At 44.4% G+C, this 111,608-nt stretch overlaps 2 protein-coding genes across 7 annotated transcripts in view; both read left to right on the plus strand.

Moving 5' to 3' along the window:
* Positions 1 to 13,867, plus strand: part of PRKN (parkin RBR E3 ubiquitin protein ligase) — a 951,947-nt gene extending 938,080 nt beyond the window's left edge. For all 3 annotated transcript variants that reach the window (XM_077348081.1, XM_077348097.1, XM_077348089.1), the window contains 2 exons: positions 5,985 to 6,102; positions 12,007 to 13,867. In XM_077348081.1, coding sequence (XP_077204196.1) covers positions 5,985 to 6,102; positions 12,007 to 12,116 — 228 coding nt within the window. In that variant the 3' untranslated portion in view covers positions 12,117 to 13,867. The remainder of the gene's footprint in view (positions 1 to 5,984; positions 6,103 to 12,006) is intronic.
* A 16,184-nt stretch (positions 13,868 to 30,051) lies between these two features.
* AGPAT4 (1-acylglycerol-3-phosphate O-acyltransferase 4) lies at positions 30,052 to 110,627 on the plus strand. 4 transcript variants are annotated; one of them, XM_077348204.1, is made up of 11 exons: positions 30,052 to 30,220; positions 51,239 to 51,477; positions 77,140 to 77,309; positions 82,634 to 82,795; positions 85,207 to 85,360; positions 90,874 to 90,976; positions 91,380 to 91,455; positions 94,932 to 95,130; positions 97,374 to 97,412; positions 104,860 to 104,910; positions 106,414 to 110,627. In XM_077348204.1, exons 2-10 carry the CDS (start codon positions 51,300 to 51,302, stop codon positions 104,868 to 104,870), a joined length of 1,092 nt encoding a protein of 363 aa, XP_077204319.1. In that variant the 5' UTR covers positions 30,052 to 30,220; positions 51,239 to 51,299; the 3' UTR covers positions 104,871 to 104,910; positions 106,414 to 110,627. The 4 variants fall into 4 exon arrangements, with proteins under 4 accessions (XP_077204319.1, XP_077204306.1, XP_077204313.1 ...); XM_077348191.1 differs by lacking the exon at positions 104,860 to 104,910; XM_077348198.1 differs by lacking the exons at positions 97,374 to 97,412; positions 104,860 to 104,910.
* Positions 110,628 to 111,608: the final 981 nt, after the last annotated feature.

A 111,608-nucleotide genomic window follows, 5' to 3' on the forward strand; every position in this document is an offset into this window, starting at 1 on the left:
CAGGGCTTGAGATCCAGTTGCCATACTCTAAAAATATCCTTGTTGAAGGGAGACAGTTAAACTTGATATTGGAAGAAATGAATTCTAATATGTGTTTGTACAGGAGACATGAGTGGGCATGCACAGGGGAAGGAACACTCGATGCAGATAAGCTCCGGGGTTTTTTTTTAATTCTCCTTTTGGCCAGTGTCTGTATTTGATCTGGGTGCAGTGTTTGTTTAGCAAATAAGTAAATCAGTCAAATGGAAGAGGAGATAAGACAGTGCTTGTATGTGGAGATATGGGTTTTTTATTGGCATTTTTAATTTTTATTTTTCATTGAAGTCACTTTTCACCCCAATGGGGATCCTACACAGCTTCCATCATTCTCCTCTCTCCTGTTTTATCCAAACAACAACCTTGTGAGGTAGGTTAGACTGAGAGCATTGACTGGCCCAAAGTCACCCAGCAAGCTTCCATGGCAAAGTGAGGATTTGAACCTGGGTTTCCCAGATTCTGGTTCAACATTTTAACCTCTAGAATATGGCTCTCTAACATTGCCATTCTCCCCCCCCCTTCTAAAACTTCCAACATTTCTCAACCTGTGAAGCATAGACTGCCTAAGTTTTACGTTATTGCATGTCTCATCAATTAGTAGCAGGAAAGTTAATGAAGAACAGATATTCCTAATCATGTGATATTCAAGAATCTCATGTCACTATTAGAGAACAAAAAACATTGGCCAATATTACTCTATGTAACTTTTTTGGAGCACAGAAATTTGGCATAGATTTGCCCTTACAAATCATAAAATATTTATTTTCCTGTAGCATGAATCATGGTCGCTTCGTGTGTATGTTCTCTGAGAGAAGGCACAATAAGTTGTTTTTTCTAGGAATAAGGATGGGCACGAATTGGAAAAATCTTGTTCACATCAAGTTGTACCCAAACTGAACCCCAAATGACCCAGAAGACCTGAAACAAACCAGCAGGATTCAGGCCAGTCCATTTTGCTACTCCCCACTTAGAAGTATGGGGGAAGATTGAAAAAGATTTTGCTGCCTTCCACTTCCAAGCAGGAAGAGGTGAATTGGATCTCTTGGCACAAAATCATAGCCAATTGGCACAGAGTGTAAGCTGCTTTGAGACTCCTTCAGGTAATAAAAAGCAGGGTACAAAAACAGCTCTCTCAGGGGGCATGAAAACAGAGCTCTTCCACCAGGCTTACGGTTGAGGCCAGAGCAACGAGAAGATCTATGGGCCTCCCCAAAGGAGGAGTACTCCACCATATGTCATCAGTGGTGGTCAACCTCTCCCCTGATATCCCAGCGAGGTGGGTGGGTTGGTTGCCACCGGTTGTTGGTAGGATATTCTAATTGCTGGTTTTAAGGGAAAATGGAGGTTTTAGGGGATTGTATTGTTTTATTTGGAAAACTCAACAATGGCCACAGGATTGGAAAAGGTCAGTTTACATTCCAATCCCAAAGAAGGGCAATGCCAAAGAATGTTCAAACTACCGCACCATTGCACTAATTGCACTAATTTCTCATGCTAGCAAAGTTATGCTCAAAATCCTACAAGCTAGGCTCCAGCAATATGTGGACCGAGAACCTCCAGAAGTACAGGCAGGATTTCGAAGAGGCAGAGGAACTAGAGATCAAATTGCCAACATACGCTGGATCATGGAGAAAGCTAGGGAGTACCAGAAGAACATCTACTTCTGCTTCATTGACTATGCTAAAGCCTTTGATTGTGTGGAGCACAACAAATTGTGGCAAGTTCTTAAAGAGATGGGAATACCAGAGCATCTTATTTGTCTCTTGAGAAATTTATATGCAGGTCAAGAAGCAACAGTGAGAACTGAACATGGGATCACTGACTGGTTCAAAATTGAGAAAGGAGTTCGGCAAGGCTGTATACTGTCGCCTTGCCTATTTAACTTGTATGCAGAGCACATCATGAGAAATGCGGGATTAGAGGAGTCACAAATTGGGATCAAGATTGCAGGGAGAAATGTCAACAACCCCAGATACGCAGATGATACCACTCTAATGGCAGAAAGTGAAGAGGAACTAAAGAGCCTGTTGATGCGGGTGAAGGAGGAGAGTGCAAAAGTTGGCTTGAAACTCAACATCAAGAAAACAAAGATCATGGCATCCGGCCCTCTCAATTCCTGGCAAATAGATGGGGAAGAAATGGAGATAGTGACAGATTTTATTTTCCTGGGCTCCAAGATCACTGCAGATGGGGACTGCAGCAAAGAAATTAAAAGACGCTTGCTCCTGGGGAGGAAAGCTATGGCAAATCTAGACAGCATCCTAAAAAGCAGAGACATCACCCTGCCAACAAAAGTGCGTTTAGTCAAGGCTATGGTATTCCCAGTTGCAATGTATGGCTGTGAAAGTTGGACCATAAGGAAGGCCGAGCGTCAAAGAATTGAGGCTTTTGAACTCTGGTGCTGGAGAAGACTCTTGCGAGTCCCTTGGACTGCAAGGCGAACAAACCGGTCAGTCCTAGAGGAGATCAGCCCTGACTGCTCTTTAGAAGGCCAGATCCTGAAGATGAAACTCAAATACTTTGGCCACCTCATGAGAAGGAAGGACTCCCTGGAGAAGAGCCTAATGCTGGGAGCGATCGAGGGCAAAAGAAGAAAGGGACGACAGAGAATGAGGTGGCTGGATGGAGTCACTGAAGCAGTAGGTGCAAACTTAAATGGACTCCAGGGAATGGTAGAGGACAGGAAGGCCTGGAGGATCATTGTCCATGGGGTCGCAATGGGTCGGACACGACTTTGCACATAACAACAACAACAATTGTTTTATTTTGTAACCTGCCACGAGTCGGCTTTGCCGAGAGTGGTGGGTAATAAATTTAATAATAATAATAATTTTAAAAAATGAACCAACCAAATTTGTGATGGATTTAAGATCCTTAACCGGTTGGTACCCTCTCCTACCTGGGAACACTAATGATGTTACTTCTAAGCGTGAGTCTCTACAAATTTTTAGGCTTGTAGTTGTTTGATGTCACCACAAGGTGGGGAGTGAATCGTGAACAGCTATTACTTCCCAAAACATGTTTCCTGTTTGCTGAGCCACAGCTGAGTAATTTCATTTGTCTGTATTTGCTGCAGGTGCCTCAAACGGCGAAGGCCATTCTTTTCTGCATAGGTGGTGGTTTTACGTAATTATAGAGGCATACACAGCTGTTAGCCACAATTTCAAAATCTGTTTTCAGTGTGGAATCTTGTGATGAGCTTTCCTAAAATATGTTAACAGCATCACTTGGAAAAGAAATTGGTTTACTTTGTTGTGGGTTCCCAAAATGACACTGTTTTTACTAACACCCTATTGTGCAATCACTGTAGAACTGAGCAAGCTACAGCATATAAAAAAGGCAATGAGGAAAGGCTTTCTGTATTCTCCCAGTTTGGTTTCCATTGTTATGGCTAAGGATGCAATGTAGTTTATGGAACTGATGCTGGAAGAAGTTAATAGAGTAAACGCAGGGGTGGCCAAACTGTGGCACTTCAGATGACCATGGACTGTCAGGGGTCATTCTTGGTTGAATTTGGACACTCATAGAAGTTAGTCACCTCAAGAATATTTTTCATGAGTAATATATTTCTTTTTAGGTAGAAACCAAATGTACCTTAACTACTGACTATTACCTAGTACAGGTAGCAGAATCACAGACCTTTTGAGGAAAGGTGTAATGATATGCCATTTTTTAAAAATGTTTCTTTAAAAAATTCCCCCCCCCCAAAAAAGAACAAAGGAAAAAAATCTAGCAACTAAAGTATGATTTTTTTAAATGAAAAGGAAAAAAAATGAAGACAAGGCAAAACTATAACAACAGTGGTGGTATGTAGAAATATAAGTTTCTATAAATGATTTCCAAATCATTGTTAGCCATCCTGAGCCCACTGTGATGGGCAGCCTATGAACTGAATTTATAAGTATGGCATATAGATGGTAATTACATATAGACCTATTTATAGACATTTGTTTTATTTTATTTGTGCTCAAATGTTGATAGAGTTCTAAGGTTCTCAATCCATTCATTTACTGGAGATACAAATTGCTTGAGAAATGGTGTAATAATATGACATGTTTGGGGATAATGTTTTCATGTAGGCATCATTATCTGGAAAGACAAAATAAAATTTAGACACTGGTTAAAGAAGGCTTTTCATTGTAACATTCATAAGTAGAGATTTATATAGGCTCCTGGCGAGCAGACAGTTCATTTCAGATTAATACGTACCCCTACCACATATAACATTTCAGGGGCAATGCAGTGTGTCATCATATATATCAATACTTCCTGCAAAAAAGGATGTGTATGTGTAAACAGATTACCCTGGTAATCCATACATATGAGTATGTATGCATATGTCCAAACAAGAATATTGCATGCGCAAACAGTGCCTTTTTTTGTTGCATTATTTGTATCACAAACTTGCACTTATGCAAAAGCCTTTGTGTTCAATCATATCTTTTTTGTTTGTTTGTTTGTTTGTTTATTTCATTTCTAGGCTGCCACTTCCACACAGTGGCTCATAGCAGGTAACAATTCAGATAAAACCCACAATAATATCCCCTTAAAATCCCTTAAAATAAACCAATTAACCTCCCCACCATGGCGGCGACAGTAACCCTTCCCCCCACTCCACAGGCTTCAAACTGATGCCTCAGGGCATACAGGGAGCCTGATGACCTGGTTTCATGGAGGGGCCCAGATCTAACTTGCTCTGTCCTCAATCAAGGACCTGGTGGAAGAGCTCCATTTTACAGGCCCTGCAGAATGCTCCATCATGGCTCTCAGTTCTCCTGGGAGCTCATTGCACCATGTTGGGGCCAGGACCAAAAAAATATTAAAATCAACTTTTAAAATACAATATGTATATAAAACCATCAGTTAAAAGCAAACACCAAGGAAGGTCAGATGAAACAGAGAAGTCTTCACCTGTCGGCAAAAGACAATTATTGAGAAAGACAGATGAATTTCCCTCAGGAGGGAACTGCATAATTTTGAAGGCCCTAGAAGTCCCTCTCTTGGGTTGCCAATTCTCAGATGATGAGGGCACTGGAAGCAGGACTTCTGATAATCATCATGATAGTCAGGTAAGTCTGTATGAGAGTATGTGGGTGGGAAATTCTAAAAGAGTTTCCTTGTAATTTGATTTTAAGGGGTGAAAAGTGGAAAGGAGGAGCAAGGAAAGGATGATTGTCTTGACCTTTCAGGGTAGCAAACTGGAGAGAATAAGGAAAAAATAAAACAAAATGGTGCATTCTGGGTAGGACAAAAAAGGAGGTTGGACCCAGCTAATCACCAGGAGAAAAAGTGCATGCTTTGTTTATCTGTCTTGCAACCCCCAAGATCTCTCAAAAGTTGTTGCATGGGACTTAAGTGAACAAAAAAACTCTGATGTAAAGATAGGGAACAAGATGAAATCGCTCCCACTTTGCAGCACTGGTGGTTCAGGCACTAATGGAAGAGGAAAATAGCAGTGATTTTACCCTGTTTCCCCGTTCCCCTGACCTGTGTGGTAAGGGGCTTCCCAGACTAATGAGAAGAAGTTGTTTTGCCATTGCCTTCTTTTGCAGAACCTTCATTGATAGTCTCCCATCCAAGCGCCAACCATGATTAGCTTCCAAGATGAGATCAGTCTAAACCAGAGGGTAGTCAACCTGTGGCCCTCCAGATGTCCATGGCAGGGGCTCATGGGAATTATAGTCCATAGACATCTGGAGGGCCACAGTTTGACTATCCCTGGTCTAAACCATGCTACCTTCCCTTCCAAACTACTATTAGTGGTCCATAAAATAAGGCAGAAGCACATATCTTAAGCTTCTACTCTGGACTTTTTTCCTTGAAAATGGTTGAGCTGGGGAGAGATCCAGTGATGCATCCCATTTTGTATGCAGATTTTCAGTTTGAAACAGGACCTGCAGAAAAATTCAAGCAAAGTCAGACTTTCACAGATTCTTCTCTTTTTGCAGCACTATGAAGTTGATGAGCATGCAGCCAGACAGGCTCGATGGGAAGAGGCATCCAAAGAAACTATCAAGAGAACAACCAAACCATGCCCTAGCTGCCATGTACCAGTAGAAAAAGATGGTGGGTTAAATATAGCACAGGCAAGATGACACAGGCAAAGTAATCTACCCTCTGGTTTAGCTAAGTATTTCAGAAAGCTACAGAACCATTTATCATATTCCTGTAGATCATTGTAGCTTTGCTATTTCTATTTCCTTTATACAAAAATTAATTGGACAGATTTGTTTACCTTCTAGACTGGAATCTCTGTGTTGTGTGTTATTGTTTTTAATTAAACATTGGGGAGCTGAAAACCACTTCCGAAAATATGCCACACTGCGAGTATGACTACAGTGTTTGGGTTGTAGCTTTTTGAGTGATTATGAAATAATAAAATCATCCTTACTACAGTTCCTCTATATATTTGTGAAATGGCCATCAGGGCAGTGCTCCTTATCCACTATCCGGATGCTGTCTGGGACACAGGAACTTGCTGTCTGACCGGTGCTTCCATGCCAGCGGGCCAATCCAAACACGGGCAGCAAAGCTGGGGTGGCCTCTGGAGTTGGGGTGGCCCCTGGAGCGCCCACCTCCTTGATCAGCTCGCCCAGCCTTGCTGCCAGAAGCTTGTTGGCTGGTGACGAGGGCGCATCCATGGCTCTTAGGATCCTGTGACTGCGAGTGCAGGGCGGGCCCTTTCCCTAGGCGCTTGCCCCACGAAGGCCTTTGCCGGCCAAGCAGCTCCTCTCGGAGATGCCTGCCCACCGGGGGGGGCCTTTCCATGGCCCTTTGCCTTGCCGGTGAGCTGCTGGCAGGCCTTCCTGTCCTCTACCATTCCCCAGAGTCCATTTAAGTTTGCACTGACTGCTTCAGGGACTCCATCCAGCCACCTCATTCTCCATCTTCCCCTTCTTCTTTTGCAGGTCACTGTTCGTGAATACGAGCCATTCAGTTGTATAGCACTTTGGAACCTTCGCATACCCACTGCAACAATAATGTTGTTAGGTGTGAAGTCGTGTCCAACCCATCGCGACCCCATGGACAATGATCCTCCAGGCCTTCTGTCCTCTACCATTCCCAGAATCCATTTAAGTTCACACCCACTGCTTCAGTGACTCCATCCAGCCACCTCATTCTCCATCTTCTCCTTCTTCTTTTGCCCTCGATCGCTCCCAGCATTAGGCTCTTCTCCAGGGAGTCCTTCCTTCTCGTGAGGTGGCCAAAGTATCTGAGTTTCATCTTCAGGATCTAGCCTTCTAAGGAGCAGGCAGGGCTGAACTCCTCTAGGACTGACTGATTTGTTCACCTTACAGTCCAAGGGACTCACAAGAGTCTTCTCCAGCACCAGAGTTCAAAAGCCTCAATTCTTTGACGCTCAGCCCTCCTTATGGTCCAACTTTCACAGCCATACATTGCAACTGGGAAGACCATAGCCTTGACTAGACGCACTTTCGTTGGCAGGGTGATGTCTCTGCTTTTTAGGATGCTGTCTAGATTTGCCATAGCTTTCCTCCCCAGGAGCAAGCGTCTTTTAATTTCTTTGCTGCAGTCCCCATCTGCAGCGAACTCGGAGCCCAGGAAAATAAAATCTGTCACTACCTCAATTTCTTCCCCATCTATTTGCCAGGAATTGAGAGGGCTGGACACCATGATCTTCATTTTCTTGATGTTGAGTTTCAAGCCAACTGTTGCACTCTCCTTCAACCGCATCAAAAAGCTCTTTAATTCCTCTTCACTTTCTGCCATTAGAGTGGTATCATCTGCATATCTGAGGTTGTTGATATTTCTCCCTGTAATCTTGATCCCAATTTATGACTCATCTAACCCTGCCTTTCTTATGATGTGCTTCACATACAAGTTAAATAGGCAAGGGGACAGTATACAGCCTTGCTGAACTCCTTTCTCAATTTTGAACCAATCAGTGATTCCATGCCTGGTTCTCACTGTTGCTTCTTGACCTGCATATAGGTTTCTCAAGAGACAGATAAGATGCTCTGATATTCCCATCTCTTTAAGAACTTGCCACAATTTGTTGTGCTCCACACAATCAAAGGCAGAGGTAAATGTTCTTCTGGAACTCCCTAGCTTTCTCCATGATCCAGTGAATGTTGGCAATTTGATCTCTAGTTCTTCTGCCTCTTCGAAATCCTGCCTGTACTTCTGGAATTTCTCGGTTATATTGCTGGAGGCTAGCTTGTAGGATTTTGAGCATAACTTTGCTAGCATGAGAAATGAGTGCAATGATGCGGTAATTTGAACATTTTTTGGTATTGCCCTTCTTTGCCCTTCTTTGGGATTGGAATATAAACTGACATGGGCTTTCCTACTAATAGTTAAATAAAAATCATCCATGCCAGAAACTTTCCCTTCATTAGGTGGACAAACATGTGTACAATGCTGATGATTTCATTCTCCCTCACAGGATTTCTGTTTATGTTGATTTTTTTTTTTTAAGGAACCATTTCCTTTAGACTGGATAGGGATCATCAGCCCCCTCAACTTTTCTAGAAGCTATTGTCCTCAGGATTGAATGGGGATCCTTCTTGATACTCTCACTTCCTTAGTCACCCTTCCTTGTCAACTGTCAGTTCTTATTCTTAACTGCCATTCCACAATTATACTATAGTATAAGCACACACTGTTCTGAATGGCTGAATTGCAATTTCTATGGCAACCAAAGCTCCACATACCTCATGCTGTTGAGGTTTCTTGTAGCACCATGCATGTGCCTGAGCATGTATAATGTTGGAAAAAAGATGGAAGCATTTGGCAATACTTTCCCATTTCTCTGAACAGCTGGGGGGGGCCCTAACAGCTGTTTCACCATGTTTTTTTCCTGATGTTTTTTGTTGTGCTTCACCACAACCCTATCTGCAGTAGGAGAAAACTGCTTCATGGCCCTCTTACTGCTCTGCAAAATTACCAGCATTCCAAACAAAAATCTGGCATATCAGGGCTGTGCATTTTGAGAATGCTGCTAAAACTGGTTTTTCCCCCATCCCCTAGTAGGAAATTTCCGGTAACCTAAAGTGGAACTTCAAAAGAGTCGTGTTCGCTTCTTCCACTGTTTCCTGCCACAAATGATAATATTTGAAATCCGACCAATGCTGTTTCTCTGCCTGCCCTCTTCCCTTCCAAACAGTATTTTTTTCAAAAATTTTGAACTTGATTACATTACCATGCTAATCGGCTCCTGCATCCCACCTGCCTTGATGCTGCAACAAGTCCCCTCTCCCTGCCACATCCTTCTTCCCTTTCTGGTTGCACACAGTTCCCAAGCAGAGCAGCTGTTTTGTTTTAACAAAAAATGCATTGCAATGGAGCTGTCACCCACTTCTCCCCCCCCCCCCGCCCGTCCGGTCCTTTGGCCTCCTTTGGGCTCCTTCAAGTCAAAAGTAATCTAAAGTGAAAGGATAAATGGTAACAACTTCATTATTTTGTAAAGCCCCAGTAGCTAGCTTTGGCAAGAGAGGAACCTCCCCCCGCAGCCCAAGAGTACCTGTTCATGTCCACAAATCCCTCCCAGTTCCATGCAGAGCTGGCAGGCAGGTCCTACTGGAGGCGGAGGGGGGGGGGGTGAGAAAAATCAATTAGAAGAACTCCTGTCTGGATCTCAAACAGGTTGGAAAACTCTTTCCAGTCCTTGGGCTCTTGGGAAGGAAAACAAAGCAGTTGTTCTAATGCTATAACTGAGGATTTTTTTAAAGTCATGCACACTATATGGGGGGAAGAGGAGAGACAGTTAAGGACACAGAATGATGGAAATGGCACACTTAAAAGAAAGGTGCAAGCAAAAAGTGACCAGATTTTAACATTGGTAAAGCAGGACTTCATTGATCGGGGGGGGGGGGAGGCAGTGCTCTTGATTAAAAATTTGGTTTATATGGAGCAACAAAAAGTTTCATAGAACACATAGAATGCAAAAATAGTATTGTAATATATATATTTTTTAATTTCAACATAAGTACAATTTGTCAGGTACCCCCAGATGTCCCTCCAAAAGTGGGGCAATCTGGTCACCTTATGCAACCAGGCACCATTTTTTTCTAAGCCATCTGTTTGCTCCTGAGAAGAATGGGGAGTAGGGGAACTGCTCAGCCAATAGAAGAGGGGAGCATTTGGGCATCCTTCCCAGGGGAGGAAGGAATGATAGGGGGAGTTTAAAATGTATGGTTGGATTTCTGTGTCTGTTAATGCATCCTGCTCGTTATGGATTAACGAGGGGGGGGACGTTCCCTTTTTTATCACGTTAGTATATGAATACCTGTCCATAGAGTTTTCATGGCAAAGATACTGGAGTAATTTGCCATTTCCTTCTCCAGTGGATCACCTTTTGTCAGAGTTCTCCGCTATGACCTGTCCATTTGGATGGCCCTGCATGGCATAGCTCATAGCTTCACTGAGCTACACAAGCCCCTTCGCCATGACAAAGCAGTGATCCTTGAAGGGGATCTCCCTGGAGAAGAGCCTAATGATGGGAGCGATCGAGGGCAAAAGAAGAAGGGGACAACAGAGAATGAGGTGGCTGGATGGAGTCACTGAAGCAGTCAGTACAAACTTAAATGGACTTCAAGGAATGGTAGAGGACAGGAAGGCCTGGATGATCATTGTCCATGGGGTCTCAATGGGTCGGACACGACTTCGCACCTAACAACAGCAACAAACAACAACAACAAATACGATTATTATTATTATTATTAGACGATTATTATTAGGCATGCTCAGCTTTAAACAAATTGAAAGGATCAAAGGTAGAAGGTGGGTCTATCACCCCCATCCCCTTCAAGAAAACCTCAGAAGGCAGAACCAGCTACCCATGCCTCTGAAGTAAATGTGAAGGGCACGGTGCAAATCAATCCTTACTATTGCCATTCGGAGACAACATATGAGGAAAATGAGGCTCAAATTCAGTGTCAACCTACTGAGACCAATACAAAGCAAACCTGGAGAAAAAGGCAACTGCAGAAAGAGTCCAGGTGATTTTTGATTATTCACATCACTCTTAACAAGAGAGAAGTCCTGATGTCTTCTAGTAATATTTCTAGATCACTCTCTCTTTTAAGGACCACACCAATCTTTAAAACATTGAAATAAAGTTTGTAAGCCTCTTACAAAAAGTACAGATGACCAGTGTTTTATAACTTGAGCACTCTGCTTTATGTCAGTTATTGGTTCAAGATCAAAATTTAAGTCAATGGGAAAGCCATTTCTCCTGGCGCCAGGAAGTCTGCAAGGACCATCAATCCAGGCGTCATTCTTTTACAGTTCTTCTGTTGGCAGTTCTATCCAAAATCATTTTAGGTATCTCAGTGAAGAGGCAAGGTTGAAATGTAACGATTGATTGGTAGTCTGTAAATAGATGGATTTTTCTCCAAGCCTGAAGCTACATGTGTCCACGGTGCAAAATTCCTCTGAATGACTGTTAAAGGACTACACAGAGAAACCTTGTGAGTACAGGCAGGGAGCTGACAGTCCTCTCCATAACCATGTGTTTGTAGGTCAAAATTAGAACCTTAATTTGTACTTGAACTTGTGGTAATTGGAACAGGGTAGTTGGGGGGTTTTTTTACCAGCCCTTGGTGCGATGTCTTGAACACCAAAAGGTACAAATTATTTTTGGGGATTCAAGGAGTTTTTCAAGCAATTATCCAAGGCACAGAAGCAGATGGGCCTGGTTTCGTTTTTAGACCATCTTTGTACAAAGGTAGTCAAGGTGAATTTTGGCTGGGCTACTTTGAGGGAAAATACCTGGAGACTTTGGGGGTGGAGCTTGGAGTGGGTGGAATTTGGGGGCAGGGAGGGACCTCAACGGAGTCTAATGCTATGAAGTCTACCCTCCAAAGCAGCCATTTTCTCCAGGGAAATGGATCTCTTTAGTCTGGAACCTACAATTCCAGGGGATGCATCTCAGGAGTGCATACCAATCAATATAGACAACACTATAGCCTCTCATTTGCAATTCTTGTTTTCATTGTTTTTCTCCAGGTGGATGCATGCATATGAAGTGTCCGCGATCTCAGTGCAGATTTGAATGGTGTTGGAACTGTGGCCTGGAGTGGAATCGAAATTGCATGGGAGATCACTGGTTTGACTGATCCCGAAGTAGCACTGTAAACAACCAAAAACCCACTTAACAATATGCTGGTATTCTAGAAAGGACAAGTACAACCATAGCTGCTTCTATCAAGGTCAGATCCTGAACTCTTTGCTCAGGGTACAAATTCCTCATTACTTCCACAGTCCAGGAGTTCAAGATATGAACGATTTGTTGTCTCCCTACATATCAAATCACCACTATGCGTTTAGGCAATCTGTAGACCTCCTAATGTAACAATGGCATGAAAAAAATGTAAATGGTGAATAGCTCTTTGCTGTGACACTTTATCTCTCCCTCCTCATGTACAACTGATTGGTATTCATTCTTTGGGGACACAAATAACCTGTGTCATATGTCATTTCTCTTTCATGGCTCATTCTTTGCCAAGTCTGGTTTCTGTGAGTATTTTATTGGTCATTCTAGATGCAATATCCACCAATTTAAAACTAGCTACACTGATATTTTCCAATATATCAGCAGGCATATAAGTCTGTGCCTTGGCACAGTTCTTCACAAATTCCCTTCTGTATGGTACTATATGGTACACCTTTTCCTGTCTTTACCAGTGCTCATGATGCAATCCTGGGTGCAGTTACTCTAGATTTGCTATACACATGAAAGTAAGTTGCCTTAAACTGATGTAATCCTTCATCAGTTTTCAGTTGTAAACCCCAGTCATGACAGAAGTGGCAGGTATCACATCTTATGAGCCCCTGCAGAATTATCTTCCATCCCCAGCTATAGCAAAAATGTACTGGAACTGCATGTTGACAAAAAATGCATTAACTGGCCTTTGTGTGGTGGCAGTTTTATTGAAAACATTTTGTGCAACTACCAAGAACACCATGGCTGCTTACCTTTCTCAGGTACTTTCTAAACTCAGCACAGATTCGCTGATCAGGGCAGATTTTAAGGCCTACTGGTCACAGCGGATCTGTGCTAAAAGTGTTCATTTACACCTTGCTTTCCCCAAAACTTGTTCTCAAGTTATCTCGTTTTTTAATTGTTCAAACAGTCTTCATGCAGCTCCTTAGAACACAGTTCAATCCTGTGTCCTGCTTAGCAGGAGTAGAATTCAAAGGAATGCATCATCTGTTGACTGTGGAAATTTTGTTCTGTATTGGGGTAGAACATAGCTAGGAATTTCCTTTGGAGATGCCCACTGCAGTGTGTGGGTTTCCTTATTCCCCTTTCCTATACATGTTGGTTTTCACAGTCATGTCTAGGGATGAGGGATCACTGCAAAGAAAGTAGTCCTGGTGTGCTGTCATCACAAAACCCCTGAGTGTATTCTGAACCCTAACATCAGGCACTCTCTGATATGGTAATAAAGCTTTAGACTAGGCCTGCAGTATTATTCCTACCTGATTGGTTTTCAGATTATAGAAGGCAGAACTGATCTTATTTGCAATAAAACCATAATGTGTAAAGATTAGTAGTGCAATCCTGAGTAGAATTACTCCACTTTAAACCTATAAATTTCCGTGTGCTTAGACTGATGCAGTGGTACCACAGTTGCATTGCTATGCTCTTGCTGTAGTAAAACCATCAGCACTTAGCAACTTTCTTGTAAATTAGAAAGTGAGCATTCTTGAATATGTGTAAAGAAAGGCTAGTTATACCATCTAAGCAATACCTGATTTGAATAAAGACTACTGAATGTCTTCAGATTGCACGTATTTTTCTAGCACAGCTGGAATATATACACTAAGCTTGAATATAAAATAAAGTGATAATGAAACTTTGTAACTATTTCCTTTTGCTTAAATTGAGTTTGGGTTTGTTGAACTGAGCAACAAACATTTAAGATCCATAGAGCATTAAAGTTGCTGGGCTCCCTACACATCTCTGCTGTATATAGAGAGATAAATGTATAACATCACTTGCATCTAAAGCAGTGGTTCTCAACTTGTGGGTCAGGACCCCTTTGGGGGTTGAATGACCCTTTCACAGGTGTCATGGCAGGGCAAGCAGCTTGGCGGGGGGGAGGCAAAAAACTGTGACGGGGCAAAGGGAAAACATGAGACGGGTCTCCCCATGAGGATGGCTGCAAATGCGAGATTTACCATCCTGCGTTTGTAAGCAGGAAGCCACTCGCATTTTACCCCTCCATGTGGAAATGGTCTTGTATCTGCTACACTCACCCTATGGACTCCTCCCAGTTCCCCTATCTCAGAATTTCTTTTCAGTGTCCCACCAGCAGAAAATGGCTGGAGAAAGGCATTTGCAAGCAAAGGGCTTCAGATATTCATTCAGGTGTCCAATGCCACCCTCCAAAGCAGCCATTGTCTCCAGGAAAACTGATCTCTGTAGTTCAGAAATGAGCTGAGGGTTACTATACTTTGATGTAGTGCAAGGACTGTGCACAGCCTGCACAAGGATTTTTCTTTCTTCCCAGCATTGCTCTTGCCCTGTCAGCCACTTCTGGCCCTGGGAAAATATATTCTACAAATCATGAAGTTCATTTCCCCTGAGGAGAATTGCTGCTTTGCATGGTGGGCTTAATGACAGCTGAGATGAATGCTTGCTTGTTTTTCCTCAGATGAACTATTGCATACACAAAAATGAAAACAATTTCTTATTTAACAGGCATTTTATTTTATGAGTACTATGTACACTGTAAACATGTAAGGCATGGCAGGGAGGTATGGCCAGCTGGCATCCCGAGGTCTGCAAAGCCTGAAGAATACTACAGCCAAAGGGTTGAAAAGGATAATTTATACCATTGCACTGACCTGTAACTATTTTTTATTAAGTGTCTTTAGTGCAGGCACAAATCTTCTCCCGTGTGTACTTTGGTGGCTGGCCAGGGTAATGGCTCCACAGCAACAAAGAGAGGACTGAGATAAGTGCATCCATGTCCTATGATTGTTTAGGTGGGAAAGTTCCTGCTCTCAACTCTGATGGAAGTGGAGTGCCCTGGAGTTCATTGAAAGTTCTGTAAGCCCGCAAAAATAGCCTCTGTGGTTGACCTGCAGGTGCACAGTCTCATGTGGAACAACACAGAAGATACCTGAAGAACAATACTTCTTCTTGTGTGTGTGTATATGGAAATCTACCACCGTCTGCTTGAATACAGCATGGATATTAATGAAGAGAAAAAAACAACTTCATTTCTGTAAAGCGTGGGTTAGTATCTTAGCTACACGTCTCTTTAACAATACATCACAATTAGTCTCTCTCAATGATACATTCTTTTGTGCCACACTGATTATGTAGAGCAGTGGTCCCCAACCTTTTTATCACTGGAGACCGGTCAACGCTTCACAATTTTACTGAGGCCCGGTGGGGGGGGGGGAGGTAGTCTACTCCTCTCCTCTCAATCACTGCCCTAACGCTCTCTGACTCTGGTCGCTATGGTAGCATTTAAACATCCCTTAAAAATAAGATACAGATACACCACAAAAATGAATATAAAGAACATTTTATTTTCATGAAAATTTTAACTTGCGATAACGACAAATCAATGGGGGCCCTGAGCTTGTTTCTCTTCAACGAGACAGTCCCATCTGGGAGTGATGGGAGACAATGACACCCGAAGGAACTGTCTCGTTGAAGAGAAACAAGCTCAGGGCCCCCATTGATTTGTCCAGTCTACTCTGTTGTTTTGTTTTGGTTGCTGTCCCTGCAGACAACCCCGCTTCACACAGATAGGATCTCGGCGGCAGAGTGGCAGGGCAGCCCCCAAGGCAGCAGCCGAGGAGGAGGACGAGGAGGAGCCGTGGTCCGGTACCGACTGATCCACGGACCAATCCTGGTCTCCAGATGTATACTTAGATGCAGTGCAGTGGGGACCACTGATGTAGAGGATATTGGAAGTCTGAAACAACAGGAATTACTCTTAATAATCACTGGTGTTTTAAATTGAATTAATCCTTATTATAATGGAATTCTGTGCTAGCGACATATCAAATGTATCATGTAATTCCTCCAAACTTGAATAGGACACTGATTAAGACAAGAGGAGTCTCCTGTATATCAGAGTCAAGTTGATCATGGTTTATCCAGCAGTCATGGGCAGAATATCCCTTTAACAACTGCCATCCGGAAAGTCTAGTGAGGTCCAAAAGCAAGTTGGGCCAAATAGCCCATGTAAGGTTGGCAGTATGCATGGTTTGCTTGGCTTAGATCTGAACTACTTTAATGCCATCCATGAGTTTATAGACATTTTCCTTTGGGCTGATATGTAAAGAAGGCCTTGCTAGTTTAACCAGTAAATGTTGCTAGCTTGTTTCTGTGCTGCCTGAATCTAGCACCCTAAGAATGCAACTCTGACCCCATAGCTTGTTAGATTCCTCCAGCCATCAGGACCATTTCTGCATAGGACTTTGGCCTGGGCCAGTACTTGTCTGTTTGTGGGGCTAATGCCCACTTCCAGATGATGTCGGCGCTGGCACTCCCCCCTTCCCCCCGCATTGCCCTGTGGCAAAGGAATTTGAATTCTTCTACGTTCACTTCCTTGCTGCGGGCACCATCAGGGCCTATGTTGGGGCAGGCTCATGTGGCAGGGAAGAGTCGGGCTGTCCAGGGACAAAGAAATTGGGGTGGCTCAGTACAGAGAAAGATCAGGGCCCCACTGCCCCATAGCACAGTGAAACCTTGACACCCCAGCTGGATTCATTCCATATATGTTCTCCAATATGGATTTGGGAACTGGTGGGACCAACTGCCCCAGCTGAAATACCCAGCAGCAGCCTGGCATGGTGCCACCAGTATGAAAAAGGTCTGGGTAAACCCCTTGCTTCTGAAGAATACTTTCACTGCTTTAAAGCTTTCCTCTCAGCCAGAACAGGGTTTACAGCAGGCTTTCTCAACTAGGGTTTCATGAAACTCTGGGGTTTCTTGACAGCCCTGGAAGGGTTTCCTGACTGAGTGGGAGTTTTTTATATCTAAAAGAAACTATTAAACATTTATTAGGTAATATGACCCTGCATGGTTATGTCAACTTGTCCCCCTCCTCCAAAAATGGCCAATGATGGGCCTGGAGGAGGTGGGAAGAGAGGGGCCCTGGGTGGGTGCATACACAGCTATGTTTCCCAACCATATTCTGCATGACTGCACCACTTCTGGGGTTTCTCGAGGCCTGAAGAATGTTCTGGGGTTTCTCAATGGCATAACAGTTGAGAGAGGCTGGTTTAGAGCTTGGGGCTCACAGCCTTGGCCACAGTCGCTTTAACACTACCATTGCAAGATTCCAAATGAATACTTAACTGAGATAATCATGAAATCGTGAAAATAGGAAGGTGACCTGAAAAGGGATCGTAAGGTGACCTGAAAAGGGATGGCAAGCATCTAGGACAACACTGGGAGAAAACTTATGCTGAATCTAACATAGCATGTTGTAAAGCTTATTGGAGAATATATAAAGCAAGACAGTCATCACTGCATGGGCTAGTTCATAATCATCCCAACTGCTGATGCCTGTCTGAGCCTCTGTTGTCTCAGGAACAAGAAATCAGTTGAAATTTTTCTCTAAAGTTTTTTTTTTGCTCTTAAGAGCTCTCAGCATCTAAGTTAGAATCTGGATATAACACGTGTCAGATTGTCTGGTCGATTTATAATGGCCTATTTAGCATGATGGAGGTCAATTTAATCTTGGGATTTATGCTGTGGTTTCCTTCTTGTTCTAGCTGCTGGAATCAGATAAGGATCATATTAATGAGCTCCTGGTGTCAGTCATAAATCAATAATTGACTCAGGATATCTTCCCTCAGAAACTCAAAAATGGTAGTTATTCCCCACTACTTAAAAAAAAAATCACTACAAAAAACATGTTATGGTCAATTGTCCTGTCTCTAGTTTGCCTTTTGTGGATAAAGTGATTGAGAAAATGACAGATCAGTTATTTTTTGATAATTGACCTGCTCTGGATCTGTTTCTGTCTGTTTTCAGCCAGGCTATGAGATGGAGATGGCACTGGTCAGCTTTGATGATTATCTCCATCCAGACATAAATGAAGACTATGCCTTATTGTTGCTATTCCTAGATTTATCTAAAGTCTTCTAGATTTACTGCAAATGCATCCTGTATCATCAAAAGGTCCTTATGCTGGAGGAATAAGCTAATACAGAAAAAACTGTAGGATCCAAGCCAGTGATGTATTGGATTTTTGAGGGACAAAAAGAGGTCAAAAGTGTTTGCAGAGTAATAACAATCAGTGGAGCTGGTTGGCTGGGACTCTCCCCTTGACTGTCACCAGGAAGCACTGCACTCACTACATCTGGCTGTGTTTGACCTCTCAAATTACATAGTTTTGGTGATATCCTCATTATCTTCTTAAATAGGAATAGGATAAAAATAAATATGCCTTCCAAAGCTATAAACTCATTTTGCTTCTACCAGTGAATCATCTTGACAATAGTTTTACGCGTCTATTATATGATTCCAGTGTAAGTCTGCTGAAGTCCTGATGTGGGAGTCTAAGTAATGATTCATGCATAAAAACAATTGTAGAACATCCACATGCGAAGATCATGGCATACTTGTTATGATGCCAATGCATGCAGCATTTCTGATATTTTGTTATTAACACAATAAAAAGGCCTAAAGTAGAATGTGGAACACTTCATATTTGACAGTTATTCAGATATTCAGCAGTACTATTTATTTTCTCATCCTTATATAAATAAATGGATATGCATTGAAGTTGTACAACTGGGTGCGGTAAATATATTTCATTCTTGATATTCCTAATCCTTTCCCATCTTCCCTTTCTCAAAAAAACAACCTATTAACTGATTTCTGTGAATTTCTGACCCAGTACGTGCAGGGATGAAAGGACAGGCTGGTGGCAGCATGGCAGCGAGGCTAATCCCTTTATGCACAACATTGCCACCAGCCCAGCCCCTTTCTGACCCCAGACCGCTGCCGGGCCTCCGTTGGCCAACAGCAAGGGAACGCTGATTTTTCAATGTTCCCTTGTTTGCCGCAGCTGCCATCGGATTGCACCGCTTAACTGCATTCCCATGCAGCCACGGTAAACGGCGGAGCATGTGGCTCCGCCACAATGCTCCAGCAGCGGCCCAGCATGGCTGCTGCCATGCATAATCAGTCTCTGACTCTCACCCTCAGTCTAGACATCTAGTTTAGGTGATATGCTAATTGTAAGTGTTCAAATTGGAAGTCTGAAACTTCTTTTTTCTGTTTCATAGTCCCTAGATAGCAATTAATGTAGACAAGCTGTTTAATAAATTGATGCTTTCAATCATCACAGATGCTTGGCCTCATTACTTCCCTGTGCATCAGGTTTACATACTTCATATCTGGTTGGCTTTTTTGCTTTTTCTCCTATCGGGTAAAGAAAATTTTACATCCAAACAATGGAGTCTGCATTTAAAAAATAAAAAAAAAGCTGCTTCAGAGATTCTCAGTTAATGGATTTGAAAATAGTGGTGCAGGGAACTTGATAGCCTTTCATGAAGTTTGGTCAGAATAGGTAAATCTCTTCCCTTTTTTGTCATTTGGAGAAGCATGCATATCTGAGTCCATTTTTGAAATCACCTACGAGAAAGGACCTGTAAGTAAGCTTAAAATCCTGCCTTGCATTCTGGTAAATGTTAAAAAGTTTATATGACAAGCATAAGAACATGACAAGCTCTCTCTGTGTGCGTGTGCTTGTCTTTTTTTTTTTTTGCTTCTCCCTTTAAAATTACCATGTAAATTTCTAATTTTCCTTTTATAATAATGGTTTTCTATTTTAAATGAGGTAATTCTTGGCTTGCATGTTTCCATTCTTCGGTTATGTATACTGTTGATGATACGGAGATTTTTTCCTGTTGATATGGAGAAGTTTCCCTACTGATACAGAGATTATTTTTCTGCTCATTTAGTAAGATTAAAAGGTATTCTAATTATCTGAGTTCTAAATAGCAATGGCTTAAATAGATTTTGGTCTCTTGGTTGGATCAAGCATGGATGACCCATTTGGAAGCACAGTGATTTAGGGAACAAAACCTAAGGAAACTAACTCAGAAGTAAGTCCAATTTCATTCAGTAGGGCTGGCTTCAAGAAAAGGATGCTTAAGAGTACAGCTTTTGAGCCTCTTGTGGCGCAGAGTGGTAAGGCAGAAGACATGCAGTCTGAAGCTCTGCCCATGAGGCTGGGAGTTCAATCCTAGCAGCCGGCTCAAGCCTTCCCTCCTTCCGAGGTTGGTAAAATTAGTACCCAGCTTGCTGGGGGGTAAAACGGTAATGACAGGGGAAGGTACTGGCAAACCACCCCGTATTGAGTCTGCCATGAAAATGCTGGAGGGCATCACTCCAAGGGTCAGACATGACTCAGTGCTTGCACAGGGGATACCTTTACCTTTAAGGGTACAGCTTTAGCTGCAAAAGCAGTCTGCATATCTCAAAAGGCTTGGATCTCCATCACAAATATGCAAACACTCAATGTCCTCTTTCAAGGACTATAGGCAGAACAAAAGGGATTGTGTGGTAGATCTTGGTACAAATTTGAAAACCTCAAAAGTGTGGTGGAATGGATTCCCCAAATCTACCATTCTGTTCCTACTTTTGGCTACAATTTCAGGCCCACCCAAGAGTTCTCAAATGTATTTTATTTATTGGTTTATACCCCGCTCCTCCCAGCATGCAAATGACACTTTTTCTTCTTATTGCAATTGGGCACTAGTATGAAAGGAACGTTGGCTTTGGAATATTCTCCAAATACCTTTCGAAGGCAGGAGGCACATTCAGGGAATCTTTTTCTCAGAGGCAAATCTGTGTAGCTTTTATAGCATTTTGGTAAATAAAAAAAACCAACCCAAAAGCTGAAACTCTTTGCATTTAATAGTGGCTTATTGCTATATACAATACCTCCTGCTATCTAATGTTCAGTAAGGAGCACAGTCATTGCTGTATCTTCCTGTCATAATACTGTTCCTTTGCATGCAAAAGCCAATGTTATCAGCATCCCATAGGAGATAATTAGCAAGGAAGATAAGAGGTCATCATCCTCCCTGCTCTCCCACAGGGTTATTAGTCAACTGGCAGGAAGCTTTAGCCCGAACTCCAGGGAAATGCTTTTCACAACAATCAAGAGGCTTCTGGCACTTCTAAATACTAACACATTCATTGTGACATAAGCTTTTGAAACACTTTTAAACATTTTCTCTTCCACTTGCAAATATTGATGAGTAAAAGCACCCTTAGGACATCTGCTTCAATAATTCTTATTAAGCGAACATGACAAATCCTGGCACAATGGTAGTAGTGATCCTGAGTGAGAACACAAGTATTACACTCTTGTTTTTAGCTACAAACTACAAACTATTGGTGGGGCTATAAATCTTAAAGCCTTTCACCGTCTTTCAACCCCTCTCTCTCCAGGATTTCTTCAGGATTTTCTTGATCAACAAGGATGCTAAATGGTGTATGCTATTCATTATATGCCACTATCATGAATTAAAATGTTACTGAACATATTTCCTTCCACCCCACCCCGCAATGTTTGATGTTTTATCTTCCCAAGAAGATGCTGAATTTTATGGCTAGCTTGATTTTATTGGCAGGCCTGTTTTGTGATGGGCTGGGTGACCGTGTTTTATTGTTTCTGTTTTGTTTTATTGTTCTTGACAATGTTGAAAGCTATTTTGTAAAACTCTATAGCTTAAGACAGCAACCTAATCATTCATTTAAATAAATAAATCCTTCAGTCATGTGCTAGGCAAAGTAGGACAGAGCGATGAGTATTAGTGCTGAAGCTATTTGCCAAAGGTTGCTATATTACACACTGAGTGTTTCCCCTGAGGATTTGCTTCATTGATTCTTGAACATCTCTCATCTTTCATTTGCTGCCTGAACGTCCAGTTATACTGTTTCCTTTTTGTCTTACACATTTATCCTCCAGGTGATCACAAGGGGGAGGCTGGAAATCTGAGGCTACATATGACAATAATTAGGTAATTTTGTTTAGAATATGGAAACTGTATATTTTTAGGTTTTAAACCTGGTCCTAGCAACTCCCTCTTGATTCAGCTTCATTTTATTTATTTATGCATTTATTTATTTATTATTGTATTTTTATACCGCCACATTCCCTTCAGACTCACAGTTCACAATAAAATGTTTAAAAAACAGTATAACCCCATTAAAACCCGTTGAAAATTAACATTAAACAATGAACATTAAAAAGATGGTGAATACAAACCCCTCCACCTTCTCCCTCTGTCCAACTATAGGGGACCAAGAGCTCTTTCTTGTTGGGAATGAGGGTCCTGATTTACCAATGTGAAGCGATCCACCGATGGAGGTTCTGGGACCCACCATGGCCTCAACCATATGTCTGGTGGAAGAGCTCTGTCTTAAAGGCCGTGCAGAAAGCTGACAGTTCCAACAAGGCCTGTAGTTCTTCAGGGAGCTCATTCCACCAGGTTGAGGCCAGAGCTGAAAAGGTCCTAGCCCTGGTTGAAGCCAGGCAAACATCCCAGGGGCCTGGGATAGCCAGTAAATTCATACCCGCAGAGCACAGTGCCCTGCAGGGGGTGTAAGGAGTGTCTGATGCTTCTCATATAATGTCTTTTATGATTGGCTTCAAAGGTTAAATGTTAGTGAACTAAGCATTGTTACTGAATCTAAATATTGTTTTTTTTAATCTTGCTTTATTTAATATCTTAGACATCCTTTTGCCATTTCTTTTTGATGTCAGTAAATATCCTTATAAACATGAGAGATTTCCAGCTTTCATGTCCCTATGTTAAGGCATACTGTCATAGTTCATATCATGGCACCGGAACATCAACTGATATAGTCCATTCAACCTCTCAGATGTTCCTTCTTGGCAGAGCTATGCTGATCCATAGAAAAATTCTAAGAACAATGGTTGCATGATACCTTTTCAGCTAGGACCGATCACAAGATAATATGCTTTTGTGTTCCCAGGCTTGATACATCCTTAACCAGGTTTAACACAAAAACAACAATTTGATGGCTGAAAGGGGAAAGATGCTGGAAATACATTATTGACTCAGGCCCAGTTTGACTCAGCTAGGTAAATGGCAAATCTGACAGTTGGGGCAAGAGGAGACTTATTTGCACAATGACAAATGCTCTCTTTTCAATTTGATAGTAATTTCCAGTGAAAGATGAACTGTTCTTATACAATATCAGAGCTTAGAAATTAAATAGCTTTTGAACAGATCTTAGTGGGTTATACAAAGGTGAAAGGTTTGCTCTCTAAATCTGATGGAATTAGATATGGAGGAGGACAGAGCAAAAATGATATGGGAAAGGATTTTTTAAAAATCTGCTGGGGTTCTTTTTATGCAAAATGGGATGTTTTGCATTTCCGTATTTTTTACTCAAGTGAGAATTTCTTAATATTTTACATCTGTGTTTTAATACATTTACTAACTTATATAAGATCATGTAATGCTTGCTGGAGATATATTGGTAAAAATGTTAACTTTCCATGTATTGCAGAGTACTATTTTAAGAATGTTGCCTAGTGTTAAATCATAAGAGTTAACATTCAAATGATTACTGGGTTTAGGCTTTTGATTCCTTCAGAAATCATTATTCTTAGATTTGATTTATTGAAGACTGTAAATAATGCTGTGACATGAATTCTCTTTAGACCACATAAGTTAATGGGCAAAAACTACTCTAGGTCAAGTTGACCACATGATATAATGTGTACCCAAGGGTCAGACATGACTCGGTGCTTGCACAGGGGATAACTTTACCTTTACCTGTAAGTTTTATAGATCAGTGGTCCCCAACCTTTTTTATCACTGAGGACCAGTCAACGCTTGACAATTTTACTGAAGCCCAGTGGGGGGGGGGTAGTCCTCTCCTCTCCTCTCGACCACTGTCCTAACACTCTATGTTGCAAAGACATCTGTTTCTTACTCATTTTGCTCACTTGTGGGTTCAATGTGCCTCACTATTTCTATAGCTGGGTTGAAGCGCGCTTTTTGCCTTTTGCCAAGGGACGTTGCCGCCACCCCTTGAGCCCCTGCTCCGCTTGCTTTCCCGCAGGCACCCCTGAGTTCCCACCACCCGCTGGGGAGCACTGCCAGCAACAGATGTGCAGTGCCAGGCTGAAGGGGAGCCCCAGCCATGGTGGCCACGGAGAGTACCAAAGGTGAGCCGGTGGCAGAGTGGCAGGGCAGCCCCCAAGGCAGCAGCTGAGGAAAAGGATGAGGAAGAGCCGCGGCCTGGTATCAACTGATCTACAGATCAGGACCGGTCCCCGGACAGGGGGTTGGGGACCGCTATAGAAGACTTGGAACAGGAAAATGGGTGGGGAGAAACATATTCAAGTCTTGATTATTACTGTGCTAGACCAGTAGTCAAATTACAAGGTACATAAAAACATCTGGCATTAACAAAATAAAACAATAATTGATAACTTAAATATTATTAAAAAAAAGATAAAAACAGTGTAAGTCATATTTATTTCCATGACATGTATTTATGCTCTGATGTAATTTTTTTTGGTCAACAATAACAAAAAATGATACATTAGCAGCCGGCACACATTTGAAGGGATAGGTGTTTCCTGGAATCTCTTCGGGGGTAGAAATTTCCCATGCACTTTTTCATGATTCTGTTTCCTTGCTTGTAATTTGAATACAAACTCTAAAAGTTTCACCTGAATCTTAAACCGCTCCTGTGGAGCGGATTAAATAAAAGGGTAAGGACTGTTGGGGAAGAGTTAGGACGGGCCCTGTCCAGGAGAAAAGCTTGGAGGGCCCAATCAGAAGCCGCGAAGCAGCTCCTGATTGGGCCCTCTGAGTGTCCATCCAAGCTCCCCATTGGCAGCTTGTCCCGGCCTCGCATGGCCCGGCCGAGAACTCACTGTGCAGATTGAGCTGGCAGCCCGCATGGTGAGTCCTCCAGACTGGGTCCTCCTCCCCCTTCAGAAAGGAGCAGGGACGCCACATTGAAGACGCGGCATCCCTGCTCCTTTTCGGCCCCGGGAACCCTGGCGGGGGGGCGCCGTCGGTGGGGGCGTTCTCCGGGACGAGCTGCGGTCGGGGGGCACCGCCTTCTCCTGGCCCCAGGAGCTGCCTCGCCGCCTCACAGACACAGTGAGGCTGCTCCTGGGGCTGGGAGAAGGCCCCGGGACAAACCGTGGGGGGGGGGCGGCCACCGCCTTCTCCCTGCCCCAGGAGGGCATCGCCACCTTGCTGACATGGCAAGGCCGCTCCTGGGGCCAGGAGAAGGCCCCGGTACCAGCTGCGGTGGGGGGGGCGCCGCAGCCTTCTCGCGGCCCCAGGAGCAGCCTCGCCGCATTGCTGACGCGGTGAGCCTGCTCGTGGGGCTGGGAGAAGGCCCCGATACTATGTGGGGTGAGGAGGGAGGGCCCCCGCCTTCTCCCGGCCCCGGGAGACAAGACCGTGGCCGGGAAATCAACCCAGGTTGTGGCCCGGTCGCCCCCCGCATCCCAGACCCCCGGGTAGCCTTCGCACTGTGAGGGCTTCCCTGGGGAATGGCCCCTAGTGCCCATTTTATTTAATTATAAAATGAGCTTTATTTCTAGTAATGAAATAATAGGAGATGTGTATTGGGGTACTGTCTGTTCATGCATTTTGTCATCTAGGTCACATGGATTTTTTTTTTGTATTTATTAATTGTTATTAGCTAGTGGGACATGCAGTTATGATTCCTACATTTCTAAAGCACAATTTTAAAAGCTGTTTTTTTTAATCCTATTTTTAAGATAGCTCTTTATGCTTGTTCCTCTTCCAAAAGGAAAGTGGAAGGATTTTAAGTGGTTTTATTCCAAGGGCATTATCATGTGAGGAGAAGGATCATGCTTATGAGAATATGCCACCACAGATAGAATAATCTTCTGTGAATTATAATATAGATACTCAGTCAATGGTTTCCTGCAAATTACATTTTTGTCTTCGTATACTACGTTATGATATCCCAGGGGGAACTGCAAAGTAATTCTGCATCTCAGAGTGGTATAGCTTTTTGTTTTGATCTGTCTTCTTCAGCAACGACTTCAGGTTGACATTTTGGCAGAAATGTGATGAAAGAATTTGTATATATTTCTGTCCCATAGTGATTTCCGGGACAGTGAGAAATATCTGACATTGTATTAAATGAATTAGATGGTAGAATAGAATTCTTTTGCAGACATTCTCAAAAAGGCAATATTTTCCCTCTCAAATTCTCTTATGACTGGGCCCTGGCTCCTGTCTATGTCATTATTTATATACATTTAATTTTAATATTGGTTTCTGCAGTGCTTTTTGAATGCTTACTGGAGCTCACTTAATAGCATTTACAGAGTGGCAAATGTTTTTTTTTCTGCAATAGGTATTAAAAACACTATTCCTTTTGTTAAAATTAATATTGATTTTATTACTGCATTTATTTCCCCCTTGTTAAAAAGAGGACATAGAAAGGTGAGAAAGGACGGAAGGGTAATTTCTAGTACAAAAACTACCATCAAGGCTGAAGTACTCAACATCTCTTTACGATTGAGCTAGAGTGGCATGAGAAGAAGGAGCAAAAGCTGAACACAGAGGTAATATAAAGGCTACAAGACTATAAGCCTAGAAAAGTGCTATTGAGTCATACTGGATTAGGGGGGAAATCATTTCAGATGCAACGAGTCATTGCTAATAAAAATATTTAACTCACAGTCAATTCAGAATTGGCATGTGGTACAGCCATCCTAGAACTGTACCACAGTATTTTGGTGGAGTTTGCATGTTGGTATGCTCTCTGCCTGTAGGAAATGAACATCTCAGTAAGAAGGGCTCTAATTTGTGCATGAAGATGTCACTTGAATTGCTTAAAAGTCTATGGATTTACCATAATAGATGCTTGCTCATCTGCTAAATGCAGTTGTAATCAACTTCAGTGTCTATCTGCACACAGTCCATCCATTTGCATGCAGTCTGTCACGCAGTAAAATGCAGTTGCAAAACTGTATTGAAAGTAGATTGAAAGTAGCATTATTTATTGTGTGTAAGATGCTATAGAGTTTCCAGAAGTACTTCCTTTTATCTGTCCTAAACCTGGGACAATGTAATGTGTAGTTGGCGCTCAGAATGGAAAAGGGAGAGGGAATTGGTATGTGAGTTCATGAGGTAATTCTGATCTCTAACCCATGACTGGCAGCATAGACACTGAAGTTGATTACAACTTTACCAGACCATTGAGGGAGTCATATTACAGCCAAGGTTATTATTTGGGAGCTGGTAAAAGAAATGGCAGTTCTGAGTTCTGTGTCCATTTTTTCAGTTTCTATCTGCTAAATAAAAGCTGAAATTACTTGTAGCTTTCAATAACATTTACTACATAGTACTAGCTAAGGCCCCTTTGTGTAGTGAGGGGCAAAATGTTAAGTCTACCATGCACTACAGCAATCTGTGTTTCAGACTACTTTCTGTGCCCCACCCCATCTGATGTCCAGAAGACCAGAGGTTCTTAAGCATGAGAAACAAGAAGCAGCTCTGGTTTAAAGAGATGCAGAGTTTAATAGTGCTTTCTTTACATTTCTTTAAAGCAACCATCTAAACTCACTGCAGTAAATCCTGGGTGTATAGAGCCAAGAAACCCCATTATCACACATCAAATTTGAGTCCAGTGGCATCTTTAAGACCAACAAAGACTTATTCAAGGTGTGACCTTTCGTGTGCAGGCACACTTGCTCTGACCAACATGGCTAACTACTTGAATCTGTCATTATCACATGTCTATCACACATGTCTGTGTCACTGTCAGAGCTCTGCTCCCTCCCCTCCTAACCTCCATGGGGGAGTGGGCAAATGAACAAGCAGTTTCCCTGGGAGCTCTGCTGGGAGATGGGAGCTGCTTAACAAAGAGGCTTTCTCAGCCTCACAAAGGAGGAAGAAGGCAGGGTGAGCTGTAGCCAGACGCCCAGGGAAAGAGGAGGCTGAGCCATGAGGCAACGCCGGAGCAGTGAGGGATGAGCCAACGGATACTGAGGACAGGCAGCCTCCTCAACCCAACCCAGAGATGTGAGGACAACCAGCCAGGGGCAGGAGATGGAGAAAGGCAATGCTCAAAGGGCAGGGAAGGAAGCAAGCCAGGAGCAGCTGAAGGGGCTGAAATATAGAGCCCTGTTTGTGGAGTAGAGACTACGCTTGCTTTCACCAGCTGGAGTGAAGGAGGACATTGGCTGACATAAGACCTGGGGTGGGGAGGGTGAAATTAGGGGATTGGAGAAAGGAAGAAAGGAGGCTCTAATGAGAAGTCAGAGTGGTGAGGAACTAAGAGAGAATAATGATGCCCCCAGAATAATAGACAATGGAAGAGGGTGCATTTGTGTCACCTCAAAAGACCGGGTCTATTGGGAGGACGGAAATGTAACTTACTCCCAGTCAGAGAATGTAGATGTAATGTGTCTCGAATTCATACAGCTACTGGGTATTATATGGCAATTAATTATGAAACTAAAACTTTAGGTTGGGAAGCTAAAGAGTGGAATTTCGCTTTCCCTCCAGGATTTGATGCGAGTTCTATAACTCAATTATTATGGAGGAGTGACCAAAATTAAACATGAACAAGCTGAATTAGTTAGAATTACCCATGATATTGAGGAGGTAACTACTCATCATCGGTGTGATAGTTTCTCCTGATAGAGCCCCACCATGACCGATATTTTAAATTTGGCCTGGGACCCAGCTATGATGTTTTTATTTGCTATTTGATCTTATTGATTTTAACATGTATGTCAACGATTGTATGTAAAAGCACAGGCACTTGTTTGGAAGAAACCTAGCAAGATGTGAGAAAAGGATGAGGCCTGTCAAGGGGTTAATTGTATGGGCAAATAACACGGAAGATATTGTCACAAGGCATATATAAGTCACAACAAGTCTACCTTTCCACTAGTGTGCTTATTGTTTCCAAAGCCTAATAAAAAGAACCATTGCCATCTTGATTGGCAAGACAACTCCTCCTTCAGTAATGGTCACAGGCCCCGTGTTCTTCTTTCGCAAGTTCTTCTGGAAGTTAATTAACAGTACCAAATATACCACATGCTAGGCCAGGGGACCCCAACTTTTTTGAGTCTGTGGGCACCTCTGGAATTCTGACATGGCATGGTAGAGACCGTGACAAAATTCGTGTCACAAAATGGTTTCCACATAAAGTAAAGCCAGCCACAAAATGATTGTCAAAGCTTGACTGCAGTTACACAGTGAGGTCTTTAAAAAAATCTGCAGAGCCAAATCAAATCTCCAGTAGTTAACCAGAAGTCCTGCTGGGCAAAAGCCCAACTTGGCTGCATTCAGTGTGTGCCATGGTTTCCAGGGGCACCAAACTGGGGGCTCTTGTGCTAGGCAAATTGCTACAAAGGGCCTTGAATTCTTTTCTTTGCTAATTCCAGATAAAGTTTTCCTGTGTTTCTTAAGAAGAAACTGCCTGATTTGGTACCTTACAACAATGCCCTGAGCTACCTGGAGGAAAACCACTATTAAAATGGGCAAGATAACTAAATGCGTACCCTTCTCAAAGTTTATGACAATTTGCTAACAAGTAGCCCCATTGTTTTGGTATTCTGCTTAAGTCAGTTTTCTGTTGTGCTCCTTTATCCATAACTTTGTCCAATGGGAAGAGTCCGTACCCTGTCTCAGAACAATACCCACTGGCCTTGTTTCTTTTAAATTAATAATGATCTAATTTGGAGAAACCTGCTCCAGGCATGACAACCAGCATCAGTCTGGAGTGGTCAAATACAGTCCCCTTTGCATGAAAGGAGGTGACAAGGATGAAGAGAGGCAGAAAAAGATGCTACAATAAAGAGCTTTTGTTCCAAGGTTGGTTTCTATATCAGCTGAAGACCAAAAGGGAGGGATGGGGGGATGACTTCCTCTGACTAATTGGTGGGCATTTAACGAAGGCCAGAATCAGGTTACACTGGGGAAACAGCCTTCTCTTCCCTCCTCTGCTGAATTGCAGCTTTAAAAGGAAGTGACATTTGGTGGGGGAGTAACGTCAGCAGAAGAGCCCTGGCGTGTGTGTGTTTTTAAGAGCCCACCCCTAGGGTGGAGTCTGGGTTTCTTTCATGGTGTTGGCTGACTTACAGCTCGTGCAAAGTAGAGGCAGTTCCCGAGCTTTGATCTCTGGATTTTGCTTCCTAGAACATCACTGTCAGGAGCTAGCTAGCACGAGGTACGTGTGGCTTTCTTTAATGTTACTTCTCTGAAACTTTGTATTTGCATGGTAATAAACCATCTTTCCCCCTACTTGAAGTTGTAGCCTTGAAGGGTGCTTAGTGTGGGGGACCGCATGGAAGGTGGGGTGGAGGGACTCGAGCGGTCCGTTCGGCTGCCGCCTCCCTTAAACTTATTTGCTTTAAGAATTGTTTTGCCGCGTCTTTCCTTTATGTTCCTTAGGCTCCAATTCTTAATTCATCGCCGAAGGCAACGAGAGATCGTCCAGCTACCCATCTTGGTTCTTTGTGTGTGTGTGTGTGTGTGTTTCGTGCAACATGCTCTTTCTTCCTTGTTTCCATGGAAACCCCCCCCCCCCAATCGCAGCCGCGTTATCCTCAACTACATCTAGAAATGTCCATTGTGTGTTCGGAAAGATTTTATTTGTGCGAGGTTCAGCTCGCGTTTGTCATTTCTCCTCACGTTTCGTTTGGGTCCCCCCTCCCCTCTTAGAGAGGAGGTGGGGGAGGGAACCAGTTGCCTAGGAAACAGACACTTGTGATATTCCATTTACAGTCGTTTTCCTGAACGTGCTTTACTCACCCATGTTGTAGATTAAATAATTAGCTGTTGTTTATGATCTACAACTATGCGTGCTGTGTTTTCCATCTTGTCTGCAAAAGCTCCTAAGGTGGTTTCAATGTTTTGGGAAAGTGAGGAGATGCTGGCTACTGTTAGTTACAGTTGGGCTTGGATGAAGATGTTTGTCTTCAGGAGGTTGTTGATGGAAATTAGGGACATGACTTAGACCAGTGGTTCTCAACCTTCCTAATGCCGCGACCTTTAATACAGTTCCTCATGTTGTGGTGACCCCCCCCCCCGCTCCACTATAAAATGATGCAAGTGTTCTTTCACAGAAATTAAACTGAAACTGACCAAAGGCGTGAAGATCCCTGGTTCATGATTGTAGATAAATTGTTTTTTTCACAGGGTTTCTCAGTTCAGTTCTGCCTCTTGTCTCACCGTGCCGATCTCGCTCTTTCCGCTGCTCCAGACAGACGAATGCTGTATCTCGATCTACCCCACAAGGCACACACACCCCGCTCGCCAAGCTGCTTGCCCTGCCGCAACTCCTGTGAAAGGGTTGTTTGACCCCCAAAGGGGTCCCGACCCCCAGGTTGAGAACCACTGAATTAGACCAAGGCAGTATCACAGGAGATGTTTTTAAGAATACTCTATTTAGCTTGCGCATTACACACAATATCAATGTCTTCAGTAAGCAGGAATTGACAGTTGCACATATAAACCTAGACATGGGCTTGTATCTTCTGGAAATAAAAACCCAGTTTATTAGAAGTGTCAATTTGTCCTGTATTTTTGCTGACTGCATCTCTTGCTTCAGTAAGAACTGGTGTATTGCTGTCAGATTATGTGCTGGCATGAGTGTGCAAAATTGGCTCTCGGTTGAAGCATCTCAAATCTCCATTCCCCATTCAGTTGGCTAGACTTTTGCAAATGTGTTATAAGTTCCAACTAAAATACACATAAAAAACCCAAACTATATTTCTGTTGGTGGGTAGGCAATATCATCATTGGCACTCAATGTAGGATTTAACTTTATGTCGTAACAGAACATAAATGGATGAGTGAAAGGGTTGTGAGTGTCCTCAGTGCAGAGGGTTGGACTAGATGGCCCCGGAGGTCCCTTCCAAGTATTATTTTAACTCTTACAAGTACTTTCCTGAAAGGTGTTATGTGACTTGTTTGCACAAAGTGAGAAAGCTGTAGAAATCCTTAGAAAACCAGACTTCAGATGAACTAGGCAATTTACCCTTCTGTACGATCTTTAATGGGATTTCATATCTACCTGCAAGTGGAATATATGGATCTTTATCTGGAAAGAAGCCTTACTGAGTTTGGGAAGGGAGTTAGTCCCAGACAAACGTGCTGCTTAGACTTGCAACCCTGTGCATATTTATTCAGAAGTTAAATCCTAATGAAAATACTAGGACTAAAATGCTTGGACAGCACTCTTTGTCATCCTTCTGACAACATCCTCAAAAGCATGATTTACTATCTCACCAATCTGATTGAAGGCAAAATGCTTGAATGCCTCAAGTACATGTAGGCTACCTGCCGATATCTTAAGTTTCTTGTGGACAAAGAGTGGAATAACCTCGTGGATAACTTTCTTGTGGGCAAAGAGTAGTATAAGCTGGTTGTCCTCAATGTACTTACTTGCATGTTGCCCTCCTCACTCTCTGCTAGAAAAAGGCAGCTGATTTACAGTGACCCTTTATGGTGTTCTCAAGGCAAGAGACTAACAGAGGTGGCTTCCCTGCCTCTGCACAGTGACCCTGGTGGTCTTCCATCAAATTCTACCTAGAGATGACCCTACTTAGTTTCTGACCCTAGTCTTGGCCATTCATCTCAGGGTGGGATGTGGTGTAGATCTCTGCAAATAAATGTGATTGCAGCTGGAGATTCATAAATATTAGAGAGTGTCTCAGGGAATGTTAGGATTCCAAACATGTTTTCTGTTAAGGGTGCAGTGGAAACATAAAGCTCTTTGAGTCTACTGATGACTTCTCCCATGTATAGGAAGAAACCCAGCCCCTTGGTTTACCTGGGTGATCTGAAAACATTAAGAGTAATCTAGAATGGCACTGGCAGAAGGCTGGAACTGAATCTGATTGATTGTGCTGTAGACTCTACAGTGTAGAGCATACTGTGAGATCTATGAAGTGGCAATGACAGTGGCAGAGGAAAGTTATTTATTATTATAGCATCACCTAGTCCGTGTTTATCCCACTTGTTCAAGGTAGCTCAGCATTTTCTGCTGCCTAAATCTGAGCTTTTAATGTCCCTGGAACAAACAATTAGTTGAGATGCTTTTGCCAAGTATTTGATTATAAAAAAGTGAGAATACATCCTGGTCTGGATGTCAGTTATAACACAAATACTCCAGAAGGAAGATCTAATATACCATCTGAGCTACTTAAACCTCATTTTGACCCAGTTTTCATGATGGCTGTGGATAGGATCTTTGGATCTTTAGGATCCTAGGATCTTTGAAGGCTACTACTTGTACCCTGGATCTTTACCCATCCTGCCTGCTGAAATCTGCAAAAGCCACATGAACAAACTCTTAGACAATTTCCGCACATCAGTAAAAATAGCGTTATGCCAGCTAAATGGCAAAGCGCTAAATTTTATTGTGCTTCCCAGCCCCTCCTCTCCTTTTCTGCTGTCTTGCCTTTGTCTGCCCCCTTTTCACACATCTCACCTTCCACCTCAGCTGCTGGAAATGGCAGAAGAGGGCAACGAGCCTTATATGTGTCATACTTCTGCCTGTCAATCCATCCAGGCAACCAATCCCCTTTCTTCATATGTTAAAGGTCTCACGATGCCTTAAAAAAAAACATTTAGTACATCTCCATTAAAATGCCTATGCCTAAAATCATAGATGCATAATGCTTTTTGAGCACCACCCCTTATGGGATCAGGAGTCCTTTGATACTTTTAAAAATTAATATAATTTCTGATTTTGGGGTAGGGAGAGAAAACTTTAGACAGGTACACTTTGTGTTACAACTTTGGGGGGAAAGAATTTCTAGCATTGCCTGCATGCTCGTCTGCCTATTCGTTGCTCCAGGAGGTTAGTCATTTAAAAAAAGAAATTCCCATCCCTGGGAACAAAATGTAGCTGGACAGCCTCTCAATGTTGGCAGGATATTAAGGCTCCTCCACATGACATTGCCAACATCCTGAGGTTGTCCAGTTGGCGGCTTGCAATGTCACCATTTTTAAATGGCGATGTGGTAAATCCAAAAAACTGGATTTACCACCCTAGAATGCACAAGCCACCAGTGAGCAACCAGGGGGAAACTATATGGAGGGGTAAATGTGTGATAGACTCAGCAGCTTTGTCCCACTCTTGTTCCCACCCTCCCCTCTCCATTTCCTGCTTTGAGCAATTTTTCTGTTTTTAAATGGCATGATCCATGTTGCAACGGGACTGCAAACTTACATTTTCCAAGGTGAAATGAAATTTTCTTTAAAGTGTCCACGGTCTTCTTGGGACAAGGCAGGCAAAACACAGCCCTGTATTTGCTTTCTGGAAGTGGGAAATGACCTGGGAAAGCGGGGGGGGGGGGTTGTTTAGCGGCTTTCAGCCATGTGTGCACTTTGTTTTTAAGCCTCCCATTAGCATAAAATGTCTTTTGGGGCTTCAGTTACCTGTTCAGCCTTCTCACAACTGGGACAGGCAAAAACAGTCCTGTTTGCATCCTCTGGAAGTAGGAAATAAGCTGGAAAGAGGGGGGAGGGTGGGTGATCTCCCGATCCTACAGGGGGTCTGAGCAGCTTGTTTTTAAGCCTTCCATTAGCTTAAAATGTCTTTTTGGGATTCAGCTACCTGTCCAGCCTTCTCACAACTGGGACAGGCAAAAACAGTCCCATTTGGTCTTCTGGAGGTAGGAAATGAGCTGGAAGGGGGAGGGGGGTAATGGGTGATCCAGTTGCCTTCTGCCAATCATACAGGGGACTGGACAGATTGTTTTAAAGTCTGCAATCAGCACATAATGTCCTTTTGGGCTCCAGGAACAATGTGCAGCATCTCAGAAATCCACCCCAAAATAAATAAAGTGCAATATATATATATAAATCCCCCAAAGGGGGGGATGCTGTATCATTCTGGTGTTTCTTCAGCCACCTACTGCCACTTTTGGCTGCCATCACCTCGGTGCAGTGCAGCCCTGGAGAGCAGCCCTGGAGGGCAGGAAAGCAACTTGGTGCGACCTTGGAGAGCAGTTCTGGAGAGCAATGGTGGGTGGCGACAGGCGACGGTAGCTGGTGGCGGGCAGCAGGTTGTGGCAGCGGGTGGTGGAGGAGCCATGGCAATGGCCGCCTCCACGCCACCCCAAGTCTTGTGCACATGCGTGCACCTGTGTGTCAATTCCACCGCCACCGTCGTGGTGGGGATTGCTAAATTAGAGCAGTTGAGAACTGCTGCTTTAGAGATTCTGAAACAATCATCACAAGTAATTATAGACTGAATAATACAGATTAAATGGTGTAAAATACAGTATAAATGTAAAATGCCTATAAAATACAAAATATTGTTTTAAAAATCAGTCCCAACCACTCATCTCATTAAAAATATTTACTCCAAAAGGTACATGTAGGTACAAACATATGCCACTTGTCTCTAAACAGATCTTGTTCAGACAACCTGATTGCTTTGTTAGAAGGGGGGAGTGTGTGTTATAGAAGGGACAGTGAAAAAAGACATGTTCTTAAATATTCCATCTCTCTTGTTGCACATGGACAGCCTGTCTGAATATGGAATTTTTTACTACTTAATGTTCAAGACAGCCAATGGAAATGCTGCACATATACACATCTGACACACTGAACATCAAGCTGTAAAAGGTACATTGCTAGAACCATCACATATCTAGACTTAGCAGGCAACACAAAATTAGTGGATAATGTTAAATTCTGCTGTTGCTCTATATTACGAACCTCTGTTTTAGACATTGCTAGTATCATATTTAGTGTTTAAAGAGCACTAGGAGAAAAGCCTAGTCTCAAAAGTTAATTCTAGCTGTGCTCCACTTTGGTGAAAAGGAATCTTGAGCAATCTGTACAAATAGTACAATTCGATAGGTGTTTATGTTAAGTGTTGGAGAACAAATGGTATGAAAATCCTCGCTTCTATTCTCCTATTAACTGTCTCCAAACAGTTCCTCATGGCCTGCAAGATGGAGCTCTTCTACCAGGTCTTTGGTTGAGGGCAGGGAGGTAAGATCATTGGTCCCTCCCCAAGATGACCGTAACATCCTCCTACTCATCCAGAGCTGGGGGTGCTGAGCACATGGGATGGTGGAGGGAGAAAGGGGTTTTATTTCCACCAGGGTGGGTTGGAGTTTTATGCTGTAATGGGGAGTTTTAATGGGTATTTTATTGCAAAATGTTTGTTCCCTGCCATGAGCCGCATGTGGGACTGGCGGCCTAGAAATTTAATGATAAGTTAATTATTTAAAATAGATGCAAGGAGGAGAAATTTAGATTGCAGTTTCTCTAGATCAGTGGTTCTCAACCTTGCGTTCCTGACCCCATTTAGGGTTGCTTGGCCCCTTCCACAAGGGTTGCCAAGTTGGTGGCTGCCGCGGAGGCAGGCAGTGGTGGTGGCAAGCAGAGGTGGGGGAGCCATGGCACTGGCTGCCTCCACAACACCTGCGCATGTGCGTGGGCTTCCCCTGTCGCTGGGGTTGCAGCGGTAAGAAGGTTGGGAACCATTGCTCTAGATGGAGCAATGTAGATGTTGCAAGACCTGAATAAGTACCATAAAGTAACTGAGGCAAAGTTTTAGTATGGTATAGAGCCACTGGGACAGTGCCCTCCCTTACGTATGTTAAGAACTTAAATATGTTATAAATGGATCTTTCTGAATATTCAGTGGGAAAATGACAATGGACTGTATTAGAGCCTGAGGCCTGTATTATTACACCCAAAGTTTCTTTTTATTAACCTGCTGTATCTTGTTACCCTTCATCATCTAGGTAGCACTTCTGGAATGTGCACCAAAAACCATCACTTTGGGTTGTTGTTTTTTTTTTTACAATTGTTAGATGTCCTGATTCACTATATAGCAAGCTTCTTAATCCAGTTGGGATTCTTGAAAGTACAACCATCTGCATAAATCACTATAGATAGATGACAAATGGCTATGTTTTTTTTTTGGGGGGGGGGGTTGAAATTTAGCACCACTCATATTCCTTACCATATAATTATTGTAATGTAAACATTGAGGGTGCTAGAAGGCAGCTCTGCCTAATTCCTCTAGAGGTTTTTATTTGCTTGATGGAATGTCCTTGAGCAGTGGTCCCCAACCCCCGGTCTGTGAGTCAGTCGGCACTGGGCTGCGGCTACTCCTCCCCGGCACTGCTGCCTCGGGAGCACCCTGCCACTCTGCTGCCGGCTCACCTATGGTGCTCTCCAGCAGCCGCCATGGCTAGAGCTCCCCCTCAGCGTGGCACTGCACAGCGGCGACGGGAAGTCAGGGGCACCGATGGGAAAGCAAGTGAAGCAGGGCTTCAGGCGGTGGCGATGTCCCTCGGCAAAAGACTATCCCCCCCCCCTGGGCCTCAATAAAATTGTCAAGTGTTGACCGGTCCGCAATGATAAAAAGGTTGGGGACCACTGTTCTTGAGTATTATACCTTACTTGAAGCAAGGATTGCTCATATAAATAATGAATTAGCAAAAGCAGCCTTTTATCAATGCTCGAAGATTTTACCTTCTGCCAAAGTTTTGGCTGCAAAATGGAGTCAAAAGGCCACATATCGGGAGGTTGGTCCTCTATTAGAATATTTCTTTATTATAATTGTAATTAAGCAATGTTCAGTCATAGATCTTCATTGCTCGAGGGCAATTTGGTCTTCTTGTTCTAACCAAGTATAGAATTTGCCCTGCATCTGTCTTACATATAGTTTGCTAATAATACTTAACAGGCTGGTTGGCCTGTAATATGCTGGATCACATTTGCCAGGTATGGTGCCCATCAGTCTGTATTTTATATGAATAATTCAAGTAATTCAACAGCTTTGCTGTTTTTTAGCTGAGCAATGTGGTCTTTTATGTCTTGTGGACTGACTGGTAGCCAAGGTTATAATTTTTCCATGTTTGCAGGGGTAGTAACTGCTACATGAGCATCATATAAACTTTGGGGGGAAAAAACAAATGGAACAAAGAGTTGCTACTGGAGGCCAGTTGTCATCAGTGTGGGTGGGGCCAGTCTGATCTTTGGACCAATCAGAAGGCCCTCTCCCCCCCCCCCCCCCCCAGACAATACGGAAGCAATAGAGCCCACTCTGCTGCCCGGGCAGGGGCAATCTGGTGACATTGCCATTAGTCTGTCCCTGACTACCACAGGGAGAGGCAGTCAGTAGGGCTGCCGAAGGGGATGCGAACGGAGGCTTGGACAGGCCGTACCAGCCCTTTTAGCCCCAGGGCTGTCCTGTCACGTCCAACAACTTCACTCACTTTGCCTCAGAGCTGGCAGGTGGCTGATGAATGTTCTCCCCCTCCCTTCAGGCCAGTTGTGAAGGACCCGCTGACAGCTCCTGACTGAGGCAAGGGACGCGTTTCCAAGAGCAACACAGGGGAGTCTGCTTTCCTTTGGAGGCTGGGGGGAAGCTTTCCCCTTCTGCCAAACTGTTGGCTGACATGGAGGCCACAGAAATGCCCCTTCTCACTTAAAATACTTTTCTGGCTGGCCTTGCTGCTGGAGGGAAGAGGCAGCCAAGCAACTCTCTGCAGATTTAAGGCCTACTATACAGGGTTATTGTGCACACAAAACTGGATGCCATCTGCACAACAACCCTGTGCAGTAGGCCTCAAGTGTTTCAACTCAACAACAACCTCTGTGGGAGGCCTTAAATGCTTCTTCTTCATAACAGACATTTCCAAAATCCAAAGCAGCCCTTTCTGCCTGGGGAGCTGATCTTTATACTCTGCAGGTGAGCTGTAATTCCAGGAGCTCTCCAGGCCCCAACTGGAGGTTGGCTATACCGGGTTGGAAATATTCCTGGAGGTTTGGAGGTGGGACTTCAAAATCGTACATTGCCTCAGAGTCCAGCCTTCTAATGAGCCATTTTTGCCTGCATAGCTGATCATTGTAATCTAGAAATGAGCAGCGATCTAGAGATGATGGTAGAGGCTCGCAGACTGCAGTTGGGGTGGAGTGGTGCAGGTGTGTCCCTCCTGTGCTATGGGCTTTGGCCAGCCCTTACCAGCAACTGTTTGTGTTTGGGGGCATAGACAGACAGACCAGCATCAGTCCTGTGAGTCTGGAAAGTACAGGAAGACCTAAATAAAGAATATTTATAGCCTGAAACTGTAAATAGTGAACATGTAAATGGCTGGGGAGACATGGCTCTCTCCCACCTCCCTCACGGGGAGTCTGCTATATGGAGAGAAAGGGAAGGCAATTGGAAAATGCTTTGAGACACCTGAGGCCTGCTGGGTGACTGTGACCTATTCCCAGTTCTCTTAGACCTCTCACAGCCCCATATCCCTTACAGGTTGTCTATTGTGGGAAGACAAAGGGAAAAGGTGTTCGCAAACCGCTTTGAGACTCCTTTGGGTAGTAAACAGCAGGGTACAAAAATCCAGCTCTTCTTCTAAAGAACAACTGTGAAAGAAGCACATGGGCACACAACATTTTATCAACAGTAAAAAAAATGGAGACAGAAACAGTATACAAATTAGTTCTGTAATACAGATCTATAAAGCTGAAAAAATTACAGCAGACAAGGGAGCAGCAAACACAAAAAGATAAAGCCAGTGATGTTTACTGCTTTACAAATGAGTTTTAGCATCCAATTCGTAATATCTTTAATCTTTGCCCCTCTCAAACTAGGTGGTCAGGCCTAGCCATGTGACATTCCGTGCCCCTCAGAAGAGTCATCAATGACCAATGCTTTCCTTTTCCTTCGAATGACATTTCTTCCTATCCCTATGCCCTCTTCTCTCTGTATTTGATCTTGTTTTGGTTCTTCCTCTGTCCCTGTTGTTGCTTCCATTCCCCAACAAGGGCCTGAAATCTATTCCTGAGCTCTAGTGGATCTGAGTGCCAACACCTTCTCAACACCTTCAGGCTTGTGTTGTAGCAGTAAGGAGAGTCAACCCCCACCTCTATTCTTCTTTGGACTAAGTTCTTCGTTCCTGTGCAAGTATGCACAGGTCCTGTCAACGAAATCCTCTTTTTGCATGATTTCATGCAGGGTTTTGATCCTCTCCTCCAGGACCCTGATCTTCTCCTCTAAAAGCCCTATTAATTTACTTTTGACAAGTATAGTCCACTTTATTTATTTATATTTTTATACCGCCCTTCAATACGGCTCTGGGTGGTTTACAAAAAATGTCATCTGGTAATTACGTTGAATATAATAACATATAACATATCAGCTAGAATATTTCAATGAACATTGTTCAACAGGAACAGTAACTTTAACAGAACCCTTAGTTAGGTCAGATTTGGTCATGTAAGGAGGGTGTCAGGGGGACCAGCAGGTGTTGTTGAGTTGGTTGGCTTCAGGCAAATGCCTGGTGGAGGAGCTCCCTTTTGCAGGCCCTGCATAATTGCGTAAGCTTGGGTAGGGACCTGATCTCTTCAGGGAGCCCATTCCGCCAGATGGGGGCCAGGACAGAGAAGGCTCTGGCCCTTGTTGAGGTTCAACACACCTCTTTGAGGCCTGGGATCACCAGCCAGTTGGAGGTGGCAGAGTGTAGGGCTTTTTTGGGGGTGTAGGCACAGAGACAGTCTCTCAGGTACACTGACTCTTGGCTGCATATGGCCTCGAAGGCACGTACCAAAACTTTAAGCTAATTGAATTCAAATGGGAGCTAGCTGAGTTGTTGGAGTACAGGTCGAATGTGGTATCTCCATGATGTATTTGTGAGAATCCTGGCCATGGCATTCTGCCCTAGTTGTTGTTTCTAGATCAAGGATAAGGGTAGGCCTGTGTAGAGCAAGTTGCAGAAGTCTAGTCTAGAGGTGACTGTTGCAAGTAGGGTGTTGCAAGAATTATATGCAAACACCAAGGTGCCTCAGTCACCAGCCAAAAACACCCCACACAAATTGGAACCGCCTACACTGGAAGACATGAACTGGGCTCTGAAACAGCTCCCAAATAATAAGGCTCCTGGCATAGATAACATTCCAGTGCACTATTCAGATCTGTTCTACCAGCAGCAATCACAGCATTATGCCAGAAAATCTGGGGAACTGGCAAATGGTCAATAGACTGGGAAAGGTCTGTTTTTATCCCATTATTAAAGAAAGGTGATGCTTGCATCTGCTCAAACTATCAAAGTATAGCCCTGATCTCCAACACAAGTAAAATCTTATTGATCATCCAGAACCGTCTCAAATCAATCATTGATGCTCAGCTACCAGATGTCTAGGCTGGTTTTCAACATGGTCGCGGCACCTGAGACCACATTGCAAATTTGCGCTAGATTCTTGAAAAAACACATGAATATCAAAAGGCCATCTATCTATGCTTTATTGATTATTCTGAAGCATTTGTCTGTGTTGATCACAAGAAACTATGGGATGCCTTACATCAGTGGTCCCCAACCTTTTTATCATCGGGGAACGGTCAACGCTTGACAATTTGACTGAGGCCTGGGGGGGGGATAGTCTTTTGCTGCTGCCTGAGCCCCTGCTCCACTTGCTTTCTTGCTGGCACCCCTGACTTCCCACCGCCCTCTGGGGGGGGTGCTGCCAGCGGCAGCTGCACAGTGCTACACCGAGGGGGAGCCCCAGCCATGGTGGCCGCTAGAGAGCACCAAAGGTGAGCCGATGGCAGAGTGGCAGGGCAGCCCCCGAGGCAGCAGCTGGGCAGGAGGACAAGGAGGAGCTGCAGCCCGGTACCGACTGATCCAAGGACCGGTCCCTGGACCAGGGATTGGGGACCACTGCCTTACATGAATTGGGAGTGTTGTCCCACTTAACCCACCTCATCAGTTCATTGTACACCAACCAGGAAGCCACAGTACAAACAATATGTGGAGACACTGTTTGGTTCAAGGTCAGCCAAGGAGTGAGACAAAGGGTGTCTTATCACCCTTTCTTTTTAACCTTTATGCAGAGGTAATTATGCGGAAGCTTAATCTGGAAGAATCTATGATCAGAGTCAAAATTGGAAGTTGTAACATCAATAATCTTCACTCTGCTGATGATACAACACTCCTTGTTGAATCGGAGTGTGATCTGAAGTCCCTGATAAAGGGACTAAAAGAAGAAAGTGAAAAGATGGGACTATACCTAAATATTAAAAAGACCAAGATCATGACAACAACTGGCAGTAGCACCAAAGTCACAATTGACAACGAGAACACTGAATGTAATGATGATTTCATCTTTCTTGGCTCTGTGATCACTCAAAATGGTGGATGCAACTGTGAAATCAAATGGCGAATAACACTGGGCCAGAATGCAATGTTAGACATGAACCAAATATGGAAGAGTAAGGATATCAGCCTTAATACAAAGTGCCGGCTAGTCAACGCTGTTGTCGTCCCCATAACAACCTATGGATGTGAAACCTGGACTCTGAAGAAGGAAGACAGGAGGAGAATAGATGCTTTTGAATTATGGTGTTGGAGACAAATGCTGAGAATACCATGAACAGCCAAAATTACCAACAAGATAGTTTTAGAGAGGAGCAAACCAACTATGTCATTAGGAGGGAAGATATTATGGCTAAAACTCACTTACTTTGGACACATCATGCAATCAAACTTGCTACAAATATCATTTATGCTCAGCATGGTTAGCGGCAAAAGGAAATGTGGTCGCCAAAGGATCCACTGGCACAATCAAAGCCGATACAGGGATGACCATGAACCCACTAAAAGAAGCAATCAGAGACAGGGGTGCATGGTGAAGACTTTCCTATAGAATCGCTGAGGGTCAGACATGACTGAATGGATGACATCATCATTATCATCATTGCTACTCTCTGTCCGTGACCCTGGAGGGAGGAGATCAGCCTGTCCCCCATATCCCAATGTCAGCAAGGTGGTGAGCTAAGACTTCATGATCAACTGTGTCAAATGCTGCTGACTGGTCTAATAGTACCAGCAGCACTGGCCCGCCTTGATCCAGCTGGCAGTGGAGGTCGTCCGTCAGGGTGACTAGCGCCGTCTCTATCCCATGGCCAGGCTGGAAACTCAACTGAAATGGCTCAAGGGCTGACGTTTCCTCCAGGAATGCTGATGTTTGGACAACAGAAGGTTTTTCAACCAACTTCATCAGAAATGTTAGGGGCAAAACAGGGTAGTAGTTGTTAGGTTCCTGTGGATCCAAGGATGGTTGTTTGAGCAAAGGATGTACCACTGCCTCCTTTAGTCCTTCCAGGAATTCTCCTGTTGAAAGGGGGATATTAATTATTTCCCAGAGGGGAGCCGCCTTATATCTGTTATCTTATATCTGTTGTTTTTAAGAGCAATAATGGACATAGATCTAGTGGGCAAGTGGGTGATCTTGTTGCTGCTAGTATCCTGTCAACTTCAGTTAGTGAGGGTCGTCTGAAGTAACTCAGTGTTCTCTCTAAAGATGGCCATGGGGTCTCTAGTTAGCTTTCTGTTGTTGAAGGGAGGTCATGGCGGAGAGTCGAGATATTATCTGCAAAGTGGCTTGCAAATGGCTTCACAGCTAGTGTCCAATTGACTGTTGTTTTGGTGCCCTTAATTGAGGGCGGTGAGGGATCAGACTACCCTGAATAATTGTGCTGGGCGTGAGTGTGCAGACGCGATGCATGTTGAGTAAAAGTTGTGTTTCGCTGACTTCACCGCCATCTCATAGACTCTTAACTGCATTCTGTAAGATGTTCTCGATTCTTCATTGTGAGTCTTCCTCCATACTCGCTCTAGTCACCTCAGTTCCCACTTATTCCTGTGGAGTTTCTTGGCATACCAGGGGGCCTGCTTGAGACAGGGGCAGAGGAGGTCTGGGAGATCTCCTCAATGGTGGCCAGCATTCTGTCATGTCTAGAGTGGTAGCTGAGACTATCAGGTGCTCTTTTCCCAGTGCCAGAGTAAGGAGACACGGCATCTTGTGCTGTGCAGAAGCAATACTTGACAGAATCTCCAAGGAGACTTTAGGCCCCACCTACATACAGCTGTTGTCATGTTGTGCCAGCAAATCTATGTAATAAGGAGGCTTCCAGGGTTATTTGGAGGAAAATGAATAGTAATCTGTACAAACGCTCTACTCAACTTTAATTATTCCTTTAATAAATCCTGTACCAACTGTCACAAGGTGGCATTTGGACATTTGCTTATTAGGAAAGAAGCTATTTTGTCCTTTTTATTAAGTAAAAAAGTAGGAAGCAGATTTTCTGGCAGGTGTTCAGGAAAGACTGCCAGAAATAGCTGCTGAGAACATAACATATAAATGGATATTATGCAGGTGCCTTTATCTTTGAATATGTTTTTGAAGCAAGTTTGTTTCCTAATTTGTTTCCTAGTCATTGTAAATTAAGTATCCATTGATGTTGCCAGCTATCTAGGGGGGGGGGGGAATCCAAGGTCTTGTAAGTACAGTAATAATGTACATCCCTGTCACTAACAGAAACTGAGAGTCTAATCATTTTTGCAGCTGAGTCTCCTAGTAATACCGGAAATGCTTTAAAGTGCTTTGAGGGGAAGTTTTATTCCAAAATGACACCCTCAATACCTCCTATTTCATTACAAATGAAATAATTTTTTAAACAATTAGAAGAATTGGTTTTCCTTTTAAAATACTTATGGAATACTAATTACATCTTTAGCTTTACAATAAAACAAAATCAGGGTCCAGTGGCACCTTTAAGACCAACAAAGATTTATTCAAGGCATGAGCTTTCGAGTGCAAGCACTCTTCCTCAGACAAAAGTGCCTGCACACGAAAGTTCACACCTTGAATAAATCTTTGTTGTTCTTAAAGGTGCCACTGGACTCTGGGTTTGTTTTATTGTGCTGCTTCAGACCAACACGGCTACCCACTTAAATCTATGTTTAGCTTTAGTTTGTTAAATTGTAGAGGGGAATTAGGAGCAACAAATTTCAGACCATCCCTCCATTCACTTCAACAGTGTATTGGGTGTTGTTTTAAATCCATTACTACTGGTTGTACAATGATTTTTTTTAGCATAAAGCAGTGGATTTCATTAGGGCTCTACTATATCATCTCTTTCTCAAGATTCCACTGTCTCAGGGAACTCAGCAGTTGCTCTTCTTCCTCTCTTAGCAGCGCATACAAAGGTCTGACTTCTCTGTCCATAGTGAGAACTTATGAATGGCTCGTTCTGGGAGTTGATTTCTAACTAGTATTCTTTGATTTCTTTGCTATCTCCATATTTCTTTGCCCATCTCCATATTTTGGAATATTGTCTATATAACATACAGAGCTGATTTGTCATGCAGGTGTAGTTGTTTAGAGTATCAGCAGGGGAGTCATGGAGAGATGAGAAGGTGATGGGCATGGCTTGTATCTTTTCCCCCTACCTCTTAATCTCCCTTCCTCCAGTAACCAGCAAAGATATTCCACAGCCATTTGGAGTGGGGGAGAGGGATACACACAGTAAGTCAGTTTTGAAACTGAATAAGAAAACTGCCTGTTTAAGTGGATTTTTATTTCTGTTTTCTCAGTATCAGTTACTTCCTACAGTCCCCAAACATAAACTTCTATGCAGTTTTCAGTATACCTGGGTGTAAACTGCACGGAGCTTTTATTCCAATCCCAGGTCGATTCAGTCCCTGCCGTCTACATAGAATGCAGTTTCCATTTTGATTTGGGGTGATTAAAAATTTCCCTCTGCAACAAACATGATTGATCCGGAGTCACCCTACCATTTCTTCGTGATACCCAGGAGTGCTTTTAATCCTCGATATTAGAAGAATGGAATTGAGAAAGCATGAGAAAGCACTGGCTCTGTGGTAGAGAAGCACTGGTTGGCCAGCTGACTCTGTGGTAGAGCAGTTCTGATTGGACATCTGACTCCGTGGTAGAGAAGCCCTGATTGGCCAAACCTACCAAGGCTGTTAGCTTTTCTTAAAGAGGAAGCCCTAATTTTTTTCTGTAGAAACTGCAGAAGCCCTCACTTCTGTGGATAGAGATTTGCCTTGTGGTTTTTGTTCTCCCTTCTCTGTTGTCTTCAATCCTCACCCCCCATTCAAGAAAAGAAAATAAAAGAAAGAAAGAGACTCCATCTGGGCTTGGCTCCCCCCCCCTTCTGAGCTTCCCTAACTAGTGCAGAACACTGTTCTGTTTCAATGTGGAGGGGGGGGGGAAGAGGAAGACCAAGTTCAAATCGATCTGAATTCGGCAGGATCCACACCAGAAAAAAATTAAGTAAGTGCAGAATCAGCCCTGGTCAGGTTAGCAAAAGAAATGGCAGTAGTGAAGAGTACAAGAAAAGGCCCTGCTGTGCAGGGGGCAGTTCCTCTTTGTCTTGTTAGCCAGATGGGCTGTTGCCAGTTGTGTTTGTCTAAATCAGAACTGCAATCAGTGAAACTTTTATAGTGAGCAGGAAAACTTTATTTGAACAAAGAGGAACCTCAAAGACTGAATTCCAAAGAGCAAGTGAAATTACAAGCTTTTTCTAATCATGCACAAACAGCTTTTGAACATGTGCAGAATTTATTCCTTTGTTTAACATCACATACCTTTTTATTCCATAAATGGTTATTATCACAAACTTTTCATTTATCTTCCACTTCAACCCTCCAGCAATGCCTGATATCTTGCATTCTTTAGCCATTTCAATTCCTTCAATGATTTATCTAGTTCCTATCAACATTTGACCATGCGGGTAACTCCTTAGAGCTCTCCTTTCTGTTCTAATTGACAGTGGAGAATAATTTTTTTTGATTGTTAGGTAACCTTTCTAAATCATGGTGCCTGGTGTGGAGCTCATTATCTTACATACCGTAATAAGGAATTTCCCTTTGCTGTTCCACGAGCAAGAAAGAAGTGGAACTTTTCCTATTGAACTATTATTTCTCAACTCCAACTCGAAATGTTACTTTCGTCTTTGTACACAATCCCCCCCTTTGACTCTGTGCCTGATTTGTGGCAAATAAGTTACTCTTTGCTTCAGTTCGCATCCTTCGAGCCATATAAAATTGCTGTGCAGTTGGTTGCTTCTTCCAAATACTTTTTAGGAACCTTATGGGATTTAACACTCTTTCTTTAAACCAGAGGTCTCCAACCCCCGGTCTGCGGCCCGGTACTGAGCCGTTAAGGCCATGGTACCGGGCCGCCAGCAGCCGCGCCTGCCTTCCCCTCCCCCCGCAGCGAGAGGGGGGAAGAGGCAGGTGCAGCCGCTGGCACACCAGCAACGGAAACGCGCACATGCGGAGCTGCCGCGCATGTGTGTTTGCGCCCCCTGCTGGCGAAAACACGCACGTGCGGCTGTTCTGCACATGCGCGTTAGCGTCACCTAGTGGCAAAAACGCGCATGCGCGGCAACTGCTGCTGTGGCTGGGCCGCCGGCTCTCTCCCACCCTCGGAGGTGGTCCCCAACTACAAGAAGGTTGGGGACCGCTGCTTTAAACAGCAAATCTATATGCCATATCAGCAGGCTTTTAAATCTCACTGCTGCAGGTAGGCTGCCGTCATGTTCTCATTTCAGGGTACCCAGAGCTGCTGAAATGAGTCCCACAGGATCTATAGTAAAAACAAGGGCCCTGTAATTCCCTGGCTAACAGAGCAGTACAGCTGTTCAAGAAAAAGAAGTTCAAAGCTCCCTTGCCAGTGCAGAACTAGGTTGTTTGCTTAATATTTACAAACTAGCTTCAAAGCCCGTTCCTAAAAAAGAGCCTTGAAAGGGTCACCTCCCCTGGCCAGGCAGCTTAAGGTGGCTTTGGACCACAACTTGCAGCCAGATCAAGTGGGGCGGGCAGGGGCTGGCCAGCTCGTTAGCAGGCCCGGGACAGAGCTTCTTAGCAGGCAGTCAGCAGGTTGGGAGGCCATCGTTAGCAGGCCCTCCAGAATGACCCTTTGCCCTGGGCCCTCTCCTCTTACCTGCTGCTGGCTCCAGACACTGAGGCATATCTGAGAGCAAAGAGGCTAGAGTCCAGGGACGGAGGGTGGGAGCTGCAGGGGCAGGGCCAATCAGTTTTGCTCGCTGCACCCTGATTGGCCCTATTCCAACTTGGACAGCCAGACACATTCCACCCCCCAGGCTGTTTCACAAATATATAGAGGAACCATGGATAAGAATGTTATACCCTGCCTTTCTGTCTTCATCATGGTTACCAAGATAGTTAGCAGAGGTCAGACGTCTGAGCAGAGGGAAGGGAGAAAAGAAAAATGTAGACCATTTCTGCATGAGGAATCTGCCCCTGGACAGCCTTTAAATGTTGGCAGCTTTTAGAGCCCCCTCCACATGATGTCACCTGCATTGTGAGGCTGTCATGGACCTGGGTTGAGTTTTGGCCATTTTTAAACCACGACGAGGGAAATCTCCAAAATTGGATTTACCACCCTCAGTTGAACGTCCCATCAGTGAGCAACCAGGGGCAAGCCCGTATAGAGGGGGGAAATTGTGATAGACTCTGCAGCATTGTCCCGTCCTCGCACCCACCCTCCCCTCTCCGTTTCCTGCTTCTAGTAACTTTTTTTTTAAGTGGTGCAGCCCACGTTGCAGCATGCCCGCAAAGCTACCTTGTCAACTAAATATTATATTTTGTGAAATATGTAAATTAAAATATTCTGCATATTGTGCAGAGTCTTTTTGGGATCAGGCAGGCAAAACACATTCAGTTTTCTGGAGGTGGGGAATTAGCTTGGAAAGGGGGGGAGGTGATCAAGCATCCTTCTCCCAATCATTCAGGGATCTGAGCACTATGTTTCTAAGCCCACCATTTACACAAAATGACTTTGGGCTCCAGGGACCATGTTCAGCATCTCAGAAATCCACCCAGACAGAAATAATTCTAAAAGAATACGAATCCCCCCCAAAAGGGGGGAATGGTATATTATTCTGCCGTTTCCCTATAGCAACACACCGCTGTCGGTTTTTATTTAAAATGCATCTGTGTTGTGGCATTACTACATAGCAACGCAGAAGTGCCTTAAAAAAAATTTCAGGGCTGGGGGGGGGGAGTTTCAGTATATGAGAGAACTGCTGTGATTGGTGGCTTGCTGCGATTGACAAAACAAGGAGCAGGGTGGGGGAGAAGTTTGTTTTATTTTCCCTTGCAGCCTAATCAAGAGGTAAAAAGCCACAATGGGGCAGAGGGAAAACGCTGAAGGGGTCTCCCATGAGGAGGTCTGCAAACCCTCCTCTCACATTTGCAAAGGTCGTCTATCTGTCTTTCTTCTATCTTCACCAGGTGTAATAACTCGCACCATACCAGTTAGCATAAGGTGACCAGATTTTAACATTGGTAAAGCAGGACACCATTGACCGGGGGGTTCTTGATTAAAAATTTGGTCTATATGGAGCAACAAAAAGTTTCATAGAATGCAAAAATAGTATTGTAATATATATATTTTAATTTCAACATAAGTACAATTTGCCAGGTACCCCCAGATGTCTCTCCAAAAGTGGGACAATCTGGTCACTTTAAGTTATCAGCCAACCTGTCCACCATGATCCATCAGTGCTCTCCTAGCCACAGTGGCTCAGATTGGAAACCAGATCAATTTCAGGATGTTGGTACTAACCTTTAAGTTCATAAACAGTCTGGGACTCCAGTACTCACAGGACCATTTCTTTGTGTTATTATTATAACACGACTTTATTATTGTTATGTTATTAAAATGTTATTATGAGAGCCAGTTTGGTGTAGTGGTTAGGAGTGCGGACTTCTAATCTGGCATGCCAGGTTCGATTCTGTGCTCCCCCACATGCAGCCAGCTGGGTGACCTTGGGCTCGCCACGGCACTGATAAAACTGTTCTGACCGGGCAGTGATATCAGGGCTCTCTCAGCCTCACCCACCTCACAGGGTGTCTGTTGTGGGGAGAGGAATGGGAAGGCGACTGTAAGCTGCTTTGAGCCTCCTTCGGGTAGGGAAAAGCGGCATATAAGAACCAATTCTTCTTCTTCTTCTAAAATCACTATCATTACCATCATCACGATGACTATCACTGTTTACATGGGTGTAGTGTCCCTAACATGCTGTACCACATAATTCTGGTGTGTCCTTTGAAGTATTTTGTTGCCCATTAGCTAATTATCTGAAGAAATTGAAATTCAGGTGTGTTAATGAGAAACACTGGATTAAAATGATACTAAATGTGAGGGACTCAGCAACTATTACAAAAGTAGCAAAGTTTTTGCTGGCAATTTTAAATGAAAATCTTTTTACAATGAATTTTACATCTGGAACTGTTTGAAATTTTCGTTTTATGCTTTGCAATTTTATGCCAATAAAGGTACTCTGAATCTGAATCACTATTACTAAACATTGTAAAGTTTGAATTGCCTGGAGCCTACCCCTCTATGGCGTGCCTAGCCTTTGGAATATGTGGGGTTTGATCATAAGGTGGGGACAGTGATGACCTGTGTAGACACTGTTGTATGGGGTGGGAGGTAGGAGGGCCAGTGCCCATCCAAAGCAGCTGCTTTGGTTTTATCAGATCTGATGCTGTTCTCACAATGAATGTGAATGACATTTGTTTTGAATAATGATTTAATGGAAAGTTTAATGGAAAGTTAGCTTGATAGCATCTATACAAGGTGAAGCAGGTGGATATACAGAGAGACAGTTTGCTGAGGTGAGGAGAAGTTGAAATGTACCAGGATTAGAGTTCCCTGGCAGTTTCTTGGCAATTGTAGCCTTGTGTACTTACTGGAAGTGATAAAGGGAAGCTCTAAGAATCACCAGAAACTTGTTCCTGACAATTAGGAAATGGAAGGAAGGCCTTATTACCAAGGATAAGGATAAACAAATAACCAATGATTGTAGCGAGAGTGTTAGAAAAGCTAAAACTCAATGTGAGCTTAGGCTAGCAAGAAATGCTAAACATAGCAAAGAAGGCTTCTTTAGTTATATTTCAAGTAAGAAAAAGAGTAGGGACTCTGTAGGACCACTGTGTGGGCAAGAAAGTAAAATTATAACAGATGATGGGGAGAGGGCTGAACTGCTTAACTCCTATTTCTCCTCAGTCTTCTCTAGTGAGGGAAATAGTGCTCAATGTGGCAAAAACATATCACAGCAGGGGGGATGAGAATGGTGGCCTAGGATCACTGTGTGGGCAGTCCATAGAAACCTAATTTCTTTAAATGAAACAAAGTCTTCTGGGCCAGATGAATTGCATCCAAGGGTACTAAAAGAACTTGCAGATGTCATCTCTGAATCTCTTTCTATTATTTTTGACACTTCTTGGAGAACAGGTGAGGTGCCAGATGATTAGAGGTGGGCAAATGTTGTCCCCCATAATTGTATGACCTCTGGCAGAGAAGAAGTTTCATTGTAGCATCTAACATTTTAAAAACAGTTCTCTAATCATCTTTCCTCTCTTTGCAGTTACTTTTCAGAATTCCTGGATTACCTCCATTCTGGAAGCTTTCCCTTGCCGCCTTAAACCATGGACATCATTGGGTTTCTGAAGTCTCAGTTCATTTGCCACCTTCTTCTCAGTTATATATTTATAGTATCAGGACTTATAATCAACTTCATCCAGCTCTGCACACTAGTTCTCTGGCCATTCAACAAACAACTGTTCAGGAAGATCAATTGCAGGCTGGCTTACTGCATTTCTAGCCGTAAGATACTTTTCTCTTTCTTTTTAACTAAACATCTTCAGGGACTGGGGAGAATTCAGATGTGTAAAGTATTCCATTTTGTGGTTTCAGAATGCTAATACAAAACGTTTCACAAAAATAATCCTTAAAAGAAAGCACAAGAGTGAACAACACCTTTTTCATGGCCTGGTTGAAACTCCCATTTCCTCCTCTTTGTTGGAGAGAAAAGTCCCCCCCCCCTAAGTAACATATGTGCAGGTGTGCTGAAAGTTTACGGTGTTTATGCAGGATGATCAAAAGACAGTTTCATTTGATGCTTAAAACAAGGTGATGCATTAGCAGAGACACTAGGCATATAAATAGTGGTTTTCAAATTGTATTCTTGGTAATCCTGGCCTTCCTTGGCAAATTCAGTAGGCTCAGTTACTGTAGGCAGGGTCCGTAGGGAGATGCCTTACCCACTGTTAATGACCTTTACTCTGCACTGCATAGCAGTCTAGGGCATGCTGCAGTTTGCTACAAGACCAGGATTTACAGACCTGGCTGGTTTCTTGTCCCCACTGAACTGAGAGTTTGCCTTGCAGTGGCAAAAATCAGTGCCCACTAGTCCCCATAGCATCTATTTAAGGCCAAGCCAATGGATATATAGAAACAGTTTGCTGAGATTAGGAAGTCTTGAAATGTATCAGGATTAGAGTTACTAGGTAGTTTCTTGGCAATTGGTGGGGGGGGGGTTAGGAGAGTGCAGCAATGGTATGAGACTGGTTTTTAAAATGTAGCCTTGTGTACTTTCTGGAAGTGACAAAGGGAATCACCAGAAATTTGTTCCTGACAATTCATTGGACTGTCCTTCATCATTTCCAGTAAGTACATAATGCTCCGTTTTTATTTTAAAACTAACTTCTCCTAAGAACGGGCCTAGAAAGGGTCCCCTTCCCTGGCCCCCAGGCAGCTTAAGGTGGCTTTGGGCCACAGCTCACAGCCACATCAAGTGGGGCGGCCGGGGGCTAGCCAGCTTGTTAGCAGGCCCTAGACCGAGCTCCTTAGCAGGCAGTCAGCAGGATGGGAAGCCCTCGTTAGAAGGCCCAGCCTAGCAGCCCAAGAGGCCCTCGATAGCAGGCCCAGTCTAGCAGGCGCTCCACCCTTTGTTCAGGGCCCTCTCCCCTTACCTGCTGCTGGCTCCAGGCACTGAGGTGTCTGAGAGCAAAGAGGCTAGAATCCAGGGACGGAGGGCGGGAGCTCCAAGGGCAGGGCCAATCAGGGTGCAGGCAGCTTTGCTGGCTTCACCCTGACTGGCCCTATTCCATCTTGGGCAGCCGGACACGTTCCACCTACCAGGCTGTTTCACAAATATATAGAGGAACCATGGATAAAGATATTCTTCTGCCCCTGTTTGGAGCAGCAGCCAACTACAGGACCTGGAAGCAGAGTCTTAGCAACCGTAACCAGGGGAAAGAATATATCACATATTCAATCGAAGGTGGGTATCCTGCCTTTTTTTGTTCTCTCTTTGGATCAAAGTAGGTTTCCCTTCCCTAAAATAACTGGATCAGGTTCCCAAGGATAAAGAGTATTTATGTTTACAGATTATAAAACAATTATACTACTTTGAGGGAGAAAAAGCATGAGTCTAAGCATGAGTCTGAGCTATCAGTTCCCTCCCCCCTCCCCCCGCAGCATCTGAGCAAAACAAAGGTGAAATGGCTTGTTATTCTGTTCTGGAGAAGCAGATAATTAGCTTCTACCAATCCAAGCATGACTCGTTCATCCAGTACTGCAAAGGTTAGGATGTAAATAGTGCAGGATTCTCCATTTTAAGCTGTTCAATGGACACTGCCCACACAGCCTTCCATGTCCTTCATCTTGAGCAACTGTTGAATTGGGGCAGTTTCTGCAAATATTCTCACTCCTGGCCCAACTGTGATATTTTGCTTGCAAGGATTAAGAGAGGTAAAATGTATGAAAACTTGAGTAGTACACGATTCTCTGTAGCATAGAGGAGTGCAGAATGCGGAAGGTGTAGGTGAGCCATCCATGTGTCTCAACTGTACGTTCTGTGTTTCACGTTCTACCCATGTATGTGGGTTTTAACCATATATACCTATTACAGTTTGGTTTGAAATCTGGATGCTAGTAAAAGATGTTGCCCTGTCTTTTTTTCTCCCCTCCCCTGGGAGATGCATAAGGCATAATCTCCTGCATGACATCCCAGGAGGAATACTCACAGAAAGAAGCATTTATTTTATTATTAGAAAGAGTTGGTATCAGTTATAATCCCTCCACTAGTTGTCTGAAATGGTGATATTCTGTAGAATCAACAGAAATTATTTCAAAATGGTATAGATCTGCTCAGTTGCATACCGTGTTGCTCCCTAGATTTTCAAGACCATCATCTTTACAAACTGATAGTGATTTTTCATTGGAAAGCTGGTAGGAATGAAAATATTTGTGTATGTTTTGTAGCTTGAAGCAGGAAAGGAGTCACCAGGGCAGGACTCTTAACATCAGATTTTATTATTTTGTCTCTTTTATATTCTCTACTCCAGCGGTCTGCAACCTTTTGGCTGCCGCGGACCGCTGCTCCGGAGTGGGGGGAGGGGGCGGCCCGGGGGCCCGTGCACGCGCGGCAGCCCCAGCGCAAAAGCACGTGCGCGGACTGCTGCACACGCGCGTTTGCGCCCAGCAGATGCGCAAACGTGCATGTGCGGCAGTCCGCACGTGCGTATTTGCACCGCCGCCATGCCGGCGGCTGCGGCTCCCCCTCCCGGCCCCTCTGGGCCGCCAGCAAATCGGCCGCCAAAGCGGCCACCTTGGGTATGATATGCAGATGAATTTCCCAAGTGTAGCCTCCATCTGCAAATACCTAAATCTGGGTCCATGCTTACCCAAGACAGATTTTTCTGCATACTTGGCTGAACCCTCAAGTTTGAAGAAAAATCTGAAATCTTCCTCAAAAAATACAGGGTCGGGAGTAATCCCCCCCCCCAAAATAAAATGCTCCCCAGTGTAGCATGGTGGATTCTAGGAGGTAGCAGTTGCTGTGCATCCTGGGGGCCTTGTCATGCAAGATGGCAGATTTTGAGACCTTGAGGGCCTCGCTGGTTTGAGGAGTGGAGGAGATGGGAACCCCCCCCCCCAGATCTGGCAGGGCCCCATTTGTGTAATTCAGTTTGCCTTTAAAATGAGTGTTGTTTCCTCTTATTGTAATATATTATAGTATATAAACATAAATTCTGAATCCATTATTTTTTGTCAAATACAGAGGTACAGCCTACTTGTCTAGCTAAAATGATTAATTAGGGCAGCATTATCTGACTCAAGCAATTACAAATGATAGAAGAAGAAGAAGAAGAAGAAGAAGAAGAAGAAGAAGAGTTGGTTCTTATATGCCGCTTTTCCCTACCCGAAGGAGGCTCAAAGCGGCTTACAGTCGCCTTCCCATTCCTCTCCCCACAACAGACACCCTGTGGGGTGGGTGAGGCTGAGAGAGCACTGATATCACTGCCCGGTCAGAACAGTTTTATCAGTGCCGTGGCGAGCCCAAGGTCACCCAGCTGGTTGCATGTGGGGGAGCGCAGAATCGAACCTGGCATGCCAGATTACAAGTCCGCACTCCTAACCACTACACCAAACTGGCTCTCAGTTAGACATGATACAGTTAGACATGAACTCTCTAAACATGTGAATTCTATAGTTGTGAATTTGTGGAGTGGTGTCCATTAAAACAGCATCAGCACTTTCCATGACATGTAGAAGTGCCCTTGGGAGGTGGATCTTTCTTAGTATTCTTATGTGTATCTGAAAAGAGCCAGATGGAAATCTTCAGTTCTGTAGTTCAAAAGGCATGACCAGAGTTTTTTGGTTGCATTCTGGGGAAATATTTGTGGTTGTTTGGTGCGAAGCCATGTCTGACCCATCGCGGCCCCATGGACAATGATCCTCCAGGCCTTCCTGTCCTCTACCATTCCCCAGAGTCCATTTAAGTTCACACCCACTGCTTCAGTGACTCCATCCAGCCACCTCATTCTCTGTCGTCCCCTTCTTCTTTTGCCCTCGATCGCTCACAGCATTAGGCTCTTCTCCAGGGAGTCCTTCCTTCTCATGAGGTGGCCAAAGTATTGGAGTTTTGTCTTCAGGATCTGGCCTTCTAAGGAGCAGGCAGGGCCGATCTCCTCTAGGACTGACTGGTTTGTTTGCCTTGCAGTCCAAGGGACTCGCATTATAAAGGTACTATTTACTTGTAAATACATGCTTTATGAGCCTCTTGTGGCACAGAGTGGTAAGGCAGCCATCTGAAAGCTTTGCCCATGAGGCTGGGAGTTCAATCCCAGCAGCCGGCTCAAGGTTGACTCAGCCTTCCATCCTTCCGAGGTCGGTAAAATGAGTACCCAGCTTGCTGGGGGGTAAACGGTCATGACTGGGGAAGGCACTGGCAAACCACCCCGTATTGAGTCTGCCATGAAAACGCTAGAGGGCGTCACCCCAAGGGTCAGACATGACTCAGTGCTTGCACAGGGGATACCTTTACCTTTACCTTTACATGCTTTATGTGTTGTAACTACCATTTTATATGCATGCTTATTCAGAAAGTGGTTTATATTTATATATTTATATATCACATTACCTTCATGTACCTCCCATAGTCCTTAGTCATATTGCTGAATGCTGTAGCTGTAGTAGTAGCAGTAGTAGTAATGAAGTCTCTCGTTACCAAGTTCAGTGCTGGGAAGCATAAGCAAGTGTTCCTAAACAATGTCATTGGCATACGTTAGTACAGAAATGTGATATGGGAGCATTTTTCTTGCAACAGCTGTGAACAAAGGCCACCATTTTGCTGGTAATTCAGGGCAATTATTTACCGGTAGCGGCTGACTTCTGCAGTGCTAGGTGCAGCGTAACTCTACCCATTTCCTCAGGGAAAGATTATATAATATCTATAGCAACTGGAGGGGGGGGCATGATGAGACAAGACTGGCTTGGATCCTGTGAACAAATTCCATGCATGCCAGATTGTCTCCGAACAATTCTTCCTTTTACTGAAAAATCATTGATATTTTATAAATGGAAGTGCTAGCACAAGAGGAACCATGCTCTGAGGAAGTATATGAAACTTGTTCATAAAATCCAAGCTATTGTTGCTAGAATGTTCCTTTGCAAGCAGACTTTTAGAGTTTCTTGAGAATGAATTGTCCCACATCAGGAAACTGCTTTCTTTGAGATCTATTTCCACTTCTTGAAATTATAGAGTTGCAGGTTTTCTGTATTGTTCAAAAATATGGGAAGGGCTGATGTCAATGGCCTCTAGATCAGTGGTTCCCAAACCTTGTCAGGCTGCTGCCCCCTTGGCTCCCAGGCCACCTCCCTAGTGCCCCCCCCCCATATATATGAACACAACCTCTTTCCTGGTGTTAAGTCTATTCAAAACACAGTGTAGTATGTATACTTCTTTTTTGGTTGTTGTACAGCAGCCATATTTTAGTATGGAAAACAATATATAAGTTCTTTGCAAAAGCCACTTTGGGTCCTCATTGGGGAGAAAGACAGAGGGGGAAAGAAAGAGAGAGAGAAGGAAGCAATGGAAAACCCCATGGCGGGAACAATCAGGAGAAGATTTTTCCAGCCTCCCATAGATGGAGACTTTTGGGGAAGGGTTGCGAACCCTGGGTTAAGAAATTCCTGGAGATCCAGGGTGGAGCCTGGAAAGTCAGAGTCCAAGGAGGGGAAGGAGCCCCCTTCAGTCTACCTCCTGAAGCTGTTGTTTCCTTCAGGAAGCTAAGCAGGGTTGGCCCTGGTCAGCACTGGGATGGGAGACCAACAAGGAAGTCCAAGGTCACTGCTACTGCTACTCAGAGGGAGGCAATGGCAGGCCACTTTGGAATGTCTCTGGCTAAGAAAACGCAGCTGCAGCAAAAAATCAGGCTGCTGCCTCCCACTGCCCTGAAATTCCTCACCAGCCCCCTGGATCCTTCCACTTCCCCTGGGAGAGGGGTATGCCACCCTCTTTGGGAAGCCCTATTCTACATAGAATAGCATTTGGAAGCTGTATTGCTTACACTACCCTTTTTCCCCAATGGATATGTCTCTCTTGTATTACAAGCAGCATTTAGATTGCAAAAGAGACTACAGTCCAGACTCTGACATGACAAACCATCTCTTAATGAGGCTATAAACTGCCCAAAGGGCTAAATTGCTTGCAAGCCCTAGAGGTGAAAGAAAATTGAGATGTTCCTTTCTTTTGTAATGGAGCAAAATGAGAAATTGTCATCAGGTCAGAATAGCAGCCTCCTTTATGATTTATAAATGGAAATAAGTGAAAAGCATGTGCTGAAATGGACACTAGACTTCATAAAATGTTACTTGGAACATTACTTGCAATATCTCTCTTCCTAGCCTTGGGCTTTCCCCAGTATTTTAGTTACTGCAGTATTTTCTCCTGTTTTTTTAAAGCTTCAATTTGTCTTTCAGCCCTCTGTGTCATTAAAAGGAATGATTGAGAGCCTTGCAGTATTGGCGTAGCTGAAGGCACCTGTTTGCTCAGGACCCTCATCTCCTCCTAAGATTAGTGAACAACAGGCACTCTATGCAAGTTATATGATTCAAAAATCTAGGATACTGCGACTTGGATGCCGCACTCTCATCTGTGTTGAACAGCAGGATAGACTTGATCAGATTCCACAGTCAATCAGATGCTCTTTCAGCCGCATGGAGGCCACATATTTACAAGCCACTTCTATAGTAAAGGTGAAGGTATCCCCTGTGCAAGCACCGAGTCATGTCTGACTAGAGGGTGCCGCCCTCTAGCGTTTTCTTGGCAGACTCAATACGGGGTGGTTTGCCAGTGCCTTCTATAGTACAATGAGGCTATTTAGAAGATCCAATCAGATGATTATTCCTAGGATCCATGAACATCTGGAGGACCACAGGTTGACTACCCCTGCTCCGAGAGACATGTTCAAAGTAGTCTGAATGTTTTATTCATATGTCAGTTTCTTAAATAATAGGCCACAGCTGTGGCCTACACACTGTGCAGCCTCTTTCTTATCCACAGTGAAGAGAGCTGGAGATGCTCATGCTACATCCCTTGTTGGGAGTAAATCTATGTTAATAGCTCTGGATTGGAAACTACCTGGAGGCCTAAGGAGCGGGGAGGGACTTGGAATCTACCTTCCAAGTAACCATTTTCTACTTATGAACTGGTCTCTATCAGCCTTTCTTAACTTTTTTACTGTTGAGAAACCTCTGAAACATTCTTCAGGCTTCAAAAATCCCCATTAATGGCATGATCATGAAGAATATGGCTGGGAAGCTCAGCTGTGTACACACCCACCTCGGGCTCCTCCCCTTCCCACCCCCTCCAGCCCCATCATTAGCCATTTTGGGAAGGGGGGGGGAAACAGGTTGGCATGACCATATATGGTCATGAGTCGCCACGTATATATGTGTATGTATATATATATATATATATATATATATATATATATATATATATATATATATATATATATATATATATATATATATATATATATATATATATATATATATACACACACACATACACACACATACACACACATACACACACACACACATACAAAATTAACTCCCACCTATTTGGGAAACCCTTCCAGGGCCATCAAGAAACCCCAGGATTTCATGGAACCCTGGTTGAGAAAGCCTGCCATAGGCCCATTATGCATGGCCGCCGAAAAGGCGATTTTGGGTCACATGGAAAGCGTGGAGGGGGAAGAAACGAAGCAAACCGCTTATGCACGGGACGGGACCCAACGGCGGGAAAACCCAGAGTAACCGATTATGAACGTGGTGACTCCGGCGCCGCTTCTGGTTGCGCCCCGGTCACCCGGAAGCTGCTCTTTCTTCTGTGTTCCGCTAACGCGACTTTTTCAGCAGCATGCACCGAATCTGTGGCCGGTTGCAGCCGGCTCCGTGCGTTAACGGTGATTTTAGTCACCGCTATTCCACCCCGAATGCGCGCTAACCGCCCCCCCCCCCCCGAGCAAAATGGGCCATAGAGGCTTTTAGCTGAAAGACTTATCCGGTGGCAGGCATACTCATATGCAGTCCTCATTTGTTGCTACACAAAAGATACTCAGTGACTAACAGTTAGAGATAAGGGCAACCTTGTTACCTCCAGCCACTATGTGGAGGTTGGCAACCCAAGGTGAATCTCACCCCTTTTGCCTTAATTGTGGTGTTTGTGATCTAGGTTGCTGAATAATTAGGGTCTAAAACTTTCTGGCTGGGAAAAATACTGGTTAGCATATAGTCACTTCTTCCCCCACATACAGCTTTAACTACAATTAAAGAATACCCTACCCCACCAGCAATGAAATGTCTCAGAATTTATTAAACCTGTTTAAAAGTAAGGCATTTGCACCACTAGATTTATGGATTAACCAAAGGAACTAATTTCCATTTTTAAAAAGCCAGTTTACCAGATCATTTTCAGTCACTGAAGGAACCACAAAGCAATCGTGTAGTTGAAATTCCCCTTCTTCAAAAAGGCAGGCTGGAGTTAATACATAAGAATCAGCAGCACAACAGGTTCCTGATGGGGAGTGACATTTTTCCTCTGCAATCTGCTTTGATCATAGGTGCACTTAAAATTCAAAGGAAACCAGAGAACAACAGCACTTGCTTTTGTGTGAACGAATGCTTGGGGTGGGGAGGTTAGTTGTTTTGGCTCCTCATCTACTTCATAAATAAATAAAGGCAATGCTAATAACCATTCTTGTGTGTTTCAAAGGGATGTTCGTTACATGGCTGGATAAAGTTGCACTGTACAAATTATGACTTGTGAATTCCTTTTTGGAGAGAGAATGTAGCATCAGTTTCCAGTGGCTGGAGAACATACTTGGTCAAAATCAGAATATTAGAGAAGAAATTAATTTCTCTTGTTTGTATGTCTTTTCCTCCTCTTTAGTCAAAGGGCTGGCCTGGAAAAAAAATACATTAGAAGGTTAAGAAACCCAACCACCAAATGGAACAATGGTTAGAGAGAATAACCATCAGTAAATGTGAAACACTGGAAATAATTGTTTCATGCATTTGACTGTCTAAGCATGGGATGACCCGATGTTACTAGGATTAGAATTTGACACTTTTCCCTGTCTATGTGTAACATGAAACACAAACTAACTTAATTGAGATTTAACACATTTGATTGGCAACATTGCTCTTGATCATTAAGTGATCTGGTACTGAAAATGAGTAGTATAAGAGGCAAAATATAGAGAATGCCACATTATTTGGGATGGTAAAATCCTGGAGATGAATTTGAGTACACAGTGTAATAAGGGCTCTGGAAGGTTAGGAGTAAGCTATGTGTATATTGTTCAGAGGCTAAATTCAAATATGATTTAATTTTTACTTCAATATAATTTAAAATGTTAACTGTTTATTAATATAAAGTTAATTGTATGAATGTTGATAAATCTGTTTTATATTTATATGTGCTCCCAAATCCTCTGCACTGGCAGAGACAATGCCCTGGTGTATGGCTTGTGTGACCCCATCTTTGTTACATGCTGCTGTTTAGTTGCCCTGCTGGCATTTAGAGCCAACTTGATGTAGTGGTTAAGAGTCGCAGCTTTTAATCTGGCAAATTGAGTTTCTTTCCTTGCTTCTCCATGTGCACTCAGCTTGGGGATCTTGGGCTCACCACAGCACTGATAAAGCTGTTCTGACCAAGCAGTAACATCAGGGCTTTCTCAGCCTCACCTACCTCACTGGGTGAATTTTGTGGGGAGAGGAAAGGGAAGGCGACTGTAAACCGCTTTGAAGACTTCCGCTAGACAAAAGTGGCATGTAAAAACTCTTCTTAATGTGAGAGAACAGTGATTAGCCACTCCCAAGTGAACCTTCCTCTTACACACGCTTGTTAGCAGCCCTTATCTTCAAAGGCCTGGCTCATCCAAATGTTTGGGATAGCTTAATGATTATTTGACTGGTAGCCAGCATTTAGTTTTAATTATGCATGTAGTGTTGGATTCTGGCAAGCTTTGCTGTACATGTATATGCTCAAGGTTCAGCTGATGGAAGCTTAGTTTGCATTTTATGTAAATTTGATGATTGATGATGATGCTTTATTAAAAATACTAGTAATTAAGCCCGCTGTATGGCTAATACAGCGGGCGCTAGGTACTTACCTTCTTGCGGGTGCTCCGTGGTAGCTCCCTCGGGCGGCAGGGCCTCCCCCAGGCGGCGGTGTTTTGGCGGCGGCTCAGTCGTGCGGCGGCCTGACGCGGCGAGAGGCGCTTTGCGCCTCCGACACATCAGGCCGCCAGCAAAGGAGCAACTGCGAGCCGTGCTGTGCGCAGCTTGCAGTTGCTGGGGCTGGGAATCAGAGGGACCAATCGGCAGGCACGATTGGTCCCTCCGATTGTCTGTCTGGAGGAAGGGTCCAATTCGGATCCTTCCTCATCCCGGACACATCCCGCCCCAGAACCCCTTACTGGATTATTTAGTCCGCGACGCCGCGGGCTTGTGTTAAGATCCTTGTAATCAAACCTGTATCTTGTATATTGTTTCCTTGGTATTTCTGCAGCTCATGGCCAGAGCCTACCCCAACACCACTGGAACATATAATCTATTACTGCAGTGGTCCCCAACCTTTTTTAGGCTGGGGACCAGCAGGGCAACTGCCCTGCCCGCACATCGTGCATGCGCAGCCAAAATCGCACATGCGCTGCACTTTTGCGCATGCACATGCACGATTTTGGCCATGCCTGCACAATGCGCAGGCGTGGCCCTGATTCCCTCTCCCCCCCCCCGCATTAAGAAGCTTCCCGGGCCGCAAGCTTGTGGCCTGGGAAGTTTTTTACTGCGGGGGGCACCATGGCCTTCGCGGCCCGGCACCAGGCCGCGGCCCGCAGCTGGGGACCACTGTATTACTGGGTCTATCATTGGCAAGTTTTGGAGTTTGCTTTTGAGGGACTGTATAAATGAATTCACCTAGAAGCTAGAAGAATATTTTATAAATAATAACAAGCATACGATAAGCTATGAAATGCTGCCAAAATTTTAGTGATTATGTAGATTGTAAGCTAAACAAGTAACGTCAATACCATTTTATTTTGTTTCAGTTTCTAAAGGTAATTGATTCTTGTATATAGTCTCAGTTTTGATTTATATGCAACTTTGTAAGGCATATGACTAAAAAATTCTGATTCCATTTATCTTCAATAAACCAGCCCCCTCAATTATTCCCCATCTCAGACCTACACCTTGCTGGTTTTTGTGAAACCCATTCCCATAAAACATAAAATCTATCTTAGAGGAGTCTTGCCAGAGTCAAATTAGAAAATGGTGGTGATTGAGTGTTATATTTAGCATTAGATTTTTGGCATGCAGCCTGGTGCTCTGATAGCGTATGATTAATATTTTTACAATTATGTCATTGCTGTTTGGGGTATAAATGCATTCCTGTTATGTCTTTGTAGGCAGAAAATGTGTGCAATCTGAAAAGAATATAACATTTCCAGAGTATGTCTTTGCAGTCATAATGGAGAATTATTTAAGGGGAAAAATGGGATGTCTGGAAGTGTTATTATTAAATTATATGGAAATAGGCTGCGCTGAGACACTCTTGATAATAGCAACAGAATACTCAGTGTATTAATCTGCTAATGTAGATAGAAAATTTGCTCTCCTTGGTATGTATGAAACACACACATTCAACCCCATGCCCTTACAGACTGGACAACTCCTCCCCTTCCTCTTCCAACTGCCAATCTCTAGCGCCTGTTGTATTTTTGGATACAACGGGCTTTGCCCCTAGTCTTAGATAATATATCGTGGCGTAGTAGCAAATGAGGGCATGGGTGTGGAGATATGGGTGTCAAGAACCTGTGGTTTGGAATGTTCGTTGAGTGTGGGAGAGGACTGACCATTGGGAATTGTGGCATAGTGGTTACAGATGAGCTGTCCAGAACCATGTCTTTAGATATGTGAAGGGAAAATCAGACTGGAGACTCTTCTTAGGGGAAGATTACATGGCAACCAATTCTTCCCAATTCTGCGTCATTTCCCTTTTTGTGTGAATTAGGCCACAGACACCAAAATGCCCCTCTGCCCTAAAACACATGGGGTCGTCACAGTACACAAGTGTCCACCATGTTCCTTCTCCATTTTTTCACTGTTGATAAAATGTTATGTGGCCACATGCTTCTTTCATGGTTGCTCCTTAGAAGAAGAACGGATTTTTGTACCCTGATGTTTACCACCCAAAGGAGTCTCAAAGCGGTTTACAAACACCTTTTCCATTCATCTCCCCACAATAGTTAACCTGTGAGGTATGTGGGGTTGTGAGAGGTCTGAGAGAACTGGGAATGGGCCACAGTTACCCAGCAGGCCTCATGTGTCTCAAAGCATTTTCCAATCGGCTTCCCTTCCTCTCCCTATAGCAGAATCCCCATGAGGGAGGTGGGGGTAGCGAGCCTCACATAGAAGCTGGCAACCCTCTGTGCACAGCAGTCTTGACCTTAGTAAGGTTTTTTATACTGGTTTTTTATTTACCAGGCCAAGGTTGAAAGAAGTTATTTTAGTTCCCATGTCTCTCCAGCCATTTACTTGTTCACTATTTACAGTTTCAGGCTGTAAATATTTATTTAGATCTTCCTGCACTTTCCAGACTCACAGGACTGATGCTGGTCTGCCTGTCTGCACCCCAGAATACAAACAGCTGCTGGTAAGGGCTGGCTATAGTCAATAGCCCAGGAGAGACACACCTGCACCACTCCCTCCCAACTGCAGGCAAAAATGGCTCCTTTTAAGGCTGGACTCTGAGACTTTGTACGATTTTGAAGTCCCACCTCCAAACCTCCAGGAGTATTTCCAACCCAGGGGTAGCCAGGCCCTACCTGGAGAGCTCCTGGAATTACAGCTCATCTGCAGAGTATAAAGATCAGCTCCCCAGGTAGAAAGGGCTACTTTGGACAGGGTTGTGGTAGAGAAGAAACATTTAAGGCCTCCCACAAAGGTTGTCGTTGAATTGAAAGACTTGAGGCCTATTGTACAGGGTTGTTGTGCAGATGAAACAGGAGACAAAAGAACCAGTTTCATCTGCAGAATAACGCTGTGCAGTGTCCTCAAACCTGCAGAGAGTTGCAAAGAAGAAATACACATGGCTTGGCTTTGTCTAACCCCCAGACAGAGCAGTATTTTAAGTGAGAAGGGGCTTTTCTGTGGCCTCCTTGTCAGCCAACTGTTTGGCAGAAGGGAAAAGTTTCCCCCCCCCCTCAAAAGGAAGGCCCTCAGGCTCCCCTTCGTTGCTCTTGGAAAGGCCTCCCTCCCCTCAGTCAAGGGCTGTCAGAGGCTCCTTCGCAGCAGGCCTGGAGGGGGGGAGGGGGAGCACTCTGCAGCCTCCTGCCAGCTCTGTCAGGGTTCTGAGGCAATTTACAGTTGGACATGGCAGTTAGGAAAGCCTTGGGGTGAAAAGGGCTGGCACAGCCTGTCCAAGCCTTCGTTCTCATCCCCCTTGGCAGCCCTGCTGACCTTCTTTCCCTGTGGTGGTCAGTGGCAGACTGACATCAATGTCTCCAGATTGTCCCTGGCTGGGCTGACTAGATGGAACTCTAGCGCCTTCCGATTGGCTCCTCCACTTGTCAGTCCGGGGCCAAGGGGCCAATCCAGGAGTTTTGATCCTGGACTCAGCCTACCCCAACACCACTTACTGTTTTATTAAGAGGGACAGATGGCTAGCTAGATTTCCTTCTTCTGGGTTCATTTTATTTCAGCTTTGTCTGCTCTCCTAGACTGTGACCCCTTTTCACCGGAACCTGCAGCTTGGTATGTTACAAGAGAAGACGTAGCTATTCTACCCCCTAAGCACTATAAAATTCCAAATGTTGCTGGAGTTTGGTGGTAGTTCTGTGGTTTGTTGATGACATCATGCGGAATGTTAAAAATGTAGCGTTTACAAACTGTGAAACTTCAGCTACAGTTAAGTTGTGTGGAATGGATCTGGGATTCCTCTCCTCCAAGTCAGTCTGTTTTGCTTTTCTCTTGCCAGAGTCCAAACATGGGCATTTCTGATGTTCAGTTCTTGTGCTTGAAGCTTGAATTTCAAATAGAGGGTAGCTTCTTCAGTAAGATAAGCTCCTTACAAATGGACACAGTGTAGGTGAGGGAGCTAAATTCCTGTTTGCTCTTATGACTAACACTGCTGTCTTTAATTGCTTAAAGTTCAAAAGTTTCACAGATTTTTGACACCAAGTTCTGCTGAAATATACCAGACCAGTGGTCCATCTAGTCTACCATCCTGTTTGTGGTCACCCTGGAGGGCCAACAAACAGCAAACTGAGACCAAGCCTTTCCCTAGAAGCTGCCTATCTAAATGGAGGCTTCCTTCTGTTCTTCATTTGCTGTCATGAATACCACTGATAGACCTCTACACCTTAATCTCTCTAGCCTTCTTTTAAAGCTATTTATGTTTGTCCCACAGCTTGTTTACATATTGATTAAAGAATTATTCCCTTTTGTCTGTCCTGAACCTATTTTATTGAGTGCCACTGAGGATCCCCCCGCTTATAAGAACACTAGGGACCCAGCCCCTTGCTTTCAGGAATACAACGGGCACTATGTTAGGGGGGTGAGGTGGAAGAACTCTGCAAATGGTCTCTCCCTCTCCCTGGGACCTGGAAAGGCTGGAGGTCCCCAGGAAGGGAACTCACTAGCAGGGGCAGTTGTCATGCAGCAGGGATCTGCAGCCTCTGAGCCTCAGAGGGAAGTGGAAGGAGGAGGGGGTGGTCAAGGGTGGGGGGTGGAAGGTGATTGGCTGGCCACTGGACAGACAGGGAAGCCGGCTGGAGGAGGAGGCATTCAGGGGCATGACAGCCGCCCTGAGTGGGTGTTAAGCGTTGAGTGGCACTTAAGCCATAAGACAAAATCCTTCTCCAAGGCCTTACCAGAAATAGATTTTGTGTGACAGATAAAGCTACCATGAGCCCTTCTGGGGAATGGAAGGGTAAAAATCAAATAATAACTAACAAGAGCCCTGCTAGTTTAGACCAGTGGTCCATCTAGTCTCACACAGTGGCCAACCTCTGTGGCCAACCAGTTCCGCAGGACATAAGAGTCTGAGGCCTTCCCCTGATGTTGCCTCCTGGCTCTGGGATTCTAAGCACTGGCATACAGGCACTCGTATTTGGTGTTCCTGTCTGAAGCTCTCTGCCTCCTTCAGCCCTCTTGTTTCCTTACATGGCCCTCCTTTACTATTTTACTCTCATTTTCTCTCATTCTGACATTCTAGCCTTTTCCCACCAATATTTTCCTAAGAAATTATTACACAATCCCCTTGGGATGCCTCTTATGTATCAGAGAACAGTTTGCCTGGTTTATGTACTCTCATTGCTGCTTCACAGCTTGACTTTTTGTTCTGTTACTGCTTGGAAAATGTTCTTGAGAGAGTAAGCAAATCTTCCAGCTTTCAGAATCTGTTAACCATTTTCATTATGCTGTACGTTATTTTACTCTCAAACTTTGCCTATAAGTATGAACTGATTATTTCCATATCAGGACACTGTACCTGAGGAAGTGTGCATGCACACAAAAGCTCAGACCTGGAATAAATCTTTGTTGATTTTAAAGGTGCCACTGGACTCTAAATTTGTTCTTTCAGCTTTTAGTTCAAGCACATTCCAAACAGTCAGCTTGAAAATCATAACAATATTTGGTTTATATCAACTTTGATTCAGAGAAATTGAAGGACATTTTGTAAAAGCATTTACAAGGTTCCTGCCTTCCATGAGTAGGAGGAGGGGATGTGACTTTTGCTAATTTCCTTCTCCTGTGGTAGCCCTGAATATACCCTCTATAATGCTGCTTCTGAGGGAAGGGACTGCCCAAGAAACACTTGGAAGGCATCAGAGGTCTTCTGCCAGATGGAGGAGCTGCTAAAATTGCTCCCCTCTATGTACCCACCAAAATCTAGGTGGGATCCAAGCCTTTGCGTGCCTTTGTTTTGCATTTCCATATGACACTTAAATGTTTTTATATTTCCCTTTCCTCTTTTGATCCTTAGATCATAAAATAACAGAGTTGGAACGGACCTCCTGGGTCATCTAGTCCAACCCCCTTCACTATGCAGGATACTAGGAACCCATCACTCATCCACTGTAACCTGCCACCCCTTAAACCTTCACAGAATCAGCCTCTCTGTCAGATGGCTATCAAGCCTCTGTTTAAAAATGTCCAAAGATGGAGAACCCACCACCTCCTGAGGAAGCCTGTTCCACTGAGAAACCACTGAGAAACCACAGTTAGTCAGGAACTTCTTCTGGATGTTGAGATGGAATTTCTTTTGAATTAATTTTAAACCATTTTTGAAGAAGAGTTGTTTTTTTATATGCCACTTCTTTCTACCCGGAGTCTCAGAGTAGTTTACAGTCACCTTCCCTTCCTCTCCCGACAACAGACACCCTGTGAGGTGGGTGAGGCTGAGAAAACTCTCATGTGACTGCTTGGTCAGAACAGCTCTATGAGCGCTATGGCCAGCCCAAGGTCACCCAGCTGTCTGCTTGTTGAGGAGTGGGAAATGAAACGCGGCTTACCAGATTAGAAGCCACCACTCTTAATCACTACACCAAGCTGGCTCTTTTGTCTCTTTTTTCTAACAGTGGTGATTTCCACAGTCTACGCTTGCCTTTGCAACTAGGCACTAGAGGCATTTCAGGAAAGCATAAAGGTTTCTTTCTTCCATGGCGTCAGCTCACTCATCATGAAATTCCACTAGTATGAAATGTCTTCCTTTGGTCATGTAATAGCAGGGTAGAATATGGGCTTTCCTCCAGAGATCAACAGCTTTGAGTCTCTCTAGGACAGGAAGAGCTGCCATTCTGAAAGGGATAAATAAGTGGGATATGTCTGGAGTCTCATGCAACCCTTGGAATTATGCTGTTAATGGCCGGACCTCTCCTCACTTTGACGGGAAGTTTGTCTACAAATACCTTCTTTAAGCACCACCTTCATATTGTTCTGCAATCACCACGCTCAGCTAAAATATACAAATGGATGTCGGTTATGTCTAAATTGACCACACTGCATTGTCTGTTCCCAAGCAGAAATGGAGCCAGACTCCATGCTAACAGGAGCGACCTGGCTTCCTAGGATTAGATCATCTTGGGCCCACAGGGACTGACTAACCGCTGACTTCTCTCCCCACTTAAAACTGGCAATGCATATTTGCAAGACAATAGGGCTCCTAAAGGTGATACTAATTTCATCAATCCTAAAAGCGTCATCCTTCCCTTTTACCTGGCAAGATTCAGTTATGAAATCACTAATAGCATGACACATCTAGCTAGCATCTTATCCCACAATCTAGGTGTTGTCAAGAAACCATTTACGCTGTAAGTCTCGCACAGGACATGTAATTATGGCTTTGTCTCTTGCCCTAGGAAACTCATTAAAGATCCAGCCAGGGCAATCACAGTTATTGATTCCACTTTAGGAAATCTCCAGAGTTTCATCCAAGGTTTACCTCAGACCTGACAAGACAATCACATGCCTTCCAGTTTCTTTATCATACACACATAATCACTTCAAGTACATTGTTGTAGGGTCTACAGCGCCCATAATTAGCCTCAGGATACAAATCTTGCTAAAGCCATGCACCAGAACCCCTCTGTATATCTGGGTTCTCTGGAATTCTTCCTCCTTGTTGGCTAGCCTTTTCTGTGCATATCCTTGGATCCAATATGAACATACCTGCATGCTTGTAGGCTCCACTTTCTTTCCAGAGACACTAGGGGCCTTTCCGCACAAGGACCAATGTTGCCAATGGGTTTCACAAAGTGGAAACGCTATTTTAAATTGTGGAATCTCGGTGTTCCACATACCTGCATTTTTAGTGGAATCTAGTAGCGTTTCATTTGTTTCCCACAGGTCTTGCAGGAATCGCTAGAAAGGAAGCAATTTTTTCTGTGCTTGGTCCCGCCCCTGGCCGTCAATCAAACGAACAGCCAATGGGAGGTTGTTATCATGCTCTGGAAAAGCCCCTTTCCCTTTAAGCACAGGTTTAAAATAAAACACACACACACGTTGCAACGAATATGCCTTGATTCTTCCTAATGTAGAGACCCATCTAGCTGGCATGTGAGCTGGCGAGTCATCGTTACCACGCTCCCCCGAGTGAAAAAAAATCCCCCCCCCGTGTACAGGAGCGATTTTCGGCTGAAAATAAAAGGGGGCTGTGTTGTGCTTGGGGACTTAGGGGAGCTTTAAAGCACTTTTGTGGAGGGACTGTAGCTGAAGAAGCCTCGCTGGGTGAATGAAGGCTCGTTGGTTCATTGCTTTCCCCGCTTGCTCCGAGGGGGAAAAAAAGGCGATCGCTTTGCTGGAAGTTCAGAGGAGAAAGCCAGGGGGAGGGACTTTGTTGCAGCCGCTACATTGAGAATGCACAGGTATTTTTCGCAAGTGTTGCAGGTTGTTGACAGGAGTGTAACGATTTTCTGAGGGTGAATCCACTTTTCTGGATTCACTGGAAATCGCTACAACAAAGCGATTTTAGCTCTAGTGTTGCAGGACTGTTGCAGATTGTGTGCGACGTCATGCGGAACGGCAAATTAGTGGCGGTTACCATTTGTAAGCCTTCTGCTACTTTGAACTCGTGCGGAATGGCCCTAGTTGTTTCTCCTGTAGACTTCTTCTGTTGAGACTCTACAAGAAGGTGTTTTGATTGACCTTTTGCCTCTGAGTGGCTGGTTGCTGGATAATGAATTGCTGTGGCAATCTGTGGGAGTAAACCGGTATCTTGATGCTGGTATTATTGATGTATAGGAGCATGAAATAATATTTTTTAAAATTATTATTCTGTAAAGAAAAGCTTAGTCTACCAAACTGTTTTGTAAAAGAAGGCCCAGAAACTGTTCTTCATTGCATTTTGGAATGTTACCAAGCCTGGTATGTTCTATTCTCAAGGCCAGAGACAGTTGTTTATATCATGCCATTGTTTATGTCAGGGGTAATCAAACTGCGACCCTCCAGATGTCCATGGACTACAATTCCCAGGAGCCCCCTGCCAGCGAATGCTAGGCAAATGATTCCAAAATGCCCAGACCAGGCCCTGGGCTATCAGATTTGGGGGCTTGTCCAGGATTGCCTGGTTTGGGGCAAAGGGTGCTTCCTGACACCCTCTTCCATTGAAGGTGCACCTAGACTTTTTGTTTACAATGACTGAATGGGCCTCAGGGAGCAGCCTTCTCTCCAACACAAAGGTGACAGCACCCCTCTTGGAAAACCTCAGGCCTGACTGGGAGTGGACAATTTCTCTCTTCAGCTGTGAGTTTTGAGTTTTGTTTGCATTCCTTTGTAAAAGGTGAAGGCAGGTTTTAATCTGTCACGATAAGACTGAGGGGCACAGGCAGCAATTGACGTAGGTGTGTTTTGCTCTGTTAAAGGGAGGACTATGGGGACAGCGCTGTCTATGGGCAGGAGAGCCCAGGGTGTGACTGCATGAGTGTAAATGAGACCCCTCCTCCCTTGTCTCAGATCCATTTCATGAACTGCAGCCCCTAAAACTGCACATTTTGTTGTGATTCTCTCCATAAGTCCGATTATTGGACAGTGGAGAGGATTGCAGGATTTACGTACATTTCTGCAGACCCCCTTTTCTGTCTGGATTGAGTGTTGATACTAGAGCACAGATTAGAAATAATTCAAATCGTGTAAGCAGGTAGCAAATCTGAAGTCATGGGCATATATCCGACTTAACCTACTGCACACAATGTGGTGCAAGCGGGGGCATTTTCAGTCACGTGATCAGGATCGTTTATGGAAGAAGACTTTCTGTACAATCCATAACTTGATGAATTATTCATTAATTAACTTCAGCTTTATGCTTGGGAAAAATACCACAAGATTAACACGGGGTCCTCTTGAGGAAAAGGTTGAATATGATTAGACGTTCTCAATAATTCTTTCTCTTACTGCTTTGTATATTTAAACTCTGTCAACAGAAAAAATCACCATGGGTTATTTTCCACAGGTTGGATCTGGACTGAACTGGAAATATCCACGTATTCTTCAATTCTTCTACAGACCCCCCTGATGCATGTCATTTGTTAAGGTCCCCAGGAACAAAATTTCTGGTAGATCAGTGGTCTGTAGTGTAGTTTCCTTTTCCCATCAATGAATTTTGCAGTTGCCTACTGCAGAAAAATTTGAGAAACTAAAACAAGCGTTTTTGTGTATATTTGGAGGTTTCATATAACCTGAAAGACCGTGGAAAAATCAAGTATAAAGCATCAAGAATACCGCAAACAAAACCCTTCACCAATATGTATTTGTTTTATAATATTTGTGCATGTTTATGTATTTACTCCCCCTTCAAGGATCGCTGCCTTGTTGTGGCAAGGGGGCTTGCGTAGTTCAGTGAAGCTATGAGCTATGCCGTGCAGGGCCACCCAAGACGGACAGGTCATAGCTGAGAGCTCTGACAAAAGGTGATCCACTGGAGAAGGAAATGGCAAACCACTCCAGTATCTTTGCCATGAAAACTCTATGGACAGTTCCAATAGGCATAACGATATGACGCTGGAAGATGAGCCCCTCAGGTCGGAAGGTGTCCAATATGCTACTGGGGATGAGCAGACGGCTAGTACGAGTAGCGCCAGAATGAATGAAGCGGCTGGGCCAAAGCCGAAAGGACGCTCAGTTGTGGAAGTAACTGGTGGCGAAAAGACAGTCCGATGCTGTAAAGATTTTTATTCCATAGGAATCTGGAATGTCAGATCCATGAATCAAGGCAAGCTGGACGTGGTTAAACAAGAAATGACAAGACTGAACATCGACATTTTAGGAATCAGTGAACTAAAATGGACAGGAATGGGTGAATTTAATTCAGATGACCATCAGGTATACTACTGTGGACAAGAATCTCGCAGAAGAAATGGAGTAGCCTTCATAATCAATAAGAGAGTAGGAAAAGCAGTCTTGGGATACAATCCCCAAAATGACAGAATGATCTCAGTTCGAATCCAAGGCAAACCATTCAACATCACAGTGATCCAGGTCTACGCCCCAACCACTGCTGCTGAAGAGGATGAAGTTGATCAGTTCTATGAAGCCCTACAACACCTTATAGAAGCAACGCCAAAAAATGATGTGCTTATCATCATGGGGGATTGGAATGCTAAAGTAGGAAGCCAAAAGATAACCGGGATAACAGGCAAGTTTGGCCTTGGAGTACAAAATGAAGCAGGGAACAGGCTGGTAGAATTTTGTCAAGAGAATACAATGGTCATAGCAAACACTCTTTTCCAGCAACCCAAGAGACGACTCTACACATGGACATCGCCAGACGGTCAACACAGAAATCAGATTGACTACGTGCTCTGCAGCTAAAGATGGAAAGGTTCTATCCAGTCAATAAAAACAAGACCAGGAGCTGATTGTGGTTCAGATCATGAGCTTCTTGTTGCAAAATTTAGGCTTAAATTGAAGAAAGTAGGGAAAAGCACTAGGCCACTCAGGTATGAACTAAATCATATCCCCGACGAATACACAGTGGAGGTGACAAATAGATTTAAGGAATTAGATCTGATAGACAGAGTGCCTGAAGAACTATGGATGGAGGTTCGCAACATTGTACAAGAGGTAGCAACTAAAACCATCCCAAAGAAAAAGAAATGCAAGAAATCAAAATGGCTGTCTGAGGAAGCTTTACAAATAGCTAAGGAGAGAAGGGAAGTGAAAGGCAAGGGAGAAAGAGAAAGATACACCCAATTGAATGCAGAATTCCAGAGAAAAGCTAGAAGAGATAAGAATGCCTTCTTAAATGAACAGTGCAAACAAATAGAAGAAAACAATAGAATGGGGAGGACCAGAGATCTTTTCAAGAAAATTGGAGATATGAAGAGAACGTTTCATGCAAAGATGGGCATGATAAGGGACCAAAATGGTAGGGACCTCACAGAAGCAGAAGAGATTAAACAAAGGTGGCAAAATTATACAGAAGAACTATACAAGAGCGAGCTTAACATCCCTGATGACCACAATGGGGTAGTTACTGACCTGGAGCCAGACATCCTGGAATGTGAAGTCAAATGGGCCTTAGGAAGTCTGAGCAACAATAAAGCTAGTGGTGGTGACAGCATTCCAGTTGAACTATTCAAAATCTTAAAGGACGATGCAGTAAAAGTGCTACACTCAATATGCCAGCAAATTTGGAAAACTCAACAGTGGCCACAGGATTGGAAAAGGTCAGTTTACATTCCAATCCCAAAGAAGAGCAATGCCAAAGAATGTTCAAACTACCGCACCATTGCACTAATTTCTCATGCTAGCAAAGTTATGCTCAAAATCCTACAAGCTAGGCTCCAGCAATATGTGGACCGAGAACTTCCAGAAGTACAGGCAGGATTTCGAAGAGGCAGAGGAACTAGAGATCAAATTGCCAACATACGCTGGATCATGGAGAAAGCTAGGGAGTACCAGAAGAACGTCTACTTCTGCTTCATTGACTATGCTAAAGCCTTTGATTGTGTGGAGCACAACAAATTGTGGCAAGTTCTTAAAGAGATGGGAATACCAGAGCATCTTATTTGTCTCTTGAGAAATTTATATGCAGGTCAAGAAGCAACAGTGAGAACTGAACATGGAATCACTGACTGGTTCAAAATTGAGAAAGGAGTTCGGCAAGGCTGTATACTGTCGCCTTGCCTATTTAACTTGTATGCAGAGCACATCATGAGAAATGCGGGATTAGAGGAGTCACAAATTGGGATCAAGATTGCAGGGAGAAATATCAACAACCTCAGATATGCAGATGATACCACTCTAATGGCAGAAAGTGAAGAGGAACTAAAGAGCCTGTTGATGCGGGTGAAGGAGGAGAGTGCAAAAGTTGGCTTGAAACTCAACATCAAGAAAACAAAGATCATGGCATCCGGCCCTCTCAATTCCTGGCAAATAGAAGGGGAAGAAATGGAGATAGTGACAGATTTTATTTTCCTGGGCTCCAAGATCACTGCAGATGGGGACTGCAGCAAAGAAATTAAAAGACGCTTGCTCCTGGGGAGGAAAGCTATGGCAAATCTAGACAGCATCCTAAAAAGCAGAGACATCACCCTGCCAACAAAAGTTCGTTTAGTCAAGGCTATGGTCTTCCCAGTTGCAATGTATGGCTGCGAAAGTTGGACCATAAGGAAGGCCGAGCGTCAAAGAATTTAGGCTTTTGAACTCTGGTGCTGGAGAAGACTCTTGCGAGTCCCTTGGACTGCAAGGTGAACAAACCGGTCAGTCCTAGAGGAGATCAGCCCTGACTGCTCTTTAGAAGGCCAGATCCTGAAGATGAAACTCAAATATTTTGGCCACCTCATGAGAAGGAAGGACTCCCTGGAGAAGAGCCTAATGCTGGGAGCGATCGAGGGCAAAAGAAGAAGGGGACGACAGAGAATGAGGTGGCTGGATGGAGTCACTGAAGCAGTAGGTGCAAACTTAAATGGACTCCGGGGAATGGTAGAGGACAGGAAGGCCTGGAGGATCATTGTCCATGGGGTCGCGATGGGTCGGACACGACTTCGCACATAACAACAACAAAATGTATTTACTGTTACAGTGTGGCTGTTTATTTGTTGCTTAGAAGCATTCCACCATTCCCAAAAGTGGGACACAGGATTTGTAGTTGTTCATTGCATAGGGGGAATACATTTAGTACTCTGTTGCTTTACAGTGTTATTACTATTGCTCTGTAAAATAGATAAATGAGCCTGAAAAAAATTCTGGATTTAGGAGAAATTTCTCTAATAATATAGAGAAAACCCTTATTATGAAGCCATGCTAAGTTTAGATGTCCAGGTACTTAAAGACAGCTCCCAGCAGATGAGTTCAGACTAAGTGTTCTTTAAGTGTAAAACAAACATCCACTACAACGGTGGTCACCAACCTTTTTATCACTGGGGACCGGTCAATGCTTGACAATTTTACTGAGGTCCGGGGGGGGGGGGGAAGTAATCTTTTGACGAGGGACGTCACCACGGCCTGAGTCCTTGCTCCACTTGCTTTCCTGCTGGTGCCCCTGACTTCCTGTCATCCACTGGGGGGCGCTGCCAGCAGCAGCTGCGCAATGCCACGCCAAGGGGGAGCTGCAGCCACGGCAGCCACCAGAGAGCACCAAAGGTGAGCCGGCAGCAGAGTGGCAGGGCAGCCCCCGAGGCAGCAGTTGGGGAGGAGGACGAGGAGGAGCTGCGGCTCAGTACCAACTGATCCACGAACCGGCACTGGTCCCCGGACCAGGGGTCGGGGACCACTGCACTACAAGACATGAGAGAACCAGCTCATGACCTACTGAAGTGTAGATTTTATGTGCCATCTGACTGTGCCCTGAGATGAAATATGAATCCACCCCATCCTTTTGACTAAGAATGAAAGTAGTTTGTTAATAGTGTTGAAGGGGGACCATGGTGTCAGATTTTAGCAAATTGGCATGAGGATTCCCTCCCCCCCCCCTTTCTAACCACAAGTGATTATCACAGAAGCAGGTTAATCTTTGGCAAGTTTACAAAGTCTATATGCAAACTGTAATGTACAGTAAAGTGTCATATATACTATTTTTTGTTTGTCATATTGCTGTTTTGAGATTAAAAGATGCAAAATAATCTCATAGTTTTTCTAGCATTTAACCCTGGAAATTTCCAAACAGAGGCTTTCACATTTGTTCCCTTCCTTATATAGAAACTTAAATTGTCCACCATTAGCGTTCTGTATACGTTTGGGGAATAGTTCCCTAATTTCAATAAAATGTATGGAAAGTGGAGGATACTTTAATTGATGAACTAGTAAAATAACTAAGGCATGGTGTAACTACATTTTTAAAGATGTGTGTGGGAATTCATTATTCAGTTAAAGGTTTTGCATCTATTTTAAGAACAGCTGAATTAGGACTCTGATGCTAAATGACAATTCTTCAGGTGAAGGAATGAAACACAACTCTTTGGAAGCCACTTACTATAGACCCAATTTCTGATTTGGCAGGTGGGAAGCTGAGTAGCATGTGTGCCAATTTACAGTGTCTCTAATAGACTTGGGGAAGACTGTGTAAACCTGACAATGCCTGCCAAAATCCTGATGAGGAATATTGTGGTTTAAATTCTGGCTGTCTCTTGCTCCAAATGCAACAATTTTCTGTTGTAAACAGGAGGATGGACTCATCTCCACCAACCCTTGGTGTCACTCCAAAATCTCCTGGATTCCATGAAATACAACAACCCTATAATAAACCAAAACTAGGCAGTAAATGCTTAGAAAACAAGGCTTCAAAAGTTATGTTTCTGTTCTCCTTGGTGCTTCTTCCAAGAGGGGCCCATAAGGGCACATAGTCATTAGTGCTACAGGTTTTTTAGAACCATGTCAACTATTTTCATTGGACTCTATTCACCTGCATAGTTTCTTTGATGAAGCATTATTTTCATCTGTTCCCCTCGCTCACTACAGACCACCATTTTATCTCCTGTTTTCTTCTTGAGGCTCTGCTTCCTCTCAAAACTAAAACTGGTGGGCATCTGAGTGGTGGGCAACTGAAGGGGAAATGGGAAAGTCCTACTTTGCAGGTGACTGGGAACAACCTCTGTGTTCTGTGGAAATGAGAGACTTATAAAATGATCAATGACTGGCATGTAGACTCCTGTGTACTGTTTATATTTACTGATGTGTTGTTTGTTCCAGAGTTGGTGATGTTGCTGGAATGGTGGTCAGGCACTACTTCTACCCTCTACACTGACCCACAGAACTACCACAAGTACGGGAAAGAAAATGCCATCATAATCCTTAATCACAACTTTGAAATCGACTTTCTCTGTGGTTGGAACTTTTGTGAAAGATTTGGGGTTTTAGGGGTGAGTTTTTACTATTGTTTCAAATGTTTACATGACAAATCAGCTTTCACCCAGAGTTTGAGCAGTTGTTTTGATGGTGGTTATACAAATGCCACCTTTCTCTGATTCTTTTATATTCTTGCTTTTTATTCATACAGAAGTGTGAGTACTGTTTTAGAGTGTTATGGGGAAGAAGGTGTGATGATGCACATCTGTCTTGTATGTATCAATGTATGTATTTATGTATTTAATTCATGTAATTTATATACCAATGTGATGTCTCAGGGCAGTGTACACAAAACCAGTGGGGAATGGGAAAGGTACATAGAACATGGAACAATATGAACAACAAAGGATATTAACGATTTTATATATAAATAAGTGACTAGACTGAGCCCAGCAGTTGTATATTGTGGCTATGCAAGCTACAGAAATGAGAGATGTTATGAAGTTCTCAAAGTTATACAACCTTGGTAGGTAATGCAGTGATTAGTGCAGTAAAGGTTGTTCATCAAAATAATAAAACAGGAATTGGTAATAGTACTAAATCAGTATTATAATGTGTGAATATGAAATTATACATAGCTGTTAGTGATTCTGCGACCTTCATTCTGCAGCTGCGTAGTATTAGAGTGCTAAAACAGCCTATAATTATGGTGATTTATATCACTGTTGCAGAGGCTGGGTAGTCAGCAATGTCAGAAGCAGTGTTTATGTGGATATGTGGGTGCTTAAACTTATGCATGAAATGTTAAAGGGCTTTCAAGGTTTACCATTTTGATACATTAACAAGGGTTCAAGTATCAATACATCAAATGTGTAGCCTTGGTTTGTATTTTTTTTAAACAATTTGAGGACTCTTACTAACCATGCATCCTTGAGCGGCTGATAGCCATCCAGGAACCTGTCAGCCTAATGGGCATTCCGTAGGGTATATAGGTGAGCAGATGTTTAAAAAAAGAACTTCCCTATCCTTTATTACAATAGTTTAAATGCTCTACTTCAGCTTCCCTCCTCTGGTCAAAACACTTTCATTCCGGCTTAACTGATTTTTCAACTCAGGGAATAAATATGCAGTGAAGATTCTCTTCTTTTCAGGTATGGAGGAATGGCAAAGGGGCAAATTAGTTCATATTAAATGTTCAATGTAAAATGGCTGTGTTTAATTTAGCTAGATTATTATGTTGGTGGTGATACTGGAATGTACCAGTTGTGGGCAATCTATGGCGACTGCAGAGGGTTTTCAAAGCAAGAGACATTTAGAGGTGGTTTGCCATTGCCTGACTCTGTGTAGAAACCCTACAGTTCTCTGTTGGTCCCCCATTTAAATACTAACCAGGCCAACCCTGCTTAGCTTCTGAGATCTGATGAGATTGGGCCAGCCTGCACCAGCCAGGCCAGTACTTATTATGTTATCTGACCAAGCAACTGGTTATGTCAGTGAGTGCATTTTCCCAGGGTCTTTTTGTTTTGTTTAGGAGCCTATCTAAAAATAGAGATTGGCTTCAAAAACTTTACAAATGCAGTGATACTATGAGAACTGCTTTACACAGGAAGGAATTCAATTTCACTATTCAATTTCACTATTGAAAACCTGAAAAAATGGGAGGGGGGGGGAGTCTGTCATTTTACATAATTTTACAAATTAACATATTCCAGTGTTACAAACATAGGAATGAGACCAGTGGCCCCATGTTGTTCAACATCCTACCACCTGAGTGAGCAATCAGATGTGCCAGAAGGCCAGTAGCAGGTATGCAGCAGCTAGAGTGCTAACCACCAGCAATGGGCTTTAATGGGTATGCTTTCCCTTAAGAGAGAGGTCCCAGTGGCTAATAATCACTGATGAACCTGTTCTCCATTTGGTGTATTTCTTTTTAAAGCCATTTGGTTTATCCTCATTTTAAAGCTGGTGTTCATCATTGCACACATATGTGCCCATGAGATCCACAAGTTAAATACGCAGCAAGTAAGACTTGAATAGACTTTCCATCAACCTCATTTGCAGAATTATGCACCGTGTTCCAAATGCAACTGTGTCATAGATATGCAAAAACAATTTAGAGTCCAGAGGCACCTTCTCTATGCACCAGATGCCCATGGTGTGGAAAAATGCAACCACTCAGAAACTGTTATCCCAGCCACAGTGAGAAGAGACAGCCCTTAGAACTCTTGTGCCAATCATCACCCAAAGTCCCACCTGCCCTCCAGGTTTCTGGACCAATCACCTCCTTTTTAAAGAAGTGCGTCGTCTCCCAGAACGCCTAGTGATTTATATATATGGCGTGATGAAGATGGTATGATGATGATGATGCAATACACGAATCTGGTTTTAATCAAGATATTTTATTTATATATTTATTTTACCCTGTTTTTGTTTTAAGGATCTCAGTTTGGCTCATGCTGTTTCTTCCCCACACAGTTTTATGTTCACAGCAATCCCAATATAGATGAGGTTGAGAGATTGACTGGCACAAGTCACACAGCAGACTATGTAGCAGAATGCAGATCTGAAACCAGCTCTCCCCGCTAGTTTTAAACTAACTGCTACACCCCATTAATTCTTAAATCACTCTTGCAGTCCCTTTTGATCACGGTCTGATTCCACTTGGGTGGAAAAGACCAAGGCAGGCCTGGCATAGATCAGACCCCAGAAGCCCCTGGCTAAGGGAATGCAGATTCTTCCAGCTTTCCTTATGCAACTGCAGCATGCCCAGCTGCTCCCTGTCCTATGGTGGCCCAGAAGAGGCAACAAATGCCCCGATTGGCTTTGCAGCTTTTGGGGTGGACCAGGGCATTTATTTTTATTTCTGCAAAATAACACCTCTGGCGCCCCCTCATCTGGCACAACGGAATTAATCCACTGCTGCTTTGTTTCCCGAGGGCACCCATTTCAGAGGGACACCAGGGGCAGATCCAGTGCTGAAATCTGTCCCCCGTGCAGATACAGACTGCTACGGAGCATGCAGCTCCACAGCAATGCCTGATGTGACCGCCGCTATGCAGAATGAGCCTATGAGAGTTAGCTGCTCCCCCCTCTCAGTCCAGCACCTTGTTTGTCCCTGTTGGTCCCATGGTCCTAGGAATAATCTTTTTTAATATCAAAAGGATCTGCAGACAAGAGTAAAAGATGGGAAAAATCAGCATTCCAGTGGTGCTTTGTAGGATACAAGCCATTACTTATAGTATATTCTGGTATGTCCCAATTATAAATTAGCCATTTTCTTACATTCGTATAAGTCATGATTTTTTCCCCTAGGGACAGCAAAGTTTACATTTTTAATTCTTGACTAAATGTTGTCAACTGCAGTTCGTAATGCTGTTTGCTGTATTGGTTAATTTGTCTCTTATTCACCTACTTTTCATGGATCTGTATGTTCAAAGGCACAGTACTCTGATTTCCACTAAAATTCTTAGTTTATGGCTCTTAATACTGTTCCTTAAGCCTAAAGCTTTGACATTTACTTTAATTATTTTAAATTTTTTGTTTTTGCAAAGAAGGATAAAATGTGAAAAAATAGGAACTAGGTCAATTCTTTTTTGCCCTAATAATTAAAGAAAGAAAAGGCCATGTACCTCTTGACAGTAGCTAACAAGGTAACCTCATTATTTAACCCAGAATCAGCTTTGAGGAGGGGATTTGTCATGTGTGGATGGCCATTTTCCCCCATGCTTGCTGCTGGCATGCATTTACAAATGGCTGCAAAAGCTCCTGTGTTTCACTTTGTTCAGTGGCTTAAAATGTTGAAATAAGATTATTGTTGATGAGGACATGTAATTTCCTGGGGAGGAGGATACTGAAATGCTGTACTAGGGCTGAACAAATGAAAAGGGAACATTCATCCAATACAAGAAGTGTTTATTTTCCAATGGTTGCTGAAGCAACATTTCACACAATTTGTGACTCTAATTTCCATTTTGACAGCTCCGTAAGCATCTTAATAACAGAATGTAAGCTGGCAAACAAAGAAGGAAAGAAGAGAAATAACAAAGAACATCCTGAGGCAAAATATCCTTGTTACAATCAAGGCACTGTATTCTGGTACTGAAAGAAGGGAGTTCTTAAAATCTGATGCATGGATGATTTAAAATCTGTCAGATAAATCGAGGGTGATACCAGGATACCAAGGGCGGGAGAACGCTGGCTAAAGTCCTGTTTAAGGGGGCAGGGTAAGCAAGATAAAATCAAAAAAGGGCTCAAATATGAATCCTCACACCCAAGGGTAACACTACCACCCTTACTAATCCATCAGCCAGAGACCAAGAGACAAAGTCTCTCATCCTCCCAGGTCTAAACCCAAGTTGTACTTACTTAAAATTACACTTACAAGGCTAGTTCCAGAAAACAGTTAAACTGGTAGTCGTAGCCAATATTGCCTTAAAAAGCTGCTAATCCGAAGAACAGCACAAATTTAAGTAGAGGGATTTATTATAAAATTGTGCATGAATATACAATGAAAGAACAGTGAAGATAAAATAATAAAGCTAAATAAGCTAAACACATTTATAAACATGGATTCAAGGTTTATAAACCTTGGTTCAAGATCCAGGTGTTACCCAGCAAGGCTCAGTCCAATAGGCTTTTGAAGTGCAAATCAAGGGCTACAGTCAGCATGACCCACCCAAAATCAAGAAATTAGATGTAATCCAGACAAAGGGCAAAACTTGAATGGAAGATTGGACTGATTTTAGGTGACCAATCAAATGTATAGCAAATGATCTAACTTGTTGCTAACTAGTTGACTCAACCAATCGGGTATATTAGACCGGGCACTGCGGCTGCATTGAGAGAGCTGCTGTGCAAGAAAAAGTCTGCAACTGCAATTTGACCTACAACAGACTTACGGTATTCTGCACTTTGTAATAAATGGGGATGAATGTGCTAGGTATTGTACAAGAGCTTGCACTAGCAGAACTGTGCTAAATCCACTAAATCCATTTGCTCCATCTATGGATCCAAGTCAATAACTGAAGGCTTCAGTTGCCACTTATAGTGCCTAAGAATTCATCCTTACTATTCATCCTTACTATTGGGATTTCTTATTACAGGAACTGTTTCCTCAAGAAGCATGGATATATAGCATACTCTCATCTGACTCCTTCACATGCAGCCAGCTAGGTGACCTTGAGCTACACTTAGAGCTGTTCTCACAGAACAGTTCTCATGAAGCTCTTTCAGACTCACCTACCTCACATGGAGAGGAAGCAGGAAATGTTTGTAAGCCGGTTTGTGCCTCCTTCGGGTGGTGAAGGGGTATAAAACCAGCTCTTGTTTCCCTTTTTGCTGTGCCTGTAGCTATATCTGCTTTCCCCTCAAGCATTTTTTGTGTGTGCCTCTTGTGCAGAATGCCAAAGTACTTGCAAAGAAGGAACTTTCCTATATGCCAATCATCGGTTGGATGTGGTATTTCCTAGAGGTAGTTTTCTGCAAGCGCAAATGGGAGGAGGATCGAAGAACGGTCATGCAAGGCCTGCTTAATCTCCGAAATTATCCTGGAAATTTCTGGGTAAATATTGACAATTGATCTACCTGGAGCTCCTGAAGGGGGAAAAGATGGAATGTGAATGTATTAAATATCCATGACTAGGGGTTAAGCCTGCTTTAAAAGTGGGCTAGAAGCTGAAAGCCCCCCCACACACACACGCACAAACCAGCAGTAGTGGTTTTGCCTGCTGCTCTGTCCCCACACCCTGACAGTGAGGGCTGGCATGGGGGGCACAGCTGGTGGCTTGCAGGACACTTTTAATGTGAACATGGCTGTGGTAGCTCCTGCCCCACTCTCCAGATACCGGGGACAGGAGGCTGGGAGTTGGCAGCAACCCCCCCCCCCCCCCGCCATCTGCTCACAGTGGAGGAGGCTTGGAGCCAGGTAAAAGTGAGAGGCAGCCTCCCCTACTGGGCAGTTGTGAGAGTGCAGGACCAAGAGGCAGCAGCTTGTCAGCTCCTGCACCTCTCCTCAATGCAGGGAGAAGTGGGCAGGAAGCACGGAGGGCAGCCCTGGCCCCACATGGGAGTGGGTGGATGCACAGCAGCCTTCATCAGCCAATGTGACAGCTGTGAACACGTGGAGATGGGAGGTGGTACAGTCCCCTCTGATGTGCCATGTGGAAGTGGATGGCCAGTGGCTGCAGAAGGTTTGGCAAGTGTGGCCCCATGAGCACACTTGGGCCCCCCACTGCCTGCAGTTGAGGCCTGGACGGCTGTGGGGGCAGCAGGGCAAAACAAGGGAGAATTCCCCGTGGCTGCCCTAAAAGTAAGGAGAGCCAGGAGCACATCAGGGCTGGGGTAGTGTGCGGGTGGTCTCCTGCCAACTACCCCAGAAGGAAGAAGGTCCTTGGGGGTAGTGGGGCCAACAAGGCATGGAGGAGGTTGGTGGAGGCTGGGCCCAAGTAGGCATGAGGGGGTGAGAGGAGGAGGCACGTGGGTGCCTGAGTCCCCAGTAGCACCGAGGGGGCAGGCAGAGGAAGAAGGCAGAATTCCTAGACCCCTAGGTGGTGAGGGGGCCAGCAGTGGTGGTGAGGGGGCCAGCAGTGGTGGCTCAGCCTCAGCAGAGAAGGCAGGCAGCCTTCTGAGGCCGCAGCAGCCTCGAGGAGGCAGGTGTTGCCTCGGAGGTGTGCTGGACCTCTGATTGGACCTTGGGGGAGTGCCCTCTCCCCTGAGGGCCAATCAGAGGGCTGGCCCATTGTCAGAAGTACTCTGCACATTTTATTTTATATACTAGATATTAAGCCCGCTGTGGGCAAAATACAGCGGGCCCTAGCATGATGGGTGGGTGGAGGGATGGGGCGAAGGAAGGAGGAAAAGGAGAGAGACAGAAAGACAGAAAGAAAGGGAGGAAGATAGAGACAGAAGAAGAGGGAGAGAAACAGGTAGCCAGAAAGAGGCAGATGGAAGAGAGGGAGGAAGGGAGAAAAGGAAAAACAAAGTGAATGCTGGGAGGAAGGGAAGGAAAGGGAAAAGGGAATGCTGGGAGGAAGGGAGGAACAGAGGAAGGTAGGTGGCCTTGGGACCTTCTGCTGGGCCCAGGGGCAGGCTCGGTTGCTCCAGGGCCCGGCAGAAGGCTCGGGAAGGCGGCGGCAGGCTTTGAGGCCTACTGCCGGGCCGAGGAGCAGTCTCGGCTGCTCCAGGGCCTGGCAGAAGACTCGGGACGGGGGCGGTGGGCTCCGCGGCCTACTGCCAGGCCTAGGAGCAGGCTTGGCTGCTCCAGGGCCTGGCAGAAGGCTCCCTGGGCGAGGGGAAGCCGGCCGGAGGACTTACCGCTGGGGAAGGCTTCTTCCTCTGAGCGGCAACTCCCCGGCCGGGCCAGGCGAGGCTGGGCCAACCAGCCAATGGGGAGCCGCGCTTTGCACGGCTCCCCATTGGCTGCTTGGCCCTCGAGTGACACTCGGAGGGCCGAATCAGGAGCCGCTTTGCGGCTCCTGATTGGGCCCTCCGAGTTTTTATCCCGGACAGGGCCCGCCCTAACTCCTCCCCACTTGCCCTTATTCCTTTATTCCTCCTGCTCCTCCGGAGCGGGGGGAGGGTTAAAGATATGATGATGGTACAGAGACTATACAAATGCTGAATATGCTGAAGGATTTGGCTCAAAGAGACACTGGAGAAATTGGCTAGAAAGATCATTGTTGCTTAGATGTCTGTGCTAGGACTTGCTGCATAAAGGCTAGGTGAAGACCTGCAATAGTGCTTTGTAGTGCCTTTTGCTGCCTCTAATCTCTTAAACTAATTCATTTAAAATCTAGGTTTTCTGTGGATTGATACTTATGAGCCAGGTATATTCTTAGGATTTATTTACAAGGCTGCCTGAATTTATATGGGTCAGCAATTGTCATTCATTTACCTCTGTGCCAATCATCTTCCAGCACACAGAAGGTTTTTGTCCATATATCTTCTTTATCAAACTTTTCATTTTGTTTTCAGTTTCTGATCCACTGTGAGGGTACAAGGTTCACAGAGCAAAAACACCAGATCAGCATGCAGGTGGCTGAAGCAAAAGGCCTGCCCAAGCTTAAGTATCACCTGCTGCCACGGACAAAGGGATTTGCTGTCACCGTCCAGTGTTTGAGAAATGTAGGTAAGGAAAGTCACAGGTAAGGAAAGTCTAAGATGTTACTTAAAATCTCTTATTTACATAGCTGTCTATTAATTGTCCTTGACTGTGTGTCTAAAATGCCAGCAGTTCCCTTTGACTTGCACCAGCTGCTAAATCAAGAAGATCCTTTCAGATCCTTGAAGTTACTCTGTTGTCTTCTGAGTGCCTAACAATAATCTCAATGACATGTGATTATTCTCTTCCCGCCTTTCCATTGATATCCCCTCCAATACACTATCTTAGTCATAAAATCTTTTATTCTTGTGATCAAAATTTATGTAACTTGCATATTATTTATGTAAGAATTTGTACGTTGCTTTTCTCCTCAGAGGGGCTCAAAGCTTGGAAGAGGAAAAAAATTGTATCAGTGAACCAGAAAAGTGAACAAAGAACAAGCAACTAAACCATGAGCTGATCCTGGGCTCGTTGGTTGGCTTGTTGGAAGACACAGGCTGCAAGGCTAAGAACCAAAGGACCATGAATATTTTATCTCCAATAGGGCTGCCAGTTCTGAGTTGAGAAATACATGGAGACTCTGGGGGTGGAGCCAGGAGTGGGTGGGATTTGGGGCAGGGAGGGACCTCAATGAAGTATAATGCTCTGAAGTCCACCCTCCAAAGCAGCCAGTTTCTTCAGGAGAACTTATGAAGGTTGCCTGGAGATGAGCTGTAAAACCAAGGGGTCCCCAGGCCCCAACCGGGGACTGGCATCCCTAATCTCCAAGGGCTCAGGCCGAGGTTTTTCTAAGCTACCTAAAACAGGAATGCGAGAAACCAATCCTTGGCAAGATATTATGTAGCTGGTAAAGTTGTTCTTCCTTTTTCTCCTTCCTTCCCTTCCTAAGGCTAAGGATGCAGAACTCCATTTGCTGACCTTCCTCTCTTCTTGACTGGACCATGATGAAGGAATCTGCCCTAAAACAAACCCTGTAGTGTAAAATAATGGCTTAGCGGGATGTCTGAATGCTGGCTTTGCCTAGATGAACTTAGTTTGTACTGGGACTTTTGAAATCTCATGTTATAGTATTTATTTTAGTTACAAGCATATCTATAACTGTCACTTGTTTAAACAGTGTGCCAGTGTTTGTTTTAGTTGGCCACAGAGATGGTATTTTTAAACTGTTCAGGTTCAGTGCTGGTCATTGGAAGATGTGAAGCTTCTTACTCACATCTTAATTACCATATGCAAATATGAGAAAAAGTTTGCAAATATGAGAGCCAGTTTGGTGTAGTGGTTAGGAATGCGGACTTCTAATCTGGCATGCTGGGTTCGATTCCGCTCTCCCCCACATGCAGCCAGCTGGGTGACCTTGGGCTCATCACGGCACTGATAAAACTGTTCTGACCGAGCAGTGATATCAGGGCTCTCTCAGCCTCACCCACCTCACAGGGTGTCTGTTATGGGGAGAGGAATGGGAGGGCGACTGTAAGCCGCTTTGAGCCTCCTTCGGGTAGGGAAAAGCGGCATATAAGAACCAACTCTTCTTCTTCTTCAAATAGCTAGGGGCTTGTTGTGGAGGAGGAGGAGGAACACAGTGTTGTGTAGTGATGACTTTCCCTCCCACGTTATATGAAACTAGTAATCAAGCCCGCTGCAGCTAAATGCAGCGGGCGCTAGACGACGGAGCCTCGGCAGCCGTGCGGAGCGCAGCTGCCGGGGCTCCGTGTGTCAGGGGGCTGACGCTGCGAGAGGCGCAAAGCGCCTCCCGCAGCATCAGCCCGCCGGGCAGGGAGCCCCTGCATGGAGCGGCAGGAGCGGCAGCATGGAAGTCTAAAGTATAATAAATAAAATTAAAATAATATATTGTAATTGAGTGTCCACTCGATAACACTCCACTGGTTTTTGCAGGAAATTTGTTTTTTATGGCTGTTTCTGAGGCATTGTGGCCTGAAAAGGGTTAATAAAAGTGGCAGCGTTTTCTTTTCTAAAATGTCCTTGAGTGTCTGTAATGAATCCCAGGTTTAATTTGTTTTTGGTTCAGGGATGTTCCGAACTTATTTTGGCCTGTCAAAGATTAATAAAAGCGTCAGAGTAGCGCAAATATTGTTCCCAGGTTTTGTTTTTCCTTCCCCGGCACTATTGCTTGTCTCATGCCCGTTCCGGGGCATTCAGGAGGCAGGGAATGGCAACCAGATGCGCGAGAGCTCCACGGCTTTCCTGTCCCCTTCAGAGCCACAGGAACTACGATTCCCAAGTTGCATTGCGAAACCCCCACAGCAACTTCCGGTGGTGCGTCGCTTCCGGCTCAGAACCTCGATCCGGGCGCGAACATTCCAAAAGCAAGTAATGCCAATCCCCGCCTGGCAGCGCGGCGCGGCCTCGTTTCCAGGAGGCGCCCTTGCTCGCCGCTCGGGACCCTCCGCCAGGGACTCTTCGTCCCGCACCTGGGGTGGGCCAGGGCGGCGCGGCGGAGACCCCGGTCCGGGCGCGCCTCCGCCTGCTCCTCCTCCCCTCCATCCCGCTCTCCTCCTCCACGCCGCCTGTTCTTTGTTACAGGCAGCCACCGCCAGCTGCCGCGCGCGCTGTGGAGGGGTGAGCCGGGTCCGAAGCAAAACCCCGCGGAGCCGCTCCCGGATCCCCAGCCGGGTCCGAGCAGCCAGATGCCTTCCCAATGCGGCGCAGGGTGGCCGAGCGCATCTCCGCCACGCCGTCCTGTCCCGCTCAGCCCGAGTCTCTGCCTCTCCGCCTGCACCCGCCACTGGGAGGGGCCGCCGTGTGCGGCCGGCGGAGGGGGGGGGCAGGAAGGAGGGCGCGAGAGAGAAAGCACGCGCACAATGGGGCGCCCTGGGGCTGCTGGGGAAGGGAGGGCTCGGCTGGGGTTCGCGCAGCCCCGCTTAGTCCCGGGGCGGGCCGGCCGGGCCAGGTAGAAGACGGGGCTTGGCGGATTTTCGCAGCTCCTTTCTTGTCGCCGCGTTTGTGCCTCAGGCGCTTGGGCAAGAGAGGGAAGCGTGTGAAATCTTGGAAGTGGCCACGAGGCTCCTCTCTCGCTCGCGCCTCTGTTAGCATGAGCCTGCCGGGCAGGAAGCCCTCGGCAGCCGCGCTCCGCGCGGCTGCCGAGGGCTACCTTGAGGGCGGCCTGACGCGTCAGAGGCGCTTCGCACCTCCCGACGCGTCAGGCCGCCCTCAAGGAAGCAACTGCGAGCCGCGCTCCGCGCGGCTTGCAGTTACTTCCTTCAGCAGCCTAGGAATCGGCCGGGCCAATCGGCAGGCGCTTTGCGCCTGCCAATTGGCCCGGCCGATGGTCTGTCAGGAGGAAGGGGCCAATCAGGCCCGTTCCTCATCACGGACAAAGCCCTCCGCCTGAGGGCTTAACGAATTATTTAGTCCGCGGCGCCCGCGCCGCGGGCGTGTTAAGGATAAGGCAAAGCTTTTTGCTAGTAAAGAGTTCGGTATCATGTCACGTATAGCTGTGTTCTCTTGTTATCATGAAGAACAAATTCTGTTAAGGAATAGGTCTGAAAATCCCCCACCTTGATGGGAGAACAGCATGCCACTTCCCACCATTGTGCGGTGGGGCCCCTATTCCACCACTCCCCACCCCAATGCTGCTGCCTTCAGGCAGCATGCCGGGTTTTCCAGCCCTGGGATTTTGTGCGCGCAGGGCAGCTGTATACGCTGGGGGATTCCCTCCCCCATGAGTACACGGGAAGTGACAGGGCATGGTGCCCCAGCACAATGCCTGGCAGCAGCCCAACATGGCATGCATGGGTCTATGTGTGTACTTTGCTCAGACAGCAAGTTACCTGCGACTGCCATATCTTGTTCCTGGACTCTGGGGGATTTAGGAGGCTAGAGATTCAGATTATGATGCTGTCTATTTCTTGTATGGGGATTTCAGTGGTTTTTATGTTGTAAAGTTGTGATTTTATTGTTTTATTGTAAACCACCGCAAGACGGTACTCCCAAGTGTGGCGGTATATAAAATTAAATATAAATAAATAAGCAACAGGACTTAAACCATCTGCCGGTTTGAAAGGGGTGAACAGGAAGGACATGCAAGTTGGGTCCTCATTTTGGAATGCAGGAAGGGTGGTACCAGTTGTCTCTCTGTCAGACCCTAATTACAGCTCCAATGCTATTGTAATTTTAAGAGAGATAGGTCCATTGAGTAGAAAAAGCTAAAAAAAATGGGATCCCTGCCCTCACAGCACCCAATCCTGATTGGCAGTTCCCAGAACGTCTTGTCCTGTTGTCCAGAGCATAGCTGGATTTGGTGGCTTTTTCTCCTCCATTCTCCTCTGTTTCTCTGTGTCAGAGGAGGGTGAAAGAGAAGAGAGAGACACACAGAGAGGCAGAATGAAGGGAATAGCAGCTGTGAAAGAAGCCACATCAATTGCCCAGGAGCTCTGTTGTGTGTCTCAGTTTTGAAATGCTGCAACCTGATGTGGAGATAGGTTGGATAAGTCAAGACATCCTTGCCACCACCTTAGGAGGAGTGTCGAGCTTTCTGCACTTCTTCCCTTTTCAGCAGCTAGTAACTCATCAGAAAGTGTGATTTGCCCATGTGGCCAGTGGCAATGTTGGCCTAGGGCAGGATTTCTCAACCAGGGTTTCATGAACCCCTTGGGTCTCTTGACAGCCCTGGAAGGATGGGAGTTAATTTTATATATACATTTTTAAAATTGCTAATCATTTATCAGGTGATATGACCATACATAGTCATGGCACCCTGCCCCCTACTCCGGCCAGTAATGGGCCTGGAGGAGGTGGGAAGGGGAAGGGAGCCTGGGGTGGGCATGTATACAGCTGTGCTTCACAACCATATTCAGCACTTCTGGGGTTTCTTGAAGCCTGAAGAATGTTTCAGGAGTTTCTCAGTGGTAAAAAGGTTTAGAAGGGGTGGCCTAGGAGCATGGGCAAGATAGGGATGCAATAGGGATGCAATAATATTCGTCTGTGTGGTCATTTGAAAAAGGTGGGAGTTCTGTGATGGGCGTGGAAGGCTCGAATCCAAAGCAGCATTTCTGTGTCTGCAAGGACTTCCATTCATGGAGTATGAACTTCCCCTCTTCCCCACCTTGTCCAACAGTCTGAAATCCTGCCCCTCCCCCACCAACCTGTACCTGGGGATCTTTTCTCCAGGAACAAGATTTGGAGAGCATCTTGAGCCATCATAGGAGGGGAGGTTGCATGGGAATTATACTCTGCAGGTAGAAGTCTTTGTATTCATGGAGATGTTTAGCTTGTGCCAAGTAATGGTACCGTTGTTCCTTTGCTAATGATTATCACATAGATGAGGTCTCTGGCTTTCATATTGGCTTTTTTGTTAAAATGAAAATGCTTATGGTTCTATTTTTCTAATGGAACTTTAATTGATGAGTTTCCCTGAATTTGTTGAGTGTTACTGAGAGATTACATGCAGCCATAATTCATCCATGGCTTCATTAAGCCAAGCATACTTTTAGCAATGTTTATTTAAGTGAGTCCAGTAATTAATAATAAATAAATAAATATGAATTTGCTATCACAGTGTGGTGTCTTGTCTCCCTTTGTAGTTTCAGCTGTGTATGATTCCACATTGAACTTTAGAAATAATGAAAATCCAACTTTGCTGGGAGTTCTAAATGGGAAAAAATATCATGCAGACTTATATGTAAGGCAAGTATATTCACCTTACTGTTTTGTTTCTTAATATAAATGAATTGTATAGTTTGATGGTAACCAAAATAGGTCCCAAATACATCCAAAATTAACAAATACATTTTACAGTGGATTTGACTGATTTATGCTTGAACAAGTATGTATGAAAATGACATCAGTAAATAAAAATTAAAATCCTTTAAAAACAGTTAACGAACATTAACTGCACCCAACATTAACTTCACCCAACTGCCATCATAACTATATAATAGAGCAACTGGAAAACATTTCCCCAGATTTTAAGTTTTCATGCAGATATTTCCCTAAGCCTTGTCCTATACTAGTTTCATTTTTCTTGGATTGTTGCTGTGAATAAGTAGCTTTGTTTTCACAGCACTATCTCCTCTGTTATAACTTGTAGGAGGATTCCATTAGAGGAAGTCCCAGAAGATGAGCAGGAATGTTCTAATTGGCTTCACAAACTCTATCAAGAGAAGGTTGGTTCATTGGGTTCTGTTATGATTATAGTTCTGTATGTAGGTAACCATTTTGTTTTACCTGGAATGTATTAATGTATGCTTCCAAGTGTGCTCAGAAAGCAGCCACTCTTTAGAAATTCCTTGTGTGTAGGAAGAGAATGATGGATAGGAAGAGCTTTGCTTCCTTAGCAGCATATGTGCTATCTGTTGTTATTGATAAGACTGAACCGTCAATTCCTCCAATAATCCTCACCAGATTCCAGGAAATTCCAAGGCTGTTTAATGAAATTCCAGTTATTATTAATGAAATTCCAGTTGGATAAGTTCCAAAATTAATAACAATTGTTTATTTCTTACATCCATAAAGCATTTTAACAGTCAAATATAGCAATCAGAGCAGAGTCTGCGATAGTCCTTATCAATAGCTGTTTGTAAAAAGAAGCCACTGCACTTAGAAGAAGCCACATGCCTTTCTACACATGTCAGAATTCAGATTGTAGACAGATATGCTGAAGGACTTTACCAGTGATCATCTAACTTATTGCACAATTAGGGAGCACTGGCTCAGAGTGGGGTTTCCAGGTCTCCTCTGGCCACCACTAGGGATGGATAGTAGGGTTGCCAGATTCAAATTGGGAAGTTCCTGGAAATTTGGGGATGGAGGTCAAGGTGCAGTTCCATAGAGTTCTACCCCAAAGCTGATCTCTTTAGCCTGGAAATGAGCTGTAATTCCAGGGTATCCCCAGGTCCCACCTGGAGGCTGACATCCCTAGCTCAGCTAACCTCTCTACTTCTTTACATAGAACCATTTGGGAATAGCTATAATATGCAAAGGATTACATCAGATTCTAATCCACAGAAGTTTATAGTAGAATAAGAACTTGTTAGTCTTTAAGTTGCCACAACTACTCTTTTTTTTGTATTTATGGCTATATCTTGTACATTGACCATAGGAAGCTGCTGTAGTCCAAGTCAGAACCTTAATGACTAGCTCAGTATTATCTCTTCTAGTTAGCAGCAATTCTTCAAGGTTTTTCTGGTTACCTGCTTGGTTTGATTCATTTAAAATATTTATTAGTCACCTTCCTATCCTACAGGTACACAAGGTGGCTTACAACAACAATAAAATACATAAAGCCATTTATTTAAAATAAATAATTTAAAATTGCCAGTAGGCAGAAGAACTAAAATTAAAATTAATCAAATGTCATCCTTAATAAAACAGTCTTCAGTTGCCCTCTAAAAGTCAAGAGTGAGGGAGCAAAGCACACTACCCTGGAGAAAATGTTCTATAATTTTGGGGCTGCCACTTAAAACATTGTCTTATGTACCTACTAGGCAAGTTGCTCTGGTCCAGGAGGGCAGTCAAGAGAGATACATCCTGTGATCTTAGTACCTGGTCAGCAAATTACAGCATAGGGGATGATCTCCTTCTAATACCCCAGTCTCAAAACAAGTAGGGCTGCTAAAGGTCACAACCAACACCTTGAATTGCTCTTGAAAGCAAATCAGTAGCCAGTGTAATTCCTGTAATATTAGGGTCACATGATCCCAATAACTGGCCCTGACCAGCAAGCTAGCCACATCATTCTGCACTAGCTGCAGCTTTCAGATGCTCTTCAAGGGTAGTCTAGTCTAGATACACCTAACACATCCCTTCTCAACTTTTTAGCTACTGAGAACCCCCTGAAATATTCTTGAGGCTTCAAGAAACCCTAGAAGTTGCACAATTGTGAAGAATATGGTTGGGAAGCACATACCACCCAGGGCCTCTTCCCTTCCCATCCCATCTAGGCCATTTGGGGAGGTCAACATGACCATTTATGGTCAAATTAAAATTTATTTGGGAACCCCTTCCAGGGTTGTCCAGAAACCCCAGGGATTCATGAAATCCTGGTTGAGGAAGCCTGAACAAAGGCATGGATTATTATAGCAAGATCAGACTGAGAAAGAAACAAGTGCAGGTCACCCACCAGCTGAAGCTGGGTGAAAGCACTTCAAACCAGCTGGCCTCCCCCACTTTCTGTCAGCCAGGAGGCCTGGGAGCATGGTGACCCAGCTCCTGGGGCTGGATTGCCAGAGCTGGTGCTGACCCTGTAATGGAGCATGGACAACCAGCCTTCTCTTGCTCCCCAGTAAGCAGGAGGCCTGGGAATGTGGCAGCCCAGCCAGCAAACTGGATTATCCAGGCTAGCACAGCTGGCCTCCTCCTCTCCCTCCCCAGCTTACCTTCTGGTGGCTCTTCTTCCTTCGATGTGCCTGGAAGCGGCACAGAGGAAGAGGATGGCGGTGGGGAAGACTCACAATTGGCTTTCTGTGGGGGAGTGCCCTCTCCCTATTGGATGCATGTTCACTACCAAGGGTTAATTGGTGTGGGTTTTACTGAGTGCATTGTCCATATACCAACCAAGCATTATTATGGCTACAGGTAGGAGAGCTCTCAAGTTCCTGATCTGGCGTTCTGCTTACCAGGAGAGCCTCCGTTAGGTTAAGTTTCAGCTTGTTCTCCCCATCCAGCCCATTACTGAATCCAAGCACCAGTTTAGACCATCCACCACTTTGACATAATTAGGTGGAAAAGAAAGGCAGAGCTTCTTATCATCTGCATATTGGTGACACCAGAGTCCAAACCCCTGATAACCTCTCCCAATGGCTTCATGTAGATATCAAATCATATGGGGCAGTGGGGGGGGGGAAGGACTGAATCTGGAGGAACTCCACCGGAAAACAGCCATGGAACAGAATTGGAATCTCCTGACCACGCCTTCTAGGATCAACTTCCCAGATATAGAGCTTGATCCACTGTAATATAGTGCTCCTTATTCCCAGTGCCAAGAGGTTTCCCGGCAGAATATCTTAGATCAGTGGTCCCCAACCTTTTTATCACCGGGGACCGGTCAACACTTGACAATTTTACTGAGGCCTGAGGGGTGGTAGTCTTTTGCCGAGGGACGTCACTGCTGCCTGAGCCCCTGCTCCGCTTGCTTTCCCAACGCCGCACACTGGGGAGCGCTGCCAGCAGCAGCTGCGCAGTGCCACACCGAGGGGGAGCCCCAGCCATGGCGGCCACTGGACAGCACCAAAGGTGAGCCGACGGCAGAGTGGCAGGGCAGCCCCTGAGGCAGCAGCTGGGGAAGAGGACGAGGAGGAGCTGCGGACCCGGGGGTTGGGGACCACTGTCATAGATGATAACATCAAAGGCCGATGAGAGATCCATCAGAACTAGCAAGGTCACACTTCCTCTGTCTCTTTCTTAGTAAGGCAACCAAAGCAGTCTCTTCCCAATCCTGACCAAAAGCCAGATTGAAATGGGTCCAGAAAGATATCTTAACAGGAGATACCAAGGAATGAATGTAGGAGTTTTGGTTTGTGGTGGTCTGTCCCTGTACCACATTTGCCTTTGCTGCTAAGTTCTGGCCCCACCCTTGATATCACCTCATGTGATAGCAAATTGAGATCAAAATGTTTTATACTCTTTTTGTTGCTCTAATCAGGACTCCTTTCAAGAAGAGTACTATAGAACAGGAGTCTTTCCTGGCACTCCAACAGTACCACCTCGGCGGCCATGGACTCTATTGAATGGGCTTTTCTGGGCCGTGTTGCTGCTATATCCTTTATTCAAACTACTCATCAACATGATCAGTACTGGCTCATCACTGACCCTTGCTTCTTTCGCCTTTGTTTTCATTGCAGGTAAGTTTTCAGGAATTAAGTGAAACGCAAGAGCCCCTCCCCCCATCCTTCCACACTGCCTTTAGATTAGCTTGTTGAGATAGACATATTCATTTGGCGTGGGGAAGAGGATAGGCAGAGAGGAGTGTCATATACTCGTTGTTCAGCTGATTGTTCTGGAACTCATTTAGGTGTGCTTTCACTGCATTGTTAGCCGTCCATTTGCTGTGACATCCAAAAAGTGGCCTCCTAGACAAATTGGGGCCACATTTGGATTATACAGAAAATTAGAGCTTGATCAAACCTTGAGGTTCTTAGTTTTGTGCTAGGTGAGAGGAAGAAAATAAGAGAGAACATGAGCAAGACAGCAAGATGGTTTGATGCCCAGCCACCAATTCATTGCAGCTTGTTTCAGCTGAAGTCTTGGAGATTAACTTGGTGGTAAGAGGAAGGAAGCTTAGGACACTGCACTGTCATTAGTGCTGCCCAAAATGCAAAGCCGCTGCATTGTCATTTAGCATTACGGTGCCTCCCCCAAAAGACTCCCTGACTTTTTCCGTAGGCAGGCATTGTTACTTTAATTAAGTGATATTGGGCAACTGGAATTCACTGCCAAACTCCCCAAGCTATCAGTTTGGCTACAGCTGACGTGCCAAGTGCATTTGGACTTATAGTCAGTACTGAGGAAGTTGTCTAACTTACAGCAAGGTATATATTTGTTAGCTGGCACCTTCTTTCCTTTAGCCACCATGAATCCCTCTATCATCTGAGCGACTGAAGTCTTGTCAGTTGGAACTGAGGGGAAAATATATATAAATTAATTCATTTTATCATAAAATTTTAAGTCTTGTGATTAATAACAAAAATAAACTTCTGTATGAATGCAAGCCTGCTTTTTATTAATCTTTTTATTTCCTGGTTGGCATCTAGTTATTTGCTTGTGATATTTTTTTTTTTACAAATGTGAGACATCTTCCTTAAAGAGCAAGACTTCCTCCTTATAATGTTAGCCATCAGTTTCTTTCCATAGCAGCAGGATCTCTCTCCATTCCTATCCTCCCTCTCTCCTTTTCATTACAAATTCTGTGCACATGAAGCCATGGTTTATAAACAGGGTGTACATGTTGTTACTTCCTGGAAGTCGGCATGCAGGCTCATAGACTTGTTACGGAGACAATGTTTTTTCACTTGCTCTGTGGCACACTTGGGATTCTTCTGGTAACAGTGCAAAGGAGAGTGAGGCGTGTAGAGGAAAAGGAAAGTTGACGGATAGGGGAGGCCAGCTGAGGAATAAATCCCCTTGCATCCCTCTCTAGAGTGTGGCTTAGAAATTTATCTGTCAGTTTCAAGTCATAGTACATGCTGTACAATTCAGTTGTTTCCAAGACTATGGAAAATTCCATTATGTATAGAAAAGAACTGAAGTGGGAAAAGCTCAAACAAAACTCTATAAGGTGGAATATGGAAGTCACTGCAGTGATTTTCACTGTGTCAAAAATGAATATGCTGGCAGGGGCTCATGGGAATTGTAGTCCATGAACATCTGGAGCAGTGGTCCTTAACCTGCGGGCCGCAGCCCGGTGCCGGGCCGCGAAGGCCATGGCGCCGGGCCGCGGCTCCCCGCCTCCCCCGGAGTAAAAAACTTCCCAGGCCGCAAGCTTGCGGCCTGGGAAGCTTCTTACTGCAGGAGGGCGGGGAGAGGGAATCAGGGCCGGGCCGCGATTCGGTCGCGCATGGCGCATTTGGCGCAGAAAGGTTGGGGACCACTGATCTGGAGGACCACAGGTTGAGGATCCCTGAATATGAGAATTCAACTTACTGCTTTTATACTGAAGAGTCTTTGTTATCACTGAGAGGATTCTGAAGCCTGTTTGTAGCACATCTTTGCCGGTCGGTAGACTTATGTTCCATGCAATTCCTTGTTTTGCATTCATACAGATCTGTTTTAATTTTCAAGCTCTCAAAAGCAGTTATCAAGATTGCAGAACCCTGGCTTGCTGATCTCCTTTAAAAGTCAGTGTTCCTTTTCATAATACTGTGACCTAGATTATGTAGTTTAGAGTCATACAGCATTTTTCATGTAGCAGCAAATAGAAATTAGCAGAATATGTCCTTGAAGTTTTTTGTTTAATTCATGGTTTAGTAAAATAGGGGGTTGTTTCAGTTGGTACACAGTGTGCATATAGTCAACAAGACTTCCTGACTTTGCGCTATACTGGTTCAAAGCACTAGTTTACAAAATTTACTTCACTTTGTCAAACCAGAGATTTCAGAATTTGGTCATCTCATGCCTTTCCATTCAGGTAAGACATCCAGTGTAATTTGAAAGCATCCTGCAAGAAATTGGAGTGCAGTTCTCTTGCCTGTAATGCTCAGTTCTTTTTCAAACCATCTGCTTTCTTTTCCAAGGTGCCCCTAATCTTACCTGTCACATTCTGTAGTGATGTTTGGTAGATCAGTGCTAGATCAATACCCAATCTCAGTCTCTGTTAGGACTCAGTAGTGAGCATTTTGTTCAGTACAGCAGTCACAATATAACGAAGTGCCACATTATAATCTGGGTTCTAGTGAACAAGTGTCTACATGCAGCTGTTCATGCAACCAGATTCTTGAAAGCTGTATTGGGAATGCCTCTAGGAGCACAGCTATGTGCTGCTTTCTGCTCTGAGGTGCATGCATTTCTGCCATATTTTTGCATCAAGGGAAAAAGAGTCCTGGAACTTGAATAAGTCAGGCAAATGATGCATGGTTGCATATATTTATTTTGGATCATTTCATTTTGCATGGAACAGCTCAAGACACTGAAGTGCTAGCCATTGGAAATCCTGCCCTGACATACACCTCAGGCTTCTGAGACCCAGTATGCACTTGATGCAGGAGAGCTGCAACCCAGTCTGCTGTGTTTCTTTTAAAGGCAACAGCAGCCAGGGATTTGGGGGGGAGTGGTTGGTTTGGTGCCACATGGCACAGAGGGATTAATCATTTCCTTATGCTGCTTTCCCAATTCAAAGCTCTCTTGCTGATACACACACTGCAAAACAAACTGGTTCCATATGGATATCCGTATGTGTTTCCCTGTGGGGCAAACCAAGAGGGTGATCTCTGTCAGGTATGGAGCTGTGATGCAAACCACAGGTCCCTGATTCCTGCCCACAAGTGTTCGAGCTTATCTTTTTAGCTGCAACACACAAAAAGGATTGGTTGGTTGGTTTCGTTTTTTCCTACCATATAATAACAATAACAGCTGCTTTATTTTTATAGCCTGCCCTTCTCAGTTGGCTCAGGGTGGGTAACAAGAAGGCATTTACAAGTAATTAATTTACACTGATAAGCAGTTATTAAATGCTTTAAATTGAAATATATCAATTAAATTATATAATTAAACCACCTCCTTCAAAACCTTATAAAGGGGAACCAGTTGCTGTTGGGTGGGTTGGTGCTTTGTGAGCAGGGAGCTCATCCAGTGTTGGTGCTTGCACAATATACGCAGTACAATTCTCCCTGGGTTGCAGAAGCCACATTCTAACAGCAGTGTAGGAGCTGTTGGATGGAAAGCTTTGATTCCAGTGTCTGCAGTTAGAATCGCAGAGACAGGAAAGGGTTAGACAAAAGGACCTGAGATGCTGCAGAGGAACCAAGCCTTGCAGCCAGATGAAGATGATGGCTCTGCTTTCTGCCTGTGACTGCTGGTGGACATAAGTAGGTGATCCATGTACTTCGCCGCAGCCCTAACATTTTGCATCTTGCCGGCTATTTAGAAACTGGACGGTGGAGTCTTGTTTGAATGGTGCTTGTGGTCCATTCACTTAATGCAAATGCAGTGCTGAAAGAAAAGGCAACCACCCACCCACTTAGACAGGTGAATTAGCTGTCGGTGGAAGGCGGCTCCTCTTTTCCCAGGGGAACACAAAGTTCTGATACTATGATTGATTCCAGGGACGAGAATGTTATGCTTGTCACCCCTAAAAGTTTTAATTTTTTGGTATGTGATGGCGGATGGGACCAAAATTATTACATTCACAGGCAACTTGACATCAGAACTTATTCTTTTATTGACTGGTCAAGAATAATTTGGTTAATGCCATAAGTGACAGGCCCAGGAAGAGTAGCGTTAGGTATTTAAAAGTAGAACTCAGAAGGATCTTATGAATATTTTAAGACTTATATGGGTATCTGAGATGAGATGCTATGGAATGTTTCCAGCCCATCCATTTTATAGGCAAGAGAATTAGCTGATGTTTACAAAGGAAATTAAGATAAACCCCAAGCTCTGCATGACTACAGTTAGTACATGGCATAATGTTACAGTAAAAGTTGCATCTATTCATTTTCGGGGGGGGGGGGGGATAATGGAAAGGGTATGCAGTTATATTCCTCTGTGTATTGTAAACTTAATATTCCAGCAGAGTCTGCTCAAAGTTTTTAAAGTCATCATCTCTGCTGTTGATTATAGCTAAATGATACAAGGAATGATCAGTTAGGCAATTACAGACAGAAAGAATGCTGCTTGTATCCTTATACATGTTGCATGTATCGCTGCATGCTTAGTGCATGCAGGTTAGCCGAAACAACCTTGAAAGAGCTGCCCTTTAAGACTTTCAAGCAATTGTCAATTATAATTACTGAGTCTTCTCCCAATAAAAATATGCAGAAAACCATGTAGCAGTGTTTTGCAGAGAAGAGATCAATAGCCAATTTACACAGTTGTGGCCAGGTCGGGCAAATGTGCTTCCTAGTCTGACCCCTTCCTTCCCCACCACAGGCCTTCTGCCTTAGAGGGGTTAAGCTTCAGGTGACGCTGCTCTAACCACCCAGCTATGGCTTCCAAACACCTGGCAAATGTATCCCGGGGGGAGGGGGAGTCCGGGCAACCGTCCATGAGGAGATAAGATCTGGGTGTCACCTGCATACTGAAGACAACCCGGTCCATACCTCAGCTGGGTCATAGGATGCATAAAGATGTTAAATAGTGACTTTAAATTAGTATAATAGACAACAATACCAGACAAACCCAGTTCTGTTATCAGGGAGCTTATGGAATAATCTTCCTCCAACTGAGCAATGCATCTGTAAGCAGGTTACAGCCTTCCAAGTCTATTGGAATCAATTTGCTTAGAAGGGGGGAACTCTGATTAGGACTTCACTGTAATCAGCCCATTCATTGGAACAGGGCTAATTGGGCTGGAAGAAATCTTCAAATGTTCCTCAGTTGAGTGGTAGAATTGCACAGTTGGCAATACCTGCCTCAAGGCATCCCCTTAAAAAGCCAAAGATTCCATGTAATTAAACATAATGTTTAATAAAAATAAAATATAAGTAATGCTTCTCCATGTAGGAAGGGGAAGCTGCTTTTTTAAAAAAACCAAACCTTTATTTATACCCAACCTTGAGATCCAGTTTGGTATAGTGGTTAGGAGTATGGACTTCTAATCTGGCAAGCCGGGTTCAATTCTGTGCTCCCCCACATGCAACCAGCTGGGTGACCTTGGGCTCGCCATGGCACTGATAAAACTGTTCTGACTGAGCAGTGATATCAGGGCTCTCTCAGCCTCACCCACCTCACAGGGTGTATGTTATGGGGAGAGGAAAGCAGCTTTGAAACTCCTTCAGGTAGAGAAAAGCAGCATATAAGAACCAACTCTTCTTTTCATTCCATTGGGGACCTAAAGCAGACTATGTTATTGTCCTGTCTTCCATTTTATCCTCACATTAGCCCTGCGAGGTAAACTAGGTTGAGAGTCATTCAGTGAGTCTCCATGGTAGAGGGGGGTTTTCAACCCGGGTCTCCCAGATCCTAGTCCAACTCTCTGAACCACTCCACCACATTGTCTCTCAGTATGAAGCAGAATTTTATTTCTATAGCTGCATGTGTAAAACATAAGAGTCATATTGAATGCCTATTTGCATCTGGCTCCAGAGTCCAGTTTTCTGGGTGGAGGGGGCTGGGGATGTAGACTCAGTTCTACCTCTTAGCATCCATCTAGAGAAAGATTAATAGCATGACTTTGTCGTGTGCATAAGCTAGTGTTCAGAATCTAAATCTAAAGCTCTGAGAGTTTCAGAAGAGATGGCCTTACATGTTGGGCAAAATCAGCTCAAGAAACTCCCAATCACGTGAGGACTGATGTTACAGGTTGGGCAGGTTGAATGGTAGGACTGGACTGATTCCTTCATTTATGCTAGTCTGGTATCCTCACTTACTAGGAAATGTGATAGAAGATTGGCAGCTGCATAAAGATGATTTACCCAGCCTTATTCTCTAGTGCCCATCCCATAGTGGCTTTTAGGGCCAAACTGGATGTACTTGTTTTTAAAAAGCTGCATCCAGATCGCCCTCAGCCACTTAACAGCTGTAGAAAATGGCTTTTATAAAATAAAGGAGAGCCAACATGGGGCTTGGAATGGAGGGAGGGGTGATTTCCTCATTTTGGGTACTCCACATCTGGAATTTTCTCTATGTAGAACAGCAAGCATGGGGAAACTCCTCCTCTCAGTACCATTTCAATGAAGGAAAACATCTTGGAGCCTTTCTTCCCACTAGGATGGTGTTCTGAGCCCAAAGATTATTTTAATTTTTAACAGCCATTCTCTGCAGCTGCCATGTGGCTGCTAGGAACCCAGACCAGACTTTTCAGAAGAAGAGCTGTTTTTATATCCCACCTTACACTACTCATAGGAGTCTCAAAGTGATTTACAATTGCCTTCCCTTCCTGTCCCCATAACAGAACCCTGTGCAGACGGGTAGAGCTGAGAAAGCTCTGGCAGGACTGTGAAAACAGCTTTGACAGAACTATAATTAGCCCAAGGTCACCCAGCTGGCTGCATGTGGAGGAGAGGGGAACCAAACCTGGCTCTCCAAATTAGAGGCCACCACTCTTAACCACCAAGCACATAGATCCTTCGAGTGTCCAAAATTTAAATTAATTATTTTTCAATTTATCCTTTGGCTGCTATGATGGGGATTTTTGCATATCTCAGTTTATCAGTGGTACAAACTGACAGTGGGGAGCAAGTTACAATATAAGCAACAGTAGTAAGTTTTTCGGATCATGCCTACTACTGCAAGTTGTCCTTCTGGATTGTTCTTACACGAAGTTGTCAGGCTTTCCTTCTGATAACATGAACTATTTCTGAGGAACCTGCAAGAAACCACCTAGAAAAATCTTTTTAAGATTCTTCTTACCATGCAAAATAAGCTACCAAATTAATCTAAAATAGCAAGCATCCATGTCCAGAGTAAGAAAAAACAAACATATTACTTTTCATCCACAGTGTCCAGAAGTGTATCATTTTCCACTGCTAAGGTGTTTTGTGACAAGTTATCACTATCTGCCTCCTACTACTTTTTTTTTTTTTACTGGAAATCCAGGGGAAAGAAGAGAATCAAAATATTAATTCAAAATATTAATTAATGCTGTGCTTTCACTTCTTTGAAGTTTAGATATAAGGTGATTTTTCATAAAAGTGTAGTATCAAATGGTGTTCTTGACTGCTTATTGAATTTAACAATATAGGAATAGGTTTTGAGTAAGATGTTTGCAGGTCCTGGAAATAGTTTCTGTAGAAACAAAGAGTTTTCTTTTGATGTGTATCCTACTAATTAATTCCAAAGGTTATGCTGGGCTCAGCAACAACTGCATGTGCTCCACTGATCTCGGATTGAAACTTGTACTGCTTCATCTGCCTTTGTCTCAGTGGTATAGCCTGTTTTGTTGGCAAGTAATTTCAATGAGGCAGCAGAGTCAAGTTATAGGACAAGCTCCTCCCTCTTTGGAATGGCCTGCTGCACTGCTACTCTGGAAATTGGCCCACATACCTAGGCCCATTCTGCACAACTTAACAGTTGCTGAAGTCATTCAGTTTGTAAATGCTATAATTTTAGTGTTCCGCATGACGTCGCCAACAAACCGCAAAACTCCTGTCAAACTCCAGCAACATTCGAAATCTTATTGCGCTTCGGGGAATCGTAAAAAGTGGATTCCCCTCAAAAGAAGCACAATCCGCAACACATCAGCAAAAGACATGTGCATTCTCAAAATAGCGGTAGAAAGAATATAGCTCCCCCTCACTAGCTCCCCCTCCTGAGCTTCCGGAGACGGGATCGCCACCCCCCCCCCAATAAATCGCTGAAAGCAATGAATAAGCGAGCACGAGGCTTCTTTGGCTGAGGTCCCCTCTCAAGCAATTCAGAAGTGCTTAACAGTAAAACAAAGCTCGCTTCTGCAATTGTCTTTAAACTTTCCAAACACAATACAGCCCCCAGTTTGACACTGCCCGTAATTTCGCCCAGAAGTTGCACCCATCACAGACAAAAAAAATTTTTTTTACTTGAAGAGTGTGTAAACAATTAAGTGCAAGCTCCAACGCCAGCGAAAAAGGCCTTTCTGAGACAATGAATGAACAAATATTCATTGCTACTGGTGTTTTCGGGTTTTTAAAAAACAGTTTTTAAAGGGAAAGGGGCTTTTCGTGAGCATGAATACAACAGTTCATTGGCTGTTCTGTTTGATTGACAGCCAGGGGCAGGCAGAAGCGCAAAAAAAAAAAATAGCCTCCTTAGTTGTGATTCCGGCAAGAGCAGAAACCTGTGGGGAATAAATAGACTGCTACTGGGGAGTCTCTTGCTACTATTCTGCTAAAATTTCAGGTGTGCAGAATGACAAAATTCCACTATTAAATATAGCGTTTCCGCATACCACAAACATTTGGCAACATTGGCCGTTGTGCGGAATGGACCCTAGAGTTCCTCTTGGCTGCAATCCAGGTGAAGTTAGTTATGACTAAATGCTACTGGGAAAAGTGCCAGCTAACCTAATCCCATTGTTGGCACATATTTGTCATAGCTGCCTTTAGCAGGATTTGTGAACTTTGCCTCAGTCTCCTGTGGCAGTGGTCCCCAACCTGCGGGCCGCGGCCCGGTGCCGGGCCGCAAAGGCCATGGCACTGGGCCGCGGCTCCCTCTCCCCGCCCCCCCCCAGCAGTAAAAAACTTCCCAGGCCGCAAGCTTGCGGCCCGGGAAGCTACTTACTGCGGGAGGCGGGGAGAGGGAATCAGGGCCGGGCCGCGGGCGCGGCGTGGGCGCGGCTCGCGGGCGCGGCTCGGGTGCGGCCCGGGCGCGGCGTGGGCGTGCCTCGCGGGCGCGGCTCGGGTGCGGCCCGATCCGCGGGCGCGGCGTGGGCGCGGCCCGTGGGTGCGGCTCGGGTGCGGCCCGATCCGCGGGCGTGGCCCGCGGGGGCGCGGTCCGCGGGGGCGCGGCCCGATGCCCTGCCGGTCCCCAGCCTCGGAAAGGTTGGGGACCACTGTCCTGTGGGACATGTGGGACAGGGGTGCAAGGAAAATGAGAACCTCCTTCTCTGATATTCTACCATTCTTTCTTACAAACTAAGCTCAGAAGTCACTCTTTGTTATGGCACTTGAAATCTCACTATATATACCATTCTTCCTTCCACTCTTGCTACTTGAAATATCTTTTTCTAAACAAAACAAGAGGAGGTCGAGCTGGAGGGATTGGGGGTTGCTAACCTCCTAGGATAAACACATTTTGCTAACCATGCCTTATTGGCTCCTATTTTAAGAGTTTTTCATTCAGCTTAGCAGTCATCTAAAGTCAATGCAACTCTTTTCAACAGCTTGAGCAGTTTTATTAGGATTTGGTTCCATCAGAGCATGAGCCTGCATCCTTGATGAATTGTGCATGTATGGATGTGTCTGTGCTTTTTCTTTCTTTCTCTCTCCTATCCTTCCTTCTAGGATTCTGCTAGGTGACTAATGGTTAAGGATCTTGGAGAAGGCTTAAAGCTAGTAAGTGCAATGGTTTGAGCTCCACCAGCAGCCAAAAGTCTCCAAGGGAAATGATCACAATGGGGTGCAGGACTGGATGCTGTCAAGTCTGAACTTCTCTATAAGCTCCTTCAAACTGCTGTTGAAATTCCAATTAATATTTCAAAAGAAATTAATTTCATATTATTTTTATTACTTGCTTTTTGGTAGGTTTTAGGAGGAAGACTGATTTAAATGAGATAGTAAACTAATTGATAAGAGGTGGAATCTGGCCAAATTTAATTCCATAGTAAAATTTTGGTATGCTGGAATTATCCCAAGTAACAAGAGCCTTGAGGGTCAGGAGAAGGGTGCAGGAGCAAGTCCCTATTTAGAAGCTGGAATAGAGTCTTCTGGATCTGTGGGTCCACTAATTTTACTGCAGCTGGCATTAAAATTGTTGAAAGCAAAAACTGAGCAACACCAAGATTGCACCTTTGGTCAGTATTTTAAAAAACATGTATGGAAATATGTATGGTTCCATTGATGAAGGATTTTAAGTTATTGAAAGCCAAGGGGAAATTTTTGACCCTAAATAGTTGTATTAAAAAAAAAAGTTATGCCATATTTCAAGAGAGCCTGTCATGCCATATGTTTTTGTTTGCTTTTGCCATGGAGATAATTTTTTGTGAAGGTCTAGGAGCAGGTCTGACCAGCAGAATGGAGAACTACAGAAAAATCTCAGTAGTAGTGGCAATAGTTTCAGCAGAAACAGAACAGCAAACACAAGCTTTTGGGTTCTCCACAAAAAAGAAAGAGTGGACTTTGACAGTATAACCCCAAACAGCTCTAACTTTTTTGTTTGAAGCTTTCTTAAAACTGAGGCTAGGTATTGCAGACTTAATTAGATCACATGGTGCTGGGTCTCTTCCTGGGATGGGAAACAGACTTTAAAAAATATTATGACAAGTTTCTTGCATTCAGTGCTTCTGTTGATCCAAACAGCATTTTGTGAACATGGTTTGAATTTTGTTGACTAATGGTTTGAGGAAACACAAGGCAGCAAATCTTGATGTAGTTCAGTTCCTTATGTTTGCTTTCCTGAGATTTGCTGTGTAGCATAGAAAAGGTGGTGCCTTTTGGTTTCAGGATAATGTTTTGTGTTTAAGTCATTGAAGGAAGGAAGAGTACATTGTTGTGTGTAATGTGGGCTAATATGGGCTATTCATGTGCAATGAATGGTTTGGGAAATATATGTCAATGATTAGGCAGTTAGACCAAAATAGAACAGTTGTCTTTTGCTCTTCTGATTTGGACACAGGCTCTTTGTTGACCTGGTTGTATAACGTCAGACTAAGCATTTGTTTGTACCATTTTCCTGCTGGTCATTGATGGTTCCTTTTGCATAATAATGTCCTATAACATCCCACAGTGGCTGTAACACATGGCAGTTTTGTTTTGCAGATGTTCTTCTAAGTGCAGTTTGAAGACAGATTATCCTTTCTGACTGCACCTAATAATTATATCCTAATGTAATTTTTTCAGCTTCTGTTGGTGTTCGATGGATGATAGGAGTTACAGAAATTAACAAAGGTTCAACTTATGGCAACCATGGCAACAAAAGGAAACTAAAGTGAAACTCCAGAGACTGCTTCACACCCAAAGGGACCATGCACACCTGCTGCAAATTGTTATGCAGATTATTTTTCTTCAAACACGAGGAAGAGGAAGAAGCCCACTGCAGGGCGAGCCAGTTGTTAGCAGAATTTAGACTCTTTCCTCTCCTTCCGTTACCCTGCTGGTTGATATTCTGCAGTTGATTCTATTCCCCCCCCAATAAAACCCCCTCCCATGTCTAGCTTTTCACAGGAAGTGTCTTTAATAATTAGGATAAAAATATGCAAAGGGGCAGCCTAACAGAATGCTTTTGAGGAGTTGGCTCCATTTGATCTTATTCTTTCCACGGGGAGAGAAAAAAATCCTCCTTGTTGATCAAATAAATTTACTTTCTTATAAAAAATATTAAGTTTAGATTTTTTGCATTTCCAAAACATGTATGATAGAACAGCCTTTCATAGACCGTTTATGCACTGGAGGTTTCATGCCGGGCTGCAAGCTGGAGTTTTAGTCATGGCAGATTGCCCCACCTCTTCCTGCACCCACACGGGGGAGCATTTGGCCCAGTGCACCTCGTCTGCCTCTGATTTGTACTCCTGCAAGAGAGCTGGGGCAGTGAAGTTCCCAGTGCATAAACTGTCATAGTGACACATGTCTGGGTTAAGCAGTATGAAAGAAAGCTGATTATGCAGAGGTGTCAGTTCACCCTTGGTGTCATGGGGGAAGTTGGAATGTGAGACCCTGCCATAAAATGTGCCTAGTTCATATCTTTGGGTAGCATGAAAGAGATAAAGGATCTTTTCCCATCTAAGAGACTGAGATTCTCAGGGTTTTTGGGTCGATGATGTAACTATAAAAGACTTTGTATGATTTGGCTGTTTCCCTAGTAACTGTGCAGTGAAATGTCATGATAAAAATGTACCTGCATATCCTAATTTACAAGCACTATTGAAAATCAGGTGATTTAAACTGCAGGTGTTATATTGGGGCTGCCCAATAAGAGGATAAGCTGTGCCTGCCCAGTTCTGTGAGGCACAAGAACCGTCTGTGATTTATAAACTGCCACCCCCAGGGCTGTGTGGTTTATGACAGGAATCTTCTCAGTAGCTGTTTGCCTTGTAGGATTACTCTGTGGTGTTCCTGTAACTTAAGGGGGAAGGTCTTGACAAAGAGAAGCACTTTCCTGTTGCAACCAGTGCTACTTGAAACAGTTAAGTGTTTTTGTCTGAATCAGTTGCATTTGAAAGTGCTGCTCGGCTTCAGTTAGATAACCCCCCTCCCCAATCATGTAGTCCTGCTGTTTTCTCAGGCTGCTGTGTGTGAAAGTGTTGCATTTCCCCCATAAATACTGCAATATAATTTACAATACACTACAAGTTATACTGAAATAAATGATAAAGCTTTTGAGAAAGAAAAATCTGCAGTAGCAGAAAGCAAAGATTTCCTGTTGTAAATCATACATATCAAATTGGAGGGGAAGAGAAGATACTTGAAACATGGTAGAATGAGAATATGCAGTGTCTGTGTTTAAGTCTTCAGCAACAATGAAGTTAACAGATGGAAGACTCATCCAGTCAAAGGCACACTTATGCCAAGAGCTAATGCAAGGGGTGTTAAAGTGTACATTAACAGCTCTCTGAATGTCATAGTCTTTATTCTTGTCTATTTACTATGGATTGAAAAGTAGAAAGGTTAACTAGTTATAGAAAACGAGAACAAAGAAGTCTGCCACAAGAAACAGCTAAAAGGGAAGGTGGATGAGATACAAAAAAGGCTTTGTAGAAGAGCATAAAGTGGCTTTGATGTCCATTTCCTCCATGTACGGTGCCTTTAACAGTGCAGGTGCAAGAACATGTTACTAGGGGCAAGTTGTAATGAAGTAGGATTCTGAGTAGACCAACTTAGGATTGCTTTCCATCTGAAGCAGTTAGTCCCTTCCAGATCCACTCAAGTCAATGGCTTAGAAGAGTGCATATCTTTATTTAGTGGAACAGAACAGTCCAATGCAGAGAAAACCACATTACAAATAGGCTGCCAAGGGAGGGGCCAGCATCTTTAACCTCGCCTTCTTATAGCATCAATTCTTTGTGTGGTTGGCATAAATTAAGACTCATCAGGTAAAACCAAATAATCTTTAACCGCTCCTGGCGGAGTGGAATAAATAAAACAGTAAGGGCCCCGAGGGTGGGCCCTGTCTGGGATGAGGAAGGGTGCCAATTGGCCCCTTCCCCCGGACTGACAATCAGAGGGATCAATCGGCAGGCGCTTTGTGCCTGCCGATTGGTCCCTCCGATTGTCAGTCCGGTGGCCAGGGACCAATTGGTCCCTGGCCGCCGGACTGACAAATCGGGAGGCGCTTTGCGCCTCCCGATCCGCCCCCACATCGGCCGCATCCGGCCAACCGCCACCATTCCCTCGCTAACCCCCGAGATGGCAGGCTGCTGCCTGTCCGCGTGGCAGCGAGGAGCCAGAGCCGGAGCCGGCCCCAGACGCAAACAGCCCGTCTTGGTGCCGCCCCACACAGCTGACAGGTAGCCACGGCTGCGGCTGGGCCTCCACCCATGCCACGAACACCGCCCGAGCCGCCACCGGCTTCCATCGTGCCTGTGGCCCCGCCGCCAGCCGCTGCCGTGGCGCCACCGGCTTCACCCAGCCTGCCTCAGAGCCCAACATGTTGCCGCCAGCCCACCAAGCATTGACCACCTCCCGCCTGCTGCCGTGCCCGTTGGTGACGCATCCAATGGCTGCGGCCGTGGCAATGGCTCCGGCAGCGCCTCTGCCGGGCCCAGCTGGTCACAGGAGATGCGGCGGCCCCAACGGCACTGCTGCGGCGCCCAGAACACCGACCCCCTCTACTGAGTCTCGATGACGCCGACACCTGACAGCATTACCTCCCTACCCTCCAAGAAATGTGGTAGGTCCCGTGCCAGGGGGAGACCTGAAGGAGACCACAACCAGAGGGTCTCAGGCTGGCCCATTCACGTCCTCGGGTGTGCGTCCGGCTGCCACCAAGCCGCACAGCCACCCCACACAAATCTGTAGGCCCACTAGCGCCCACTGTATTTAAACTACAGCGGGCTTAATTTCTAGTATCGGAGATAAGCCAAAAGAGAATCAGAGATTTGAATTCTAAGTACAGCTCTGAGCCACCTGATAATACTAGTATATGAGCCAGGATAAAACAGATTATTTGAACTGCAGCTTTAAAAGAAGACTGTTCTCAATTGATAATGTCATGACTACATGTTTCAGAGAGAGCCATCAATCCTAAGACTCCAGAAGCCAGCCCCACGCCGCGGGGGCGGGGGGGAGAGGCACGGGTGTCAGCACCTGCGTGTGTGTGCCCACCAGCATGCTGACGCCCGCACCTCCCCTCCCCCTCCACGGCATGGCGCTTCGGACGCTGAAGCACCCAACCCAGCAACTGGCACAACAGCTACTGCTCTGAAAATTCTTTGTAGAAGGAAAGCAAGTAGGCACCTGAGGCAGTTTCTTTATCAGCAGCACCTAAATATTTCTTTAAAACTCTGGAACGTTAAAAGGCAGACTGGAGCTGTGACAATGATTTGAAGAAGGCAAATATCTACACTACCTTGGATCATGGCCAATAACACAGAACGGATATTCTGTAAGGACTACACACAACCCAGAAAATAGTTTTAAGAACGATGTAGTTCAGTAGTCAAAGGGGGAAAGGTTGGCTAAGAATGTCAGAGAATTAAATAGTACACTAGAATCTTTTGGAGAAGGAACTTATACAATAATTGGATCAAACCATTTTCATGCCTGATACATTCCTTGCACTGAGGTGGAAGCACGAATAAGTGCAGCTTTACAACTTTTCAGATATTATCACAGACAATTATTATGCCATTGTGAAAACTTCTTAAGTTTGTAGTAGTACCTTGAAGAACATATGAAATACCCATTCCTCAAGTGGGCAGGCAAAATAATTTGACAATAAAAGGATACTTGTCAAAATAAATTTTAACTCTAATTTGGTGCAGTGAAGCAATTCCATATTGTCCGATTTATGTATCAGTGTTTACCCTCCATGAGGAACTGTATGTTTTAAAACTGCCTTAACAAAAAGTAGCCTGGCATTTGTTTATAAAAAATAAAGAGAAGTTAAAATGAAACAACGGCTGTGTAATTTTTGTAAACTATTTGACATTACTTCAAAATGATATGAACATAAGAAGAGTCCTTCTCCATCAGATCATTGGCCCATCTAGTCCATCATCCTGTCTCTCAAAGTGGCCAACCAGTTCTTTTGGAGAGCCAACAACAGGGCATAGAGGTCAAGGCCTACCCCTGATGTTACCTCCTGGCACTGGGATTTGAAGGCTTATTGTCTCTGACTGTGGAGGTTCCCCTTAGTCACTATGGAAGAAGAGCTTGTTTTCTACCTCACTTTTCACTACCCAAAGGAGTCTCAAAGTGGCTTACAATCAACTTCCTTTCCTCTCCCTACAACAGACACCCTGTGAGGCAGGTGGGGCTGAGAGAGCTCTGACAAGGACTACTCTGTAAGAACCCAAGGTTACCCAGCTCGCTGCATGTGGAAGAGGGGGGAATCAAACCCAGCTTGCCAAATTAGAAGCCGCTGCTCTTAACCACTACACCAAACCAGCTAATGGCTACCTCCATGAATCTATCTTTTAAAGTTGTCTATTCCTGTGAACATCACTACATCCTCTGGCAGTGATCTCCACATGTGATACAAGCACTGTATCGGCTCTGCTTTTTAAAAAGACCCTATCAACTACATGACTACATGCATTGATAGAAAACATACTCCTGGCTTAATTATAAACATGCACATGCGTTTGAGACTGGAATAGCTACTTAAAATGAACAGTCTTAATTAGGCATCACAAAGAATGCTTCCTTGAACTTAAGGATAAAATCACAGTAGTGGCAACATTACATATGCACAATTGCCTGAAATAAAACATTCATTTTAGCATGTGTGGTGGGCAGAGAGGATTATCTCACAAAGGCTTCGGTTTCATGTTAAGTAATTAATGCTTAAGTTGAGTTCACAAGTTAAAGATCAGCATCTTGATCTATATGGAATCAATGAGTAAAGATGTGACTTGCTGGGGATTAAGACTACAGCT

The sequence above is a fragment of the Paroedura picta genome, chromosome 1 (genome assembly GCF_049243985.1).
Source record: "Paroedura picta isolate Pp20150507F chromosome 1, Ppicta_v3.0, whole genome shotgun sequence".
Lineage (NCBI taxonomy): Eukaryota > Metazoa > Chordata > Lepidosauria > Squamata > Gekkonidae > Paroedura > Paroedura picta.

What these genes read in the sequence shown, in the direction of transcription:
- AGPAT4 (XM_077348191.1), top strand. Translation starts at nt 51,300, where the DNA reads ATGGACATCATTGGGTTTCTGAAGTCTCAGTTCATTTGCCACCTTCTT. An exon ending in GGCTTACTGCATTTCTAGCC is followed by an intron (nt 51,478 to 77,139) that starts GTAAGATACTTT and finishes TGTTTGTTCCAG; the next exon opens with AGTTGGTGATGTTGCTGGAA. An exon ending in TCTCATGCCTTTCCATTCAG is followed by an intron (nt 97,413 to 106,413) that starts GTAAGACATCCA and finishes TAATTTTTTCAG; the next exon opens with CTTCTGTTGGTGTTCGATGG.